This window comes from Ictalurus furcatus, chromosome 5, assembly GCF_023375685.1.
Source record: "Ictalurus furcatus strain D&B chromosome 5, Billie_1.0, whole genome shotgun sequence".
Lineage (NCBI taxonomy): Eukaryota > Metazoa > Chordata > Actinopteri > Siluriformes > Ictaluridae > Ictalurus > Ictalurus furcatus.
This window is the reverse complement of record NC_071259.1, coordinates 17,698,618-17,842,796: the sequence shown is the minus strand read 5'-3', so window position 1 is coordinate 17,842,796 and position 144,179 is coordinate 17,698,618. Positions and strand designations below refer to the sequence as shown.

The window sequence follows — 144,179 nt, the reverse complement described above, 5'->3', positions numbered from 1 at the left end:
CCTCCTCCTGCGCAAAAAATGTACACCTCTCCACAATAACAATGAGATAAAAACGGACATCACTAAAGATAGTAAATCACTGGATACAACTGCCACGATAAAATTATTATATTTAAACCTAGCAGGCTAGGTAAAAACAGAAAAACTGTAAATTCCTAAAGCCCCGAGTGTCTACGTTCATATGAGCCATTAACCACTACTGTGAAGTGTGACATCGCAAATAAATTCAATGCTGAAAATTGGCACCACTAAAATGGGTGTTAAGTAATTCTTGTGGCTGACAAGTTTCAAAATGTGGCATTAAATGCCATCTCCATAACGACACGCTGTCTGGAAACATTGTTAATACAATAACAGGATAATTTAGCATAGAACTGGTTGCCTTGGAAAGATAGTTAAGACATGGTCCTAAATGGATAATTCTACTAGGCAATAAGCCCAACCATGCAGATAACGCATCACAGAAACGGGTGCTGAAACTCAAAATATTTTGCATGGAAGGGCAGTCGAAGATCCCTCTACAAGTGTCTTTTTTTTTTTTTTTAGATTATATGTGTCATTTTAGACATTACAACATAAGCCTGAGTGCTATTATTTATTCCAGGGAAGACTTCAACGAATAATAAGTGTTGGGGTGCTGATCATTTTTTAAATGTGTTTTGCAGGATCGAATACACTTAAGAATGTTTGAGAGCAAAATATCAAGGATGGAATGTATTATTCATATTGTATGCACATATTTGCTCATTATTATACAGTGAATTATTTGAGAGTTTACTGTATATCCTAAATTAGGATAGCCTTTAACCAAAAAGCACATCTAATTGCTATATCCTAAGTTGAAGATTTTCATGGTTCTATGACAATATACTAAAATACATTATTTCACCATATCACCACAACCATTCCCACCCACATCCCCATAAAATATTGTTTATAGTCAATTTCTGCGCTATTAAACTAAACTTAGACTTGATGATGATGATTAGTAGTATGATTATGACTGTGAATATCATTGTGGCACGGTGGTGCAGTGGCTAGCATTGCTGCCACACAGCTTCAAACTGGTTCAATCCTCAGCTCGGTTATTGTTTATGCAGCATTTCTATGCATGTTCTCTGTGTGAGTTTCCTCTGGGCTCTCCAGTTTCCTCCCACAAACATGCCAAATAGTGAGTTGGCTAAGATAAATTGCAGCTAGGTATGAATGTGTGTGCATGGTGCCTTCAGATGGACTGGTGTCCCATTCAGTGTGCATTCCTGCCTCTTCTGGAGGTTTTTGCCAGTCACACCACAAGAAAATATCTATTATATATATATTTTTTTACCTAAAAGCTTTATCTAAAATTCTAACATGCTACTTTCTGTGAAGGCCTCCAAACATTTCTTTGTAAACAACTAGGACTTATGATAGTATTTTATGTACTGTATGTATGTATGTATGTATGTATGTATACACACACATACATGCAATTTACACAATATCCACATTCACCATCCTACTTTTATAGGAACACAAGTAACCATTACTCCTGCTTATTTATGCAGTTATCCACTCAGCCAATCATGTGGCAGCACCACAATGCATAAACACAGGTCAATAGCTTCAGTTATTGTTCACGTCAAATGTCAGAATGGGGAAAAATATGATCTCTGTGACATTAACCGTGGCATGGTTGTTGGTGTCAGATGGGCTGGTTTGAGTATTTCAGAAACTGCTGATCTCCTGGGATTTTCACACACAACTGTCTCTAGAGTTTACACAGAATGGTGTGAAAAACAACAGCAAAAAAAAAAAAAAAACATCCTGTGTGTGGAGGGTCTGCAGGCTGAAACACTTTGTTGATTAGAAAGATCAGCTGAGAATGACCAGATTGGTCTGAGCTGACAGGAAGTCTATAGTAACTCAAATAAACACTCTTTACAACCGTGGTGAGCAGAAAAGCATCTCAGAAAGCACAATACATCAAACCTTGAGGTGGATGGGCTACAATAGCAGAAGATCACATCAGGTATCACTCTTGTCAGCCAAGAACAAAAATCTGAGCACAGACTCAGTGATATGAATGAATGTAAGACATGACATTATTCAATTTGTAGTTGGTTGTGAAATACCATTACCATCTCCAATTTCTTCAAACAAGGCATAATCACGATCGATCTTTAAATGTTCTTTTTTAATATGATTTTACTTTACATTCCATCTGTGTCATCTGACTGCACCTTGTGAGCAGCAAAATCAGTAATTACTCTGTCAGTGATGCTGATATGACTGACAGTACATGATTTATATTCAGTTTACCTGCTATTACACTTTTCTACCACTAGGTAGATAGATTCTTGCATACGGTTGGTCAGAAGTGTGCCGAAATATACGCACATCCTCACGCATAAGCAAATCTTGATGAAGCCCATTCGGTGCATAGAAACATGCGTACGCACGGTTTATGAACAAAACTATGTGTACACACTGCTGAAAATGAGACTCCTGATCTTATTATAACTTTAGCATTGCAAAATAACTTCACTAAGCCTCTCAAAGATGTTTGCATGACCTTCCAGGTATATGCATAACTATAGTTTCGAACACAACCCCAAAAAGTTGGGACAGTATGGAAAATGCTAATAAAAACAAAGAGGAGTGATTTGTAAATGTACTTTGACTTATAAATATTTAAACAAAAACCTATAAAGACAAGGTATTTGGTGTTTTACCTTATCAACTGCATAGTTGTTTTTTTAAATTTTATTTAATTTTATTTTTTTTAAAAAGATAAACGTTTATTTTGAAATTGATGCATGCAACACGTTCCAAAAGTTGGGACAAGGGCAATTTAGGACTAATAGTGATAAATAGTGACAAGTTGAAATAAGGTGATGTGAAACAGGTGAGGCAATTGTCCAATCATAGTATATAAGGAGCCTCCAAAAAAGGCCTAGTCCTTCAAAAGCAAGGAAGGGTCAAGGCTCGCCAATCTGCCAACAGATGCGTCAGTGAATAATCCAACACTTTGAGAACAACATTCCAAAAAGACAAATCAGTAGGATTTTGGGCATTTCACATTATACAGTGCACAATATAATTAAAGGATTCAAGGAATAATGATAATGAGTCTTTATTGATCATATATACATATACACAGTGAAATTCTTTCCTCACATTCCCCAGTATGTCAGGAAGCTGGGGTCAGAGCGCATGGTCATCGCCCCTGGAGCAGAGAGGGTTAAGGGCCTTGCTCAAGGGCCCAAGAGTGGCAGCTTGCAGTGCTGGGGCTTGGACCCCCGACCTTCTGATCAGTAACCCAGAGCCTTAACCGTCAAGCCACCCCTGCCATCCGGTCAAATCTCCGTGCGTAAATTGAAAGGCTGAAAACCACTTCTGAATGCACGTGATCTCCGATCCCTCAGACATCACTGTCTTAAAAACTGTCATGAGACTGTAATGGATATCCTGACATGGGCTCAGGAATACTTTGGTAAACCTTTGTCAGTCAACACCATTCGCCGTTGCATCCACAGATGCAAGTTAAAGCTTTACTATGCAAAGCAGAAACCATAAATCAACACTGTCCAGAAGTGCCGCCCACTTCTCTGGTCTCGGTCTCATCTGAGATGGACAGTAGCACAGTGGAATCATATTTTGTGGTCCAACGAGTCAACATTTCAAATAGTTTTTGGACAAAACAGCCGTCATGTTCTCCAGGCCAAAGAGGAAAAGCATTGTTATTGGTGTGTGTGTAGTTTTTTTTTTTTCAATTTGTGTCAAATTACTGGGCAGAAGACTCAAGTAATGTTATTGCGATATGTTTTTATTCAATTTATGTAATTCAACATGCCATTTTGCCTTGAGGACATTTGGCACTATTATACTTCCATAGAAAAGGACCATCCAAGCTGTTATCAGCGTCAGGTCCAAAAGCCAGCATCTGTCATGGAATGTGGGTGTATCAGCGCCCATGACATGGTTAACTTGCACATCTATGAGGGCACCATTAATGAAAGAAAGATATGTACACATTTTGGACCTACTTATGCTGCCATCCAGAGCAGGACAACACCAAACCACATTCCGCCTGGATTACAAGCGCAGGGTTGCATAAGCAGAGAGTGCGGGTGCTAGAATGGCCTGCCTGCAGTCCTGACCTGTCTCCGATTGAGAACGTGTGGCACATTATGAAGCGCAAAATAAGGCAACTAAGTATGCGTAGCTGAGGAAATGCATAATGGATGAATAGGGAAAATTCCGCTTGCAAAATTTAACCAAGTGGTGGCTTCAGTGCCTAAACGCTTAATAAGTGTTATTAAAAGAAAATGATGTTATAGAGTGGTAAACAGTTGACTGTCCCAACTTTTTCATTATAGTACAGGTTGAATTGAATTTTCAATTAGTCATTTATTTATTTATTTATTTATTTATTTATTTATTTATTTATTTGCCATTTTCCATACTGTCCCAACTTTTTCGTTATTGGCATTGTAGATAGTCTTCCTCCCAGCAAGATTTTTTTCCCCCCTGGACACTCACACTACATGGCACAGCTGGAGTTCAAACCTTAATCTCTAAACGATTTTACCCTCTACATACACTGCACTGAAAATCTTTCATTGGGTACATTAAATTTTTAAATAATTTTATTTAATGGGTATTGTTAGCAAGCTTGTCAAATGTTTCTATTGATAAAATTTTCTTTCATTCCAAATATACTTTATGCTACAGAACTATCATGTGTCTGCATGCCTTTCATTGTTTGAAGCTTTTGTCTGCTTAGACACAGGCATTGCTTTTGGTGTCCTTCATCTGTAGGAATGGCTCCTTTAACTTATTCCATTGATCTCTGTATTTCCCATTAAGCCAGCCTGTTATGTTCAAGAGGAGGGAGGTAAAGAGTCTCAGGCTGCCAGAGGAGGCCTCCTGCCTTGGCCTCTGGAGGATGGTAAGAACTGAAGCACATCATTTAGGCCAGTGTTCTTCCATCCACATTATTTGCTGTAAACAGCAGTTCATTACAGCAAGCCAGACATGCAGTGTGTTGTCATGGCTCAATGCCACAGTTCAGCTTGTTTGCAACTGTCGCAGAACGGCAGTTGCATGAGAAAAAGCCATCCCTCAGGACATGCCCCTGAGGTCTCAAGTGGTTAGCGCTTCAGATTACATTGACGTGCAGGGATTACAAACATTCCTACCATTGTTTGTGTTTTATCATCTATAACTGTTTTTAATGTTTGTTAGAGTTTATTCAAGACAGCTATAACATATAGCTCATATAGCTGATTTTATCAAATAATATGGCTCAATTGTGTTCCAAAAGGAAATAAAACCGAGCTATATGCAGTATTCAGTTGGATGTCTTTAAACATTATTAACATTAACAGTCTTTAGTGGGTTTTCATGACGGAACTTGGTTTATAATGTTAGATTTTTTTTTTTTAAATGATTTGATTTGTACAAAATCACACTGCAACAGCAAAATCACGTTAGACAGTTGGATGGCATTCATTCATCTTTAGTAACTGCTTTACCCTGGTTAGAGTCATGGTGGCTCCAGAGCCAATCACTGGGCACAAGGGGAGAACACATTATGAATGGGACACCGGTCCATTGTGAGCCACCATGCACACACAGTTACACAATCATTCATGGTTAGGGGCACCTCCACAGAGACAGTAACCAGAGATCAGGATAGAAACAGGTTCAAGCTGTGAATTGGCAACACTACCCACTGCATCACTGTGCTGCTCATAATTACAAATATGATGTTCTCACAGATGAAGGTTGCATGTTCCCACAGCTGTTCCCATTTCCCCACTGATTAGTTTTTACACTTAAACCCCGGTGTCTCATTGTTAAAGTGCCAAGTATTGTTTCAGTGTTTTGCCACCTGAACGCTACCAAACCTTTGTTTTCTGTATTGGTTTTTAATCTTGTTCTCGTTTCTGGTTTGTGATTCTGGTTTTTGTCCTGTTTTGCCTGATCATCTGACTCTGTGCTTGTTTTTTCCACCACATTTTTGTTGCTCGTATTGGATTTCTCTGCCTGCCTTTAAAATAAAGCCTTTTACTGCACTTGCATCAACCTGCAGTCCCGTATCCTGACAATAATATGCAAACACCTACCTTTGCAAACTAATTCATAAATCTATTATGTTTTTTTTTACTTCACAAATTTGGTGTCAAACTACTCAGGAGAATGTGAATCTTAATACTTATTAAAGTCATCTTGACATTTATGAACAATATGGTTGCCGCATGTCAATCAATGAGGCAGAGCCTAATTTACTCAAATAGCTGTAACTCATGATTGCTTGCATGGATTCACACGAAACTTGAAATCCATATACAGGACATGATTCCGAGGTTGCCCATGCATAAGGGCAGAGCTAAAGTCAGATAACTGTTTCTCAGGAACCATAAGTCCGATGGAGCTGAAATTTGGTATACTGCAACTATGTGCTAATCTCTAAGTTGTTTTTTTTTGTGACGAACTACTTAAGAAACATGCCCATCATCAGCCAATCAGTTTTCAGGAGTCATTTGACATTTTGACAAATGTCAAAAACATATTGAGATTTGTATACAATAAGGTGATGCCATGTGTCAATCAATTCTATGGAGGTGGAGCTGATTTACTCAAACAGCTGTTATTCAGCTGTTATTTATCTTTGAACCAAACTCAAAAGGCATGTTCAGTACAAGGTTCTGAAGATGTCTGCAGAGGTTGGGGCATGGTCATTGAAAGATGGTGGAGTTGGGTCCAAATAAATGTGTCTCAGGAACCAAATGTCTGGTTGAGATGAAATTACTAGATTTTTATCAGTACTTAAAGGGGATCCCGACTTTGAAGACTTGTATGGCTTATTAGATTAACCCTGACATCCGCTATGTAAATCCGCTATACAAAAACACTCTAAATGTCAGTTTTTTTTTAAAAAATCCTTGCATTCGTAGGCTGCCATCGCTGTTTATGTCACAATGCATCCTGGGTAGTGACGTCAAATGGTTGCAACGGTCTTGATTCTCCTGCTACCCTACAGCGATATAAACATGTCTTCAGCCTTTTCAATTTGAACCTGAGTGTAACATAAGTGAGGAGGCTAATATAGAAGACATTACTCAAAGTGTACATCAAAATGAAGACGATCAGAGAGTTGAGGAGGCGAGAGTGGAGCAAAATCCATGGTGTCTGTGCAGCAACTGCACGTCTATGCCAACCGAGAGCGTTTGTTTTTCAACGTAAGCATATGGATTAAACTATCATTTTATGATGAAACGTATTCTAATATAAATAATTTTAGAGATTATCAGCCATCTCGCCATTGTACACATTATCCTATTAAAATTCCGATGGCCCGCCAGTGCACTTTTACTATGATATGAGCAAATCTATGCTATCCACACAACTTCTGTGTGTACAAAGGTACTCATATCTTTGGAAAGTTAAGATTCTTGTGATTTGATTGATATAAACTGTTTTGACCTACAATCACAACAGCAGCAACAATCAATGTCTCTGTCAGACCACCGACATACTAAAAAACACGAAACGGAGGGAACTCACCTCATATGAAGCCTCATAGTAATCCACTGATCCATAGCATCCTGATAAAAACAGTTTTGTTACACCAGCAAAGGTCAGAAGCATCAAATTATATAAAAATTTTTAGTCCACCTTTCAAAAGAAACCAAAACCATGCATGCACTCCAAATGATTCAAGAACAGCTTTAATTTTACAATAGGTATGCCTTGGTTAGGTGTTTTAGGCTAATTTTACTGGACATTTATGTTATGAGAATATACAGAATAAACACTCTAACAAGATGCTTACAGGTTTGATTATATTTATAGGTATCCCCTGAATCACAGAACACAAGAACTAGAAAATTACAGCCAAAAGCCAAATACCACAGTGTGGCATTCTTTTCCTGCTGCGGGGGCTAGTAGTTTATTCTTTTGAGTGCTATTAACGATTTTTAAAGTAATTAACATTTTCATGTGTTTCTAACAACATATTTTAGTAGGAGAGGGCAATTATTGCATGTTAAGGCCTACAGTACAAGTCTTCATAGTCCGGGTTCCTTTTAATTACTTCAAAAACATTCCTATCTTTAGCCAATCAGATTTAAGCAAGCACTGTACACAACTAGCATTAATCTATCATCACAAAACATGATAAGTATGTTCTCTATGTGAACTATGATCTCTTTATTGTTCTATGAATCTTGGAACTGGCCATTAAGGGCACTATATAAGAGGAGTGCTTGAACCCTGCAGATTGCTGCTTGTGGCTATAATTATTAGGGGGTGAGGCACCGAATGTGCATACACACCCTATTGTTCTTCTTTTTCTTATTCTTCACCTGGCTAGGCTATCTATGGCAGCCCATAGAACTGTCTGGTAAAAAGTTGTGAAATTTGGCACACTAATTGGGGAGGGACTAAGGAACATTTGGACTAAATTTGGGCCAAGTGCTGCCAATGGTCTAGTGCCACCATAGAGTCAAATTTGGGACTGATTTGGAAGTACTTTTATGGTCATAACTTTTGAACCGTGTGTCCAAAATTTAAAATCCAGGAAGTACAGGATTCCCTGGGTCAATTTCCTAATTAGATTTTCCACCATCTTGGATTTTGTTAAGACAGTTTTTTTGCTACTCCTTCTACAAATTGTTTCCAATCATCACCAAATTTGGCCTCAAATGTTATCAAAAGAATTTTGACCACTCCAATTGTGGCTTGCCCATAATGGTCCAACAAATCTGACAATGAAGCCACCAAACAGGAAGCGAGGCTGAATCACCATGACCTGAGGCTATGCAACAAATTTCGTGACAGCACCATTTACTGGTCAAAAGTTACAATAACATGCTAAAAAATATTACATCTTAGTGCCATTTTTGCTATTCCTCCAGATTTTGTCCAATCTTCACCTAATTTGGCTCACATCATCTTGAGACCTGTCTAAACAAATGTCTACTGCCATTCTAGCTGTTCAGTGTGCTATTATACAGACAACACATGACTCATAGGGTTTAATACCAAATAGAATTTTTACTGAGCAATTTTCACCAAACCAAACAAACACAATATAAGACAGATATAAGTTTGGTGCAGATACTTGCACAAAGTGGGCCCAGACTGATGAGAAAAAACACAAATACCTTAGATATTTTTAAACTGCAAGAAAAACAAAAATTCAGGTCAGAGCAGTAGCAATCACGACCACAGGTCAAAGTAGCAACAGACAACACCACAGATCACAGCAGCAGCGGCAGCTGCAGCAGCAATACCACCCTGTTGCCCATTTGTTCATCTAGACCTTTCTTCCCACAGTCAGAGAATTCCACCACTGTCTGTGGTCAAAACATACACATCATGAGTGAAACTACAAATCACTCTTGAATCCCTTTGCCTAAAGTTATGGCTCTGCTTTCCAGTGCTTGCTTAGGCAACAATCATGTCTGGAAATGTGCGGCTCACAGAGTCTGGGTGCTTGGCCCTCACTTTAGTAGAGATTAATCTTGGTTTCAGAACTTTTATGGTATCTCTGTATTTCTTTGCGAATTCCAATCTGGCTTTCTGATTCTTACTGCTGATGAATGGTTTGCATCTTGTCATATAGCCTCAATATTTCTTTCTTGTCTCATACCTTCACCCCTACCCTGTGGAGATTGTTGGTGATGTCACTGACTGTTGTTTTTTTGTTTTTTTCACAGCTCTAACAGTGTTTCTGTCATCAAGGCCCTGTAAGGCATTTACAAGGCATTTTCAAAGGAGCTAGCACTCTTTTAATAAAAATACTTAAGGTACTTAAGAAACTGTCCAGAGTGGAGTACTTCCCAATTTTTTTACACATTACATAAGTTTGGCAAAACAATTTAAAGAATTTATAAATGACAGTTTATGAACCACAGTGATTGGCAGACATATTGTAAATATGAGACTTGTTCAATATATTTTAGACTATTCAGAACTAGTGGATGAGGACAGCTTTATATCTTTCTTTGACTCTTATTTTTAACGAATTAGATGCATTTGGTTTTGGTGGGGAAAAAAAATCAGTCCAAAAATCTGAACAACAATGTGATGGACATTACTATATAGACTAACTAGTCACTTTATTGGGAACACCCACCCACATGCTCATTCATGCAATTATTCAATCTTCCAATCATCCAATCATGTGGCAGCAGCACAATATATGAAATCATGCAAGTACAGATCAAGAGCTTCAGTTAATGTTCATATCAAACATCAGAATGGGGAAAATGTGATCTCAGTGACTTTGACCATGCCAGAAAGGATAATTTGAGTATTTCAGAAACTGCTGCTCTCCTGGGATTTTCATGCACAACTGTCTCTAGGGATTACACAGAAAAGTGTGAAAAAAAATTGAGTGGCAGTTCTTAGGTGGAATCCAGATGAGAGGTCAGAGGACAATGGCCAGAATGGTTTGAGCTGACAGGAAGGCTACAGTAACTCAAATAACCACTCTTTCCAACCAAGGTGAGCAGAAAAATGTCCCAGAAGGCACAGCATGCTGAATTATGAGCCGAATAGGCTACAACAGAGGAAGACCACGTCGGGTTCCTCTGCTATCACCCAAGAACAGTAGTATGAGGCTAGAGTGGGAACAGGCTCGCTGAAAAAAAATTGTGGATATTTTTATCTGGATTTCAGGGATTTCTACTAAATATACCTATCAGGTGTAATACCTTGCAATAGTTGTAGAAAAAAGATCAAACTTCTAGAATCTGGGAAAACTTTATTCCACATGTTTCAAGAAAATATTTGCTCTGGGGCTTTAGTGTCTTTTAACATTCTTCATATATTAAAAATCCTAATTCTTGACATATAATTACAGATTTTCATAAAGATCTCTGGTTAAGGTGCCAACGATATACTTGCATAACTTAACTCCCTACAAGTACTAAATTTGAAATCTCTATAAGTAAATCATTTGAAAGATGATGCTTTGTGCAATGAATGCAGTATTTTTTCATTATTTTATAACCGCAATTATTGCCTTTATTCTGTATATTTATATATGTGCTTATCAGGTTTTTTGTATGTACATATTAATGTATTTTAATAAACAAGTTGTTCATATGTCATTGTAATGCAGTAGAACTCTGTGAGAATTATGACATAGTATGTTTTCTTTTAGGAATTCTGGTTTGATGTGGTTTTGCAGGATGGTGGCACCTAGTGTTTGATGTAAATACTGCATAGAAAAACAAAAACAAAACAACCCCCTCCAATATATTATTTTTAGAACTAACAAACTGTTTACTTAATACTAGAAAGTTGTTTGTTTAAACACTCCAGTCCATAATAAATAAATCTTGGTGGCAATACTGTGAATACTGTCTAATTTGCACAAGAAAAACGACTTTATCAGCACTCTATCAGCACCGCTGGTATTGTTTAACACTTGTAGTTTACAAAACTGTTTTTAAGCTGGAGGTGTCATTAGCTTCTCAGCTGCTAGTTACTTGTGTGCTCAGTGATTCCTAGCCAACACAATAAATGTTCACTGGGAGGGTAAAAGTGGAGCAGGACAAATGAAGTAAAGCTATAATATATGGCTTACCCTACCCCACTCCCAAATAATGTAAGATGTAGAGTGACTCCACCCTACTCACAAATAATTCAAAAATGAAGTTAAAGGGGAATTTCAACCATTTTCTGTGAAGTTTACTAATTCACTTTCTGATTATGACTAATGAAAAATATCCCATTGATATAATGCAAATAAGTTAGAATTATTCACCATGAATGACAAATTACATTGTACATTACAAATGAACCAGAAGTCCAAGGTGTTTAATGTCTCTAGAAATTATTACGTGTAGCAGTTACACACACGCACACACGCACGCACACACACACACACACACACACACACACAAACAAAACAAAGTGCTCAGGTGTGCATAACAAATTTTGAACCTGTTGTAGATTATGACAATAGATAAGCACAGATTTCCAGTGTAGTAAAGCTGTGGAACTGTCTCGTCTTTGCTTTCTGTCTACTGTTTGAATTTAAAAGAGCAGCAGTTGTTCCAAATAATTATTTGTTAATCCGTATGTTAATTATATTTTTTGAGGGCAAACCAATTTGTATATATGAGATATCTGCTGCTCAGCATTTCAGCAGTGTTGAAGATGTATGACAGTAATTCTGTCTAGTCTATTTTTGGCCTTTTGGCCTCAGCATGTTACTGAAGGTGCTGCAGTCATGTCAGAATAATATGAACACTCTACATAACACTTATGAAGAAAGGCATTTCAGTTCAAATATATCGGTATGTTTTAATTCATTATCTTGCATTTCATTTGCATGTATTTTCCCGTGTCATTTTTTGTTGCCTGCAGATGCCTGAAAGCGGCCGTCTCTCAGTCCATATTTTCTTGTATTTTCTTGGGAATGTTACAAATGCTAGAAATAACTAAACAGAGATCCAGTTTAGAACCAAAATCAACGGTTCCTACAAATATACTCTTTTCAGTTCCTTTAAAAATACTGTTCCTATCAACTGTATGCACTGCCTATGTATTGCCATAGCCCTGTTCAACCACACTTCAGTCAGCTACTTTGAGGGGTTAATTATTGTTCAAAATCAGGTGAGTCAATGCAGTATAACACTAAAATATCAGTGCATAATTTACCCAAGTCTGAGAAACAACTCCAATGACCTTGGAGAGGTTACCTATACTGGAAAGGGGGGAAAAAAAGAGAAAGTATTCTGAGCACTGTAATAATTTGTGATGCTGCAGGTGTACAGGTGATTTTGTGAGGAGATTTCATATTTTGACACAGCTTTATGAAATCTGGGTCCAAGTTATTCATGCACAGAAGACACTGCTCTGAAGTCTAATTGTACCTAATAAGGTACAATTTATTAATTGTTTGCTGGAGTAAACTCAGATATAAACCAAAAAGACACATTCCAATCACATGTACCCTTACCTTTCTCTTATGACATTTTTTTTTTTTAATTGACACATTTCTAGTTTGTCAACTGCACAAAATAAAACATATGACATGGGCAAACACTGGCGATTAGCACATTTGCCTCACACCTCCAGGGTTGGATGTTCGATTCCTGCCACAGCCCTGTGTGTGCAGAGTTTGCATGTTCTCCCCGTCCTTTGGGGGTTTCCTCCGGGTACTCCGGTTTCCTCCCCCAGTTCAAAGACATGCATTATAGGCTGATTGGCATGACCAAAGTGTCCGTAGTGTGTGATTGTGCCCTGCCATGGATTGGCACCCTGTCCAGAGTGTCCCCTGCCTTGTGCCCCAAGTCCCCTGGGATAGGATAAGCGGTACAGAAAATGGATGAATGGCTGACATGGGCAGAGGCAATGTTAGTGGAGGTGGGGGCATTCAAATATTCATTTCCTAACCCGCGTCATTATATTCTGCGTCCCCCCAACTGTTTAGTATTATACTACTGTTATACTGCTGTTAATATTTTTTCTTCTATCACTGAAGTGATTTAGAGTCGCCACATAATAATAAAGACTTATTCTGGCTGTCACTCTTATGCTGTTTAGGGCGGAGCGTGTTTTCAATGAAAGCGCCACAACTGTCATAAGACCGAATTGTTCCTGCGGATCACATGACAGCCTGGGAACCTCCTGTCTCTAATCACAGAGTTTGCTCTCACCGTTATTACTGTTAGGAGAAGATGGCGGAAGACAGGGTACCCCCACCGTTGGCAGATGCAGGACAGGCAGACTTTATAGAAGTGGAGGACGGAGAAGACCTTTTTGCAAGCGCCGTCAGTACAATAGAGCAGGTAGGAACATTTACCAGGTGGCTAGCTGCTCAAACCAATAGCTAGCATAGCAGCTGCTCTCAGAAAGTCAACGGACACAGCTTCAAACGTTGGGAAACTATACTTGCTGCCATGTATGGAAGTTTCACGTTTTATTGACTCGGTAACTTGTGTAGCAACCCACATTTTGTGTAATTACAATGTAGTCAACAACATTTCATTTAAATGCATTAGCCCACAAACATTGCTAATGCGCATGCGCGGGCGGCATAACTGTACATCAACTGTGCGTTCGATTAACGCAGGATTACTACAGTCGCAAATATTGTCACGTCGACTAATGCATTTGATGCGCGGTTGAAGATTTTCATTTAAAAAACAAAACAAAACATTAACTGCACATTAGTTTTCTTAAACATTAATAATACATCCGTTTAAACGAACCAAGCTTGAATTTTGTACGTTCAGAATAGAGCGGAAAAATGTTGCAAACATAATACGTCAAAGTAATACTAGTTAGTTTTGACCGTTAAATTGAACCCTTTATGGGTGAGTAATAGCTTTTAAGATGAATGAGTTGCTAAATGCCTTTCTTTTCTTCTTAGACAATTAATGCCTCGGTGCAATTCAAAGAAAACAATGGTCAGTTGGAGTGAGTGGCGAGAGTGTTTAGTGGTAACAAGATTACATAGCCCTCATACATTTAAGTAAATACTCTGCACAATTGAATGTATTTCCCCTGTAATTTGACCTTGTTAAATGGTAGGACTAGACAGGTGACAGCAGCAGCGAGCATGTGACAGTCTTCCAGTTTGGTTGGACAAGATATAATTTGGGTCGTTAGAATTCACCATCTCAGCAGTTTTGGAGCAGAGAGATGAGGAAGGAAGGAAAAGGAGGAGGGGGGAAGCTTAGAGGTGTAAAACGTGTCCTTCTGATTGAGCTTATTGTCAGTTATCCTGTGAAAAGTTTCACTTCTGGGCAATATGCCATAGGGACTGTTTACAGAAAAACAGTTTGGGTGTGAACATTAACTGTCCTCTCATGTTATGTTATGTAATGGACTACCAGAGACTTTGAGGCAAAGGGCAGAGAAGTCTGTAACTACATTCTATATGTACATGATGAATACCTTCATTTTTCCTGTCATGCATTTGTTCCAAATACTTTGTCAAAACCAGGATGGGGGGAAAAGGAGTAGGCGTACTTCTAAGAGGTACTTAGGTATCCTTCGAAAAGGATAATCGTGTCTTTTAAGAGAAAATGGTAGTCACTTAAAAAAAGAATGCATTCAATATGATTAGAACCACTACTATGATTAAAATTAATTTAATAAGTTAGAATTACTGAGCACCAAAACCTGTTTTGTAATTTCAATGCATTTTTCTTGCATTAGAGAACTTGTTAATCACAAAGTAGAAAATTAGATGTGGCTTATAAATAAATAAATAGATGGATGGATGGATGGATAGATATCCCACACCTTTTTACAAAAGAGAATATAGGACCAGTTTAAAGGAAAACTCCAAAATACAACCAGTTTCAAGTCAAATGTGTAAAAAAATTTTTAGCCCAAATGAATTCTCTCTTTATTACTAAATAATCTATTCATTTTCAAGCTGACATACAATATATATTGCATTCTTCAATATATAATTAATAATTAATCCTTATAAATACTAATTTTATAGTGTGGAAATCATTTGCCAAATTTTACTCAAAAAAAAAGTTTGAGTCCTGTAAAGGTACTTACATTTGAAGATAAGGTACTGTATGTAGAAATGAGATATTGTAGCTAAACAAGTTTGAGAACCACTGGTTTAGCCTTTGCATGGCTTAAATAAAACCTTACAGATCTCCCACAATACCACAGTTGTGACTTTCATACCAAAATCAAAGCAATTAAAAATAACAAAAACAAATTGACCTTAATTCATGTCAACTTATGTGGTAATTCTCTTTGTTTTGAGTAGCAAATGCATGTTGGAACATTAATGCTGCCAGGTTCTCTGTCTCTCTTTTGCTTAGTTGCAGTGGAAACCTTTTGGTATTCAAGCTTTACAAGGCTTTACAAGATGAATTCATAGCCTATCTGAGTCAAATTAGGACGTGCACGTTGATTAGTCTAGTCATAATACATCAGCATAATATTAACCTATTGAATTGTTTGCCACACTGAAACATCAAGAAAATATTGAACGTCCAATATATTGTGCAACATGGCTCAGCCATAATTGTAAAAAGAATATGAATATATATGTCTTATAGAGCAGGCTCAGTCAACGTGTAAAGTCTGGCATACTGTGTGCCAGGCAGCTCAATAAAACTACTTTAAAATCCATATCAGACACAACTGATATCTGAATGAAGTGTACTTTTGTAGGCTAACTTGAGTTTTGTTTCTCCTTGACTTAACCGACAGGACAAATTCAGATATACTCCTGAGATGTTGAAAGCTAGTGAGCAGTCACAACATTCTAATCCCCTTATGAAACGTACTTTCAGCTTTAAATTTGCCTTCATTAATAAAGAGATACTTTATTGTTTATAATGTCTAATGTTAATCCAGAGTAAGTTAACAGACATGTTAATAATACAGCTCTGTCCACTTATATTTTGTTTTCAGTTCAGTCCCACATCTCCGGAGCCAGCCAGCTTGCCTGCAGAAGACATCAGCACAAACACCAATGGACCTAAACAAGAAATATTATTAGATGATGACCAAGAGGACCTCTTTCCTGGTATGTAATTTGTGGTTGAATGATGGAGTGAAGTAGGTTCTGTATTTAGGACTTGAACAAACACAGAAGTTTAATGGATGTGTTAAGATAACAGTGCTGAGAAGGCATATTTACAGGGCCTTTATAACATGATATAATATTTCTGTTGACTTTATTTGCTCCTTAACTGTTTAGGCTGTAGCTGAATGATTTTATTTATTAGTTTGTTAAACAATATAGTTTGGAGTTGGTATATGATTTTCAGGGCAGAATGGGATGGAAAATTTATAATATGATGACCCAAGATAACGATATGGAAATGTACCTACTGATGTATGTAATTGTGGTCGCTCTGCCCTATATATAAAAAAGGGGTGTACAGCACTTCTGATCTGTGATTTATCATATAATTATTTATATTGATAAAGCATAAGGTTAATGATAGTTAGTTTTGTGTCATGGTATGTCTGTATTGTCACCTCTTATTTGGATTTGATTTATTTTATCCTCTTATCACTAAAGAAGCAACAGAGGAGGTGTCACTGGACAGTCCAGAGAGGGAGCCCATCTTGTCTGATGGCCCATCTCCTGCCATCACACCAGTCACTCCCACAGGCATCATCACTCCAACAGTCGAAGCCTTTGGATCTCTAGATGAGGTAAAGCATCTTGTGATATAATGTAATACGGAAGGTATAATAAATAAAATGGTCATATAAACGTAACTTCCGGTTGAAGAGTATGAAAATTGAGTAGTATAAATACCATTCCTACCTATATTATGTTTTTTTGTTATTCATACTTTCATGAAATTGGAAACATAAGGAATGATAAAAGAATGTAGTCAGAGTATAGCAAAATAGTAAATGTTTTGTTTTGAGCTTGAAGTGTGGCCTGTTTCACTGGCATTGTGAAGTTTCAGAAAACAAGACCTGGTCAGAATCAACAAGAATTACATTGTTGCTTCTTACATCTTTTTTCTGTCTTTAGTCTGGATAGAAAGTAAACCTCACAGTGTCTGTGTGAATGGGTTTAGGTTTTCAGACCTGCTCAGCACAATTGTTTGATGACCCTTTTCCTATTTGTAATTCCTATTAATCTGCAGACTCATTTCCTGTCCCTAGTTCCTGTTGAGGAGGAGGCTGATTTCCTAGTAACTTGCCTTTTATTCTACAGGATGAAGAAGCTGAAGAGAAAGGGGACACCTTTGATATGCAGATAACAGTATCTGATCCGGAGAAAGTGGGTAAGTTTTGTTGAGCTTCCGCTCTGTATACGGCTGTAGCATTCGTAAAGCAGCCTTTTGGCATCTGTAGCAGCTTTCATCTCCTGAGGCCATTCTGTATGGCTAGCTGGATTGTGGGTGGGGTGGTGATGGGGTGCTATACATTGGGAAATCAATAGACCTTTTCAAATGTTATCAGGTATAGGATTTGATCTCTGGCTCTCTCTAGAAATGCATCCGTTAGGGCAGTGGCCCCAGAATACTTCTACCTCCATATTTAGTTGTTTTCCCACAGTAATACACATTTGATTTTTACTAAACAGTTCATTAACAAGCCCCACCTGTGTCAATGTGGGTATGTTAGGGCAGGAATGTTTCGAAACATGGCTGGGAACTACTCATTTAGGGATTTGTACAATCACTAAATAGCCATGTTTCACCCCTTAACAAAGCCAGTCAGAAGCCGAAAAACATATTTTAATCATACATGCCCACAGTTAAGATGATGTATTAATATCAACAATGCATGATTGTATAGTAGCCCTGCTTAATATAACCCCAATAGAAATAATTGGTTTGACATCATTACCAGGTACCTACAGTACAGTATCTCTGCCCATCATTTCATAAAGTGAAAGAATACATTTTAATGAGCTTCATTCTCGACAGCCAGCTATTTTGTAAAAATAATGACTGTAAAATAATAATTTCCTGAGGATTTCAATTTGCATCTATTTTTCTCTTTAAGGTGATGGAATGAATGCTTATATGGCATATAAGGTGACAACCAAGGTGAGGATTTTCTGTTAAAAGTTTATAGTTGATTAGTGGTTCCCAGACTAGTGGTTGGTTGATTTTTGATTTGATCAAGGGCGCCGTATTATGGCTGAACCTGCGCTCTAACCCCAACTTCCTAACAAAAGAAAAGAATTTCACTGTGCTGTAATGTGTATATGTGACCGATAAAGGCGGCTTCTTCTTTTTCTTCTTCTTTCAGTCATGTGTACAATAGAAAGTACGCGCCATGGAAATAAATTGTAATTTTCTTTTAATTATTATTATTTTTTTAAATACATATTTGGACAAGTAAACATTGGATCCTCTTTGAAACGGTGTCTATTAATAAAATTGATACACTATTAAATGACACATAAAATTAACATTTTGTAGTAATTTTCACAATTTACATTAACAAAAATAAAACCAGATCAGTCACATGGAAAAAAGTAAGTACACCCCTACATTTATCATGCCTTCAAATCCATAAAATTATAATCAGGTGTTGAAGATTGGGTGCCAGTGATAAGAACCTGCTTATGGAGTGCGGGTGGAACCTGTCTTATTTATATCTCTCTTATATCTAGTGTCTGGTGTTCCCTTTGTTATTGAGGTGTGTGTCATCATGCCAAGATCTTAGAGTTCTATAAGGCCTTCAGAAAAAAAGGTTGTGGATGTCTATGAGTCTGGAAAGGGATTTAACCCTCTTACCCCGTATGGCCCGAAAAACCGGCTTGCCCGTCTTTGATCTATTCCCGTAAGGACGATATAGCGGATTTACAGTATAAACGTTATCCCCGTAAGGCCGGTGTACCGGCATTACTCTGCTATGATTCCTTACTTATTTAATTATTATTTTTTGACCCGGAAGGTTGATGACGTCACGTGATTACGTTATTACGCCGGCATTACGATGAAGATGATCCAAGCGTGAATATTGGTGTAATAGTTGAAGTGAACTAAAAATGCCAAAGCGAAAAGCTAATTGTGTTCCAGCTAAAGTTACACCTACAGTGACCACAGGTACATCTAAAACAGTGAAAAAAAAAAAGAAAACATACACAGTTACACAGGCGAGAGCGAGGATTCTAGATAGTGACAGCAGTGAAAGTTCAGGCGATGTTGAAACCAAAACTGATAGAGACGCAAACTCTCCTGATTCAGACCCTGATCTGTCTTTATTTTCAGCATCAACCAGTGCGACCTACACTGCAGGGGTCTGGAGTCATAACGGGACCATTTCTGTGCATTCATGAAAACACTACCTGCTGGTCTGATTATCACCAGAAACTTGACCTTTGGCGCTAAAATGCATTTATTTATTTATTATTTATAAAGGCATTGACCACGCTGATGCTCGTATGGTACTTCTAAATGAGTATAAGGATTTTAGCGAGCATTTTTTTCGTAATTTCTCTAGTTAAGAATTGTGCTCTAAGTTTAGTAAAAACACTGAACTGCTTCATTTTCAAAGTAATATTACACGAATACATTATTATAAGTTGTTTCAATGCCTAAAAATGTTAAAATTAAAATGTTGATTTTGGCCCAGGAACTCAGGGTTGGTGTGCTGTTTCTCTGGGGAATATAGGGTTATGGGACATAATACTGTGGGAACTTAGGGGTAAGAGAGTTAAAAAGATCTGTAAATTATTTGAAGAAAATCATGTATAAGTGACACAGATTTCGAACGACAATTTGAAATTTGTCCCAGCAAATTCAGCCTAAGAGCGGACTGTATGATGCAAAAAGAAGTCTTCAAGAACCCCAAAATTTTGTTACAGGATCTGCTATTAAGTCTTGCAACTGTTTGTGTCAAAGTGCATGCTTTCATATTGCATAGAAGAGTGGTCAAAAATTCCAGCAAACCAGGAGGAGAATTATGCAAACAGCTACAAGAAGTTATTTCTGCTAAAGGGGGCAATACTAGCTTCTGAGGCCAAGGGCGCACTTACTTTTTCAACAGAAGATTATCACATCTATTGATCTTTCTGTTGAATAAATGATTGAAAAAGATAATTTTCCTTGTAGCTTTGTTCAAGTATATCAACTTCAAAGAGGATCAAATGTTTGCTTGTCCAATTATGCCAAAAAGGCCAACAATTTCCATACTTATTTTTTCACATGACTAATGTACTAATGGAGTTGCAAGAGAAAGTCAGAATTTCCTCTTTAGTCTTATTCATTTCTTTCACAAATAATTTGAAAATTATTATTCGAAATATAGCTGTAACTATGAAAATAGATTTTGTATTTTGAAATTTTATTAGAAGTTGCGTTCAATCAAGCCACATTTAAATTAAGTGTGTACATGTTGTTTTAGCCTTTTTTTTATCCTGACATGCAGGTCTAGTGTAGGAATTCAGTGATTTTTAATATGAACAAATTTCCCTAACCAACTACCTCAGCTATATGAACTGGCCCTGTGTCTCAAATCCCATACTTGTGTACTGTTCTAGCTATTGAGTGTTAACTGTTTTAACTATTATGGTTAGTGTTTGACTTAAAAACTTCACATGTAGCCTTCGATCTTACTGATTTGTTTACCAGTTTTCTGGATCTTCTAGATTAGTAAATACTTTTGAATGCAAGGTCAGAGTTTTTGATTTTGAGATGCAGCTTATGACATGGCAAAACAGCACAATCAAGCCAACGGCAGAAAGTTTTAATGAGAAACAGAGCTCATCAGTGTGTTTAATGTTGCTGTGAATGAAATCACTAAACATTTTACAATTCTACTTGGAAACCTGACAGGGTAGTTTTGGCTCTGACGTTCCAGCTATAGTTCCAGAATATGGCTTTTTAATCCTCCAGATGTGCATAAGATATGCAGGCAAGTATGTGAACAATGTTGTTCACGTTCTGCTGCTTCTGCATGTGCACACAAAGTCCAACTTTGTTCAAGTATAAACCAGGCTCCTTTTCCTTAATGTACTGTTTGAATCTGGATGTGACAGCAGAAAGAGATGCACCCTTTCAAACACACTGCCTGACCTTTTGAAAAGCCGTGTCAAGACATGCAATTTGTTGCCCATATGTTACTGACATAATGAAATGTTCAAGTGTTACACTAGTGCTAAATTGAAAATCTGGAATTTTTTATTTAGGGCTAGAGGTTTGGGAACCCCTGTAGTGGAGCATTATTTTGAAAATGAGCCTGTACACTGAACCACTGTTTTCATTCTTTCAGACATCCCTGAACCTGTTCAGCAGAAATGAGTTTACTGTCAAAAGGAGATTCAGTGATTTCCTGGGTCTGCATAGCAAATTGGCTTCTAAGTACATGCACATTGGCTATATAGTTCCACCGGCACCAGAGAAAAGCATTGTGGGTATGTTTAAAAAGAAGTAGCGGTGGTTTGCCCTTAAATGTGTCACATGATCAGTTAAAGACGTTTTTTCAGAATTGTAATCCTTCATGTAACTTTGTGTTCAAACCTTTTTTCAGGAATGACAAAAGTCAAGGTTGGAAAAGAGGACTTGTCATCTGTGGAATTTGTAGAGAAAAGAAGAGCTGCTTTGGAAAGGTATTTAAAAAAAAAAAAAGACTCTTCTGCTTCTTCACACATCAAGCTTTGGCTGAACCTTTTTATTTTTGCAACATGAAAACAATTCAAATGGAAAGAGCACCCGTGTTCTGGTCTTTTGTGGACGAAAGGTTAAACAACAAGTATTAGATAAATAATTATCACCAAGCTCAGGAGGGTTCACGCTGTCAGTGTTCAATGCAGGCTCATGCTGGCAGTTTTCTCCTGAGTGCACACGTTCACCGCTTTGTACGCCTGTACGATTTCCACTGTACTGCTGGTTTTGCGCTGTCTGATGAATCGAATAAAACTTAAAGTTAAGTGAGGCGCTGACATTTCTCTGCCCTTTTTATCAGCCCATTGATTGATGTGAAGGTCAGTGACTTGGACAGGGCCCCTGGATGTCAGCTTATAGACTTCATTTGTTAAAGAACTGAATCTTGAATGCCAAGCCCCTTAAATTCTGAGCAGTGCACATAAGATTTTTCAAGGCTCAAGAAATAGTTTTATAATTTCATACTGTCTAAAATTTGAGAAAAATTAACTTGTTCTAGGTTTTACTCATTTTTTATACTTTTCACAGGAATCTGTGGTGAAAACATATTGGACTAATGTTTCTTTTAATATTGGCTTTGAAATAAGCATTTTAAATTAAACAATGTATATTTTTTTCACTCTTTTAATAGATATCTGATGAGAACAGTGAGTCATCCTGCTCTGCTAAAAGACCCTGATGTCATTCAATTCTTGGAAAACACAGAGGTATCATTCCTGATCATGTAAATGTTTCATAATGTGTTAATTTGAGTTCTTTCCATTTTTCCAGTGTTTTTCACATGTTGTAAACAAAATTCTTGCGTTTAACACTTTGCTTAGATCACTGAATGAGTCCTTTACACTATATATATAATAACCCCAAGGTCAACTCTTGGGGTTATTTCTAGAGGATAACCACATTCCTGAGGAAACTACATTAATGTAATTGTAAAAGAAAACCCCAGTGATTTTATGAGGCTAAATGGTCCGAGGGCAATTGAAAGCTATTTGTGCCTGTCGGCCCTCCTGAGAATTTTCTAGGGGCGAAATGCACTAAATTGAATCAAGCATTAAAATGTATGGGAGTAGAGAAAACCACAGGCTTTTCATGGTCCAGGCGTATGGTGTATGTGAGACAAGAGCGAGTGAAACTCCCTGCGGGATTGGGTCCAGGCCCCGGCCTGTTAACTGGTTTGTTTGCCCTTATTTGTCATTTTATCTTAGCTGCCGCGAGCAGTTAGCACCCAGGCACTGAGTGGGGCCGGAATATTGAGGATGGTAAACAAAGCGGCCGACGCTGTCAACAAAATGACAATCAAGATGAATGAATCGGATGCGGTAAGGGGCTGATTTTTGGACTTGAATAATGAGATGAATTAATGAGCTGCTCTCTGGCTTGAATTCTAAGATCCTTATGCTAGTGAGAGAGAGACAGAGCCATGACATGGAGGCAAGTGTCTCCTACCCTTTGTGCTTAGAGTCAACTGTAGACATGCACAATATTATACCTAGTACTTCTGAAAATTCTGGACAATTGTAACAATGGTAGCTTTTATAGTTTGACTTTGTCAAAAATTATTGTAAATGTCAATTTTTTTTAATGATAGTTCCTCATTGACATTTTTATATTTTGTTAATGCTTTCTGATGTTGACCATAATTTTTGTAGTTCCTTTTTCTGACACTTCTGTATATAAAGTGGTTCGAAGAGAAACAACAGCAGTTTGAGAACCTTGACATCCAGCTCAGAAAACTACATGCCAGTGTGGAATCACTGGTTTGTCACAGGAAAGGTAAAATTATGTTTTTTGTTTGTTTGTTTTTTTAATACGTTTTAAAGCAAAGCAACATACCTTGTGTTGTAAATTTGGTTTTTGGTAAGATTCCAGGGTTGCATAGACATTAATTCATACCTAATAAGTAGTGAATACACCAATTATTTGGCAAGATTATCAACTTATTAGTGTTTTAATTTAGTGTTGTTACATTCTCGTTTTATATTATAGGTGTTACCTTTGTACAGTTGCTTCTCTGCAGTAATTATTGATTCAGAACATGTGAAAGCTAATTAAATAAGGAATAATTGACTCTGGTCCGTTGAATTATTAGGAACCTCGGGTGTGCATTATTTTATATTAATTCACCAGACCGGAGTCAGTTATTCCGCTTATACCACATTGTTCAGATGTTTTATTTGAAGACATTTGTCAGGTTTTTGTCCTTAAAACGCCCTTGTGTGTGTGGAACTAATTTATTACGCATCCCATCTCAAGCCTCTTTTGCTAATTCCAAAACGTCATTTTAGAACTAGTAACGGAGGCTTGAGCCATTGATATGCAGTTATTGGAAAGAGTACAACGAATACAGTGAATAAATAAATAAATATTGATACTTGTTTGCCAGCTTTTCACACGTGCTCTCTCATGCTCTCTTTTTTTTCTTGCTCTCTCTCTCTCTCTCTCTCTCTCTCTCTCTCTCTCTCTCTCTCTCTCTCTCTCTCTCTCTCTCTCCAATAACTGCATCAATGGCTAAAGCCTACACTTCGCATCGTGGTCACATTACCACCTCAGGTGCGCGTTATTTTTCTAATAATTCAACGGCCCGTCGTCTCGTCAATTATTCCTTACATATTTCTAGAAAATCATAATTTTCTGTCATTTTGTTTGTTGTTAGATCTGTGTGCTGTGGTGGACAGTAGCCTAACTTTTCTGTTAGTTCAGTTAACTGTAATGCGGTCAAGACCTGAGTGGAACTACTTTTGGTGTGCATTTACTAAAAAATAATTGCGCACCTCAGAACGTCTGTCAGCCAATCAGAATTGAGAATTCAGCAGGTATAATGAGGTATAATGATTAATAAAATTGTTGTAACAACAGTTATGCTCGTAATCTACTGTTTAACACATGGTGTATAAAGAGAGATTGCCTCATAAATAACTGCTTTGTTATTATGTTTGGTATTCTGTGTAATTCATATAAGAATTACAGTGGGTGAAAGTTGTAGGTCTCAATAAACAGTCTGGAAGATTACAGAAATTGATGTAATGACTGTAGAAGCCTTTGATTGGTCACTTGTCATAATTGGGTGTTAATTGGGAGTGCACCTTTTGGCTGTGTTTAGAGCCAGTGGAAAAAGAGCCAAAAACTGTAGACCTCCAAAACTCCTTAAAAAAAGAAGCTGAAATAAATCTCATGGCTATTATTTTTTTAAATGACCTCTTTTGGAAATAACATAGATAGCCTAGTTGACTTAACACAGTAATTGTATGGTAAAATGAAATGTTTGAAGTCATGAAAAATTGTCTTTAGCCTAGGTGTATAGTAAACTTTTAGCCTCGACTGTATATGCACATTAACTGCTTAATTGATAACTATTCACTCACTCAGTATGAATTGTACTTTTAAAGCAATTACAGATTTGTATCTGACATAATCTGTAAAACCTTTATTTTACATTAAATACTAGTCCTAGTTTAGATTGCTAAAAGAAAGGAGGGTGAATACTCATCAGTTTTGCTGGGGTTTTTTTTTTTAGCCATTTTAAAACTAATTCTGAAGACATTTAAATACTTTTAATTTTATTTCTGTAGAGTCACTTCAAAATGAGCTGAATTATATATCATTCAAATGGACAACAAATGTGATGTTGCAGTACATCAAAAAGCGAAACATTCACTTGGGGGGATGAATACTTTCTGGGGGCACTGTATAAGCATATGTAAATTACTGTGGCCCATTCGAATGCTTGCATTATATGAGGCCTGTAATGTTTAAGTATAATAGCAGCACTTTACTGTCTCAAAGAATTTGTACACACAATTAAGTGTGTCCTCTCCAGAAAAGATTTGAATGTAGTAAAACTTCTGGGCCACAAGGGATCTTGTGTCAGCCATGACTTGCTGACCTGCTTTCTATTAGTGGTGAACACTTGTACTGTCAGGTTCCAACTGACAAATGAAATTTGTGATTGTTTCTCTTGGGCATGTTTAGTAATTGTAAGTCAAGGCCGTTTGCCCCTTTATCTGATTGACTTTATCGGTTCGGTAGCAGTACTAACCAATTTGTCTGTAAACCCAGTCAGAGTCACTTCATCTGTCCTTTCACCAGAGTTATCAGTTAACACTGCATCATTTGCGAAGAGTGCCGCCATGCTGGGAAATTCAGAGGACCACACGGCTTTGTCGCGGGCCCTCTCCCAGCTCGCCGAGGTGGAGGAGAAGATTGATCAGCTGCATCAAGAACAGGCCTATGCTGACTTCTATGTATTCTCTGAGCTACTTGGTGACTATGTACGACTGATCACTGCTGTTAAGGTGAGAAGAACTTACATTTCTGTTCCTTTGTGAATTGGGAGGAACTGAAGCATGCTGATAATTACGGTGATGTACTTCGCAGAACATGGCTGATTAATGGGTCATAAATGTATTAGCCAGTTTGATGGAAATGCACTGAACCATCACTAATAATAAACATATACCATATATAAGTGAAAATAGCCCATATCTCAGCAAGACACTAAGAAAACTCTAGGAAAAGGGACCTGTTTTGTATTTGCTCATGCTCAAAGACCACTCTGATCCAAATATCACAACTTCATGGCCCCATTTAAAGCTCACACTTACGGCTGATTATGCTCCTTAGGGTGTGTTTGACCAGCGCATGAAAACATGGTCCAAATGGCAGGACGCTCAGCTCATGCTCCAACGGAAGAGAGAAGCTGAAGCTAAGCTACAGTATGCCAACAAGCCTGACAAGCTCCAGCAGGCTAAGGATGAGATTCAGGAGGTAAAACATGAGCACTATTGGCATTTTTTGAACAGATTGACATTTTACATCACTTGCTCATGCACAGTTTTTCATTTTGAGATACATTATAATTTTTTTACTTTCATCGCAAACATGGCAAGAAGTGCATCAAAGCTTTGAAGTATAATGTAAAATTGAAGTTTCTATGTCAGAAAAGAAGCCCCAGCTCTGTTTTCAGCATCAACACTTGTTACTGAGAGCCCTGGTGTTGATTATGAAACCTGCTGCCTTTCTCTTGCTTTAGTCCATTCATAACGCCACTGAAAGCACTGTTCCACTTGATAAGAATTCATAAATTATTGATTACTTTGACCACAGAACATTATCAGGCACTTTTAATTTTTGCATTTTCCCCGTCATGCCCCACAAAGGAGATTGAGGAGGTAGGACCCATGGCTCTGAATTTTTTTTTTTTTTTTTTTTTTTTTAAATTTAATTTTTCTCCTTTCACCAGTAGATCTGGTCCTTTTTAAATGTGTGTTTCACTGGCATAATATATGTCTTTAAATATATGAGAAATAGTTCCATGCCGATTAATGACTTCTTCACCGTGTGCCATGCTTTAACATGAAAGTGAAGCTTGAGTGCTTTTATAATCAATATAATTGTGAACAGGTTATCAACTAACATCAACTGTGGGTTGATAATCTTTATTATTTGAGTTTGAACATGTCCTTTTTTTTATTGGAAGGTAATTAAATGGGGAAAATGTGATTCTTATCATTTCCATCCTGTCTTCCTGTTGTTTGTCACTAAAAATATATTCCACAGCTTTATTAATACCATCTGTATGTTAATTTTAGTGCTTTACAGCAAGTCATTTATAGCATCGCACATAAGACACAGTCTGGTATATCTGTCAGCATGGTGGTTTTCTTGTCTGTTTTGACTCGTTTTAGTGGGAAGCTAAAGTACAGCAGGGAGAGAGAGATTTCGAGCAGATATCAAAGAACATTCGCCGGGAAGTGGGGAGATTCGAGGTTAGTCGACATGTTGGGGATTTCTGCTTTGACAGAATGATGTTTCTACTATGCAGTGATTTCATCTCAAGCTCAGAAAATAAAAAAAAATGCTGTGTGAACAAGTTGACACTGTTGATAATTTAGAATCATTCATTTTCTTAATAATAACCCTGTGACTTACTTTTATGTTAGTTGAGCATTTTATATGTCATGACCATATTGACTTGCCTGCTCCTCTTGCCTGTTTCTACTAGAAACAAAGAGTGAAGGACTTCAAAGTTGTCATCATTAAATATCTAGAATCAATTGTACACACACAGCAGCAGGTAAGAATCATTTGTTTCGTTTGTAAATCATGGGTAATACAATCCATTCTGTACTAAAGTTGAGCATATTTTAAGATCTTTTTATATTTGATGGTTTTAATTCTTTTTTCCTTTCTTGTTGCTTTAGCTGATAAAGTATTGGGAAGCCTTCTTACCTGAAGCCAAAGCTATAGCATGAGCAGACAAACTCCTCTGTAAAAGCACTGGAGCCAATTGCTCTTCTTTTCTTAATTTTTATGTACAACATAATCACTCAAAAACGGATGCATGGACTTAATGACCACTTGAAAACCAGTATAATAAAACACTATAAATCTTTTAATGGCTAAGTCCGTACTTTTGCCTTTTTTGTGTTATGATCATTTGTCTTTCATTTGTTCTTAAGAAGGAAATATGGGCAGTGTTATTGCATTTACTGCTTATTGATACACTACTGCTCTGTCTTAAAATGTACAAGCAGCATCGCTGAAATCCATCATAATTCACTTTCGCCAAGGGACATGCCTTTTTTTTTTATTAAATTTTTTTATTGTTATTTTTTAAACTCTACATTCATATCCAGTAAATTCAGCACACATCATTTTATTAAGCTATTTCTTTTTTGATCCTGTACACAAAGAACAGCGCTATAGTACTTAGTACACATTGTGCTGCTTCCTGCTATATACACATATATATATTTTTTATTTGGCTTTTTAGCCTAAAATATTTAAAATAAAAATGACAAATATTAGTTGATTTCTTTTGTTCTAAAGCAGATTTTTTTCCCCTAATTTGTTTTTACTTTACATTCCTGTGAAACAATGCCGACATGCTAATAAAGGAATGTACTTCAGTATTAAACAGTTGTATCTTCTTTTATTTGTGTCTTTATTTTAAACTTACTTTAAAAAAAAAAAAAGCAAAATGTGGACCTCCAACTTTCAAAGGATGAAGCCTCACCATTAAGACACTGTTGGCAGCCTTGTTAACCCTATGAAAATTAACTTCTTTTCCATCTATTTATTTATCTTTTCAGGTATTATTATTCCTTTTCTGCTTTTCTTGCTTTAATTTGATCTGTAAAGTACTTTGTAAGCTTGTTTGAATAAAAATGTATTCTTAACACTGTGACAGTGTTGGATATTGTATTCGGCTAATACAGGTCTGGATCAGAACTGTATCCGAACAAGTGATGTAGCTGAGCAGTTGAGGGTTATTCTATGGCACAAATTTAAATATTGTTCGGCAAAAAAAAGTGTTTTGCTCTGTAATCAGCGTCTGTAAAATGTAAAAGCTTTGAGTCATGGAATAGCCTACTGATCACATAAATCTGTAATATGTGTCAGCATTTAAAAAAAAAAAAAATGCTTTCAACTAAATGTTCCATAAATACTTGGGGCTTTCTTCAGTTTATTTCAGACTCTGCTCAGAAGCAGTTCTAGCAAAACATTACCCAGGTTTAAGGGCCTTGGGGTTTGAATAATGTGTTTTAAAAATGCCTTTTTAGATTTCTCAAAGTATTTGATATTATCTAACAGATAGTTGATAAAAATACATAATTATACATATATTAGAATCTTTAGAAATCATTTTTCATCTTGATTCCTTTGGGGGAAATGAAGCACTTATGAATTTGAAATCTCACTGAATCCTGACACATCATGACTTAGCATTTTTAGGAACTGAGCAGTGAAACAAACTGTCAAATAAGTCCTTCATCACTTTGCATATACTGTACATCTCTAAAGCGCTGTCAAAAACTCTGATGCACGTTCCTTTTCATGGTCTCTGTCATATTGACAAGCTGTCAGAATTGCACACTGCATAAGAGAATCTCTGTGCAAGTGGCTCTGTGCAGTACATCGTTACGAGCTCTGTTTTTTTTCTTTTCTCCCCTATTGGCCTGCTATGGAAATGTCTCATGACATTTTTGAGAATATGCGATGACACGTGTCATTCTGTTTTTTAAACACAGGTGGCTTCAATAGACATGTTGTGTTTAATACAATACTTGCATGCAACTGTTGAATGCAGTTGTTCATGTTTGCCCACAAACAGGCAGCAGAACTTGTTTGCTTTGGTTGTGGAAATATTGCATGTACTTTGCAGCATAAGAGATTAAATAGTCATATAAATTAACAACCAAGGATAAAACTGTTTTAGGCTTCTTCTCCCATTCAATCCTGCTGTCCTATACTGTCTATGCACCACAGTCCTGGAGGCATGATATTTTTTTGTTCTATCTAGAGTGCATTCCAGTGTTCCCAAGGTAGGGTCTGGATCTGCTATAACTCTGACCAGGATATAGAGAATGACAAGAAGAATGAATGAACAAATGTTTACATACATGTTGATGGGATGACAAAAATGTACTTTTTTTGGACACTAACCCTTTAATAGTTAGAGGTAGGTGCTTTGGAAATCAGCCTGAGACTAATTACATAGAGCAGACCAATAAGTAGTTTATATTAGAACGGTCAAGTATTACCCAAATGTCTTAGTCCAAGTCCATGCTTGTTTTGAGAGTCTATGTTTTGGATTCTGTGGAATAGGCTGGAATAAAAACACCAACCCTGCTCTATAACCCTATACCAGCTTGTATCAAATCTCCAAATAGCAGTGTTATGTTATGGTCAAAATACTGTGACCTCACTTGATCAAGTGCAACTCAGGTCCAACTGATAAGAAGAGCAATATAATGGACTACAGCAAAGAGAGAGTGTGGTAATTATTTGTGCCCTGTCAAGAGAAGAGCCCCTGGACCTCTGGCGATTCAAATCTGGAAAGTTGTGTGCAACTTGAAAATAATGCACACCAGCAAGAGACAAATATCAGCCTGCTCTTGCGACATTGCTGAAATTGCATCAGTTTGTCATGTGCACAACTCCTGGTTCTCCTGGAAAAAAATATAATTTGCTTGTGGATGTTTCTAGCAGTGCTGTCTTCTAGGAGTTTGTAGAGGAATCTCTCTTTCCTCTGCCACTACAAACACTAAACAGTTACTCTACTTTTTGTAGCTGAATTTAAGGTGTAATAGAATAGACATGGTCACAAAGGAAAGTGATTTAATTTTATGGTTACTTTTTGATCAAAACAAGTACAATATTATATGTTGTGAAAATTCTTGTGCAATAACTGCATACCTTAATAATATTCCTAGGGCTAGGGGTCTTATAGGCTAAGCACTGTAAAAAGGTGTGTAATCTTAATTAGGAGTTAGTTTGTCTTGCATTAACTGACCCTGGAATTCTGATGTCTATGTTGATATGAGCAAGCTCTGTTATATAAATTCACACTTTCTCTTTGTCAAATAGTATTATTGGTTTTGTAAAAGTGCATGTCATGTTACAGCACTAGAGATAAGGAAGGAGCTCCAGAATGCTGTTAATTCATTTTCCTTATCTGTTCATGGCAGAGCTGCTAGGCTCCCAGATGATCCCATGATTGCTCATTTTGTGCTCTTTATGAGATCTTGCTTCGAGCTTTAATTTTGGTCTACTTGCACAGATCTTCTCATGGTTGCCCTTTGATGGCAGGGCCACTGTGGAGATAAGTACCACTGTGTGTTTAAGGCTAAAATGCCCTGCTTCTGGTTTACACTGTGGTATCATCCCTGTTAACAAGTGTTGGACCCTCTATTTAGGGTGAGTTAAAGAATTTAAATCTTCTACTACAGGTCTGCTTGTGTTTGCCCTTTTATTTTAGCAGTGTGGAGGTGTTGGGAACAGATGAGATAAGTGCCACTGTATTTATAAAGGGTAAAATACACAGTTTCTGGTTAAATGCAGACAGGTATCGGGATGACTACCAAAATCTATTCAGTGTGCTTTTGAAAATGAGGTCATGTGTTCTTTAATACCTTGCTAAAATTCAGCTACTGAAATGGCATGAATGTGAGGGGGGAAATATATGATGGGACTACATTCATCATTGTACAAAAAGATTATTTATTTTTTTTAAAGTTCAGTGAAACTAGGTGTACAGTAAACATTATACAGTATACATATACAGTTTTCAGCTGATGGAAGTTTTGCAAGAGAAAATAGGATGGCCAGATATTCACAGGCAGACTTCAAGAATACTTTTTATTTGAATTTTTTTAAAAAAAAATCGCTTATGGATGTGTAACTTGTATACTAATTTGTCAGTGTAGTACCTTAAAATGCAGTTTAACTACCATAGGGTCAAGCAAAATAAATGAATAAATAAATCTGCTTATCTCTGAAGAACGGAGCTCCGTACGTTTAAAATTCAGATTAAAATGTTTCTTGTCATGTACCACACATTTTTAAGGCAATTTCTGCTAAACTGAGAATTTGCCTCCAAACAGTCTATTTTATCATTATAGTATTATTTATTGTACACATAATTTTGAACATATTATTGCTTGAATATTGATATTCAATATATCTTACCTTTCTAAATCATCACATTACTAGTATTATTTCAAGCTGACTTCTTTGAAAGACCTATCATTTATACATTGACTGACTGCTTCCTAACTGGCGTTTTTAGCACTGGTAAACTTACTCCAGCATTCATGTTTAATTAGTTTAGTAGCTCTATCTGGTTTTTTTTTTTTTTTTTTTTTGAGAAATACCTTGCCCTTGTTTAAAGTTGATCGGGTATAGCGTTAACGGCCTTATATCATTTGTATCTCTGTCAGCTCACTTGACATCAAAATGAATAAACATGATGTCAAAATGTACATGATTACCAGCCAAACATGTCCTCTGTCCATTTATCTTTCCCTAAAAATCTGGTCTTTCCCTAAAATCTTGACCTTGTTTGACAGGACAGGTTCCTGTGCACAACAAATGCCACAGTAAATTAAAATGGCGGCAGAGGGATTGAGTTGAGGCATTTGCATACATAAATCTATCAGCTTTGTGACATTAATCAATGATTGCCCATCCTGAGAGCCAGGCTACTGACTCGTGACTGGTGCATTATTGGTTCTGATAGGCCTTTTATGAACTCTGACAGGCCTCTGCCACCTGTTTATTGCACTAAACAACAGATAATCATTCAGTTTACTTTCGCAAGTTCAGGTCAGAAACATAGTGTTCTGAAAAGTTAAGAGCACAGTATCTGAATAAAACAATGTACAATGTGGCACATTAATATAATTTTTTGCATTGTTAATATTATCAGGTTTGAATAGAAATTCTACAGAAATCTCATCGATGATTAGGCTTTTTTGTGTGTGCTTAAGCCAGAATCAAACATTTATTCCTCAGTCACTATGGTACCTTCCACTATGGAAATACAGTTGAGATCCTAATCTAAGTGCTTCTTGTATATTTCCTTTGTTCTCTGAAGGAAAAGGTCAGAATTGCAATGGGAATTGATGTAATTGTGAGAAGGGGGCAGCTGACAGTGTCAAACAGCTTTGGCTGCAAGTTCCTCCCATTTCATTAGCTGGCCATTTTCCAGCTCCTCACCCTGTAAATGCGCTGTGACATCCCCAGCATTTAGTATGCAATAGATTATGAATGGCCACACTGAACACTTAATAGGCCTGATGAACACTAGGCCTGTTCCCATCACAATCTATACACACCAATCTGGGAGATCTTTACAGCGATATAAATACAAGTGGCATGATTTAATGAAGTTGTGTTCTTTAAGCCCACCGCTGCACACAGACCTGTAATGTGTTTCATGAATGCAAGCTCCTTTAGATATAGCCTTATCTGCTCCTTTGAATAGTTTTACAGTGATCAATAAACAGTTTTCTGTGGCCTTTCAGTGGTGTCACTTGTCATTGAAGAATGCAAATGTGTGTCAGAAACTAGCTTGACAGTTTTCCCTTTGCAGCATTAGAATAGGGAAAAAAGCCCATCAGCAATAAAGCAAATGATGACCCCAAGCACATTTCCTGAATAATATTAAATATAGGTTGGTAGTAAGAGTTGCAAATATATAATTAGGGCTCATGATTTATTAGTTGGTATATAACAGCTTAAGTATTATAAAATAATGCAAGCTATCTGGCTATGTTAATGACTTATAGACATCCTGATGTATGAAATCAAAATCCAAACACATATAAGCATCATATAAGCAGGGCCTGAGGTTTTAAGTCTCCATTTAGCTAATTTTCATTTTACGGCAGCTTTGTTATACATTAATGTTTTATGAGTTTATTAAAATGTTTTTTAAGCATAGGAACTGTGACTTCTGCTACAATGGATGGGGAAAACCCTCCAGACTCTCCTGCTGAGCAACTACGAAGACCTTTTGAATTATTTTGTGCTCTCCCAGGACAAGAGCTTGCTGCTTATTAAGATTTAAAGATACAAACCGTAAGTTCAGTAATTGCTTTCTTGAATCTGCCTTTAATAATTACACATGGCAAGAAGGTGGCAAAAATTAGAAAGGCAGAGACTAATGGAAAACTAGATTTTTCACTGAATTAGAGAGCACAACAATCTATATATTGACAATACATCAAGATGAAACAGATCAGGAAAAGTGTTTCAGACTGTCTGGGAAAAGGAGGCAAACTGGGTGTGATGCAGTGTGGCATGCACCGCCGAGTCTGCTAGGTAGGATCAGACAGCCTGGATGTCTCTCTTCTATTTTACCTTCTCTCTCTATCTCTCTCTCTTTTTCTCTCTTGCACTCTCTAAGTATGCTGGCAGAGATACATAATCAGCAACTGGCAGAAATTTCATAAAAATGTTATAGAAAACTTTGGAAAGTGTTGACCAATTTTTGTTTGATAGTTACATGACAGAAATTGCTTTGTTTTGGGCAGATGTAGAACGGGAATTGTATTTTCCTAGAAGTAAACATGCCAAGTGCATAAAAAAATGGAATGAAAAACAAGTTTTCTAGTTCTGTTTTGTTATTCTTCTCACTTCATAGCATTTATGTTCATAGCATTTGTTCAGTTGGCAATTGAGGCAGAATATGATCCAAGAACATAGTGCTTTAAGGAACTGTCAAGGATACAACTGCTGACAGAATCAACTGCAAGATTTTGTAGAAAGAGCAGAGAACTACAAATAAATATGAGCTAGAGCTGAGAAGCACTACAGACACAAAATAATAACAAAACAAACATCAAATTCAAAGAAGGCTAACTTGCACAAATAATTGTAATCAAAGTACAGTAGCAACAACAATAATATTGGCAGCTACATACTGTATAGCTCCAAAAAAAACAAGTATTTGGATGTCTCAAAAGGTAAAAGCATGCCAAAAAAAGCAGCACACAAACATTGCATATAGCCTACAATAACAGTCAGAGGAATCAGATCTGTTCTTAATTTACTGTACTGTATTTTTTTAAGCTTATTTATTTATTTATTTATTTATTTGTTTGTTTATTAGTAGAAGCAGTAAATACTTTTACAGGTCAACTTCTTTGTGGATTTTTTTGTTGACTCGAAGGTACAAATTACATGATTATGATGTATCATGTATTTGAGAAAGTCTCTTTGTTCAGAGAAAAAAATCAATAGCAAAGCTCCTGGAGCAGCTCTTACTCCTTTCTACATTTCCAGATAGGAAGGCTCTGGAATTGCTGATTCTACATTTAGAATGACAGTGATTCATACCATGGCGCTGTCCAGTTAGGCCGCTAACTTATACCTGAGGGTCCAGTGCTGACATTTCATCTACAACTTTGGGAGAGGTTAAGGGCCGGGAGGCTACAAGCTGCAAGAAACCTTTACTATCAGCTTATTTTTAGATGTAGTGCAGGAGTGCACAGGCAAAAAAAAAAAAACCCCAACCCTTTTTTCTTCTTCTGTTTTCTTTTCTTGCTCTGTAATGGAAAGGAAGACAAGTTGAATATCCAGAGCCTACTATATAAGTTCTTGAGGAGAATCAGTACAGTGGATAACAGTAAAGAGGTCTAGTAAAGTTGATAACTAATGTGCCATATAACTATATACACTATATATACAGTGCTGTGAAAAAGTATTGATTTCTTCTGTTTTTGTGTATATCTCATATTAAATAGTTTCAGAAATGAAAACAAAATCTAAGATAAAATAAAGGCAACCTGAGTAAACACACAATACAGTTTTTAAATGATAATGTTATTTACTGAAGCAAAAAATGTTATCGAATACCAACTGAGCCTGTGTGAAAATGTATTTGCCCCCATAGTTACTAATTCCTCAAATCTATGAAACTGCATTCATAATGTGGTTCAGCTGGACTAGACACAACCAGGCCTGATTAATGCAAACCCTGTTCAATCAAATCATCACTTAAATAGAACTTTTTCAACAGCATGAAGTTGGTTAAAGGGTCTTAACCAGTAACATACTATGCCAAAGTTGAAATTCCAGAAATGATGAGGAAGAATACATGAAATACATCAGTCTGGGAAGGGTTACAAAGCTATTTCAAAGGCTCTGGGGGTCCGAAGCATCACAGTGAGAGCCATTATCTCCAAATGAAGAAGTGGCCAACCTTCCAAAATTCCTCCAAGAGCACAGCAACAGCAACATCCAGGAAGTCACGAAAGAGCCAAGGACAACATCAAAGGAACTACAGGCCTCTCTTACATCAATAAAGGTCACTGTTCATGACTCCACTAAGAGAAAGACACTGGGCAAAAATGGCATCCATGGAAGAGTGGCGAGGCAAAAACCATTGCTAACCCAGAAGAATATTAAGGCTCATTTGACAATACACCTTGATGATCCTCAAACCTTTTGGGAGAATGCTCTGTGGATTGAGTCGAAATTGGAACTGCTTGGAAGACAGGGGTTCCTTTACATCTGGCATAAACCAAACACAGAATTCCACAAAAAAGAACATCATAGCTATGGTCAAGCATGATGCTTTGCTGCTTCAGGGTCTGGGCAATTAGCAATAATTGAGGGAAACATGCATTTTGCGCTCTACCAGAAAATCCTAAAGGAGAATATCCGGTCTTCAGTTCGTAAATTGAAACTCAAGTGCAACTGGATTATGCAGCAAGACAATAATCCAAAGCCGAAAGAAGTCCACCTATGAATGGCTCAGAAAAAAGCTAAATTAAAGTTTTGGAGTGGCCTAGTCAAAGTCCTGACCTGAGTCAATGGAAATGCTGTGGCAGGACCCTAAACGGGCAGTTCACGCTCGAAAACTCTACAATGTGGCTGAACTAAAGCACTTCTGCAAAGAAGAACACCACAGTGCTGTGAAAGACTGATCTCCAGTTATCGGAAGCGTTTGGTTGCAGTTATTGATGCTAAAGGTGGCACAAACTAATTTTATGTTTAAGGGGGCAAATAGTTTTTCACATGGGTAATGGGTGTTGGCTAACTTTTTTGCTTCAGTAAAAAAAAAATTAAAATTAAAAATAATAATAATAATAAAAACAGTATAGTGTGTTTACTCAGGTTGCCTTTATTTTTGTTGTATTTTGTTTGAAGATCTTTAGTATGAGATATAGACAAAAACAGAAGAAATCAGGCAAATAATTATATATATATATATATATATATATATATATATATATATATATATATATATATATATATATATATTTTTAGAGCATATATTCATTAACTATATTGTGGCTCACCCTAATCCAATCTCAGAAAGCCTGCATGGATATGTGGCTCTATTCCACTTAATTTCCTCCTCCACACCTTTTCTGTACTTGACCCCAGGGCACTTGAACTGCCTGTGTTTTGGTTGTAATTAGGATGGGCAATAGACCTTATACTGACCTTGGTTCCACTATTGGGACAGCCTAGATACAGTGTCATGGATCTTTGTTTGGAAAGCAATACAAAAACATTGTCTACATGCTATTGGTCATTAGTTGCTGTCTGCATTCTCCAATTGGTCTTACTTCATTTCACAGGCTGCTTGAGGGCCTGTTTGTTATGAATCATTTTGTAAGTGAATTTTGTAAGTTTACACTCTTTTTTAACCCTGATTTCTGAATATAACTGTTACATGAAGAACATAAAAAAGATGCTTCAGTAAATAAACAATGAATAAAAGGCTCTATTAAACAAATAAATGCAAATTTTTCACATTACATAATCATGTAATGTGATTATGTAATGTGTATTTATAGTTTCTCATCCATATCTTCAACTTGAAACCCTATAGCTTTCTGCATTATGACCAGTGGTTTGGTCCATACTCTTCCCCACCCCACCCCAACCTGAGCTGTAGCTAGAGGCTGCTTGGAACATGAGAGGTTGTTCATCATGGGCCGAAGGGTCAGCCTCTGAGTATTTATCTTGTAAGCAGCTTAGCTCTACTGGAAACTAGACTTGTCTCCAGTTTGTCTTCATTCAGGCCCAGCCGTTGTTAATGACTGTCACTGGATCTGGCTACCTGTCCAAATACCTCGGTCCTCAGGATGGGCCTGAGGTGAAAAAAGGAGGAGTAAAAAAAAAGTACCACTTTTGTGGTTTTAAAGGGATCATTGAGAATATTTAATTTATGGCCTCCTGGACCCATTGTCTTCAGATAACTGGCTGCTGTTATCTGAAGGCATGTACTGTATATACTGTTAAAAAGAACAGTGAAAAATAAACTATTATTTTTATAAGTCATGAAGCCCACATCTGAAGCTGAAGAAGTTTCCATATCCAGCCCCAGTTCCAGTTCCAATACATTCCTTAAAACCCAAACGTCATTTCATTGAAGGCATGGTCTGCACTCACAAATCTTGAATTATTCAACTTTTTATGTGTACCAGTATTATTAATGTAACTATGATAAATGCAACAATAACAAAACAAGGTATTATTAATATTTAAATTGTATAAATTGTACAGTGTAATAGTAATTAACAGGTTAAGTATAGAATAGAGTATTATCATGCACCTTACTATATATTTAATATTTTTGGAACAGGCTCCTCTCATTAATAACTCTTAATTTTTTGTATTGTATGTTTGAGCATGAGTCTTATGGTAGGGCAACAGGTATCATTGGTGTCTCATATGTCCAGGGTCCCCATTTGATCCTGAGCCCAGGTAACTTTCACATGTTCTCCCTGTGTCTCTGTGGGTTTCCTCCAGGTTTCTTCCTCAAAACAGCAAACTTTGTAGTCAATGTTTTAGATTGAACAAGTGAATATGTCTGTATGTTGATTGAGCTAAAGCAAATAATTGTATATACTGTACAGTATAACTCATTTAAAGCTAAGAAGTGCTACTTTTTTTTTTCTTTTTTTTTTTTTTACTGCTGATGCTGTGAGCAGTCATGTTGATTTGATGTCACTTGCTTTGATATGAGTTTAAAGGGAATTACTTTGCTTTTTTTCTGGTCAGAGGTAGGGAATAATGAGTTATGACTTCCAGTCAAATGCAGCATGATTTGCCCCTAGGTGTGAATGAATATGTGAAAGTGTGTGTACATGGTGCCATGTGATGGCTATGTAATCAGAGACTATTCATGCTATATATAACTTACAATTAAATGTCTGCAATACAAACCCTCTGATTTTGAGCTGCGTTAGTCTTCATAATGGCCCAATGCAGGTTTGGGGTAGTTTTTCTTCTTCATTAACTCTGACGAGGACTGTTAAATAATATTAATGACCAGGATAGTCATTACTTACCTCTGTTTGCGCTGGCTCAAGTGATTTTATCGATCGAGGGGATGAGGCCCGGTACAGCAGATTATTCTGGCCTCTGATATTATCAACAGCTTAAATAAGTTGATTAGCACAAGGACTATCTTTAAATAGATCTAGATGATGATGTTGATTGGGTGGAGCAGAGAGCCATCCATCTTTTTGATCTGCTAATAACTGGAATCCATCACTGTTTCTATCAGGCCCCGCTTAGCTCCCCCCCCCCCCCACTCTCTCCCTCATGAGTCCACAGGTTTTTAGGAAAGCTGGTGCAGGAATGTAGGACAACATAGTCTGTGCTGTTTTTTGTCAGTGGACTGTGAAACTAGTTGCTATGGCCCTCTGTTAATGCTTCCTCAAATTGAGTTGTGGGCACTATTTTTTGTGTACCATGAAAACCATGCCATTTTGATTTGGAGAAGGTCAAAATGGAGAAATTAAATAAAAGTGTTACAAATGACTGATCTTTTTATTTGGACACACACCTGCCAGTATCCTTAAGCATGTGATTTTTCCACTACAAAGCTTATAACCTAAATAAAATGGATATTGGTTCTGCTTCTTCTTCTTCTTCTTCTTCTTCTTCTTCTTCTTCTTCTTCTACTACCTCTTCTTCTTCTTCTATTTCTTTTTATTATTATTATTATTATTATTATTATTATTGTTGTTGTTGTTGTTGTATGTTTATTTGTTTGTTTATTTGTTTATCTTTCAATTTTAAAATTGTATTTTTATCCAATTAAAATACATTACCTGGGTTCATTAGACATTCTATACTAAATTGCAAAATAAACAGCAGATTATAATCCGTTGTGACTCTCTGAGGTCATACAAAAAAAAGGCATTTTTATCAATAAGTTTCCAAAATGGTCAGAGTGTACTAATTCCTTTTAGCAAAAACCTATGCCAACAGATATACTGCAGAGCTTCAGCGTCCTGTAATGCACTGTTAAACTGCTTAAAAAGTATACAAAAGAAACTCTAATGTAACAATTTGTCCAAAGACAAGCCCCCAGCACCTATTGATAAAGGGAATGCTGGGATAGGCTTTTCTTGCTTATCCAACTGTGAACAGTGAAGTCTGACTTAATTTGATTAAACACTTTGTTAGAAATAGCAATTAATGTACTTTCTCTGGTTGCTTTTTAATGGCTCCCTACAATTAGTTCACTGAATCTAGTTAATTATACTCTGGTGTTTTTTTTTTTGTTGTTTTTTTTTGTTATAGGCGATGGCTGCATAGGCCATATTATTAGGAGGAGGGGGTAGCAGGACTGTCAGCTGGGTTCTCACAGGAGTCCATTTATTCCCCAGCACAGGCCTCATTATTCCAGTCTAGCCTGCTACAGGTAGAGACCACCTTCATTCCAGTCAGGGCCCCTTCCTCTACACAAACAGAACGAAAAGATTAATTGTTTGCTTTGTTTTGTTTCCCCAAGGACACTGGTCACTTAATAAAGAAAAATAATCCTATCTTGGTCTTGATTCAGATTATTGTCCCAAAATATGTGTGGATAAGCATGGGACAAGGCTTAGTTCTTGTTAGCAGATTTGCCCATTAGCTCTGAAATGGCCAAAGGACGTGAGAAAACAAATGCAGTAAATAAAACAGAATTGATGAGGGTGCAGGCCTTTGTTGGTCACAAGTTGTATCATGATTTGTGGCTCCATTTGTCACCAGGTCCTCATTAAAAGGCAAAAATAAACAGCCTGGCCAATGTTCTTAATTGTAAAGCAAGCATATTAGATGGGGCTCGTTGAATAGAGGCACAATTAGAGAGCCTTTAATTGACAATTGCTGCATGTGCTGAGTGAACACATCACATCGCGTAGTGCATTAATGGCAGGCAGTCAGGATCTTGAAAGTAAAGGTCAATAAAATGCACACTTAAATGCAAATGACATGGTAACATGTCAGATAAGTGACCTTTTGTGGACAAGGGACAGCCTTGGGACAGGTCAGTATTACTAGTGTCTAAATCCAAATAAGTGCCGTGTGGGATCTCTTGAAATTTAATAATGGAATAATGAAATTTAAGTAAATGAATGCAGTGTGAAGCATGGTTTGTCTTGAAATTTAATAATGGAGAAATTAACGGAAATTAATTGTATGAGTGCACTAACTGCACTTCCATGCAATTGTTCTATCTTGGTAAACATTGCTATTTTACATACATCATTAAATGCATTCATTAATTTTCTATTAGTTTTAGTAGCAAAAGCACAATTTCACACAACATATTACTTGTTTCTGAATACATCCCACGTGTTGTACAAACAGAGTAGATCAAATCTGCAAGACCAACTATGTTAGTATGATAGTAATACTTTTTAAAAAGTATTAAATAATGCTATATTTATATATAAATTTTTTATTTCAACAAGAAGGGATTCAAACAAGATTGATATCAGATTACAAAGTGTGTGACAACATAATGTACTGTGGCATGCAGCTTTGCTCTATTAGCAGAAACTTGTTATTTTTCTTTAGCTGAAGCAGGTCTCTAAGTGTGGACAGGCGTTGATAAATGCTGCCGTGTCCTGTTGATGCAATTCATTTGTCAACTGTGTGAAAAAAGGTTAATCGGTATTCTCCAGCCAGGTTACAGTGTTTTTCTCTTGCTCTTTGCCAGTAATTGTGCCTCTGTGCGTCCTCATCAACTAGCCCCTCACTGACTTGGGCAGAGTACATGGAGCCTTTGCTGCCACGGAGCCACGATTAATTATCAGCGATTGTGTGGAGAACATTACGTCCTGGTAAAAAAAAAAAAAATGTTAAGACAAAAATAATGTCAATGCAAACAGTAACAAATGAACAAGAAAAAAGAAATAATAATAAATGTCAGCAGGGTTTCATAATTTATGTCCAAGTATTACATACATGCAGTTGAATGATCATGGGTAAGAGGGGAAAAGAAATCAATGAAAATTCATATTTCATAAGCCTATAATTGTGTTTAAAAGTGTACAGTAGTCATTTGTTTTAGCAGACTCCACAGTGGTTGCTTGATGACAGTGCCATACATTTGAGAGTTAGGTCTTATTTCTTTTCCCCTGCCTCATTACTCCTCCTATCTTTTGATCCCACTCCTTTCAACTTTTTACAGCTACACTATACAGCTGTTGAAAATAAGGGTTTTGTTGTCAACAAGACTGCACTTAAAAAAACTTGACAACTTGACAACTTGACAACGTTCTATCATCTGTGAAGTTATCGATTTGCCAGTGTTTTAACCATCAAACTGGATCTATTTGAGTGACTCTGGTTTTTAAACAATTTCTTTGACAGGCCAGGCATCACAGCAATTGCCCTGCTTTTGAAGACAGTATTTCAAATTGTGGATTTTGATCAAGCACGTGCTTGTCCCAGCACACGCTGCTTAAAGCAGAACCAGACTTCCGAAAGGGCCCCAATGGTGGACAGAGTTGTCATGAAAGAGAGTGGGGGATGAAGGGGGAAGACAGAATGAAACGGTCTTGCTTTATAGATTGCTGTTAGGGCAACAAAACTTTGGCAGCATTGATTAACTTGACAGTGAATGCAGCAGTACATTTATCACTAATAGCTGTGCTGTAGAAAATCTAATAAGAGTCAAACAATCCCCCTGGAGCTGTAACAGGTTCTCTGTGGCCAGCAGAGCGTGCCGTGAAAATATCCGTCTCCCAGGACGCCACTGCTGAGAGGTCAGGCAAGCGATGATGCTCCGAAACACACACGCATCATCTCATCAGAACGTCCTATTCCCCTCTTTATTCATGCTCTGATGCAATCTGGGCAGGCACACTCCATGGTCAGCAAGTCATAAATATGCATAATTGGTAGCCAACATAGTGAAGATGTTCAAGTGCATGTAAGGGAAGGAAATGGGGTGTCAGTAATTGGGCCTATTTCAAAAACACGTCCAGCACTTGAGCGTCCCACCTTCTTATCAGGGTGCTTAAAAAATTTCAGGCTGGTGTTAAGAGAGTGTAAGGATTTGAATTTCTCTGGAAGGGCTGAGAGAAGATTTGCATGTGTGGCTATGAAACACTTTGGCCGCACGTCAGAGTTTAACAGGGAGGCTAATTGATTTGCTGTCACCTGGGCATCAGGTTCACTCTTAGGATTCAATTTTTTTTTCAGCCCATTTTGCATATTGCATCGATCAGTCAAGGAGGGGATGAGGAGGGGTGTTGGGTAAATGAGCAAAAAGCGCAGAGGCTAGAGGATGAATTGTTTACTCGCATAAAAATAACCTTTCAATAGGAGAAGATGCATGGTGTAGACTTCTGGTGGTGTTCTGCTGCCCCAAGCAGATGGCATTCAGCTGCTATTGATCCAGGCCCTGCAGGCGAGCGGGGGGCAGTTCTGGTCAGGGCACAGAGAGCAAGTCTGTCCATCCTAACTGCCTCCCGAACCATCCCTCAAAACAAAGGAAGACACAATGTGAGAGTGCAACCAATAGCATTTGTATGTCGAGTGAATAGGTGTCAACTGCAAAATACTCCATTATCTGTTGACAAGCAATTTATGTCTCTGTGAACTTTGAAGTTTTACCTTGGTGTGGGACTACAAAGCCGCACTGATGTTTAAGAGCTTCATAGCCTGTATTTCGGAAGCACAAATGCTATACAGAGAAGAACATGAACAGTGACCTCTTCTGACAGGCATATAGACAGAGGTAAAAGTAACTGAATGGAAATCATCATACAGTTATACACCAATAACGAGGCCTTGATGCCAGGATCAAGTAAGCAGCTGCCCAGGATTCATTATTTCAAGGATGAGTGCTCTTTGCAGCAGTAAGAGAAAGATACCCCCCCCCACACACACACACCACACACACACAACTCTTCTATGTCTCACCCCAGCTCCAGCCTTCAGCACTAATTAGTTTCAGAGGGAATGGAAAAGGGGGCTGCATCCAAGCTCTTCCCGCATAGCACCGGAGTGTGGAGGAGATGCATTAGTGAGACAAAAAACAGGGAAAGGCTTTAACCTCACTGTAAAACTATTGGCGCTGCAGTTGTGGAGATTTTGAGGGTACCTGCAACTTCAAGTAAAATTTGATGTTGTGGAAAATATGTTTAAACAATCCATTTTAATTTGCACCAGGTGAAACATTTCCAGAGACCATTTCTTGTCTGAGTTGGAACTAGACTCTTTTGGACTAGACCTGTGTGCTTGTTTTTTCACCATTTACACCATTTACATAAGCCAGTTTTAAACGTGATAGTGGCCTATGATGTGGACATTTTATTTATAGAGGATGTGAATCATAGTGCCAGACACAAGAGAACAGGTGCTGGTGATTGTTCTTTGCCCTCAACCTTCTTCTATGTTAAAAAAATAATAATTTATTCCTGCATGGTGCCACCTGATTTATTAAGCAACACATTATTTTCTGGCTTCTGAGACTGTACATCCTACTCATGATAAATGTAGTGCAATGCATAAATTTAACACAATGGCTCTTGTGTAAATGCAACATCTTAATGATTAAATGTTAAAAACTTAACTGCTTTCATCCATCCTCTCTGACCTGTCTTGCTATTTTAAGATTTTATGTAAGATTTTATTAAGTGGAGGCATTTTTCAAGTGGGGCTTTTCTTGTTTGTGTTTTCCTTCATACCAAAAAGAAGAGGCTGGGGTATAATCTTAGAAAGTAGTCTGCAGAAAAAGCACTATTACAACTAAGTGTGTTTTAGAGTTTGGTGAAGAGAAGCTTCAGTTCATTCATAAAAATGACCTTTTGGTATGAAAACCCCAAGGTCTGTCCACTTCAGGTTGTTCTGGCAATGTAAACAGTCCCAATTTCAGAAGGTCTGTGGTATTCTAGCCCTAGCTAGGAGAAGTGTGCTCTCCAGTTTCCACAGTAATTGGCTGATGAGGAGGCTCAGGCCCTAAAAGAATGTCAGTGTTCGATTTCCCTGCGATCCTAAGTGAGGATATGTCACCATTTATGCCGCTTTCGGGTGACACTGGCTCTTCGCAGAAACTCTGGGGAAATCATTACACTGTTTATACCTCTCCCCTGTCAGGCACCACTTCCCTTTGATATTTTCACAATGTTTTCCGCTGAGTGATGGTACCTTGCGGGGGTCAGGGGAGAACAAGTACCTTTTGTAAATTCGTGACCATATTTTAATAGCCGAAAGAGAAAAAGCCAGACAATTGGTGACGTGTAGCACAGAGCCAGTAAGAGAGCTTGAAGGAAAGATCAATGCTGTCCACCTGGTGTCTTCTTCTGAGTGTAAAGAGATAGAGCTTTAACGATTTCTGGAGCCGCTCAGCCACATTTTGAAAGAGAGTGGAAATGTTTCAGCCTTGGTCCTGTGAATTTCAGAATTCCAGTTCAGTTCAGTTAAAAGGAAAAATGCTTACAACATTACTTTAACAACAAACAAACAACAACTCATAAATCTAATAGTTAAAGTAATTAAACTATGTTTCCCTAATGTTACCCATGACTTTTAATTTTGTTTTAGGCAACACAATCAGTGCTAAATTAATTAATTCAGTGATAATTGTTAGAATATAATATAACAAGGTTAGTCATTGTTATTACAGCAGAGTCAATATAGCAGAAACTGAACAGACGGCTGTAAATTATTCCTGTTGTGAGCAGGAATATGCTGAAGATCTTACTGTTCCATCAACAATAATTTATATAAAACTAAAGACATTGCTGGAAATGACACTCTTTCATGAACTCAGTAGTCAAACTGAAAAATATTTGCAAGCTTTGGGGTAGTGTCATGTGAGCAGGGATTGGAGACGGATGCAAGCGTAGCATTTAATGATGAGAGGCAGGCAGACAAATCCAAATTATAGGGCAAAATCATGGTCAAAAACAGGCAAAAGGTCAGGCAATCGGCAAACAGTGTAGACAGGGCAAAGGCAGAATACGAAACCCAAGAAACTGGGAACAAGGTCAAAGGACTGGAAAGAGAACACAGAACAAAGGTTTGGTAACGCACTGGCGGCAAAACACAGAAACAATACTTCGCCCAGAACAAAGACACACAAGGGGTTTAAATATACAACGTAATCTTATGGGATAACACAAAATAGCTGAGACATTAGGAAAGAACCAATAACATAACAGGAGCAGAGACAGTCCAGAAACCAAAACAAAACACATGCATAACAGTAAACACAGTCAATGAAAACCCAGAAGCGCACACTGTTGCGCTTCGAGCAGTTCATGCGCACTGAATGCTCTGGCACTCAGCTCGAGGGGAAATCCATGACAGGTAGCAATGGAAAGATGGTTATAATCCGTTTAAACTGGGAGTATACATTCTATGCTCAGCCTAAACAAACCAAATAAAATAAAATAAAATTAAAATAACATAATGTTGCCCTGCAATGAACTGGCATCCCATTCAGAATTCCTGCCTTGCACCTAGTGTTCATAGGGATAGTCTCTAGATCCACTGCATTCCTAACCAGGATGAAAAATGAAGATGCATGGATAAATGAATTAATTATTGGTGCTCACAAGGGAACCCTAACACAAAGAGGGTTTAAAAGTGATTGTAGTTTAATTTGTTCTGACTTGGAACCATTTGATACTCACAGTCCACCCATCCACCACCTATCAAACTAGCTATTCATTTTTGGCAGAGCAAAAGGCTCCAGGCCTGGCTCTATCACCAGCAGTTTAACATGTTTTGTGTGGGGCTGATTTGTCTGATTTTGACCTTTCCAGCAAACTGTCCCATCATGCAGCAGCAGGGCTCCTGAGGGACTCCAACTGCAATGCTGAGCCGAGCTGGTAATGAAGCCTGTCATCCAGCTCGCATCCTTTTGCAAGTCCACACCAGACACAACTCCAGCTTGGAACATGTTCTTTGTTGATTTGGTGATATATTTCAAAACAACTCTATATTTCTGTGAGAACTTATGTTATACCATGTGCCCTAAAAAAGTTCACAGCAAAGTGAGTGCTATTTGATCGGATTTATCTCTAAAATGCCAATTTGTTGTTTTTAACCTTGGTTTTAAAAAACTGATATGAGGTCTCATTACCACTGAACATGAATTAAATTTGATTAAAGTTCTAAACAATTTCATGAATAATGACGTGTTTATTTTAATCAGTGCATAAATACAGCTGTAGTTGTCACCCATAAAATAATAAAGGAGCTCCACACACACACACACACACACACACACACACACACAAACTCATACAATGGGCATGTGAGCAGCAGAACTAGAACATGGAGCAATTGAAGAAGGTGACCTGGTCTGATGAATCGTTTTTTCTTTTACATCATGTGGAGGTGCGTGTGCATCACTTACCTGGGGAAGAAATGGTACCAGGATGCACTATGGGAAGAAGGAAAGCTGGCAAAGGCAGTGTGATGCTCTGGGCAATGTTCTGCTGGGAAAGCTTGGGTCTTGGCATTCACGTGGATTTTACTTTGACACGTACCACCTACCTACACATTGTTGCAGACCAAGTACACCCCTTTATGGCAACGTTCGTGGCTTCTTTCAGTAGGATAATGCACCCTGCCACACTGCAAAAATGACAGAGTTCAAGGTATTGACTTGGCCTCCAAATTCCCTAGATCTCAATCCAATTGAGCAACTGTGGGATGTGCTGGACAATCAAGTCCGATCTATGGAAGCCCCACCTTGCAACTTACAGGACCTAAGTGATCTGCTGCTAATGTCTTGGCGCCAGATTCCACAGCACACCTTCAGAGGTCTTGTAGAGTCCATGCCTTGACCAGTCAGAGCTGTTTTGGCAGTACAAGGAGGACCTACACAATAATTAGTCAGTTGGTTTTAATGTTATGGCTGATCGATGTGTGTGTGTCTCTGTGTGTATACACAGTTAGGTGAAAAAATAAGTACACCCCATGGCAACTGTTGCCTTTTTTGACATATTTGACAAGCAAACATTTCTGTTAAAGGGGGCAATACTAGCTTCTGAGGCCAAGGGTGTACTTACTTTTCCACAGAAGAATATCACAGCTATTGCTATTTCTGTTTAATAAATGATTGAAAAAGCTCATTTTCCTTGTGATTTTGTTCAAGTATATCAACTTCATTAATAAGCACTGTTTCAAAGATGATCAAATGTTTGCTTGTCAAATATGTGAAAAAAGGCAACAGTTTCCATGGGGTATCTCACAAGTGTATCTTATATCTCACAAGTGTATAGTATCTCACAAAAGTGAGTACACCCCTCACATTTTTGTAAATATTTGATTATATCTTTTCATGTGACAACACTGAAGAAATGACACTTTGCTCCAATGTAAAGTAGTGAGTGTACAGCTTGTATAACAGTGTAAATTTGCTGTCCCCTCAAAATAACTCAACACACAGCCATTAATGTCTAAACCGCTGGCAACAAATGTGAGTACACCCCTAAGTGAAAATGTCCAAATTGAGCCCATGTCGCTTGACTAAAGACATGGATTACTGCAACCATGTCCTGTGGTCTGACGAGACCAAGGTAAACTTATTTGGTTCAGATGGTGTCAAGCGTGTGTGGCGGCATCCAGGCGAGGAGTACAAAGCCAAGTGTGTCTCGCCTACAGTCAAGCATGGTGGTGGGAGTGTCATGGTCTGGGGCTGCATGAGTGCTGCCGGTAATGGGGAGCTACAGTTCATTGAGGGAACCATGAATGCCAACATGTACTGTGACATACTGAAACAGAGCATGAACCCGCATGCATGATGCCGCAGGGCAGTATTCCAGCATGATAACGACCCCAAACACACTAAAGAAGCTGAGGGTGAAGGTGATGGACTGGCCAAGCATGTCTCCAGATCTAAACCCTATTGAGCATCTGTGGGGCATCCTCAAACAGAAGGTGGAGGAGCGCAAGGTCTCTAATGTCGAACAGGTTCGTGATGTCGTCATGGAGGAGTGGAAGAGGACTCCAGTGGCAACCTGTGAAGCTCTGATGAACTCCATGCCCAAGAGAGTTAAGGCAGTGCTGGAAAATAATGATGGCCACACAAAATATTGTCACTTTGGGCTCAATTTGGACATTTTCACTTAGGGGTGTACTCACTTTTGTTGCCAGTGGTTTAGACATTAATGGCTGTGTGTTGAGTGATTTTGAGGGGACAGCAAATTTACACTGTTACACAAGCTGTACACTCACTACGTTACATTGTAGCAAAGTGTCATTTCTTCAGTGTTGTCACATGAAAAGATATAATCAAATATTTACAAAAATGTGAGGGGTGTACTCACTTTTGTGAGATACTGTGTGTATATATATATATATATATATATATATATATATATATATATATATATATATATATATATATATATTAATATATATATATATAAGAAATGAAAGAAGTCATGTTTAGGGTAGAAGAGTTTATTCCAGGTCTTTACATAAATCATTTAATGGAAAGTGAAATAGTTACTAATAGTTTATGATTTAATTTGTATAATGTACAAGATAGAAAATATACTTCAGCTGATATTCAAATAAAAGATTTAAAATACAAACCAAAAGTGTTGATTTTAAGAATCTGTAAATTAAAGGGGCATGAACACAGATTTTGTACAAGAATCAACAATCATTCAATACTGGACCAACAACACAGGCTGTTTTTGATATACAAAGACTGTATTCTTTAAAATACTCTATAGAAATAGGACTAGCCAACTTCTTAAAATTTCATCTAAAACATGTAATTAAATTAATTGACACAATACGTTCAAGTATATTTGTTTTTGGCACCAGGACTCCTAAATTAATTAATCCCATTAGATAAGAGAATTAGTTTCCTATATTACACAAATATGCTCTACTTTTGAACCCTTAATACTGTAAATGTGTTTTGGGAGTACACAAATTTGGCATCCAAGTACATACATATTTGGCACATGAGTGATTGCATCCTTGAATAATTATGATTATATAATCAAATGATATGTTTTAGCCATTTAAATGTGTCATAGAAAGAACATGTATGTATACATGAATATGGTTACTACATATTACATGAGAACCTTAGCTTATCCTTGCCCTGTACCTTTATTACTATGGGTTGTTTGTATCATTTTGAATTATAGAATTATCAAATTTAATTTCATCCAAAATAGCAATACAGAGTACTACACAGTACGTTTAGACAAACCTACCCATTTCTATTTTCAATAGTGAATGCATCAGAACTATAAAGTAAGTGGGAAAAAAAGTTTTATATTTTATTATTATTATTATATTTTAGATACTTCAAAGTACACTGATGGTTGCTTTGCGCATGCTTGGAAACCAGATTCATAAGCCACTTGGGATGTTTAACAGTCGTGAAGAATTTCCCAAAAGTGCTGATGATTTATTGGCTGCTTTTCCTCATTTCAAAATGCAAACTATTTGTTAAACATAGATTCACTCTCCACTGTAATACTGTTCAGGATGGAGGAGTACAGCAAGCCCCAGAAGTGGCCATGCATTATTATTTTTTTCTTTATTTATTGTTTTCTAGTGATCACAACTTAATTTTCTCATGATATCCACATAATAAAAAGTTGTTTTCTTGTGATCTCAACATAACAAAAGCTGCTTTCTCACAATATAATTTTATCACAAGAAAATCTTGAGAAAATGGGACTGGTTTTGCATGCACATTGGCGTCTCCAACATCGCCATCATAAATTTAATTAAATGCCCGCTGTAGAAATGGACTTTATCTCCACATTAAGAGAGAGGGGTGTCCCCTCGTCTTGTCAAGTGTCGGACACTAATGTGAAACTTGTCAATCACTGTCAGACATGTAGCTGTTTCAGCTTGAGTCCGTGATCAAAGTAAAAACTAATTTGTTCATCCATGATGCTGCGGGATTACGCTAAGCTTTTGCTGCACCCAGAAAAATAAAAACATGTAATGTCAAGTACACAGAAAAATTAAGCCGTGATCATGAGAAAATATCACGAGAAAACAACAATTTTGTTATGTTAAGATCAGGAGAAAATGAAGTTGTGATCACGAGAAAGATAATAATACAAAACATAATAATAAAACATAATAATACATGACTGCTTAGGGCTTCCGTAGAGCGGGGAATAGAGAAGGGAGAACTTTACAGGATGAAGGAAGGAAAATTAAGTCCAGAGCTGTGCTGTGTGCGATACTACCAACCCTCCACTTCTACAACAAATGGTGCTTTGACCTCGATCTTCCCACTGTTCACTATAACACACTCCGTGTAGGGCATATTTCTGTCGTTTGTGTCCTGGAGCTCAATGGTGTGAACAACAGTCTAAAGAGTGGGAAAAGAGAATACATATTTGCGAACATAATTTCTATCATTATTATTCAATCAGCAATGATTGTTAATAGTTAATTTTATTTTCCTCATACTAACAAACAATTAGTGGGTCAAGAACTGTACAGTTAATCATCTTTGGAGTCTAAAAACAACACACAGACATACCATGCCTTCCAAGACCTTGCCAAAGACAACATGCTTGCCATCCAGCCAGGGAGCCCGTGCTAACGTGATGAAGAACTGTGAGCCATTGGTGTCTGGGCCTGCGTTAGCCATGCTGACCCAGCCTGTGCCCTGGTGCTTTAGCTTAAAGTTCTCATCTGCAAAAGTCTTTCCATAGATGCTTTTACCTGAAATGCAGACAACACTTATAAAAGATTTAAAGTACAGTGTACAAAAACATTAATAATTCATTTGGGGCTGTGACCTTAACTACCTCGGAATTGTGCTTGAATTAGAGTAAAACTTCACCTCCTGTTCCATCTCCAGATGTGAAGTCCCCTCCTTGAATCATAAAGTCCTTGATGACACGATGGAACTTGCTTCCTTTGTAACCATATCCTTTCTATAAAGAGAACGTGAACAATGGGCACGTTAACGAAAGCTTGCATACTGCAAACTACTGTCATTCAGACACAATTTCTTTTCTAAAGTAATACAATGATATAGTAGTTCCAAGAATTTCACCGCAAATATTAAAGACTGACACTTAATGGCATTATAACGAAGATTTCATGAATGAAAGTTCTCAGATATTTTGACAGTCTTTTAAATAAATAAATAAATAAATAAATAAATAAATAAATAAATAAATAAAATACCTCTCCAGAAGCGAGAGTAACAAAGTTCTTCACAGTCAGAGGCACAACCTCTCCGAAAAGCCCGATCACAATCCTGCCAACCTCATGTCCTCCTACAGTGATGTCAAAAAATACCTGCAACGGGAAACACAGCAGAAGAAGGGAAACTTTGATCAAAAAAATCAAGCTGTTCTCCCCCCACCCGTCACAAAGATATGAAGGATTTATGAAGATTTATGAAGCATTATCTTAACTAGCTCTTGTCTATTTAGGTTATGAAAGCCTTGTCATTCATAAGGCTGACTAGAACGATTTCTTTCAGACGTATAAGAAAAAGCGCCTGTGCATATTTCCCTATTAAATATGAGAAGTATTGCGCCACCTTAGACCACGTACTGTGCTTTGACGTGTAGGACGTGATTTTAGCTGTGGACGTGTCACCGCTACCTTCCGCTGAAACAAATAGAGCAACCAGAGTCTCCACACGTTCAGGCTCGAGTAACGAGTCAAGCTGGATCGTTTCCATCTGCTATTATAATGTGTTCCTCGTCGATTTTAGCTGCTAAAGTACACGCCATCCCTTAGTTGTGCATTTCAAAGCAGTCCAAGCTAAAATGCGGTCCAGCACAGTGTTTTCTATCTACACCGCTTTTTTTTTTTTTTTTTTTTTTTTTTAAAGATGCACAACACCTTAAGCCAGAAACACATTAACAAAATACGCTAATGTTACGTTAATATTTCACCAACACACTTTCGGGTGTTTTTTTTTTTTTCAATATTATTTTATTCTTGACTAGAATGTAGTAACACTGGCATTTCGGAAAATGTCAAGCAGAGGACGCCACTCACCTTATCCGTTACTTTCGGACCCACTTTGGAATAAACCACAGTTCCTAAAAATGACAAATAAAAAAATAATTTCAGGCACATATTTCCCCATTGCATGACTGAATATTGATTCAGATAAGAGCGACGTCCTCTTGCAGAGGTAATCTGGGATTTAACATTTACTTCCGGTATCGATACCCCTCCTCCTGGAGGATGGCGTCATATCTGGAGTACTGAAATTAAGGTTGTATTTATATATATAAAAAAAGAAATAAAAATAAAAGGAAGGTTGCCAAGGAAGGTAGGCCACGTCCTCACAGGCAGTTCCATTGTGAAGTATTGTGGAACTAAACTGTTAGAGTGTAAATTCAGATACACTATGACCAAAGGTTTGTGAACACCTGACCATCACATCCATATGTGCTTTCTGAACATCCCATACAAGATTTAGTTCCCTGTTGCTGTTTTAATGGCCGCCACTCTTCTGGGAAGGCTTTCCGCTAGATTTTGGAGCGTGCCTGACATTTGCCCATTCAGCCACAAGTGTAGTTAGTAAAGTATAGCCACATTAGTGTAGTCAGACATTGATGTTGGGTGAGGAGGCCTGGCATGCAGTCTGTGTTCCAGTTAATCCCAAAGGTGTTCTGTGGGGTTGAGGTTATGGCTCTGTGCAGACCACTCAAGTTCTTCCACACCAACTTCAGTAAACCATGACTTTATGGATTTCGTTTTGTGGACAGGGGTGTTGTCACGCTAGAACACGTTTGGGCCCTTTAGTTCCAGTGACAGGAAACTGTAATGCTACAGAATATAAGGACATCTTACACAATTATGTGCTCGCAACTTTGTGGCAAATGTTTGTGGTAAAGTTCACATATGAACACATATGTCCTCAAACATATGTCCATATCTCAGGTGTCCTCAAACCTTTAGCCATATAGTGTATATTGGAATACCATTTGAATTTCCACCTTGTCTAAACTTTCATGCCATTACTAAAACAAATACCCCAACACAGTCCTCAGTATTTACTAAGTGACAGAAAAAATGTTTTTATTCATATTATAAAGAGGCAAAGCCGGAAAACCATTTTAATGACATGCTTAGCATTTTGGGACAGCTGGTTTCATAACATGAACCACATTTTCACTGGTTTAGGCTTTTACTTTCATCCTCAATAACACATTAACAGTAAACCAAATTTCAATAAGAAGACTTGAAAAAATCTCCAAAGTCACCACTGCCATATTGGTATATTGTATGAACCCAGTTGTCTAAGTAAAAAGTGCTACATATTAAGATGTTGACATTATAATTGACATTATATAATTAATTTCTAAATAAAAGAATTCTCTCTAAAAACACATGATACGGGGACTTTATGACGATGTTCTATTTGCACAAACATTACGCCTTATATTTATCGTTGTGTGCCCGGTTCATTCACTACACTCATAATTGTGGTATTTTTCTGTTAGGTTCTGCACGACTCCTGAAGATGAATGCCACTTCATTGGATATGTAAGAGCACTTGCAAAGCCTCTTCTAGCAAGCTGGAGAAAGGCTTCAAACTGTGTGCTACATCATAAATACACTACTATGAAGGTAAGAAGATACCTATTAATAGAAGCGAACAGCTAAGCTAAGGTTAGCCACCTCAGTTCACTGCAAAGTAGCCTTTGCTGTTGTTAACAGGGTCTTTTCAGTTGAAAATGCATACCAACCATGATATTAGTTTCTAGACACATACATTAAATTATTACATGTGATTTTCTTTTACAATTTATCATGTGTTTTGTTTTTTACTACACGATAGGTAATATTGCTAATGCATGTCTGCTAATGCATGTCTGCTTGCTAATGCATGTCTGCTATGTAAATAAGTATGTTTAGTAATTACATTTTTGTAATAATAATAATAATAATAATTGGATTTGAAGTCGACAATAACAACATAGTCAGCCACTTGTTTTACATGGACAATCTTAAACTGTTCACCAGGGATGAGACCCAACTAAAACAAGGTCTTACTATTGTCAAGGCATTCAGTGACGACATCAGAATGGAGTTTGGCCTAGACAAATGGACCACTTGTAGCATGGTAAGCTAGTCAAAAGTCAAAATATCCAACTGAATGACCAGACAGTTATAAGAAATATGGAAATTAATGAAACTTATAAGTACTTAGGTGTAGAGGAAAGTGATGGTCATGACAACACCCTTATTAAAAATAAGATTGTGAAAGAGTACTATAGTTTAATCTGTCAGACCCTCAAGACTGATTTAAGTGCTAAAAACAAAGTCACAGCTATCAACATTCTAGCTGTTCCAGTAGTCACATATAGTTTTGGAAATGTGGACTGGTTGAGAACTGATATCGAGTGGATGGATAGGAAAACCAGAAAGCTCCTGACCATTGGAGACATCCATCATCCAAAAGCTGACACCAAAAGACTTTAAATCAAGAGACGAAATGGTGGACATGAACTAATTGAACTTGAGTCTGCCTTTGATTCATCCATTGTTGACCTAAGTAACTACATCGAGTTAGGCAAGGATAAATTCACGAGACTAGTCAGAGATCATAATGCCGGAGAAGCAAAATACTCTCTCCAGAAGGAAGCTAAGAAGATAATAGAAAAATATCTAAATCAAAAGACCAAAGCTCAGAAGAACATCAAGATACAATTAAAGAACAGCATTGAAAAGCACAAAATAGAACTTCTGAGAAGTAAACCATTGCATAGAGTTCTTTTGAGACTTGGAAAGACCATTTGTCAACAAGAATGTATCAATACAGTGGACCACAGTAACAGTCTTACAGGAGAGACAGAAAGCGTAATCACGGCAGCACAGGACCAAGCACTGAACACCAGATATCACCAAAAGAACATCTTAAAACAGCCAGGCCAGTAGATGGTAAATGTAGACTACGCAACAAAGCAGAAGAACACATAAGTCATATTGTACTGAATACACCCACAGACACAATAAGGTAGCTAGCTATGTTCACTGGACCATGTTCAAGCATGTAGGTGTACAAGTGCCAGATAAGTATTATGAACATCAACCAGAAAAGGTTGTGAACATCAAAGACATAACCATCATGTGGGATGTTCCAATAGTTATGGATAGGACTATCTTCCTGCAATAAAGAGAAAACCTGCCTACTGATCGATATAGCCATCCCAGATGATTTGAACATCATGCTTAAAGATACTGAAAAGATCAGTAAATACAAGGACCCGGAAATTGAGATCAGTAGGATGTGGAATTGTAAAGCTAGAACAGTGCCAGGTATTGTAGGAGCATTTGGTACAATAAAGAAAGGACTTGATCAAAACCTCAAGATGTTCCCAGGTCACCCATCAGCTAATGAAGTGCAGAAGACTGCACTTATATGCACTGCATGCATCCTTCGAAACGTGCTAGGGTAAATCACTTTGATCTTTTGTTGAGATCTGGGTTTACCAGAATCCTGCCAGTAAATGGCAAGAAGAAGACAGTCTTGAATAATAACAATATTAACAATAATAAATGGATACAATGTTTCTTCTTAGATGTTTTTTTTTATTATCCAGCCTTTCTCTCCTACACACTGGGCCATGGTATTTGAATATTCTTGCCATTTCATTGAAAGAGCAATGGCAATGTGCTTTTTGCCAATCTTCTCTGACCCTCATTTGGTTTTGGTTCAAGTAGTGGTGTGAAATGTCTACTACAGACATGTTGAACTGGTGAACTGGTGAAATAGTCATAATGTAGCCAGCATGGTGGCTTAGTGGTTAGCACAGTTCCCTTGCACTTCCGGGGTTGGGGGTCTGTATTGTGTGTGTGTGTGATTGTGCCCTGTGATGGGTTGGCACCCCATCCAGGGTGTCCCCTGCCTTGTGCCCCAAGTCCCCTGGGATAGGCTCCAGACTCCCCTTGACCCTGTGTAGGATAAGTGGTATGGAAGATGGATGGATGGGTCACGATGTCTGTTTGCTAACCATTGTCTCCTGAGATCACTCTGAGCTGGAAACATGTAGATGCTTAAAGCTGTTAAATTTTGAAGATGTTGTGCAGAAAGGGCAATGCTCATGATTTGAGAAACATTTGTCTCTGAAAATATTATTTCCTAAATTCCTTATGGCAGACATTCATTTTGCTTTGAAAGACAAACAGTACTGACAAATGTAAACAGTGCTAACGGAACCTAACAAATTTCTAAATGAGAATGCGTCATAACCCTGAGTGCAAGTAGCTTATAGGCCTTTACTTCCATGTCTCGTTATCCTCTGCCCCTAGTTCCAGTGGCGCCATAGTAGCTTAGGGAGGCAGGAATTTTCACAAAACTCGATATGTGAAGTGCCTATAATCTGGGGAGGGAGATGAGTGGATGACAGTGTTTAGCACCACCTCTGGTCACTTTGAGTACTGCGTAATGCTATATGGGTTATCTTTGGCACTGCAGTGTTTCAGTGTCTCATTAACAATATGCTGCAGCAAATGTTGGGGAAATATGTTAATGCATACATTAGCTCGTGCATGGGGGGGGGGGGGGGTATGGGGTTGTGTGGAAAGGTTCCATGTGAAGGTGGCCATCCTGGGCTATATCATACTATCAGAGGGGGTGCTTATGGACCAGGACAAAGTCTCAGCAGTAAGCAACTGGCCTGTACCTGCTGCAGTCAAGGAACTACAACGGTTCTTATAATTCTTCAACTTCTACTGGCGTTTCATAAGGGGCTTCAGCAACATTGTGGCTCCCTTGACTGCCCTGTCAAAGAAGTGGACCAAGAGGCTGCAATGGGACATCTCAGCAGGCCAAGCTTTTGAACAACTTAAGAAAGCTTTTACTATCACGCCCATCCTAAGTCATCCTGACCCCACCAAGCCCTTTGTAGTAGAAGTTGATGCCTCAGAGACTGGGGTAGGGGCCATTATCTCCCAATGGTCAGGAGAAAAGCCCAAACTCCATCGGTGGCATTCTTTTCCAGGAAGTTATCCCCTGCCTAGAGGAACTACAACACTGGCAACAAGAAGCTCCTTGCAGTGAAACCCGCCTTGGAGAAATGGTGTCACTGGAGGGAGGTCTCCACCCATTCACAATTTACACGGACCACAAAAACCTGGAGTATATCAAGTCTGCCAATTTTGCAAGCAATGCTAACCCTATTACTGAATAACCAATTTTTAAAAAACTGACTAAAGGTTATTGCCAGCACTTACTGTACAGCAGCTATAGCCCACTTGTAAACAGCTTCCAGTTTTTTCACTGGATTAATGTAACATATACACGACATGTCTTATGTACTATGTCTGTTCATGGCCCCCTCCGTTCCTCCTTCAGCAGCCTACCCCCTCCAAAGCCACAGGCGATACTAGTGTCAATCTGCGATAGGGGACATGATAGGATGTGACATATTGCACACAATCTCACAAGCCTAGTTCAGAGTTTTGTTGTAACAGTTGTGTGTGGATTCAAAGCTTGGTGCTGGTGTTGGTGTCTGTTTTAAATACAATGATAGAATAGAAAGTTTCACCAATGCTGCACACAATATTTTACAATAAACTTACTTGGTACTCTTTCCCAAAATATAAGAAAGTAATTTAACCAGTGCAACCCTGAGCAGAATGAAGCATTTACTAAAGAAGTATGAATGCAGTAAATGCTTTGTGCATTGTTGCATGATCAACCCATGGGGTCCAATGTGATTCTATTTTAATTAACCTGTCTTTCTTTTTCCCATGAGCTTCATATCTGATTATACACTCTTGCATGCATGAAAGTAAAACTACCCAGTCCTGACGTATGCCTCTACAATCCATTACAATTCTTTCATGGCTTTCCTGCATTACAGATGAGCAGTTGGTCTGAGAAACAAATGACCATTGCCTGGTGTAAATAGTACTATAGGTCATATACTGGACACATTGTGCATTTTTACCTTGGGTGATATGACTTTGGGCAGAAACCATGGGTACACCCACATATCCACCCCAGAGTCATCTGGCCGTTAGTGTTTGAGGACAAGCTTATAGACCATATTGTTCTCCCACTTTTTTTCAGAGACACCCATTTCAGTTTTCAGTTTACATGAGCTTGGAAAGAAGGGTCTTAAAGGACTTCAACACAAGAGGGAGGTCCTACACCAGGATCTTGGGGAATCACGGTAGGAGGGGGCACCTCTCCCTGAAGAGATATAATACTTTTATGAACTCACAGAGAGATGCCATCTATAGTGCTGTGATGTGCTGCAGTGGCCACCACATACACATTTATTGTAGAAAGGGGCTTTCCAATGATGATAAGTTAGTACTTTGGGAAATTGGGTAATGTACCAGGGCAAGTCAGTGATGTGCACATCATTAGAACAAATTCCACTTAAGGACATACAAGAACTGTGTAATCAGGTTTCTTTCATTCAGGTGTGTTTTTTGGACTGCTAAGTCACAGTCCTCAGTTGGCAGTTCATACAGAGAAAAATATGGCTGGGGTGCCAAATCCATTTGGGACAGCAGGCCTGATTGGGGAGGAAGATACCAGGATGTTCCAACCACTAGCAAAAACATTAGTGGAATACCAAAGTCTTGCCAGCCATATCGAAGCAATGAGGAGGACTCTGTGTGGCATAGTTGCTGAATTTTGTGCAACATGGTAAGAATCAGTGGTTTCTTCCTTGCAATGAGCGAGAACCCCAACTGACAGTGTGTTCACTTGGCATCAGCAAAGAAGTCCATCTGTGCTTTGCCAAATGTTTCCTAGATCTGGGACACTACTTCTGGGTGGAGATGCTGCTCTCTTGGTACAGCATGCTTCAGGAGCACAATGGACAGTGTAGTTGCTGCACTATTGTACAGACCCAGTAAATAAATTTCTTTTAGTGAGGCTAACCAAGGATGGGCCCACAAGTGCAATGTAGAGAGAGCAATCTGACCTAATGCCACCCTAGTGATTGATATATCTGGGCAGACCAACACGTGGAAACATCTCAGAACCAAGGGCCAAATACAGTGCCTAAATTCCAGCTGGTTAATGTTTCTGATCACACACCAGGAGTCACATGTGGGCTTCCCAGTCAATAAAGGAAACATCTGTGCCCCCCTTCTCCCTCCAATGGGACACCACTCCCAAGCAAACCTTTTTCATTAGAAAAAATTTGCCCCGTCAAGAAAATGTCTCTCTGTTTGTGGTGATCTCTGTTAAGTGCAAACTATGATTTTAAGGAGCTCTTTTCAGAGTTTGCCATGAGAAATGGCCTCCTTCTTGGTAGGGGTGCATAGGATCTAGTTGTCCAGGTTTTTCAGAACCAGTTCAGCCCTGTTTGATTTTATCACATCTTCTGAGGCTCATATTCAAACAAGATGGATCCAGATTAATCAAGTGTAACAGCCCTCTCAAATGTTAAATTAGACAAAGTCACCATTCTTCTTCTGAATGAGAAGAGCCCATTTATTTTACATAGTATGGGTCCCATGTTATGTTAACTGCCATGTTTTGATTATGTGTCCACAAAAGCTAAGCATGGGATAAGGTGCTGTTGTAGATAATTGTGTATTATTAAAAGATAATTTGCTTTCTTTTATCTATCATGGAAGATCATTGAAACATTATAGGCACACATAACATGAGATCCAGAAACAATTTCTTAGGTCATGTAAAAATAATTAAAAAAAAAAAAAAACCCCAGCTACGAGCATCATTCCCTCAACTATCCCAATCCCTGTTGATGAAAAACATCCCTGCAACATGATACTTCCACCACCATGCTTCAATTTGGGGATGGTGTTGAGCAGTGTTAAGTTTCCCCCTAAGGTAGCATGTTTTGCCAAGGACAAATGGTCCATTGTCGGCTCTTCAGACAAAATAGCCTTTTTCCACAATGGAACTCCAACTGGGATTTCATATGGCTATTTTTTCCAATAATGGCTTTTTGCCACACTTCCATACAGCCTAGCTTTTAGGAGTGTCTGGGCTAGAGGTGTCTTATGAACAGTGGCTCAGTGGTTAAAGGCTCTGGGTTACTGATCAGAAGGGTGGTGGTTCAAGCCCTAGCACAGCCAAGCTCTGACCCCAGTTTCCTAATAAGCTGGGATATGCTAATAAAGAATTTCACTGTATATGTAACAAATGAAGTCTTCTTCTTTTTCAAACAGCTTCTCTCATTGGGCTGTGGATCTCGACAGCTTGTACAGAGTTTTAGTGGATGGCCTGCTCTAGGCAGAGCCACAGTAGTGTCACATTCTTTAAATTTTTTTACTTAATACATGGGATGTTCAAAGTTTGGATTATTTTCTTATAACCAAGCCCTGGTTTTGATAGCTTTGATGCTATTATAAAGCTTCGATAGCTTTTTAGTAGCTTCATGATGCTATTATAAGAGAGTGACTGAATGAATGGGATTCTCACCAGTGTGTGGACAACAGATTTGTGTCCACATATATGCAAACATGTTTAGCATTTTACACATTATACACAGCTCTGGAACCATTTTTTTTTTTGCTCCATAGTAAGTAGTTTTATATGGTGTAGGAACTATTACAGAGGCTGTACTAAACATCATTGACTGGTCAAACTCAAGGTTCAACTGATCCACAACCCTTTTATGGTCTTCTTAAAATCCTGTTGTTTAGTTAACAAGTGCAGCCGGTTTAAAACTCTACATTCATGCTACCAAAGTGAATATCTTTAACAGTGCAACTTCAATTTCAACCGCTTTTATGTTTGCTCTCTGTTTGCTGCATGCTGAATTTATGCATCTGTCACACAATTTGCATCAGTCCCTTTATTTTATGTAATTGTCATGTTTCCTGCAGTGTGGTAAAAATGCAGAACAAGGAGCAGAAAGACTTATGCAGGAACTGTGCACTACTTGTTCAGGTAAGTTCTGAACAATTAATTACTCGAAAGGTTCCAGAACCTGGCTGGCCTGGATATGACTTTTGTCCTGTAGTGCTAATTAGCAGCCCCTTGTGGAGAACTTTCAGCTTACTAAACATGAGTGAGGTAGAGTGAGTTACAAGTGTGGCAACTTTCCTTGTGTGGTTAGTCTTACCATACTAAAAAAAACAAATAAACAAAAAGAGAGAGCTGCAAAGAGAGCACAGTGATTTTGGGATTAGCATAAATGCTATTTCATGAATCTCAAACTTCCTGAAAGGAGACTCACAATATCACGCATACACACAAAATCCTCTATTGAGGTGAAATAGGCAAAGTACAGGTAGGGAATTACATTTTCAGACAATGTTAGGAGTGAAATGTTTCGATACATATATGGAAAAAGAAATTGAGAAACAGGTTTTAGCTTAAAATGCTGTTCTTACTTTAGTATGTAGTTGATATAAATAGTGTTTACTTGAGAGGGTTGTTCAAAATTAATAAATCTTTCACAAATTGCCCATTGCCTTTCCTTTTAACAGATTGTTGGGCTATAATGCAGCTCCTAATTTACACTACCTGCCTGTAGAATGTAACATGTAAAATGTTTGCCCTAACCAAGTCTCACCATCACACTGTTCCCTTTAACACCTATTGATTTTTCAATCCGATCTCAGGCAAATGTAGGCTACAAGCTTCATTAAGCTCTCATTTCAGGTACAACCTAAGACAAACAGTTCTCAAAAAGTATTGTCATCTTAAATTAAAATCAAAGTGACTGCTCTGCTGCCTGGTTTTTCAGTATTCACTTATAAGCACCTCCCACCCTTCTGCCCAGGTAAATCTCTTGGCTTTGCTCACTGTTCCACCTACTGACATTTATGTTGTTCATTTAAGGACCTTTTGTAGGATGTACAATTCTCACCAGTGAGGTCTGTTCTGTACAGTGCTTTCAATAATTACAATCAGTTACACACTCAGTAACCAGGTCTGTCAGAGAGTGACCCACTATGCTTGAATTGTATTCTACTTTGTTTTGGATAAAAGCATCTATTAAATGTGTTCTGTCGAAGGACTCTTTTGTTTGCATTGTGTAAAATTAGGAATAAAACTACAGATTTGTAAGGTCTTCTGTTTATTATATTAAATTGTCACCAAGTTAAACACTGCTTTAGAATCTTTGTGGTGATTGGCTACAGACGTGCAACATGTTCTGTGGCCTATTCTGGATTCCTGTTTTGGTATATTGTACTTCATATTGTTCTGTTACAAAACATACAAGAACTCCACAAACCTTTCAGTAGAAACAATTTCCTAATGTCAAATCAACATCTATTGTGTATATTGGAGGCTGGTGTAACTGTGGACCATTTCAACACTCTAGAGTTTATTTATTGCTGATGATTTTGCTGCACTGAATCATTGCACACCTGAAATTAAACTTCCTAAAATAAAGGCACTACTATAGCCATGTGCTCTTGAAAAATTGCACAAAAAAGGTTACTTTATTTAAAGGTTCAGTTCAAATGCTCCATATAAATGTTAATTTTCTCGTTTTTTTTATTTTTATTTTTTTATTTAACAGCAAATTAATTGTTGTAGTAATCATTAATAGGGAGATAAAGTGTTTTATCTGCTTCTATTAAATTACAAAAGGCTAACAAAGTAATGGATTTCTATTATCTCAGGTTAACTTTTTATACCAAGGTGATTTTGTTTCCTCTGGTAGCACTACTGCAAACTCACTGAAGTGTTTGAAGAGGCATAGAGAGTATTCCAAAACTCCCTCAGTAATTCATTCATTCATTATTTTTATTAATTATTCATTCATTATTTTTAAAATTCATTCTTCAGTCATTGTCATTTATTCATTTTTCCTTTTTCTATCTATCTATCTATCTATCTATCTATCTATCTATCCATCTATCTATCTTGATATCTTGATATCTTGATATTTTTTATATTTAAGCATTTCACCCATTCCATTTCTAAGCAATTAAATTGCTCCTGATTTACTTTACATTTAACTTTTCTAAACCTATTACATTTCTAAATAATTAAAATTCAAAACAAAACGAGTAATGCAAGAATTATGCAAGAACTTATGTTGCTCAAGACAATAGCCACTATGTGCATTTTTCCCCTTGGTTAAAAACTAATCTCTAAGCATTGGTGAACACTCACGTATTTCAATGGTCACCTACAAAGCCAGTGAGGAATAAACTCTAATGAATACTATATTATCCGATATTACACACGTGTTGAAAACCTATAAAATGATGTCCAGCAGCTCCTATCTAAATATACATCTATATTAATGAATTACATATTATAATATGGCGTGACCTTAAAAACCATAAGATGAGATGAGGAGCACAGGGAGAGGTGGCTGAATTCTTTATCGGCCTCCTGTCAGAGAGGGCCGTTCATTTGTCTTTCAGGCATCAGGCGAATTAATTAACAAGAAATGCACACGTCCTAATTGAATGCCAAGTAGAGGTGGCCGCTTTAGAAATGAACGCAGTGCTTGTTTAGGCGCGCTCCCGTCAAAGCTTATAATAATATACAAATTAACCAGTTCATATGCTCCATGTAGCCTTACTAATTCGTTATTCGGCCAGGAAAATGACACATTTAAGCAGTTAATGCATCGATCCCCTGTCCCCTCTCGAGTGCACTTTATTTCACCAGTCATTTATCAACAACACCCTGAAAAATGCACAACAATACGCAGGAACCAATGCGCTGTCATGTGCAGTGTAAAGCAAGATTACTGTAAAATGATCTAAGACGCGAAAGCTGTGTCGTAGCAGGTGTAGAGGCCATGCCCTTATCATGTGAGCATAAACAAAAAGCAATGATAATAGGTATAATAATAATAATAATAATAATAATAATAATAATAATACATGAATGTATTTTTTTACATGTAATTTTTAACGATTGTTTATGACAGGAGTGACATCAAAAGTTGTTATTAACGAAGGTTCTAGGTTATTAGTCTCGGGGGTGTGGAGATTGAAAATAGGCCTACATTTAAAATTTCTGTGCTTTATTATTATTCGCATTCTTTTGCGGAGAACTGCACTTGTAGACATGAATTCATTTTCAGACGATTATGTTTTTGTTTGGGTTTCGTTATCAATCTACAGAGACCTCAGCATGATGAACGACCCTGTCAAAATGAAGCCAGTCCAAACATTTTACCACCCCTCTGGAGTGAAATGGTGTAAAATGCCCTGTGTGTAGACATGTAGAGCCTATCCAAACAGCTAGAACTTTCTCAAGCGTCTCGTCGAGTCTGGGGAAACGAATCGGCCGGACAATAAGGCGCAGGAACAACACGGTGTGCTTCGTTATCTTAAGGCACTCTAATCGGATCGAGCCCGGACAAGAGGAAATTGTGGGCTTTGCCTTGCGTATTAATGAACATAACAAAGTGAGTCCTCTTCATCAGCCAACCCAACTTCTCCGAATAACTTTGCTGAGAAACTATCTCTCTCTATTCATTCAAGCCCCCCGTGATAGAAAACCTAAATCCCAAACTGAAAACCTATTAGGATTAATTTACTGATCGTAGCTGCTCCTTGAACAATAAACTACACCAGTCCGGTTGCGCGTGTATAGGGCCTAAAGAAGCGAATACTTTTACTAAGACGTGTTGCGTTTTTATTTCGTACCAGCTCGACCCCCCTTCTGTCCCTCTGCCCCGCTCTCAGGTCCAACCCACGTGCTCCGCCAAGCAGAAGGAGGGCAGAGGGAGAGAGAGAGAGGGGAAGAGATGACGGCTTCTCTTTTCTCCATCCACAGACTTCACGAAGTGTCTCGGCGGTCAGGACCGTTATGGTGTAAACGTCCGGGAATCGCAGTTGACAGTGGTCGGCTCTGACAAACTCGCTTGGACTAATAAGGTAAGTGTTGTGTTATTCCATCTCTGCGTGGTTTCGTGGGAACACTGCGATTTGATTTCTGACCCAGGACATGCGTACAGTGCGGAAGCACCCTAGAAAGTCTGTAAAAGCATAGCATCATCAAACCCACTTCGGATAGCTCTAAATAAGTTGTGTGTGGGGTTTTTTTTCTGTAAAAATCATTGTGAACTAACATAGATTTTACATCTACGGTAGTGTTTATGTTAGCAGATTTTATTCAAGTGGAAAGTTAGGAGATTTTGCTAACTAACCTATAGCATGTAGGTAAATATAGTCTATGGAAGTCATTAAACAAGCATACACAATCTCATGAGCGCTCGTATTTGTTTTTTTTCTCTAGTTGCAGTTGGAAATGCTGAAGCCGGGGGATCAGAGCGGTTCTGCTTTCCTCAAAGTGGATCCGACTTACCTTCAGCACTGGCAGCAGCTTTTCCCGCAGAGTCAGCTGAAGAACTGCGCGATTCCACAAATCCCGGCGCCCGATCGAGCGCCTGTAGCTGTGGAAAACCTCCGCCAGAGACCCGGCTTAATTTCCTCCACCACCACCGCCGCCTCGGCCGCTTTAACGCCGTCCTCGAACTCGTCGTGCGCTCCTGCCGTGTCCGCGCTCGCGGGGTTAACGCAGCTCTCCGCGCCGCAGCTCGCGCTATTCGGACACACTCTCTGTACCGAGGTTGCACCGGCCGAAAACAGCGGCGCGTCTCAGTCCAAGGAACTTTGCCTGCCGTCCAACTTTAACGACAAAGCGTCCCGGTTGAAGCTGACCTCAGAGGAACTGGACTACTATCTGTACGGACAGCAGAGGATGGAGATTATCCCATTGAACAATCACACCAGTGATCTCAATAACCGTACGTACATTTTTAAGTATACCCAGATTAAAGTAGGGGCCAGCTTTATCCTGTCCCTACACTGCACACACAAACACTTACACGCGCCTGATATTTACCCATAGATCAATGACATTTTAAGGGCTAACAAACAGCAATATTATATTCAAAAAAATACACAGCAAGCTCTCCAGTGCTGTAATCTCCAGATCAACTGGATACAAGTAGCCTAAACACTGTAAAAGTTATTTAAAATAGTGAAATTCAGCACGGTAACAGTTATGTAAACACTGTAATAATTAATTCAACAATGTAGTTTCATCACTTGTAGGTTGGGGTCAACTGTAACGTCTTATGTGTATTAGTAAAACTGTAAAATTAATAAAAAATAATAATAATAAAAAAACGCATAAAGCGTTACAAAAAGTAGCAAATAATTTCCTGGCAAATATCACAACACGAAGAAATTTTAGAAGCCAAATTACGTGCGAAATATGTTTGAAGATTTCGAAGATTCTTGTATTAAGATTCTTCTTGACTGAATTAAATAATGGACAGTTGTGTACGCATCTTCAACGCCTGCAGGCCACGTCAGAGGATTTATTGATTATTTTTATTTTGCAGGTCATCAAACAAACAAACAAAAAAAAGTTGTCAAAAGGGGTTATTGAGAACATGCACACCAAAATCATCAGTGCTGAAATACCATCTGCAGTAGACACACGAAGCCTGTGTTAATTCAACACTCTGTATTTCAGTACGGTTATTAAGCTTTAATCATGAATAATAGGCTACTTTTATAAAATTCACAATATGCAACTGTCTTCACATTCGTTTAAGACATAATAAATAGAATAAAATTAAATTCATCTGACAAATAACTTTTAAATGATGAACTGATTAGACACACCAGTCCTTGATAATTAAAGCACTTTAATTTTCCGTCCATTAACGAATCATTCCAAATGTGTATCGTATTTATCATGTAGCAGTCCGTTCATTCCTGTAGGTTGATTATAATTGTCTAATAGTATGCAATCAGGAAAACAGGCTTAATAACTTAACATTCACTGAGGGGAAATAACCATATTAAAGCCTAGTTTGAAAAGGTGGTGACTGTTTATTTAAGGTGATAAAACAGCCCATCAGCAGTAATCTCCATCGATACGTGCCACGAGGAGATGAGGCATGGAGGAGGGGGGGACAAGCCACAATTAATTGCTGTATAGTTTTGTAGAAGAGAGTGGAGTGAGTGTGGATCAGAGATCGATCTGTCCCATCGGCCGCTATTCATCATCCCACCGCGCTATATGGGAGTCTCCCGGGGCCAGCAGGACTGCTTTATCTACATTTGCTATTCTCTCGCCCATATTTCACATCGCATGGGCTCATTTATAAAGAGCGCAGATTGCCGAAGGAACATGCATTTTAAAACCCGTGGCTTAATTTGTGTAATATGCGTGTTCAGAGCGGTTAATGTCGATCAAATTCTGACATGGAAAAGGATAAGAGCATTACTATCCTAGAGGTTGGTCTAATTGCAATTATTGCCATTATTCATGTCAATAGTTGGTAATTAGTAAATATCGAACAAAACGTTCGTTTCGCCTTGGTCTGAACATGACATGAATTTTGTTTGGATTTGGGAATTTCCTTAATTCAGATGCATAGACATGAAATATAATAAGTAAATAGTGAAACAGTGCGATATTGCCAGGGGGGTTAAACTTGAACTTGAACAAGAATAATAATTTAGATTGGATTTCATAAAAAAAATATATATATATAACGGCTCTAATAATAACAGCAAAGGCAATAACATCTGTCAACTGAGCACAAAATGTATTTTATTTCAAACCTGAGCTGTTAATTCTCACTAATGCTTCTTTCTGTCATTGACCACCCGAAAACAAATGTTTTCATGAACTGTAAAAACGTTGCCAGGAGTAGTAGTGGGAGTAGTAAATTAGGAGTAGTAGTCAGTACTTTTATAGAGTTCCCATCTGGGTACTGGGATAAATAACAGTCTCTCACACTGCACTGTCCTGCAGGCTGTGACATGTGTGCAGATAACCGGAACGGCGAGTGCCCCATGCACGGGCCCCTGCACTCGCTGCGGCGCCTGGTAGGGACAAGTAGTGCATCCACTGCTGTGGCCCCTCCCGAGGTTCCCGAGTGGCTGCGTGATCTACCCCGCGAAGTCTGCCTATGCACCAGCACAGTGCCTGGCCTGGGCTATGGTATCTGTGCTGCCCAGCGCATACCACAGGGTACTTGGATTGGGCCTTTTCAGGGTATTCCTCTGCTGCTGGATAAAGTACAGTCCGGAGTGGTGCGCAACACAAGACACTTATGGGAGGTTAGTATTTTCTTTTTTCAGCTTTCCCAAACTGCTGGGAAATTTTGCAGACTTTAAACTGGTGAGAGGCTAAACCTTCTCAAGATTATACAAATTCAGTCACCTTGACTTAAAATTACTAGACATGATTTATATGGCTTAAAAGCTTTATGGATAAGATGGAACGGTATGAAGAATAAATAATGAATAAAATTAATTTGCAGGAACCTTAAAATGCATCCATACTTTACAGGTTTTAATAAAATACTTTAAATCTTGGGACTCAAACACCTCAGTGTAAAGAGAGAAAATGAAGGATAAAAAACCCCATGCACACACACACTGAAATAAAGGTCACAGCTCTTAAAGATGACCAACCGACCAGAGAGATGAGGCAGAGAAGGAGAGAGAAAAAGAGAGAGAGGTACTGAGAGTGGATTGCCATTCAGCTGAGAATCCAGAACTGTGGTTTAGCTGAGACATAAACTATCATCACTCAGACACGTTTACAAGCTATCCTTTCCTAGATTCTCTAATTATAGACATGGACAAATACAATTTATCTTCTTGTATGGCAAGTAGTTGCAACATGAGAACCGAGCTCTAATATAGATCAACACAAACTGATAACTGCCTCAAGGAGGCTGCTTTTGAGATATTGGTGCAAAGTTTGTTATTGGTGTGCTATGACTCTCTCCATCCATATACAGGCCTGCTGTTGTTGAGGCCCACACAGACAGAATGGAACACTATTACTTGTTATATATGTTCTGTGTGACGCCATTTTAAACACTTGCTTGGCCAGGGAGGGCTGTAAAAATTCCAGCAGCTTAAACAGAATTGAGGTGGGTGAGGGAAAGAAACTAACCCAGTATTCCATGCTATACCAGTGGAGGAGATGTCTCTCATTTAGGGGCATGTAAAATGTTGAACTATTTAATCAGTGTTGATAAAGTGTAAACTACAGAATCACTCTTTGTTGTGACTACAGATCACTTGAATCTCACGATTGTGTTTTTGATGTCAAGCTAAGAAGTGACAGGGACAGTGCGTAACTTTAAAATGTCCTGGTTGTGTGGAAAATTAATAATGAGTTAACCTTTGGAAATGGTGCTGGAGAATGTGGAATATAGTGCAATATTGCTGGAAGGTTATGCTAGTAGTTCACTTAAATACTTGAATTGATATCTCTGTTATTTACAGTATGATCATGTAGTGATTATATGCACTGCAGAAATTCAAATGTTAATAAAAAACATACATAATAGGTGATTTCAGGTATTATGGGACTTCTGTTTTTACCTTGGTGACTCCTGGTATCTCATGAGAAATACTGTTCAGTATTCTATCACATTTTTCATATATTTCTAAAATGCTATGAAGTATTCTATCAAATACACTAATGTGTGTGTCTCGCATTACTTTCACCACATCAGAAATGCTTGCTGCACGATATAAGACACTATCATGACACTACTGTGCCAAAAATATAATTAATTCAATATATTGAACATAACCTTGTAGGCTAGTACTTTTTATAGAAATGTTTTTTTCTCCAGCTTTTTCATAGTTTATCCGCTTAATAATGAATTAAGTAACTTTAGCATGACACCAACCCATGTGAGCATATATTGTATTTTCTTGTGTAGTCTCTTAATGAATTGAATGTGTATTTATTCATTTTCTTAAAGGGGCTTAAGAAACATTTAAACTAGCTTTATGTGCCAGCATAACTATGCACTAACTATTCTAATTTGTTTTTAGAATTTGTTCATGTTGCTTTTGATGAGCAGAACCTTAATATATCTCTTTAGATTAAAAACATCGGGTTCTTGTCCATTTTCATTTTGTTCATACTGGGGGCATTTATATGTTTGTACTATCTGTGGTCTATAAGCCTATAATTTTTCCCAGCAGATTTTGCTTCACCCAGGGTTTTTCATGAACTTGTCTGTGGAATGTCCATGCCAAGGCAAAAATATTTTTGATCAAATAATATTACACACACTGCTTTCAGGAATCCCATACGACCTCAATTTTGAACAATAGTGAATACAGTCAGTAACGCTTATCATCTATAAATCCCATTACTACTGCCTTGTTACATTCACTAAATACTGGGTAATGTTGTCTACTATACAGAATGTGCAATGGGGTGTGATGCTTTGGATAAATCATTTGACAATTCATTCTCAATTAAAAGTTAATTATGACATCTGCGTTATTATTACCTATTAAAAATAGTGCTACATCTCGTAGAGTGTTTGAACATTGAAGCTTTTAATTTTATTTCAAATTTAGCTTTCAATTAAGTAAACTATTTCAGAATGTGAGGAAACGCTCAAACTCATATTTTCATTTTTACAAACGTTTATACTTTAGAGTCACAGAGCAGTAATTGCATATGATAAGAAAAATGTTAAATACAAAATAGATTTAGTTACTAAACCTAAATTAAGTAATGCACTACCTAAACTGAATGACTTTTTTAAACTGTGAGACCTGTATACTGTTAATCAGTATAAAATACACAATGCTCTATTATCTCAAAATGTAGAAATACTTAGAGCATGTTACTGGAAATATTTATGTAAGACCATTGAAATGATAAGAGGTCAGATTAATGTATGAAAATAGTAAATTGACATAGACACAAATATTGGAGATTAGGACTTGTTTAGATTGATCAGACCAGGTGCTGAGGGATTAACTGATAGGAATAATATTTTGCACTAGTGGTCACGGGGTCACTGGCAATACTCCTGTATGAACTATCACTGTGTGAACATGACGGTCCACAATGATATCATCATTGGCAGGCACCAGTGGGTGTTCTAGAGTAATAATAAAGTGCGTAGGCCACAGGCCAGGATAATTATTTTTATTTTCTGTGTGCCAGAATGAGGAGTGACATGTTTAACGTCGGTTCACTGACATAGAAAGCTCCATAATTTGTCATTTAAGTTATTTTATGCTCCATTTCCCCCTTGATCCAGGGCTCTGTTGTGTGAGAAAGCACACTGATGGTGGAACAATTTTATTTGAAATGTATCCGGATCTAAAAGGTAAACACGTTTAGAGCCATGTTTTTTTTAAATGTATTTTTATACTTTTTTTCTGTTAGATTCAATAGCAATAAATTAGTGCCAAAAAACAGTTTCATTTGGAATAAAACATGTACACTTACAGTGTATATAAAAAATCTTCACACCCCTGTTAAAATGGCAAGTTTTTGTGACGAAAAAAAAAAGAAACCAAGATAAATTACATCATTTAAAAATAAGTGAAAAACAATTTCACAATTTCAATTTAGTGAGAACTAGGAAAAATAAAAAGGTTACAATAAACTGGTTACATAAGTGTGCACACCCTTTTATTATTGGGGTTATGGCTGTGTTCAGAATGAACCAATAACATATAAGCACATGTTCAGAAGTAATTATCATACAGTGGTCATCAATGAAATTATTCCAATAAACCCCAAATAAAGACCAGCTGTTTCAGTAGGATTTTCTTCACATCTTCTTGGTTTCATACGACTGCTGAAGCCATGGTCCACAAAGAGCTTACAAAGCATGCATGGTATCGCACTTGTTGAAAGGTAACTATCAGGAGGGAGGTATAAAAGAATTTTGAAAACATTATATGTATCATGGATCACTGTGAAGGCCATCATCAACATGTTGATAAAATGAAGATAAAGTGACATCATCAAGAACAGGACGTCCCTCCAAAATTTACTAAAGAACAAGAAAAAAACTTACCAGGGAGGCTGCCAAGAGACCTACGGCAACATTAAAGGAGCTGCAGGAATATCTGACAAGTATTGATTACTCTCTGCATGTGACAACAGTCTCTCGTATTCTTCACATTTATGGTGTAGGGTGGCTAGACAGAAGCCCTTTCTCACAAAAACAAAAAACACATCCAAGCTCAACTAAATCACCCTAAACCTTTTGCCAAAATGTGTTATGGTCTGATGAGACCAATTCCAAAAGATATCATAATTTAATAATTCCTAAAGGTATGCTTGGTGCAAAAGCACATCACAAAAAGAAGACCAGACCCATGGTGAAGCATGCTTGTGGCAGCATCATGCTTTATGACTGCTTTTTTTTCAGCCAGAACTGGGGCTTTAATCAAGGTAGATGGACTCAGGAATAGCTACAAATACCAGTTGATTTTAGTACAAAACATTCAGGTGTCTTCTAGTAAATTGAAGATGAAAAGGAATTTCATCTTTCAGCACAACAATGACCCAAAGCATACATCCAAATCAACAAATGAATGGCTTAACCAAAAGAAGATAAATGTTTTTGAATAGTCTAGGCAGAGCCCAGACCTGAATCCACTTAAAATCTGTGTGGTGACCTGAAGTGGGCTGTGTACAAGAAATGCCCTCACAATATGACAGATGTAGAATGTTTTTCTAAGGAAGAGTAGAAAATATTCGTAATACAAGATGTGCCATGCAAAACCAATTATTAGTTTATGGGTGTACACACTTATGCAACTAGGTAAGTTTTTTTCCTAAAAAGTTTCTGATTGTTTTTCACTTTATTTGTATACTTTTCACACTTGTTTTTTTTTTTTAAATAAATAAATTTGAAGATCACATCTCTCCCAATTTTACTTTTTTGTTCAGTTAATGGAGTTTAAATAGTTTTTATATGGTGTTTTCCTTTTTTTTTTCTTTTTTTAACTATAAAAACTCCATCAGCTGAACAAAAGAGTACAAATAGGGAGACCTGACTGAATGTGACCTGACTCAGTAAATTGAGTTAAGTGAACTACTTTGGTTAATAGTTGAGTAAACTTGAAATTTTGAAATTGAAATTGAGTGCCTTGAAATTTTAAGTTAAGTCAACTTTTCTTCTTTTGCAGTGCAATTTCACATTAAAGGTGGAAAAATATATGATTTATCGTGGTTTCATTATTTTACGTCACAAAACCTGCCATTTTCACAGATATGTGTAGACTTCTTATATCCATTGTAACAATGTATTCCTGCACCCATTCAGTTTCCCTTACATGCTTACATTTTTTTTAAACCCCCATATCTAGGAATAGGATTACGTATTACCACCACTTGTTACAGTGTTTACTTTAGAATGTTATGTTTGTGTTTTTTTCTTCTTCTATTTTTAGGTTTGTGTAGTCTGTTCTTTTACTAGCTTCATTTACAGTATAAAGCAAAAATTACAATTATAGGTTGAAACACTGCCAACTAAAATGTTTAACTCATTGTCTGTTGTAGATCTAATGTAAGAAATGTCAGGTGATCATTTTCTGGAATATGAACCTACAGTTATATTATTCATACTCTGTGCAGTCATTCAGACACAAAATATGCTGAGTTTAATGTGGACAAAAAAAAAACAACAATCCCCTTTAATGCATAAATTGACACTATAAAAAGCTGGCCCCCCCCCCATTTATCTAATAGCATAATTGCATAGTGCAGTTTAACTACAACTTGATATTCTTTTTTTAGTTCTGCAATTAATTTTACAAAGTTTTCTGAATCATAAAAATACATCCTTACTATATTACATGGCACTTATTGAGAAAAAATGAGAACACTTGAGCTAATAGGACAAACTGAAAAGGTCAACATCTACCAGAAGGTGTTTTTGTGAACAGATACCAGAGCCACAGTATCGCAGGCACACTGCATCCCCTCTCAGCTGAACCACTTACATGCCCCCATCCCGTTCAGCCGATGGCTGCTAAGTGTTTCCTCAGATAAGGCATGCCAGTTCCATTACACAAAGTGTTCCATGCTCCAGACTCACACAGACTTTTTCAGTGTTCCCTGTGCCACTGGGACCAAGGTTCTCTCAACTCAGAGCTTAATGGCTCGAGGGCCCTGATTTACTCACCATAATAAGGGCATGAGGTCAAGCGACTCTCAGCTAGGATTAGTTCGGCCTCAATGTCTCTCTACCTCTCTCGCTATCTTTCTCCATGGCTCAGCTATCGATGAGCAGCTGTTCAAGGATGATTTACAGCATTTGGTCAGTGACAGAGTCCAATCAGTGTGCTGTAAATGTCGGTCCGAAAGACACTGAACAGTAAGTAAGGCAGTGACAGAACACCACCAGCCCAAATCAATGGCTAGATGAGCTACACACAGAGACCAGTAGTAATACTATGAGGAGTAAAAGTAACCCAGAGAGCCTTTCAGATTTGGTGGTCATTTGGAGTTTTTACTTTTTTATCATTCTTTTTCTTTGTATTGTCTTTTTTCTGGCCAGTTTTTGTCTGGAAGCAATATGCCATTTTGTCTTACTTATTACCTACCTATAGCATTCCCTATATGAGATTTTGATTTAAATCCTCTATAGCATATTTGTGTCTGTCAGTTAAAATGGTTAGGATTAACACATACTTTTACATTCAAGACTGATTTTTTCTTACCCTTCTTAGACAGCTTATCAGCATTAACTTTTCAGCCCCATTAAAATCCCATATGAGGATATTTATAAACCATGCAATTTCGCTGATTATTGCAATCATTTACAAAATTGATTTCACCCCGAGTTATAGACAATTGCAGCAAAGCTATTGACACAGATCGCTTCTGCAATGAACTGACCCTCCTCAATAATGTCTTTACACCAGAGGCTATTTAGCATGCAGAGACATTCAGAGATCAGATATGGACAGAAATGAATACATTCCTTCATGGGGATCATTTAGTGAAGATTAAATGTAAATAAATAAATAAATAAAATAATAATAATAAAAAAAACTCATATCAGTCTATTTCCCCCCTTTATTTTAGCTTTTGATATGTGCTTATCTGTTACATTTATCTAGGTATCACTGATTTGTGATCTTTAATTTGTGTTAGTTAGTAGCTTTTCTGATGTGTAATTAGAGTATGGCTCAGCTGGAGCAAAGTCAGATGCAGAGGCAAGACTAAAGATGACATAAATTGCTTTTATTCTTTTAATTCTTACTTAGAGCTGTAACAAGCCTACTTCACTCAATGCATTAGGGCACAATGACGTCTATCAATCAAAGTGTGTTTTCCACCCAGGTTTGCCATATATTACACATTCTTTGGGTCAACTAGTGAAATGCAATCAATTTGATTACAATTTCGAATGCAATCCAAGTAGTAGAACTATGCAGTAGGCTTACATAAAACCTTAGCTACCTCTACCTTCTATTTATAACATCAAGAGCTTATAAGCAGTTTATATATATATATATATATATATATATATATATATATATATATATATATATATATATATAAACGATATGCAGCATGTACAATTATATATTCATAATGAAACAGTGCACTAAAAAAACAGGCACTGTGTTCACATTCTGATGAAACCCAGATGAACATATTACATTGAACTGTGAAATACAATGCCGCACACAAATAATCTTTTAATGCTATGAAGTAAGAGCACAACATAAACAATCCACTCCACAAACATTTTTTGTGAGTGAAACAATGCATCTGGTCGAGTTATACTGCCCAACTGAAAGCTGAGCAAAAAGAAATGGGTCCAAGAAAATTCAAGAGTACTTTCTATGTGTAGACAGAATGAATACAGAGGATATAAACTAAATAATAAACACTGAATCTTGCTTAAGAGCAATATCTATGTTCTTCTTTTGTTTCTATATTTTATTGCCTTTGCTACTATTTTCCTGTTATTATTATTTTTTTTTAAATAACAGCTTGCAAATGAATGAGCTAGTTGTTTAGTGGCCAAACAGCAGTTCACAGAAATAACCAAAAAGTGAAATCAAACAAAATTCACTCAAATCTCATCCAAGTTTGACCTAGTCTAAATCATGAATCTCCTGTGGTGTCAGAAGGAAGTCCAGCTCCATATTGCTGATATAGGCTACAGGGGGTGACAAATTAAAGGAAAACTCGGCATAAGGTCATGTTCAGTAAAACTGCGGTTTAAAAGCCTCGGTGTGAAAATGTTAAACACAGAGCCTTAAACACGATCGGGACAAAATGGAAATACTTTTGCAACCACCAAGACAATGTGTTAATAGATGAAGTTCCTATTATGTAATAGCTTTTGTGCCAGAACAAGTAAACAATGGTATGGCGCATTAATACGGCTAATATTCCATTTGGTTTGTAATTGGTTTTCATGAAAATGCTGCTTCAAAGTGTTTGAAGCAATCAACACTTTTCATCAAAACGGTATTCCATTTTTCTTTCACGAGTTGGATAAAAAAAAAAACCGTCGCAGAAAAGTCCTATTCAATTGAATTTGAGGTTAATTGATGAACGTGTTCCAGAAGTTTGTTATATGACCAGGGTTGCCAGATCCGGGTAACAAAAGAACCCATTCGACAAGCATTTTTTAAATGACTTAGTTTTCCTAAATCGTTCTTTCGACAAGGTACTAAAATTGTCTGGTATTATTGATCTATGGACACGAATTAAAAAGCACACAGGAACTTCAAAAGTAGATTAGGTTGCGGGGAACACACGCACCTGGCAACACTGTCTATAATGTTCCGAGCGCCACTCATGCATGCCGGTAAATGACATCTGGGTTTGGGAGGCGGACACGCGCAAAACCATCAGCTGCATGTCCCTTTTCTTCATGGTTTTTTGCGCCGACTTATTTTTATGCCTTTTTTTGCGCGGTTCTTCCTCAGAGAAATATACTTGAGTGAGAGAAGCCCGTTTTGTGTGTTTATGTAGGCTACTTTTATTTACTGTGAAGCCCGTAACATGTGATTTACATACAGTAGTTTGCATACTCATCAAGTATAAAGGTGATCAGTCACATCAACTATATTTTGACTTGCAGTGACCCTTCCCTCTGACTGGGAAAGAGGATGCCAATGCATGCCAGCAAAATTCCTCCTACACCAGAGTCAAATTTTCCCTCGCTTGTATGTGGTCTGTAGATTGCATGATTTTGTCTCAATCCTATTTCTCTTTCTGCTCTGGGGAAAGGTGCTGCTCCCAGTAAAGTCGCCACACGCCAGAGAAATGACTGGACTCTTTGCATTCTGTTTTTCACACTGATTCATTGTATGTACTGTGTGTGTAGGCTACTGTATATGTGTGAAGGGTAGGATTTAGAATGACGTCATCTGATCATAGTAATGACATCTTCTTTCACACTGTGTGGTGTGACTGCTGAACTTTTTTGTTCTGGCCAGCATTGATTTTATAATGCATTTGTATTGTTTAACCAATATGACCACATGTACCTAAACATGCTGCAGAGAGCTACCAAATGTAACACAATGACAAATGTTTTAGATACATCATACATCTGGGCTAAAAATGGCTTTTTGTCACAGAACCCCTTTTCTTTCTCTTTTCATTTCTTCAGTTTAACATGGGGATTTACAGAAATGTGATTAAAATAATCAAAATTTTACAATGCCTTGTTTGACACAGAGGTTGCATTAATACTGGGTATGCAATCTAGAAACAAATCCTCTCAAAATTAACAAGCTGCCATGTTAATAGCACATTTGCATTATATAAGCTTGCTCTTTTGCATTATACGTACTTGATATTTTCTATTGGTTGTGATATTTATCTAGTCAAAGCTAAACAATCCATAAATAAAATGTCTCTTTTTCGATAAAGCAGCTGGAAGGTTAGGCTCAGGGCTTGTGTAACAAACTGCTTTGCTGTAAGCAGTGTCCAAGCATTCTATCATACTGTCAGAGGCGGTGGAGGTTCACTAAAAAGCCATGAGGATAAGAAAGGGGAATGAGTGCAGACAAACTGGATGTCAGGGGCTCAGTGGGGTCAGAGGGGTCTCTAAATCCCATTCATTCAGGCCTGCTCCAGTGACAAGGCAGAAGGTCTCTGATTTCTGTACTGGGAGATGGATTGATTGTGGTTTAGATAGAGATGCTGAGATATGGCTGAAAACATGTATACAGATGTTGTGACTTTCTATTTATGTTTGGCCGTTATATTAGAAATAGGCTTTCTTTGATTGAAAGAAATGTTCTAACCGTGTACACTTCCTCTGATGTACCATGATTTGAAGATTGAACATTTTTAATTCTATGTTGAACACTTAACAGTGTTGAGCACTTCAGTGAAGTGGAAGGAAACAATCCAGAGACTCCATTTGGTAACGTAACATAGAGCACAATTTGAGACCCTGTCTTCTTTATAATGTGAAACCATATATATTCTTCTACTGAGGCTAACTGTGTTTTAAAAAGAACATTAACCATTCAAAAAATGTATCTTTGAATTGTTTTTGTCACGTGACATTATTATGTTCATCGGTGAGTGTCTGTGAAATGTTCTGTTGCAGATTTAAAAGGGTATTTGAGCATACAACTAGTGTTTAATGTGTTATTTGTTATGTGCTTGTAGCTCTGAACTGCATCTCTCAGAATATAATACTGTCATCACCACTATACATTGTTTTCCTTATCAAAGGCTGAAATTTAGTTGAATGAAACCAGTTCAGTTGTATCTGGTGTGGTACATCAAAAAGTGAAAGCTAAAGATGTTGTTTTATACTGTTCCCAGAAAAAGACATTACTAGCTAAATACCTTACTCACTATCTTTGTAGCTAAATATTAAACTTATATTAAAGGAGAAATTGTATACAGCTGTGCAGCTAGCACTTTAGAATGGAGAAAAATCTTCAAGACCTAAAACCAAAATAATTTTCAGACATGCAATACAAAATATTCTAAAGACAAATGCAAATGGACTAAACTAATAAAAAAGTCTTCTTGCTGGAGTAATTCATGCTCTTAATAGTAACACACTCATTAATTTCAGTCAGATATCCAGCCACTTAGCCATATCTTTCTGTACCATTTATATGTGGTTTCCTGCATTAGTTAGCAATAGCTAGTGAAAGAAATGCTACTTGTGAAAGAAAATCAAACAGCCCACCCACAAAACACTTCCCAGTATTAAAACCAGGAATTTTACATGTTGTAAATAATGTAAAAGATAAATAGCTCTGTTTACAATCGATGTATAGATGGTTACATTTTTATTAGGCCCTTTAAAAATATTCTATGCTATAGAAGTACATTGCTAGTATATTTTACAAATAGTCACAAATTAGAGATATGTATTGCTAAAATCTAGCACAATAATATCTGGCATACAGAGATTAAATTTGAACTGTACTATAGAAGTTTATGCAGGTGCATCTGTGATCTGTAAATTTTATTTATTTGTTTATTATCCATCTGTGTACATATTCATATTTTTTGATCAGCTTGTGAACAACACACCTGGTGCATAATTGCATGTAAAGTGTTTTTGGTTTTGCCTACATTGGTTATGTGTTTTGAATTCTTCATTTGTCTTTTAGATCTATGACCAGGAGGGCACATTACAGCACTTTATTGATGGCAATGATCCAAGCAAGTCAAGCTGGATGAGGTACATCCGCTGTGCCAGACACTGTGGGGAACAGAACATGACAGTGGTTCAGTACAGGTAATGTACAGACTTTTGTACAGAATTTAGAAATAAACTATATGATGTCTTTTTGCTAAGTTATTTGCATTTATTAATTTGGTAGATGCTTTTATCTAAAGTGACTTGCAATAAGTCTAAATAAGGTCCAATCAGTGGCTGTCTGGCAACCATGGAATTTGAACTTGGAGGTCATTAGCACAGAACCTTAACCACTGAGCTACAAGTCTCCCATACTGATATTTCCCATGGCATAGGAGATCTCATGCTGAACAAGATTAAGAATCTGTGTATTACTTTCAGGTTGATATTGGATAGCCTAGTGTCTGTCTAGACTGTAAGCAGTGAGAGCTGGGTATAATTTTGCTTTGATAACCATAAGCAGGCACTGTGTTATTGCTCTACTCTTAGTGCCTCTATTATTATGGCTTGCGGTTTTGGTAACTGTGTAGTGTCAGTAGGAAATATGGGGCCATGATGTGGAATTAGTCCTCTGAGCTACAAACATCAGTGGGATTTAACTTTACACAGTGTCACTTTGTGTCTTCAAGTGGTTCAAGTGTGTACTTCAACAGTACTTTGCCTAGTGTTGTTTCACTGTTAAGACCTAGTGACCCTTGAGTGCTCTAAATAGGTGTATACTCAAGAGGACTGCTTTAGGGAACTTCAGAGGTGAGACTCCCCTCTTGCATACACTATTGTGTATACAAGTTCTAGCTGTTAGGAGTTTTTCAAACCATGTGCATGCTGCACATTGGAATGTCCTCTCCGTCAGCTGGATTGAGTTCCAGTGTTATGATTTGCAATATCTAGATGGAATTCTCTTCAAAGCAACTTGTGATTGATCAACCCTGAGCTGGCTGTTTTGTTTTGCCTTGACAATAATGTCCATTGGCATGTGCTTTACTTCACTTGCACTGGGGACACCCCACCGTTGTCTTTATGACTCATCCAACCACAATACTAAATACATGTCAGCGCTGGAAATGTTATCCAAGACGAAGGGGAAAAAATGGCCTTTGATGTGCTTGGCCGGTGTGGAGTTCTGTGCACGTTTTGGAAGTGACGGCAGCGTTGTAAGAGATGGTGTTCGTTTACACTTGTTCAGCCTCCTCTGAAAACGCGCAAGACCACCCATTGCTCCAAAAACAGCCCTCTTTCAGCAGCCAGCTGAGTCATTTAGTGTGAGTACATTTATTTGTGTGCTCCAGTGTTTATGTTAAGTGAAGCCAAACTGAGAGATGAACTGTTACAAGGGTATAAAGTACATGGTATAGTGTATTTTTTTTTCTCTCATGGGTTGCAAGATGTTTTTGATTTATGGGCTCACCCCTTGTTTTATTTTGGTGTCTCGGTGAAATGAATTAATAAAATTCACAGGCCTCTGCAACTCTACAGAGACCAAAGGAGCTTATTATCAAATATTTGTAGTGCACTCCAATTCCCAGTCCAGAGCTCCTCTGAACATGTGAGAACAAATTCTCCGAGTATTACAAATGTTTATATATTGAAGTATGTGAAAACCAAAGAGTAATTAAATATTATTCTTTGCACTATTAACATACAAATTAAGCATTATAATGTGAGTGAAGTTATTGACATGTAGGCTCATTGAATGCTGGAAAATTATGACGTGTAATATTTCCCATAGGTTTAACCTAGATGAACCTAGATGAACGTAGAGAGTCATTAACAAGCCAAGAAAGGAAATGTGAATTCTAACACAAATACTATGGTCACTGGGCTAATGACCAAATCATTGTGAATTCAAATCTCGTGACTCCCAAAGAACCACTGATGGCCTTTATTTTCAACTATTCAGCGATATGCTTGGACTGTATTGTGTTCATTTGTATCCTGTCAGATAAAAAAACCTAAATCGTATTTTCAGATCGTGTATTTTCTACCGGGCTTGTATGGATATTCCAAGAGGAACAGAGCTTCTGGTATGGTACAATGACAGTTACACCTCCTTCTTTGGCATCCCCCTGCAGTGCATCGCACAGGATGAAAACTGTAAGTCTTACCACTTATAAGCACACTCATTTAGTAAAACAGCAGTGCTATAACACTATATGCCTACATTTAGTGATGAGGGCACATTAATTTACATAATTTTTGTTCAAGACACCATCCAAACAAATGTTGGCTTCTACCAAGTATTTTAAAGAACTACAAACAAATTTTAAGCAAAAGAAACATGAAATAATTTGAAAAATATTAATATAAAAAAATATGAAACATAAATTAAATATATATTTTTTAAATAACCAAATTCTTAGTATTTTACTATAGTCATAGTTCACCGACACAATTTGTTTTCTTTCATGGACTTCATGGTAGATCAGTTAGTTTTGGAGGAGTGGAACCCAGTTCCATGTCTTCATTTTTGGACTCGCCATCTAAAGCCTACTTTGTATTTCATGTGTGGATGTTAGAGATGAGCAGAGTTAGTGCATATGAGATCAAATGTATTTTAGTCCCCCCAAAGTTCATGGTACATTCCATCATTTATTTGAAAGTACTTTTGATTTAAAATATTATTTTCTCAGCATAAATGAACGTTTACCCCATACAGTTAGGTCTTGTATTTGTTTAGCCCATTGGCGAGTGGAACGCCTGGATATCTGACAAAGTCTGACAGTTTCGTGTTTACATGAGAGACATTTTATGGCTTTAGTCTGGTTGCTGTTCTGTTTAAACAACTCTCTTTCCCTCCAAACTGTTCTCCAAAGCGTGCAGTATGATTTGATCAATGCAATACTATAACAAAAAGAAAAAATACCATAAAGCCAAATCCTCTTGCATCTGGTGAACAATGGTAATAGTAATTTAGTACAGATGGATAAAATTGTGTATTTGAACATACCTGGTACAAGAATCAATAAAATTGAGAACTTTATTAAGTGTTTTTTTAGAACTAAACATCTAAATTACATTATATATATATATTCTTTATATATATATATATATATATATATATATATATATATATATATATATATATATAAAACTTCTGAAAGCTCATATGATGGATTTTGTTTTGTTGTATGTAATTGTATTTGTACTCTTGAGTGCATTTTCATTGTGAATGCATGATTATCGTGAAAACAACCTGATCTCATGCAAAATTCGGTACTATAAGGAGTGAGAGAGTAATTTGGCTTGATTTAATTTGATGAAGTTATAATAAAAGCTATGCCCAGGAACCCTTGTCTTCACTATAACCTTTCACATGTAATTTTTCATCAATTTGGCTTGTGTCAATTCTGATTGCATTGGTGAGGAACAAAACAAACAAAGGAACAAATGTCCTGTAAAAGAATAGAAATGTTTAGCTTATAGAATAGCTTGAAACATGGTTAAGTTTGACTTCTGCATCTTAAATTAACCCCTGCGATACACTACTCCAGATGTCTTGTAGAAGAAATGTAACTTTAACACTAACTCTAATCACGTTTCTTTATTTTGATCATCATCCAACATTACATTTTGACTGGATACATTAGCTTTATTAAATAAAAGAAAGCCCAAGCTCTTCTCATCTTACAGTTTGGTAATGTTATTTTTGTGTGTACAGCATGTTGCACTACAAAAGAATGTGGAAAATGGTAATGTCTGAGCATGAGATAACTAGATCTGCCCTCTTTAATATAAAGTTTAATATGAAACTACTGTTTGTTCTGTTCAATGTCATGTTTGTCATGTTGGATCTGATGTTGGCAATTGATGCAGTAAGAACTCAGTAACAAACAATAGTTAGTACAGAAAACTGACTGATCAACTCTGCAATTATTTGTGTTTCTTTGAACAGTGAATGTGCCATCTACTGTAATCGAGGCCATGTCCCGACAGGAAAGCCTGCAGCCTTTCAGCAAAACATCCAAATCCTCTTCACCCGCCATGCTGCAGCGCTCCATGGTTTTCCCTCACTCACCCTGCCCACGGAGCTTCTCTCTCCTGGACAAGGTGGGCAACATGGAGTCTGGCTTTAACCAGCTGAACACCAAGAACCAGCGGGTCCTAGCCAGTCCCACATCCACCAGCCAGCTTAACAGTGAATTCAGCGACTGGCACCTCTGGAAGTGTGGCCAGTGCTTCAAGACCTTCACACAGCGCATTCTCCTGCAAATGCATGTGTGCACACAGAACCCGGACAGGTAACTCACACTCTAACAGCCTCTACAGGGCAGTGGTAGCTCAGTAAAAGCAATCTAATGGGATATTACGGAGTACATAAATCAACACATTCAGCTAAAGAGGGACAGAGAACACAAGGATGCTAAACAGACACAACATCGGGCTATATGGTGCAGATACAGTGCCCTCCACTAATGTTGGCAGCCTTGGTAAATATGAGCAAAGAAGGCTGTGAAAAATTGTCTTCATTGTTTAACCTCGTGATCTGTATATTGAAAATATAAAATATAATAAAATATTAGAAAAAATCACAAAAATACTCTGCTTTCATGGACATCAAACAGTTGCAAACAAAACACAGGTTTATCAAAAAAATATCTTTGTTAAATTTAGGTGTGCAACAATTATTGGCATCCCTATGAATTCATATGAGAAAAATATATTTGAAGTATATTCCCATTGCTATTTTAAATGTTTTGTAGTACACCTGGTGACTAGGAACAGGAAATTGTTCAACCATGACTTCCTGTTTCACAGGGGTATAAATATAACACATAGGCCAAATTCTCTTAGTCATTCATAACAGTGGGTAAGACAAGGAATATAGCTGTGATGTGCAGCAAAAGGTTGTTGAGCTTCACAAAATGGGAAGTGGCTATAAGCAAATAGCACAAGCCTTGAAAATGCCCATCAGGCAATAATTAAGAAGTTCCAGTCAACTGGAAATGTTATGAATCAACCTGGAAGAGGACGTGCGTCTATACTGTCTGAACGCACTGTGAAGAGGATGGTTCGAGTGGCTAAAAAAATCTTCAAGGATCACAGCTGGAGAATTGCAGAAGTTTTGAATCTTTGAGTCAGAAAGTCTCCAAAACTACAATCCGAAGATCACCTACATCACCACAACCATGCGTCTACTTTCATCCAAAAACAAAATCAAGTGTCTTCAGTTTGCCAGACACTACTGGAACATCAAATGGAATCGGGTTCTATGGTCAGATGAAAGTAAATAGATCTTTTTGGTAGTAAACACCAGACGTGGGTTTGGCGCACACAGAGAGGTAGCCATATGGAAAAGTTCCTCCTGCCCACAGTTCAATATGGTGGTGGCTCTTTAATTTTTAGTTTGTTTTTGTGCCAGAGGACCTGGACATTTTGTTAGGAAACATGGCATCATGGACTCTATTAAATATCAAGAGATATTAAATGAAAACCTGACTCCCTCTGCCAGAAAGTTTAAAATGGGCCGTGATTGGATCTTCCAGCAGGACAATGATCCAAAACATACATCAAAATCAACACAAAAATGGTTTACTGACCACAAAATCAAGGTCCTGTCATGGCCATTCCAGTCCCCTGACTTCAAACCCATAGAAAACCTGTGGGGTGAACTGAAGAGGAGAGTCCACCAGCGTGGACCATAACATTTGAAGGATCTGGAGAGATTCTGTATGGAGGAATGGTCTCAGATCCCTTGCCATGTATTCTCCAACCTCATCAGGCATTATAGGAGAATACTCAGAGCTGTTATCTTGGCAAAGGGAAGTAGCACAAAGTATTGACTAAAAGGGTGCCAATAATTGTTGCACACCTATATTTAACAAAGATATATTTTTTTGATAAACCTGTGTTGTGTTTGCAATTCTTTAATATTCATGAGAGCAGAGTATTTTTGTGATTTTTTTTAACAAAAGATCAAAAGGTTCCACATTAAAGACAATTTTTCACAGCCTTATATGCTCATATTTACCGAGGGCACTGCACGTAGCTAAGTCATTTGATCTGAATGTTAGATTTTTGGGCCAACATGCACCACATATCCTTTTCATGGTGTTTAAACTGATGTGTGCTTTTTTAAATTTATTTTAGCACGTATTACAATGAATGATATGTAGTAAGAACACTAACTAGACATGGATTATAGCATGTGGGATACAGTATACTATATGTTCTTCATATTATTATTCCCCAAACAAACTATCAGTTACACAATGAAGAATCTACCTGATACAGTTAGGTACATATGTATTTGGACAGTGACACAATTTTTGTAATTTTGCCTCTGTACACCACCACAGTGGATTTAAAATTAAGCAAACAAGATGTGACTGAAGTGTAGACTTTCAGCTTTAAATTGGTTTGACAATAATATTGTATTAACCGCTTAGAAATTATACCATTTTATACAGAGTCCCTCCATTTTCACAGGCTCAAAAATAATCGGACAGTTGACTGATAAGAAGTTTCTTGGCATGTGTGGCCTGTTTCCTTGTGATTTCATGACAAATTTAGGAGATAAAAGGTCTGGAGTTGATTCCAAGTGTTGAATTTGCATTTGGTAGCTGCTTATGGGAACTTTTATTATGTGGTCCAAAGAGTTGTTGATGCAAGTGAAGGAGGCCATCATTAGGCTGAAAAACAAAACAGATCTATCAGAGAGGTAGTAGAAACTTTAGGAGTGGCCAAATCTACAATTAGGTACATTCTTAAAAAGAAATAATGCACTGGAGAGCTCAGAAACACCAAAAGCCCTGGAAGACCATGGAAGACAACGTAAGTGGATGAATGCAGAATTCTTACCTTGTTGAAGAAAAACCCCTTCACAACATCCAGAAAATTCAAGAACACTGTAGATATGCATATCTTTGTGAGTCTGCTATTAAATGTTCTTAAAAGTCTGATGACCTAAACCCAATTCAGCATGCTTTTCACATACTGACAACACAACTGGTGGCAGAAAGAATCACAAACAAGAGGCAACTGAAGGAAGCTGCAGTAAAGGCCTGGCAAAGCATCTCAAGGGAAGAAACTCAGCATTTGATGGGTTCCAGATTTCATGCAGTCACTGACGGCAAATGATTTGCATTCAAGTATTAAAAAAAAATCCTATTTATGATTGTTAGTTTGTCCAATTACCTTTGAGCCTGTGAAAATGGAGGGATCCTGCAAAAAAGGCTGTAATTCCTAAACGGTTAATACAATATTTTTGCTAAACCCCTTGAATTAAATCTGAAAGCCTACACTTCAATCACATCTTTACTGCTTCATTTCAAATCCATTGTTTCGGGGTACAGAGACAAAATTACAAAAATTGTGTCACTGTCCAAATATTTATGGACCTGACTGTACATTTTGTACCAATAACATTCTTGCTTAGTTTAATGGTTTATGAGAGTATATGTTTTGCTATGGTTCCTCCTGGGGGTTATACTGTAAGCCAAATAGTCTTGGCAACATGACCATAACCATTAACATGATTATTTCTAAAATACTGAATTTTCAGGAATTACATCAGTTCCTAGTAAATTTTGCCCAGAAGATTTGATTTGACTGAAGAAAGTAATCACCTTCTTTGACTTGTAATATAAGATATATAATGGAGATTTCTATTAAAATATCAAGACCCTGACATCGAAAGTTCTATCTGTTTTTTTCCCTCCAAAAAATAAAATGCTATAAAAATGTTATATACAGTATCTCACAAAAGTGAGTACAGCCCTCACCTTTTTGTAAATATTTGATTATATCTTTTAATGTGACAACACTAAAGAAATGACACTTTGCTACAATGCAAAGTAGTGAGTGTACAGCTTGTGTAACAGTGTAAATTTGCTGTCCCCTCAAAATAACTCAACACACAGCCATTAATGTCAAAACTGCTGGCAACAAAAGTGAGTACACCCCTAAGTGAAAATGTCCAAATTGGGCCCAAAGTGTCAATATTTTGTGTGGCCACCATTATTTTCCAGCATTGCCTTAACCCTCTTGGGCATGGAGTTCACCAGAGCTTCACAGGTTGCCACTGGAGTCCTCTTCCACTCCTCCATGATGACATCACAGAGCTGGTGGATGTTAGAGACCTTGTGCTCCTCCACCTTCCGTTTGAGGATGCTCCACAGATGCCCAATAGGGTTTAGGTCTGGAGACATGCTTGGCCAGTCCATCACCTTCACCCTCAGCTTCTTTAGCAAGGCAAAAGTCGTTATCATACTGGAATACTGCCCTGCGGCCCAGTCTCCGAAGGGTGAGGATCATGCTCTGCTTCAGTATGTCACAGTACATGTTGACATTCATGGTTCCCTCAATGAACTGTAGCTCCCCAGTGCCTGCAGCACTCATGCAGCCCCAGACCATGACACTCCCAACACCATGCTTGACTGTAGGCAAGACACACTTGTCTTTGTACTCCTCACCTGGTTGCCACCACACACGCTTGACATCAGACCACAGGACATGGTTCCAGTAATCCATGTCCTTAGTCTGCTTGTCTTCAGCAAACTGTTTGCGGGCTTTCTTGTACATCATCTTTACAAGAGGCTTCCTTCTGGGACGACAGCCATGCAGACCAATTTGATGCAGTGTGCGGCGTATGGTCTGAGCACTGACAGGCTGACCCCCCACCCCTTCAACCTCTGCAGCAATGCTGGCAGTACTCATACGTCTATTTCCCAAAGACAACCTCTGGATATGATGCTGAGCACGTGAACTCAACTTCTTTAGTCGACCATGGCGAGGCCTGTTCTGAGTGGAACCTGTCCTGTTAAACCGCTGTATGGTCTTGGCCACTGTGCTGCAGCTCAGTGTCAGGGTCTTGGCAGTCTTCTTATAGCCTAGGCCATCTTTATGTAGAGCAACAATTCTTTTTTCAGATCCTCAGAGAGTTCTTTGCCATGAGGTGCCATGTTGAACTTCCAGTGACCCGTATGAGGGAGTGTGAGAGCAATGACACCAAATTTAACACATCTGCTCCCCATTCACACCTGAGACCTTGTAATACTAACAAGTCACATGACACTGGGGAGGGAAAATGGCTAATTGGGCCCAATTTAGACTTTTTCACTTAGGGGTGTACTTACTTTTGTTGCCAGCGGTTTAGACATTAATGGCTGTGTGTTGAGTTATTTTGAGGGGACAGCAAATTTACACTGTTATACAAGCTGTACACTCCCTACTTTACATTGTAGCAAAGTGTCATTTCTTCAGTGTTGTCACATTAAAAGATATAATCAAATATTTACAAAAATGTGAGGGGTGTACTCACTTTTGTGAGATACTGTACATGCCACTGAATATATCTGAGTAGTTTTATCTCAAACTATTGCTTAGAAGTTTAAAACAATATACAGTCGAAAGGTTTTATCTGCAAAAAGCATATTGAGGGTAAAAACCTAATGGCTCAATATGTTACAATCACAACATGCTTTTTACTTGTAGTTGAAAATGGGCAGGATTTGGATAAAAGACATTTGACAAATGGTTATTTCTTACCATTTTTAGTTAGAATAGATGTGATCAAGGTGTGTAAGTGTATGAAAATGAACACTAATCTAAAACATATGTTTCTCTTTGAATTTCGTGTTCACTTATATTGTGCAGAGGAATTTTTCTACTATTCTTGACCGTGTATTTAAGCAATGAAAGACATTAGGAAGATTTTATAAGGCTACGTAAGCATATTCATGTACCATAATTATGGGCATTTATTAGAGGGTTCCTGACTAGCGCAATATTTGAGAGGATGGTAAGAAATAGAATAAATGTAACTTCTCTGCATCACTGTACAAGGGGTATAGAATCGACAATTTACACACAGTTTTGCATCGCTGACCACTGTGGAATTTACTGTGTGTAACATCTCTAAACCTAATTAAATATGGCCCAGGACGTATTGGAAATTTTTTGCTTAGCACAATATTTCTTGGGTGCATACAAACCTATAAATCAGTTGCTGCTGTCACAAAGAAATACCCACTCTAACGGTGATGCAGAGGAAAACAGATGCCACTTATTCAATAAACTAATATTCATAGACAAGAAAAATGTTGCTGGGATACCCTAGGAGTTGAAGTCGATGTGAAGGGTTGTCAATATGAAACTTTATGACCCTGGGGTGCAGATAAAATTTAGCTGAACAAGGGAATCTGGATCTGTTGGTATTTGGAGTTGAAGCAAGTGCCATAAATGACCCTGGGAATCTTTTTTAAATGCTCTCAGTTATGCTTTATGGGATTTGGCCTATACATATTTATTGATCTTTGTTCTATATGAACATTTCAGGGTGGATAAATTATTCGGGTATATTATCATGAAAGATGGAGCTTTGCTTATATGTTGCTGACTAAACCACAGAAAAGGGGTTTTCTTGTTTTTTGTTTGACTACACCAGTCATCACTGTGTCCTAATTTTGTTGCATTCCTTGAATACGCAAAGCCTTCCATAGAGCCATTAATTACAAAATTGATCTGCACCATAAACACCCAAACACCAATTCTAACAAACTCCAAACAAATCCAAAGTCAAATTCTCTGCCGCACTAGCAAAGACACACCAATCCTTGTACACATACAGGTAGACTACAGTCTTTGTTTTATTATCTATGCAATATAATATAAGTTTATATAAGGCTTGTGTATGTTTTCGGTACAAACTCATTTCAGTGGGCCATTTATGTCTAATATTCTGCTGCGCCAGGGCCCAGTGCAGCAATAAACAATATGTTGACATTAATCACAAGTGCCGCTGTAGTAAATACTCGCCAAACATTTATCATGTTAAAATATTCACAATCAATGCATCTCCCAACAGAAAAACTTCAGTCACAAATTTCAGTAAAACTGTATGAAATGCAAGATGCTTGAGCCAATGTCTCTCGTTCTCTATCTCTCTTCCTCGAAATACATAATGTAATTGATGGCACAGTTGAATTGTCAATTCATCTAATTACGCCTGCAAGTGCTTTCCTTTGTTGTCCCTAATTGTCAATAAATTCGTGATTTGTTATCAGCTCTCCACGATTAACTGAAAATGGGCTAATAATTAACAGAGGTCATTACGGCTGCAGCTATGCACTTGTGAACCGAAAAGCAGAGGAAACCCTAACCATCAGAGCAAGTGAAAATATTGATAGATGGCCTAAACTGTGTACCTTGCCCTGTTGTTGATGAGAGGTCATGCTGCCATGGTAACAGCAGTGGGCTGTCACTGATGTGCTCATGTGTGTGTATGTGTTTCCAGACCCTATCAGTGTGGACACTGTTCACAGTCCTTTGCCCAGCCTTCAGAGCTACGCAACCATGTGGTAACACATTCCAGTGACCGGCCCTTCAAGTGTGGCTATTGCGGCCGAGCTTTTGCCGGAGCAACGACGCTCAACAACCACATCCGCACCCACACCGGGGAGAAGCCATTCAAGTAAGTAACAGTGAGTACCACTGCTTACTAGCCATGCATTCATTTGGAATTAAATAGCCAAGCAATAGTATATAGGAAATGTAGTAGAATATTATAATAATATAGAATATTATAAAATCTCTGTGATATCTAAACAATATCACAATGGCTTAGTGGTTAGCACATTTTCCTCACACCTCCGGAGTTGGGAGTTCAAATCCTGCCTCTGCCTTATGTGTGTGGAGTTTCGGGGGTTTCCTGGAGGTACTCCAGTTTCCTCCCCCAATCCAAAGACATGTGCTGTAGACTGATTGGCATTTCCAAATTGTCCGTAGTGTGTGAACATGTGTATGATTGTGCCCTGCGATGGGTTGGCATCCCATCCAGAGTGTTCCCCGCCTTGTGCCCCAAGTTCCTGGGATAGGCTCCAGGCTCCCCATGACCCTATGTAGGATTAGCGGATTGGAAAATGGATGGATGGATTATAAAATCTATCATAATAAGATCATAGATTTTCTTTTGTTCATTTGACATGCTTTTATTGACTTGTAAATAAGGTAAAGTTAAGCATGTCGCTTTAAATGGAGTTGACATACAAAAAATATGTGTGCACACACATACACACACGTGCGCACACACACACACACACACATGCACACGCACACACACACACACACACACAGACACACACACACACACACACACTTTTCATTTTTACTGTAACTAAATATTGCTGTAATTCTAATCCTAACCCTTTTTGTTAAAAAAAAATAAATTCTGTATTTTTTTTTACAGAAAAAAATGGTGAGTACCAGCCAAGCATGCATGTACACACACACACACACACACACACACACACACACTTCTTGAAGGTTTAGCGTTATATTTACACAGAGGCAAAGAGAACCACAAATAGCCACAAGGGTTGGAAAGAGTGCTGGTGCTCAGGAGTGTTAAAGCCCAAACTTTGTCATTAAGCAGTGAGTCAGTCTGCAAAATATACTATGAATGATCTTTTGAACTACAGCTATTGAAATAGTGTGAATATATCACTAACCGTGCATTGCCAGTTCCCCCACTACAGGAACCACTATAATTTTTATATAACAGTTGGGTTGAATTTGGCCCATATTGGTATTTCCAACACTGACATTCCTTCAGCCATGGCTTATGGGAGCAAAATATTATTGTCTAGGTCTGGAATTCCCATTTTGTCTGAAGTGCCCAGATTTGTGGGAGGCAAGATGCAAGCTACACAGATTTCCTAAAAAAAGACTGAACAAGTTGAGCATGAACAGCAGTCAGTGGAGTTCTATATATATATAAGTCATTAGAATGTTAGTTACATGTGACCTTTTGACGCTAGCTCTTTTCCTCCCTCTACACCAAATACACCACTCTACACCAAATGTTTTTAACTAATCAGCTAATTAGTATTATTTAATACCACTGCAATAAAAGTTTTAATTGAAAACATTATTACTTAAAATGTTTGAATGTAAATTTCGTAGCTGCCTGATTAGATATCATTACATGCACAGTTAGATTTAATTTATTCCACAGAAATCTGAGCTGAAGGCAGAATTTAACAACAAATTAGCTTAACGGGATAGTTCACCCAAAAATGAAAATTCTGTCATCAATTACTCACCCTCATGTCATTCCAAACCCATAAAACTTTCGTTCATCTTCGGAACACAAATGAAGACATTTTAATGAAAACTGGGAGATTTTTGTCCCTCCATTTACAGTCCAAGTAACCAAAACTTTTAAAAAGCTCCAAAAAGTTTATAAAGGCATCTTAAAAGTAATCCATGTGACTCCAGTGGTTTAATCCCAATTTTATGAAGCAATACAAATACTTTGTGCGTGCAAAAAAACTAAAAATAAATCTTTATTCACAAAATACCTTCACTCCTGCATAGATCTCTGACACACATTCATGAGCGAACCACGATGCATGTGTGTCGTGTTGACACGAGAGAAGACACAAAAATGTCTGCGGGTGTGGAAAAAAAATACAAGTCCTCCTCTATGTCGAAATCTGCAGATATCTCACAAAGATTGTTTGTGAGAGTCTACGTGAGAGTGTTACAATGGGACATGGAAGTGCTACACTGTTTACAGCAGAGGAAGATGGATGCTGTACACAAAATGAGTCACATACAATAATCTTTGTAACAAAGACGTTTGCAGATTTCGACATTCAGGAAGACTTGCTCCCGAGTCAACACAACACACATGCGTCGTGGTTCTCTTGTGAACATGCATTGGAGATCTATGCGGGAGTGAAGATGTTTTGTGAATAAAGATTAAACCACTGGAATCACATGGATTATGTTTACGATGCCTTTATGAACTTTTAGAGCTTGAAAGTTTTGGTTACTTGGACTGTAAATGGAGGGACAGAAATCTCCCAGGTTTCATTAAAATGTCTTCATTTGTGTTCCAAACATGAACAAAAGTCTTGTGGGTTTGGAACAACCTGAGGGTGAGTAATTGATGTCAGAATTTTAATGTTTGAGTGAACTATCCCTTTAAATATGAAAATGCCGTTCCAATATTAGATCTGGCATTTCATTGATGAAAAAAAGAACCCCATACATTTCATACATACAATCCTTCATACAATTGCTATACATTAATCATTTACAAATGACCCTAAATATTCTTTTCTACATTCTCCTAATGTTCTTTGTTTGGCAAGCCCCAAGCCTTATAAAAGAACACACTTCTATAAATATAATATGTTGCTTTAGATATTTTACTGGTCTGTATATTTATCTGTTGCAGGTCACTTGACAAATCTGACATAGACCAGTAACTGCAATCTAATTCTAAAAACATCATGAGCAATAGTGATTAGGCTGTATTTCATATAAATTAAGTCATATGAAAAGTTTTGATCACTACCCACTCCCCCCCTTTGTCACTTTTATCTCAATAATGACTTTCCCCCCCCAACTTTTCATTTATTTCAAATTTGCAATTGTAAAGTTTAACTGACTCTCAGGCTCATAAAGGACCTTGTCTTATCATCTCACACAGTGATTTTAATGTGAGCAGATGGGCTGTTGGGAGCAGAACAATCTAGTAACAAGTCAACTATCTAATAAGCAATCAGTGATACACAAATGTGTCATCAGCACTTCAGGAGCTTTAGAGAGAAAGAAGCACACAAAGACATTAATGAAACTCACCAGAAATCTTTAGTCAATCAATATGCCTGAGTTATTCTCATTGAGCTGATGTGCTTGATAGGATAAGGCTGGCATTTTTCCTTTGTTTGTGGAGAATGCTGAAGTGTTTTACATAAACCTCATCTGAAATTTTGTGTTTCAGCGGAACAGTTCTTAATCTACAGTTTGGAATGTCAAGTGTGTAAAAGCCTTTTATGGTAATTATTCTTAGATGAAGTCAGTAATTGCTGGCTGTACATAGTAATATGTTGGGCAGAACTGTCCAATGTGATGTGTGTACTAAATATACAATGAAGTCCAAGGCATTTATTTGGAATGTTTCTCTCTATTGACATCTAAACAAAAAATCATAAAATTTTCTGGTAAAACCAAGGTTCCAGGCTAATTTCTAACAGGTTCCTCACATTCTGTGAAATGTTTCTGAGACATTTTCTAATCCAGAGATCTGTATGTGCTAGACAGAATCCAACTGATATAGTGCCCAATATCTTGTGTCTGCGTTAACTGCTTTCAGCTCAGTTAAAACCAAGCCATCAGGAGATGCTCTCCTTTGATATCCAACCTCCCAAAACTCTCTTTTTGTTCTTTATCTATTGTAAGTGACAATGATTCGGGCCCTTATCTAGACAGGCCTCTCTAGGGGCACTCCTTCCTCTCAGATTATTGACAGGCCCCCATGTTGAGAGGCGTCTGAGCCTTCGTTCATCATCGGCATCAAGGCCCCTAGGTGTGGGCAGCAATTACACCTTTCTGGCCCAGTAAGCTTCCCAGGCACTTTCAAGTGTCACTTGTCATTAAGGCAACAACAGTTGATTCACAACGTGTGATAGCCCTCGCTAAGTATGCTGTCTGTGTTTCGTGTTTGTCCAGGTGTGAGCGGTGCGAGAGGAGCTTCACGCAGGCAACACAGCTTAGCAGACACCAGCGGATGCCCAACGAGTGCAAACCCATCAGCGAGAGCAGCGAATCAATTGAGGTGGATTAGTTGATTGACCATGCCGGAATTAAACGGCGAGGGAAAGTCATGATTAAATGTCACGGACACTTAAGCAAAACCAAAGATTTCCTCTGAGAAACTCTCAATCAGCCCCAGAAAACCAAAAGCAGTAATAAAATAAGTAAGATGTTAAGAGATATTGATCCCGACACAGATATGGGACTGGTTGTGGCTGGGGTGGGGGGTTGGTGGGGAATAGGACAAGATTATTTATTCATGACTGGGAAAGTCACAGTTCTGTTAAAAACCTGGAACATAAGTGTGAAATGCCAAAAACATGGCATATCACTTTATTTCTTAGTCATGTACATTGTACAATAAAGCCAAAGGGAGAAGACTAAAAGGGGACATTCCCCTCAGACAGACAATGCACAGTATCTGTATAATTGCACCATTTAATAAGCAGGATTTTTTGAGAGAAACATTTGTATTCACAAAAAAAAGCCTCTGTATAAAATGTACATTTTGAATTATATTTCTCTCATATCATGCTTTTTGGCACTTTTGACTGGTATTATTTAATATTTCGTTTGAATAATGATTCTAAATGTAATGATGAATATTTAAATATGAGTGGGATGGAAGGAAAAAGGTCATTGTGAAAAAAATAAATAAAAAAACCTTGTTACCAAATATGGAATGAAGAAGAAAGGGTTTAAAGCAATATATAGAATTGTATCTGTCATGTCATTGAATGCTTTTATGGCCCTATTCATCTATATGGTGAATGGGGCTATTGAATGTTGCATTTTGTTACAAAAGGAATATTTAACATCATTGCACCATTACTAAAAACAAAAATTACACTTCTGTTTCTGACTTTATGGAGGAAAACAAACAAACAAACAAACACACAAACAAACAAACACACAAACAAGCCATAACATTAAAACCACTGACTGATTTTATTGTTACAGTGGTACCTGTCAAAGGGTGGGATATATTAGGCAGCAAGTGAACAATCATCTCTCAAAGTTGATGTGTAAGGATCTGAGCTACTTTGACAAGGCCAAATTGTGATGGCTTGGCAACTGGGTCAGAGCATCTTCAAAACGGCAGGTCTTGTCGAGTGTTCCCAGTATGCAGTGGATCGTACCTACCAAAAGTGGTCCAATGAAGGATAACTGGTGAACTGGTGAAAAGGTCATGGCCGCCCAAGGTTCACTCGTGTGCACGGGGAATGAAGGCTAACCCATCTGGTCCAATCCCACAGAAGATCAACTGTAGCACAAACTGCTGAAAAAGTTAACACTGGCTATGAGAGAAAGGTGTCAGAACACCAAGCATTGTAGCTTGCTGTGTATGGGGCTGGGTAGCTGCAGACCAGTCAGAGTGCCCATGCTGATCCCTGGCCACTGCCAAAAGCTCCTAGAATCTGCACGTGAGCATCAGAATGGAACTATGGAGCAATGGAAGAAGGTGGCCTGGTCTGATGGATCACATTTTCTTTTACATTATGTGGATAGCCAGGAGTATGTGCGACTGGTTAAAAGATGGCACTAGGATGCACTATGAGAAGCTGGAGGAGGAAGTGTGATGCTCTGGGCAATGTTCTGCTGGGAAACCTTGTGTCCTGGCATTCATGTGGATGTTATTTTGACACATATCACCTACCTAAACATTGTTGCAGACCAAATACACTCCTTCATGGCAGTGTTATTCGCTAATGGCCTCTTTCAGCAGGATTCATGCAAAAACTTTTCAAGAATGGTTTGAGGAACATGACAAAGAGTTCAAGACTTGGCCTCCATAATTTCCCAGCTCTCAATCCAATCGAGCATCTGTGGGATGTCCTGGACAAACAAGTCCAATCCATGGAGGCCGCACCTCACAACTTACAGGATTTAAAGGATCTGCTGCTAATGTCTTGGTGCCAGATACCACAGCACACCTTCAGAGGTTTTGTGGAGTCCATGCCTTGACGGGTCAGAGGTATTTTGGCGGCACACGAGGATACAATATTAGGCAGGTGGATTTAATGTTATGGCTGATATATATATATATATATATATATATATATATATATATATATATATATATATATATATATATATATATATACATACATATATATATATATATATACATACATATATATATATGTATATCCTTATTTTGATGCTTTTTCAATTAAAAAATACAACAGACTGATCAAATTGGTCTCAGAATATTTAACAAGGTTTAAAATATTTGAAAAGAATCACAGTGATTTACCTCAAGATAGGTTCAGATTTTTGTTTAATGGACTCAGCTTTTAGGTTGACTGAACAGAGTCGATCGTGTATGATAATCATTAAAGTGTCTCAAATACGTTGATACGTTAAGATGAGCTCAGTCTTGTTCACATTTGATTCTTGTTTGCATGATTTTGCCTTTTTAAATAAACAATATGAAACAACTAATACAGATTGTCTTGTGAATAAAGTGACAAAGTCGATAAAATCAGAAGCCAGTTTTTTAAAGGAATGTAATTTCATATTTAATTGTTTATTTGAATTGCGTTCCCCCCGACCCCTTTGTGAATATGAGAGCATTTTATACAATTTATCTACATTACATTAGGTGATATTGGGTGATACACAAAGACTGTATGACAGTATTACAATAAGGAAATCTGAAATAATTATACTGGTAAAGCTAAAGGTAAATCTAAATCATTTATTTAAACTTTTATGAGTAAATACATATAGAGTGTTACTCACCTGGAGTATACTGTAGATTCCTTCTCTATTGTTTACTATTGTTTTCCTGTTAATTACATTGAGAAACAATACACATTCAGGCTTGTGCACATTTTTTTCTTATACAAAGCATAAAATCCATCTTTGGTTGTTGGTGATGTATCAGTGTGGCGTCAGAGGTTAGCGCTCTGGCTCTGGCCCCTGTGGTGCCTGTGTGAAAGGTCATGTCCCTGTGCGCCTCTGTTTCTGCGGTTCAGGCAACTGTCATGGGGTTATGGATCTGGCCATCCGAACATGAACTCAGCGCTGCTCACTCGCTCTGGCTCTGATTTATTATGTCTTGCCATGCACACCTTTCAAGTGATGTTCTCCAAACCCCTCTCCAAAAACACAATACCCAGTTTGTATTAAAGAAATAAAAACAGCACCCTTTTTGCAGGGAAGGTTGTACATTTTTACTTCTCACCACAGTAAGGATTTCAAACCATTTTAATTTGTTAGGCTACATCAGTACTTGAAATACAGGAAAATGTAAAACAATTGCTTGTCAAGCAGCTAAAACATGAAAATGACTGGAGACTGTTGTATAAACATTATTTCTTAGTTTCTGGGGCACAGTCTTGTTTAGTTTGGCTTGCATGAAATTAATCACTTAAAAGTGAGATGGCTATGCATCTTAATATGCTATTCCACTGTTTATTTCAATGTAGCCTTCGGACAGCTTAGATTAAAATTTTATACACACACACACACACACACACACACACACACACACACACACACACATATATATATATATATATATATATATATATATATATATATATATATATATGGTATTTTCACACCACTTATAAACAAGGCTCTTGCTGTGGAGCAAGACGATAATAGTTTGTTTTTAAAAACTGAGAATGACATTTTGCATAGTTGACATATATAATATTCAAAGTTATGTTCATGGGAACATTCCATTACACTGTAACATGCATAATGCTGTATATTTATCTTTAGCTGGACAAACCAGATGTGAACACAGTGCACAGGAGCCCTTGAGAGCCTGATTTACTAATTCTTATTTTTTATTCAGCTGATTCTCTTGCCTAGTAATCACTACAGTTTTGAAACCCAAGGAAATAGCCCCAAAGGAGTATTAGCCATTTATAAAACAAATAGTTAAAATTTCAACCATCAATCATAGAACTTTGCTGTGGGAATTCAGACCTGTGAAAAGCAGTACCGCCCAAAGGCACCACAAAAAAAATCAGATGAAAATTATTATTTTGAAAACATACGTGAAGCATTGGGCTTTCGACTCGAGTGGTCCACTTTCTGTGGAATTTCCTGCTGTTGAAAACACTAAACAGACAAAGGTCACATTTTCAGAAGCAATTACTGATCAAACTTACTGTAATTTTTTCATTAAAAAAAAAAAAAAATCATTGGAACCATGCACAGCTTTGTAAAAGTTTGAAGAATGCTTGTTCTCATTGGCCTGTATTTGATCAGGTTGTACTGTACATTTCTTATTTATCACTTCAGTGCGCCAGTGAGGACCAACTTATCTTCTGAAACTCACTCAGATTCTAAATATTCTGGAACCAATTGCACAAGTGTTCAGTAGACCATGTACAGTAGTGTGTTTGAAGAGTGAAACCAATGATTCATAATCACCTTCAAATTTTCAATGTCATATGCTTTCGATCATTTGTTGATGTGCCCCAAAAACATCATTTGAGGCCACAAGTTCATAAACCTCTGCATGAAAGCTATTAAATCAATCCATGTCAACAATCTGACCACATAGCAGGGTTATAATGCTGAAAATATGTGCAAATGCATTTTTGTGTCTAGATAAAGCAGCTGATTGCACTTTCACTGTCAGCATTCATATTTCATTTGCTATTAGCCAGTAAAAAAAAAAAAAAAGAACCCTGAGAAAAAACTCTGAATGTTGACAATAGTTTATACAAATGACAAACGTCAATCATAGGCAATGTTTGTACTAATTTGATGAGAAATAGATGCTAAGAATTATGTGGAAGATAGATAATGAACATCAAAATAAAGTTGACCGTTTTAGTTTTAGGCTTCCATGAAACACATATTTGCGTTTGTCTGAACCATTAATTTATAACCTGCTTTGCAGAGCCAGAGTAGCTAGGCCTACAGGACGCAAGCAGGAGCTCGGGCAAGGAATGCGTGCAAGCTGAAGAACTGAGATCAAAGCTCAGCCCTATGGCTTTCTAAGAGGTATAAAGCTGGTCACTGTGTCAGACAGGCATTAATCCTACAGTTAAGGTTCTCTACATGTGTAGATAGGGCTGTCTCTCTATCAGCTGTGTAAGCTGTTGCTGACGGACTGTCCTCGTAAGTGCCCAAAAGAAGCTATACGACACTATCTGCTCAAACAGCAGCACTGCCCTCAAGTGATGCTCTTCACAGCCAGATAGTGTACAACGAATTCCACTACTTCTCACAGCTGGAAATGGACAAGTCTGCGTGTACATGTTTATGTGCATGTTAGAACCCTAATTAAACACCAAGAAATGCAATTTATTCTCCAGTTATCTTGCAACTGCATGCTGCTTGAGAATGAGAGTATCAAAGCACATCTGATATGAGATTCCGTTTGTATTTCGTTACCTGCCATTTTTTTAGTAGATTTTGCGCTGCTATTTTGCTGTCTTAATCTAAAAGCTGGAAGTTAAAATTCGTCCTCAACTCGTCCACAGGATCAGTCTTGAAAGAATGAGGTAGCTTTGAAAGAATGCATCTAGTATAATATATAGTATAATATCATTTGCTATCTGGTCAAGGGCTAAAAACGAATGGCAAACACATCACCATATTCAGATTGAAACACACACTGGCCTTAATTTACATTATATGGCCAAAAGATTGTGGACACCTGACTATCACACCCATATGTGCTTTTTGAAGATCCCACTGCAGATTTACTCCCCACATTTCTGTTATAATAATCTCCACTCTTCTAGGAAGGTTTTCACTTGATTCTGGGATAAGGCTGTGGGGACTTGTCCATTCAGCCACAAGAACATTAGTGAGGTCAGTCATTGAAGTTGGTGGTCAGTGGGACTGAGGTCAGGGCTCTGTGCAGGCCACTCAAGTTCATCCATACCAACCTTGGCAAACCAGGTCTTCGTGGACCACGCTTTGTGCACAGGGACATTGCCATGCTGGAAAATGTTTGGGCTCCTTAGTTCCAGAGAAGGGAAACTAGTGCTACAGCATACAAAAAAATTCTAAACATTCTAGACAATTGTGTGCTTCCAACTTTGTGGCAACAGTTTGAGGTAGGCCTGAATATGGTTGTGATGGGCAGGTGTCCACAAACATTTGGCCATATAGTGTTTGTATAAACAGCAACAACTTAAGCAAGTAGAAACGTGCATAGACAAGTGTGCAGGCACATAATTGAAAGTTATTCTAATCATTTTACATATGACCTGACGTTTCATTTGTTTGTGTTTATAAATGTATATACAATTTATTTCTGCAAACTATTATGACTTCAAAGGATAATGTTCATGTTATTATTCAGCTTAAAAGTATTTACTACAACTACTATATAGGAAAATATCCCAAATAATCAAAGATGTGGATGGAGTCCAGTGTGAAGCAGAGCTACTGTTGCCACCCCAAAGTTTATTTTCTACCTATAACCACACATTCAGAACTATTTTATTAATCTTTTACCAGAGCAAGAATATATGATAATAAAAACCTGTGATTTGAATTACAGCCTGTATATTCAAGGATAATTTAATCTAAAAGACCATATTAATACATTTATCTCTAGGCAAAATTACATCATTAGCACATTAGAAATAATTTATTACACAAAGACAGATGTAAATATAAAAGCAAAAGTTACAGCACACACACCACTTTGAGTCAAATCACACATTAAATAGACACATGCACAACCTCAAAGAAATTCAGAAATATTTAAAGAACATGTATAAAAATTCTGCAACCATTTCTTGAGAGATAGTGCCACCTGGTGAAATCCCTCATTCACCAAAACACAGGAATCATCAATTAAAAACCCCCCATAGCCAGAATCACTGTTTGGCACATGTTTAGGTTACTCTCACACACTCACTCTTCTCACACACTTCACACACACACACACACACACACACACACACACACTCAGAAATGTTGTGGATGGTGAGCCATTAGTAGTTTCAAATAAACTACAATGACATTTAAAAAAATATATATATATATATATATGGACACATTATCATTTGGAATGTGGGATTTTTTTCTCTACACTCAGCAGTTCCATAATTAAATATTAATATTTAGCTTTATTGGGAGACAATTCCAAATGGTAATTCAGTTTGGAACTCTGTCCACCATGGCCTCTTGAATCTGTCTATTGAGTTCAGCGATGATACGGTCCTCGTGTGTGTACACACCCGTACGAAGCAGTGTGTCTCGCTCCTCCAACAGGCGACTCAGGTGCTCATCAGCGCTCTCATTCAGAGACATGCTTGTTGGCTCCTTCCATGTTCTCTTCTCATCCTGTTGTTTTAGCCTGGACATGATTGACAAGAAATTAATTTATAAAATAAAAACGTTTATTAAAAAAAAAAACGGTTTGGTCAGCCCAATTCCAGTGTCTGAATTTCACAATGCTATTTTGTTATTGTTGTTTTGGCCTGGGGTTTTTTTTTTTTTTTACCTGTTCAGCTCGTTTCGGATGTCCTGGAGCTCATGTTTCTCATTCTTGACAGCTTCCTTCTCCTCGGCTGCCAGGTACCGTAGCCTCATGTGCTCCAGTTCTTGCTGCTGCTTCTTCAGCCGTGTCATGGCATTCTCTTGTTCTCTCTGGAAAGAAAAAAAAAAACAGGAAAAGAGAAAGAGAGATTCAACACATCCAACATCCATCCATATAGAGGAAAATAAATGTAAAAATAGGAATGAATCTATTGCCAAATACCCCTTGAGGACTCAAAGTTCATACAGCCATCTGAATCTACATCTACCATCACTTTATAAACAACATCACAACACTTTCCAGTATCCTAAGAATTGATAAAGTTTTAAATTAGATGTCAGCTAATTACCTTGCAGAAATACAGCACACTATGAAAAATTTAAATTGTCATTTAATTGAATATGACCTTCAGAACTGGCATGTTAAGAAGAAACTGCTGAAATCTGAGGTTAAAAGTGATCCTACATTACTATTAAGAAACCACACATCAATATTCTGGACCATTTGTTGATAGAAGAAAGCCTGTGTGAAAATTTAACGAGCTATTCCATAAAAGTTGGCTTAATGACTTGGTTTAATTTTTATCACTGAACGCATATGTTTATGTATAATCTAATTTAATTTTGCCTTTTCATGGAGCATTAGAGGCCAGTAATACATTTGCAAGAACCTAAATTGCAAGAAAAACAAACTCACCAAGACATGGCCATAGCATTTAAAGCCAAGAAAATGGTCAAGAAAAACACTGAAACAATTATCCTGCAGATTTTCTTAAGGTCCCTAGGGCTGAAGTGTTTCCTTCGCTACCTGTGGATGATGACTAAACTAAATATTTCCAGAGGCCTAAACTGACAGTAAAAAGGTGTGTGGCGGCAGGATGGCCTAACTAACCATTATAGGACCTTGACAAATTGTGTACACAAACATATTTTGGGTTGCCTTGACCTGGGGATGGTGGAGGAGTAAAAAAAGCAACTGAGTGACCAATGAATGACCTGTGGCTTTCCTCCAGAGGGGGTCAGACAGAGGGCTCGTTTGAGTGGAGAAGGCTTCCAGACTACAGCTCAATTGCAGTTTTTTGCTGAAGACTGAGCTGACAAGAAAAGGACAAGCACCTGGGGGATTTCATTGCTTAAGTTTTCCCAGCTCTTCAAATTGAAAAAAATAAATGCAAAAGTAATTTTTAAAAAGGCAGCGCCTGTCATGAGAGCAGCTAAAGACAGAAGATATTCCCTGAGCGGGTGAGAAATATGCATTTTGGCTAACAATGATAGGCATATTATTTTTAATAGGTATTAAGTATCTTTAATGAAATCTGTTGTGTTCACTATTACCTACATATAGTACTATATTTACAATATTTATCTAAGTCAATGAGTTTCTAGACATGGGCTAACCTGCTTGTCATAAATTGTATGTGAATACTGAGATTAATTTAACACAGGTGTAAATATAAGCATCACATCTTCATATATTGATCTTTCAACAAGTGGTTACTTTGCAGGCTAATGTTTAGCACAATACAAATCTGATTTATAGCTCTCTTTCATATTAAGTTATAGACCCCTTTGTGCATCATAAATCAACCAATGTTTTCTTAACATATATCTGGCACTTAAAGAGAAGAAAGAAAAGAGGCAGGGGGGAAAAGACAACTCAGACTTTCCAGCTGGACTCTGTCTTTAACAGTTATTAGTAAGGCCTGATAAGCTCTTTGCATCTGCTCTGTTTACATTGGTATTAGTCTTTACAGGGTTCATTTGAGAAGGAGTTCAATGTTTCAAAGCAAACACCACAAGCTAGAGGCAGCCTTACTGTTTCTCAGTGCACTATGCAGAAGTTTTCTTCAACCCTGGAAAATTATAATTTACTTCTGGCAGGAAATTCCCTCAGAAAAAGCACATTTGTCTTGAGCTGGCTTTGCCTACCATGCACAGCGACTCACGTGAGATACAACATACCTTACTTTCCTTTGATTTTGATATATTGTTATGATGAAGGACACACAGTATATACAATACAGTGTTTCCAAATTAAGTGTGTGCTACAAAAAGGGGACATTTTACATACAAGGTGGAAAATATGTGCGTACAAGACTATATTCAACTATACAACCTTTTTCCTTACCATAAACGTTGGTCAAAAAAACAATTTGCAGCATACAACATATGCTGTTTTTATATTCTGGTAAATTCAGACCTGATTGTCTTGTTGCATGTTCAATGCTAACAGCAACATAATGACCAGTTTTTTTTTATTTAGTTTTCATTGAATGACCAGAAACAAGAACAAGAAATAGGGTTTAGAGAATTTAAAATGGCTTACCTGTTTAAATCTCGCCAGTTCTTTTAAAGCACGCCCCCATTGCTGCTTGTAATGCAGTTTTGATTTTGTTGTTGATTCAAATTTCCGCTCCAATTCAGCCTTTGGATTGACAAAACCACCAACAAATTTAGAAAGTTGCTCCCAGTAATTTAAAAATGTTATTTTAACAACAATTTTTAAAAACATACTTTATATCTCTAATGCAACTAGATAATCATAATATAAAATAACAAACTAAGAAATCCTTGCCTACAGAAATCTCTATACACAAGTTATGAATGCATATAAAATATTTTGTGTTCCCTAAAATACATTCCCAAGCCAAAGTGCTTTCTGATTAAGACATATCATTATTTTGTACATTCATACTAAAGAAAACGTCATTATCTAATGGTTTAAAAGCAAATGCAACTAAGTACTTCTGTTTTCATAATTTACTAACCTTCTCTAATCGGAGTAAATTAATCTCAGACTGTAAATGGATTTCAGGCCGAGTGTTTTGCTGGTCACGATAATGTTGAAATTCTTTTTCCAGGAGTTTGTACTTCTTTTCAGCATCTATTACCTTTTGATGGAAACAAACACAAACTGATCGTGAACAAAATCAAAATAAAAGAGGAATTAGTTGTTTTTAAGGTCCGTTTTAAGGAAGCCATATATTATATTTGCATTCCAGATATGGCATTGACTATATTTGAGTGTAAATATTTGTGATAAGTTAAATTAACACATTCAAAATGTTGACTTTGTTTTTTCTGGAAGCTGGCATCAATTTGACTAATGTAAAAGAAAGCTGAAAATACAGAGCCTAAAGCATGTCCACTCGGGTGGAAAATGAGCTAATCAATGGATCGTCACACTGGGACTAAATATTGCTCAGCTATTGAACATTACTGTAACTACTGACAATAAAACCAGTAGTGAGAATTTTGTGCATGTGTAATTTAAAGGCAAGAATTGTCAAGATGCTATCTAAAAAGAATTACCCCATTTTCACGTGCATAACGGATTCACTATATTTACTTACAGTTTAACACTTCTCATTGCAAACAAAAGCCTTCCACGCAGTTAATGAGGTACTGCTCCAAAACACATGCAAGAGGTGCAAGACTTCAATGGTGTTAGGCAGCATCCACTGTAACTAAATCCCAATGAGCTTCCCCATTGCAGTCTTCCCTTTTTGATATAAACCAGACACCAAAAAATCCAACACACACGCACACGCACACACACACACACACACACACACTCTGAGACAAGGCGAGGAGTGTCCAGCAGAAAAGGCAGGGGAGAATTCTGACCTGATAAACTGGTTAGTGTGTGCTGACACTGGACAAATGTATGTTTACACGTTCCTGACACGGGAGGGAAGACAAGATATAGAGTCATGTGGCAGCCTCAACCGAGGATCTCTCATCACAAAGGGCCTTCTCCTTTTCGCATGTCAGAAACCTACTTTGGTTGATTTGTTAGATCCAGGGCCAGTCCAGATGTTTTGGGGGAAAGAAATGAGACGGCAGACTGAACTATTTCAGTAGGTGGGCTGTCTGTGCAAAGCATGATGCGAGTCTGGTTAAGACATGAAGCGTTTGTCTGTTAAGAAAAGCCCTGAGAAATACGGTCATAAGAGGAAAATGAAACAAAACAGAAACACTGTCTGGCACAAGTCAAGTTTGGAGGTTTTAAAAAGTACTTTGCAGTTGGCCAGATGATTAATTAGATCAATGATAAAATGTGCTCAAGTAAATACTGCATGTTACATTCAAGATTATTAAAATAGAAAGCCAAAGTTTGCCTAATGTTTCCAGCAGTCTGTTTGCCAGTAATGCAATTTCTTCACTAGTTCTCGCTGAAAAACGGTTCCTAAATTTCCCATTTTAAAACAGCAGTACATAACTTCTGAAGATCTCTGATGAAAACATGTTATTTAAAGTATGTGGCTGGTAAAAGCTGAGAATGTAATTCATACCATATTATTGGCATGGAACACTTTTACATGAGAAAACAATGTATTCAAGATGCAGGTATTGCCAAGTTAAATGTAATGCTTTTAAAAACACTTCAATGCCATTTCAAATGTAATTTAAGACCAAATTTGCAGTGATCTTGTGGTACAGATATTAAAATATAACAAATATTAAAAACTTATATTTACAGGTACTTAGAAAAGAACAAATAAAATGGTTGAATCAAAACACTTCTATAATATATTGGCAGCTACTGGCCATTGTCGCAACAGCTACACTACAGCAAGTCCTAACAGCAAGTGCAGTGAGCAAGCCACAACCGCAACAACAACAGCAGCAGCAGCAGCAATCAGGGGGTGGACTTTTTTAATAGATGCCCTGTTTCTATTTTGCCCTGTATTGTTGCACCTCAAAAATTGAAGAAAAGAAAATCCTCCATGAAGGGGAGAATGAAGGGAGTTGCATGACCCTTATTAACAGAATAGAGGAAAGTGCTCTCATATCGTAAATCTTGGTAAAAATCCTATAAGAATCATGCTGCCTGTCAGAGTATTTTACATTTACGTTTGCACTGAAGTCAGATGCTTTTATCCAAAGCAACTTACAACAGAATAGATGAGAGCTGAGAGTCTTGCTCAAGGACCCAACAACAGCAGTTTAGTAGTAACAGGCTTCAAACTCAACCATCTGATAAGAAGCCCAGAGCTCTAACCACTAGGCAACCACAGCAAGTCATTATTTGATTCTTCTACTGACACGATAATGCTACAAAACAAACAAAATCCCTACTGGAACTTTACGATTATAAATGCATGACGGCACTTTCCCATACAAATAATCTTTAAATAGGCTTGTAGAGAATCTATGGATGTAAGCTGGACTTACCAAAGAAAGGTATTTACATGCTTTCAAGTGCAAATTAAACTGGGATGATGAGTTAGTAAAACTGGGAACATGCGCTAGTTCATTTTGTTCTTTACTTAAGCTATGATGTGAAAGACAATACACAGTAGTCACTGCAGCCGTATCATGCAGCCTTCTTGCGGTCAAACCAGGCCTCAGTAGTACTTTTTTTTTAATCTGCCTGCAGGGGAAGGGGGAGGAGTGATCTTACACCCCACTGACCTTGAGGTCAGCACTTTCTCCTGTGCTACTCCCTCTATTAAAGCAGAAATGGAACTTGCTGCACAAAGTCTGTCACGCCTACCTGCTGTTGATGTTTTACAAGGTCCTCCTCAAGCTGCCTGACCTTTGATCTCTCCAGCTCCACCTGGTGAGCACAGTCTTCACGTAAACGTCTGGTGCTGTCCTGCAGCTCCCGCATGCTGAACTCATGTTCCACATGCATTTCCCGCTGCAGCCTCTGTGTCTAATAACACACATTGAAATCTATTTAAATCTCCATATATCTCTGCAAATAAATCAAAACAAAGCTTGGCAACAAACAATCAATAGTCTAAACCAATCGTAAGAATATTGTTCATTGTTTGCCTCAATTATACCCTACCCTAGTAATAATTTGCACAAATCAAAATACACTAACCTCCATCTCTGCATGAGCAAGAGTCTTTTCTCTTTTTTCTAGATCGGCTAGAGTCTTCTGGAGCTGTTCTTCCAACAGATTATACTCCATCTCCTTTAAAAAAATAAATAAATAAAAAATCCAGGAATAAGCATAATTTTGCCAACTCCCATCAAACTGCTGTTATAAAACTGGCAATGTCATTTAAAAAAAAAAAAAAAAAGTCAAATGCAGTCATGTCAGAGTACCTTCTTTTTAACGAGTGCCTCTCTTTCCCGATCTCTTTTCCTCCACTCCTCTGCCAGGGCTTGCATATGGCTCAGTTCTTTCTGCTTTAGCTACAGATACCAAAACCACAGTACTCTTCAACTTAATTAAAAATGCTACATTTACTCCACAAAATAAGCAAAGATTGTGGTAATTGAATTAGTACACCAAATATTTTTAATTAAAAAAATAATATTGTTTAAAATGCAGCAGTCTTGAAATGGATTCTTTAAAAAAAAAAAAAAAAAAACAACTACAACAACAAAAAAGTAACCTGGTTTTCAAATAGATCTTCTTGCATTTCCTTCCACATCTCAAGCTCCAGTGCTGTCCTGTACTCCAGAGTCTCACGTGGCTTAGTCCCTACCTCACCCCCACTGTAAGGCCTAGCAGGAGGAGCTGCTGGCTTATGGTACGCCTGATTAGCACCCTGTCATATGAAAACACGGTCAGTATTTACTGCAAACCACTATTGCCTGGAAAACAAGATTAAGTCACAAATTTCAGTCATAAATATTAACCAAGTTTTACCTGGGAAGATTCAGATAAGAGGACGTCCTGGGCTTTCACTAAACCCATATCCTCCAGAACAGTGACATAGCTAAGTTCAGCCACCTTCTCATTTGATCTATATAAAATAAAATAAAGAATCAGATATCAGGTCTGTGGGAAATATTGTGAAATGTGGATGTCTTACATGAAGAAACAATTATTCCTGATTATTAAAGAGGAGTACCATATCCAATAAATAGTGCCTGTACGATTTTGTGTCCACCAATATCTCATTTCCATTGATGTTGTGCCAGTGCTAGTTCAGTAAACCTTTTTATCAACTTGTTTTACAGCCAGTCAAATGCAGGATTTTCATAATTGTCGGCAGAGAAATCAGTAAAGTCCTCAACAATTGTTAGAAATTTCTGAATTTTAGAAGAAATTTTACCATCCAAGGCCAAATCCTTGGATATTCTCTTGACTAGAAACATACTGGTGCGAGAAGCAAATCAGATTGGATTGCCAAGAACTGCCTCTTTTCTTGTGAAAAGACATGGAACAATTCAAAATGGTTTCAAATGTATGCAACTCTTTTTTTTTTCTTCCATTATAGCATGAAAGGTCAAAATTAAGTAAGATATTTTCAACTCCAATTTGAACCACTATCATATGTAGCATCTAAGTCTAATACATGACATCTACCAATGTAAGCCAAATCTGAACATTCAAAGTTCATAATCTTCATCAGCATTCATGAGTGTCATCAATCCAATTCAACAACTGTCATTATTTTTCATGACTTACTGGTGGTATGTCACTCTTACGTGTTAAAGCTGAACAGAAATCTTATTTGCTAAAAATCTTGACATCACAGGACTGTCAAATTCTTGACTCAGGTGTGAATTAACTTTCTAACAGCACAGCTCTGACAGCAGTTCTGGCTGTAACATAAATGACAGATTAAATGTTCTTGTTCTAATACATTTGTGCTGTCTGGTTTCTCAGTAATAGGACAAAATGCATTTTTTTAAATTTTTTTTTAAATCTTATTAACCTGAAGAGAGAGACTGAAAAGAGAGGCGGGTAAGGGAAGGACTCTAGCAGGAACTAACTTATCTTGTGGAGATTACATAATGTTAAATGTAACTTTAAAAAGCTAAGAGTGTCATTTATTAATAAATTAATAGCATAAGTGGACAAAAAATACGAACCGTGCTGTTCTAGGAAAACGTGCCAAGCCAATGTGAGACTCATAATGTGAAATTAGCACCGATTAGTGTCAATTTGTTTCCTTTGGTTATAATTCTTGCAATTTTGGTTAACATTGCTGATCCACAAAATAGCATTACATTTAATATAAATGTTAAATGAAATAGGATATTCGCCTTTTTCCCCCAAAATGTGCGATAGTTTTTGAGAATGATGGATTTATTTACACCCCCAATTCCACAAAAGGTGGGACGCTGTGTAAGAAAAGGCTGGAAAAGTAAGTGCTACTAAAAAGAAACAGCTGGAGGAACATTTTTCAACTTAAGGTTGAAATGGCAACAGGTCAGTAACATGATTGGGTATAAAAAGAGTATCTTAGAGAGGCAGAGTCTCTCAGAACTAAAGATGTGATGAAATCTGGATGGAAGCATATGCTGCTGTAAAACCTGTATATAGCTTTCAGCATTGATGGTGCCTTTCCAGATGTGCAAGCTGCCCATTCCATAGGCACTAATGCACCCCCATACTATCAGAGATGCAGGCTTTTGAACTGAGCGCTGATAAAAAGCCGGATGGTCCCTCTCCTCTTTAGAGGACATAGCGTCGATAGTTTCCAAAAAGTATTTCACATTTTGGTTCGTCTGAACACAGAACAGTTTTCCACCTTGCCTCAGTCCATTTTAAATGAGCTTTGGCCCAGAGAAGATGGTGGTGTTTCTGGATTATCTTCACATATGGCTTCTTCTTGACATGAAAGAGCATTTGTGGATGGCACGGTGAACTGTGTTCACAGACAGTGAGGTCTGGAGGTGTTTCTGAGCCCATGCAGTGATTTCTGTTACAGAATCATGCCTGTTTTTAATGCAGTACCGCCTGAGGGCCCAAAGATCACAGGCATGCAATATTGATTTTCACCCTTGTCCCTTGCACACAGAGATTTCTCCAGATTCTCAGAATCTTTTGATGACATTATGTACTGTATATGATGAGATATTCATAGTCTTCGCAATTTTATGTTGAGAAACATTATTCCGAAATTGTTGCACAAATTGTAGCCGTAGTTTTTCAAAGGTGTACCTCTGGCCAGCTTTACTTCTGAAAGACTCTGCCTCTCTAAGGGCCTGTTCACACTGGGATGTTGTTCGCAGCGCGTTAAACAGTCAGTTTTTTGGCATGTTTTTTCTTAAAATGGTACATTTAGTCAGTTTAAACATTTGATGTTTTCTACGTTCTATTGTGAATAACATATGGGTTTATGAGATTTGCAAATCATTGAATTCTGTTTTTATTTACATTTTACACAGCATCCCACTTTTTTGGAATTGAGGTTGTATTTGTAGTCACACACATGGAATCTTTTCCATGCCTGTTGAGCAGCTGTTTATGTGCTGCTGTCAACTTATATGTGGATAGATACCCTGTCACATTTAAAATAGCTATTTAACAAACATGTATTTTATGGCTCAGCAATGCTAACAAAAAGCATGTCAGTTCCAAACAACAAACCTAACACTAATCACTTTTCATAATCACATAATTGTGATTATTTTCACCCCTTTTAAATTCCTGTTACATGTCTTTCTTTTCAAGCAGGGCGCACCTCTGGACTTTACAAGCATCTTGTTGAGAGTGAAAGTGCTTTAAGGATTACAGAAGTGCTGCATGTCTGCCATCTAGAGGTATATTTATGGTAATGCAAATAAAATGCCCCATTAAATAAAAAAAGCATTCATTTTACACTGATGAAAGCCAATTATATCAGAAGCCCAAGTACTATACAAACCCTGTTGTTTTGATAACAGCTAGCCTCTCAGAATAAGTCTGTCTCCAGTGATGCTGGCCAGACTGGCCAAGGAAGCGGGTCTTCTCAGAAGTGAGGAGGTGGGAAAGCTGAATGCTGGCCATGCCAAGTAGGACATCTCTGGCAGTAGGGTCTCGATGCCACATTTCTACCACCAGGGGAATGCTGGAAAAAACAGTGCTATAAGGTCACTATTCATGGTGTCAGTGCAAAGCATTATATTTGGCATGGAGTGGAGAAATGACTTTCATGTAAACCATTTGTTTCCTTCATATTCAGAATTAAATGTGTAATAAAATATGTGATGTGATTTTAAAAACACATGCAGATGTGAAGTCACCTCAAGAATGTATCCTGTAGTTGACTGGGCAGTGCAGCAAAATCAAATGCACAGTAAGACTGAGGCAGGAATACCTCTGTGTTCTTCTTAATCTCCACTGCAGGATTTGTCATTATCGGGGCCGCACTCCCAAAAAACTGGTAGGCATACCTAGGTTCGAATGTGACAAATTTTACTATCAATTTCTACCCATGAATGAAAACGCTAACACTTAACTGGATGTGTCAATCAAGAAACACAGTACCTCAGTGTGCAGTTCACAGGGAAGCTCACGTTAAGCTCTCTGATGCTGCGCAGATCTATGGAGAAGCAGTAATGATGTGCCGAAGCTGGAATGGCAATCTTTGGAGCAGACACAGTAATGGAAGATCCTGGAATTTCCGGTTCACTCTCTGGTCGCACATTTTCAGATGCAGCCAGTGGAGGCACAGGTAAATCTGAAACAGCAAAAACATCAAGCATTGATATTAAATTCTATTAGTATTGTAAAATGCTCTAAGCTCTCCGAGTGTACACACTATTTAACTACATTGTCAGGTCTGCCCACAGTCTCACCTGATTGTTTTGGCTGAGGTTCTCTTGCATCATCAGGCAGGCTCTCAGCCTCACTCTCTGAATGCTGACGTTCAGGGGTGGGTGATGGGGACTTCTGGGACAGAACAGGAGATTGGCTACATGGTCTTGGCTCAGACGGGGTTGGCTCCGGAAAGAAATGCACAGCTGGGCTTTTTTTCACTGGTGTCTTAAGCACATCTCCACCCTTAACAGGCAGCTCTAACAGCTTATCACAAACAGATCATAATAAATTAACAGATGGTGTACAGTGTAAATAAAATGTCTACACTCCCCTGTTAAAACTGCATGCTTTTTGATGGGAAAAAAAAAAATTAAAGAAAAATCATGTCAGATCTTTTTCCACCTTTAATGTGTTATACTGTAGCAACCAACAAAATTCAAGTGAAAGAAAAAAAAAATATATATTTTAGGGAAAAAAAGAAAAACATACAATAACCCAGCTGCAGAAGTGTGTACATCCTTTAATAATGGGTCCTATGACTGTGCTCAGAATTAACCAATCACATTCAAGCTCATGTCCAAAAGTAATTATCCTACATCTGTAATCAATGAAGACATTCTGATTGGCTGCGTACGAAATCACGTATTGTTGCAGTACCTACTGCATAGCTGTTGATACATTACAAACTAATCAGTATGTGTGTGTAGTATGAATACAATCCTGGACATACCACATCCGCCATGATGGCATGGTCATGTGTCCTTCGACATCACCATAAAACACAAAAATTTTAAAGGGACCACCAGATAAAAGCAACCGCACTAATGGCAAAATGTACATCATGAAAGTTAACTGAATTAGCACTTTAAAGTAGGCAGTGTTAACAGAGTGAGGTAATTCGTTGCTGTTAGCTTGGCTGGCTAAGGCTAGATGGAGATCACAAAAAAGGTTTTAAACACTGTGACAAGTGCTTTCTTGTTTAAACCTTCAACCAGTTAACAATTTATTCAGGTACTGTTAAACAAGTCCTGTTTAACAAACGGTTTAATTCTTAAAAAGAGGCTTCTGCGTTTTTTTTTTTCTGAGCTTGTCCGCACCAGTCTCATTGCATTATGGGATTTTTGACTCGCAGAGTGTTCATCGGTTGCATACTGTAAAATCTCACCAGAAACAGTACGCCATACGGGTATTTCTTGCCTCCTGAGAATTCGGACATACTACCACTCTGACTTACCGCGTCAAGGCTCGATATTGCAACCATTTTGGTCACATATGCTCCTGAAATTTAATGTGTGACCGTAAATTGTAGCTGTGGTGCTCAGAAATTTTTGCTGGTGCTCCTAATTTTTAAAGTTAAAAATTTCATTTCTAGCCCTGTGTGTAGTAGGGTAGTACGTGATTTTGGATGCTGCCATTAAGAATCCAATCCAAATAAAGATCAGCTGTTTCTGTAGGATTTTCTTGACATCATCTTGATTCCATCGGACTGCTGAAGCAATGATCCTCAAAGAGCTTACAAATCAGGTATTGATCTCATCGTTGAAAGGTATCGATCATAAAAGGGGCATAAAAGAATTAGAACATTAGATGTACCATGACAAACCATCATCAACTAGTGGAGAAAATGGCACACCACAGTAAAATTACCAAAACAGGACGTCCCTCCAAAAACTGATGAAAGGACAAGAAGAAGACTTATCAGAGAAGCTGCCAAAGGACCTAAAGTAACATTCAAAGAGCTGCAGAATTATCTAGCCAGTACTGGTCACTATCTGCAAGTGACAACAACCTCTTCTTCACATGAAAGAAAAAAACAAACATCAAAGCTCACCCCAAAACCACGTCATTATTGTTTGTCTCATTAAAATAGGTCTCATTTATTTTTGCACCAAACCTGCAGATAGCTGAATGTGAAGAAAAATGTCACCGTCCAGCATGATAACGACCCAAAACACAAAATCTAAAATCTATGGAATGACTTGAAGAGGGCTGTGTACAGGAGATCCCTTCACAATTTGATAGATCTGCAGCATTTTTGCAAGGAAGACTGGAATAAAATTGTGGCAAGTAAGTAGAATCTTACACAAAAAGACTGATTGCTGTATTACAAACAAAATGATTAAGTATTAGTTAAGGAGTGAACACAATTTCCCCCTAAAACATTTCTATTTGTTTTTCACTTCTGTTTTGTTCGTTGCTATATCGTATTAAAGGTGGAAAAAGATCATTAATGATGATTAATCTCGGTTTCAGTTTTTTACATTACACAGGGACACATCATCATCATAAAACTGTCAAGTAAATATTTCAGTTGATTAAATCACAACTGTGATTGCAATATAGCTTTTATACAACAGTTCTATAAACAAGAGCTTAATATTTATTAAGTGGCATTCCAGACACAGTATGGCCAAATGTTCTGTGTATTTTTGCTCCCCAAGCAGAAATAGATCCCGAAGAAGCCACAGTCCCTTTAAAGCAGGCTATAGACTCATAGCTAGCTCACGTTGATTAGTACATTCCAGTTAAAGGTGATTCTGGTAAAGTTAGCACCTTCTTCCTTTTCATGTTCATCTAATGAGGTTTCATATTTTAAATTAAAAGTTATATTCTTGGAAAATATAATTTACCATGTCAACTAATGTTGCTGCTAACACTACTGTACAAACGGTTTTGAACTAGGAAGTGGAATTTTACATGGTGAACACAGACAAGTGGAGTGATGCGCACTGTGAAAAGTCCTAATGTTGTAGACTGGCCGCACGGCCAGTCAAATTAGTGGACCTGAACTAACTGTTGTATAAGCTGCAATATATAAAGTATACACACCCCATTAGAATTGCAGGTTTTTTGTGATGTTAGGAAACTTTGTTTAATAAACTCTTTCCAATCAAATATTATTAGTGGAAATGTATTTAAGACGACTCATCTGTAGAGAGTAGGTCTCGGAAAACTCTCCTTAAAAAAAAACAGTAAAAAAAAAAAAAAAAATCTGAACAAGGATCGTTGTCTCATTCTAGCATGAGACACTTTTACAGATAAACTCTGCTTCTCCAGGGCTAATAAATTAAATCTGATCCTAACCTAAACAATCAACTTCCAATTCCCACTGAAACACTGACTTAGGCCCTTTATAATAATGATAATGAGTATTTGTTGATCACGTATACATTACAGCACAGTGACTAGCACATGCAAGTCTTTTCTTTGCATACCCAAGCATGTTAGGAAGTTGGGGTCAGAGCGCAGGGTCAGGTTTAAGGGCCTTGCTCAAGGGCCCAACAGTGGCAGAACCACTGACCTTCTGATCAATAACCCAGAGCCTTAACCGCCAAGCCCTCACTGCCACCCTCAGCATACCTCATCATCTTATATACCTCAGCATCGGCTTCCTCTCTTCTCAAGGATACTGCCACCCCAACTGTTGGCTGTAAATCCACGGGGACAGATTGACGGTTCAGCTGGATGCGATTTGGTGGTTTCAAGACAAAGGCACCCTCTACAGTGGCCACCTGCTTGATCAGATCCACGCTATTCTTCATGAGTGCAGCAAGAGAGACCTCCGTGCTGCCTAAAGACTGGTTTCCGCAGCAAAGATGGATCTAAATATACAGATCAGCGATTATACGCAAAAGTAAAACTGACATAAATTACTTGTGTAGAAATTCATAACACCTCTACATATGTAAATACAGAAAACATTCCAAATAATACTTCAGGTGTATTACCTGAAGGTTTTGCTGGCTGAAAAAAACTCGTAAGACTTTATCATTACTGCGAATACGAACTGAGGCTCGTTCTGGCTCAAAGTTTGGACTGATGAGGTTTTGGAAGGGTTCACTGGTGACATCATTGCCCAGGAGAGTGTAGAAGAAGAAAAACTCTGAGCCTTCATTGGCCAGCTTTGTTGAACTGGAGATTAGCTAAAGCATAAAAACAGGTTTAATTTTTATCTTTTTGCCCTTGTCCATAAACAGAAAAAGATAAAGAAACAACATGAGAGCAAAAACACATGCACAGCCCCACATACACACACACCTTAACAAACTATTCATGACACTGTAGTAAAGAGGAGTCATACAACAGTATTGTAGAAGCACATCACTGCAGAGTTTAGCATTCTACGTTTTCTAATTACCAAGGCCTTTGCAGGCTGAATTTGGATTGATAAGCACTATGTAGCTTTATTACGTTCACTAGAGGAAGTCATTTATATGGTCCAACATGAGAATGCATCACTGTAATCTGCCACAATACCCGTTTCATACAGAACTCACATCAGTGCCTATTTCCAGGTTTAGTTATTACATTGCTGTTGGTTGATTTAAACTATTTCACTGTGATAGACCAAATACAAAACACCCTTTATGCCATAATTATTAATTTACTCATTTGTTGAAACTACAAACATAGTTGATTTGTACTGGATTAAAATCACACACATGATCAGTAATCACTTAAGGCACACAGTAGTATCGCAATACAAAAGCTTCCAAAACCATTGTATTATTTAAACTGTAGAATCGTCAATATGGTAGTACCGACAGTAATGTTGTATGTGCAGCAGTTAATACTATTTTTGCTAAAAAGTTTAGTGACACTTCATTTAACCTAAATTCTTTGCCTTGATTTTTAAAGATTTCCTGTTTGCTACCCAGTGAGCTAACGTTACGCTAAACGCTGTGTGTAAATACTAAAATCAGGGTTCGTACAAGGTGCATGAGTTTGGCTTTTTGAAATTTAAGTACTGGAAAACCTTAAAAAAAAAGGCAACAAATACGAAATCGCTAAATAACATTAAAGTGTTTTTTTTTCGATAGAACACAAATGTAATGCTTCATTTAAAATGCAATTCCCCACTGCAGTCCCTCCCACTATTCAGTCAATCATTTAACAGACAGCTCCGGTCCACTTCTCAGACTCATTGAGTGACTTTTTTTCCCCTCAAAAAAGCACCTAGTGACAAATTTAGTGACTTTTTGGGCAAACCTTAGCTACTGTCCATAAAAGAAATATCGCCCCACGAGCACGAGGTCTTGCTTTCCCACTGCAGACACACCTCTCTCTGTGGCTACTCTGTTCAGCGAGTGGCAGAGAGGAGCAGCACATTCATCCGCTTCTAACTTTCTCTCGGAGCGAACATTTTACATATTGCCGAAATCACCACACAACCATTGTCTTTAACTTATATGTATGGTGGTTTTGTCAGAGCACGTCACGGTCATAAATCAGGATTTTAACAGTGCAGAGCAGCAGCTTGATAATGGCTTGGCAGTGACTGCTGGTTAACATGTAGTCTTAATGGGCTGCATTTCAGACGCTGTTACAAATATGTAACAAATATGCGGCACACTGAATTAGCTTCTTGCCAATTGTATGGTTGTTCTTGAGTTTTTCTAATAGCCAGTCATTCATTCTCATTAATAACGTATTTTGAGATGAAAATTCGGTTTGTCTGCTTTCATTTATATCTATGTATTGCTGTAAATTCGGTTCATTTTGTAGATTTTAACTATGAGTTAACAAAATATTGTATGGTATCGTGATACTTCAGCTGGTATAGTATCGTAAGATATGTTTATGGCATGGTGAAAACCCTACTCCCTGTAAAATTAATCTAGTTCAATTAAGGCTTCAAAAGAAATCTCTACAGGAAGAAAGCTCTACAGGGTTGGAGATGGCACCCCAGTCTTGCACATTTAGTTTTACCTGTTCCAGTCTGGTTGCAAAGGCTACAGTTACAGACAGAACAAACAGGTCTTTGCAAAGATCTGCTGGTCCAATTTGATGATATCCTTCATCTTCATTTAGAATCACCTCTAGTTTCATTGACTCAAGCTTTGTCATTACTGGGGACCCTGCAGAACATTAATGGTAAATTACTGTAAATAAAGTTAAATAAAGTACATTAATGGTTACACAAACAGCATTTGCAAAACAATGCACACAAAGGTAAATGTTATAATAACTAAAGGATCGTTACTAGCATTTTTTCACCACTTGAAACATTTTGGAAAAAAGGAACAGGCATATAGAATAAGATGGATAGAACCAAATTCAACCATCAATATAAAAGAGGAAATGTATGCTGCATTCATGGTGCCTTGTAAGTAGTAATTTGCAAGTTGTAATAATGTAATTTTCCCACCTTGGTGTGTCTTTTGTTTGCTCCATCAGAGCACATAAAGATCATAGAAGGCTACTTTAACGGCACTTTTATAGTTACAGATCTGAGTGGCTATTATGACTGTTCAACTGTAGCAGAGCCTCAAACATTCATGCAACATTTTGGACTGAAATTGCAGTACAGCAACAACAGCAGGTAGTGTTAGCAACAAGCTAGTTAGTGATAACTCTAATGTTGATGATTACCTTTTCAAAACAGTGATTAGTGTGTTCAGTGTTACAGATTTATCCAAGTACTGTGTGTATATTAATTGATTTAAAGCCTATACTGCTATAAACAAATTCACTACTAAAAGGGGTGAATTGATCATTTGCAGTGTTCACAGTGTGCACAGCCATGTTGATTTAACGCCATTCCATAAACAGGGAAGGAACTGGTAGTTGAGAAGACTACCCCAAGTTGACAAGTTGAAATCGCAAGTGGAGGGAGCAATTTGTGTGGCTTGTGGTTGTAGGCGGGAAAATACAAGTTGCAACTTCACCTTGAATGCGGCATAATAAGGTCAGCAAGAGGGAAAAACAAGAATACATGTAGACACTGTGTATTTGAATACACACACAAAAAAAGACTGGTTGGCCCACACTACAAGATTGATTAAATCCTAATTGTTGTTGAAAATCTGACAGACCGCAGGGACATCTGGAAGCCAGGTATAGGCCAGATTTACGCATGCTTTTAACGACATGTATGCAAGGCAGCTGCCATGTGTTTCCTCCAATTATTCAGACAGTTGCTTGTGCACATCCAAAATACTAATGTGGCACATGCATGTATTGCAGTTCCACTGTAAACAGAGGGCAGCATATTGTGATGTGCCGCAATGTCTGGAACAGACTGGGTCTCACATAGAGCTGTGTCTCAATCACATAGTTATGCACTATACTAGACCATTTTGGTCTTCTGGGAAAACAGGGGAAAGTTCTTAAAATTTTACCTGGTCTAGGTGGAGCTTTCTTTGCCTTAAATTGATCAGGTGCCTGTTTGGTGTCATTCTCCAGTACCAGGCTCAACAACAGTGATGGCTTCAGTTTAGTGTACTTACTACTTAGCAAAGAATACCACTTAGGAGGCTGCAAAAAAAAAAAAAAAAAAAATGAAAAAAAATCTCAGCAAGAATCAAAAGCTATTTGTGTTTCTCATTTCCATATAAAAGCACTGAAAGCTACATTATGTTATGAACAAATATGCGCAAATTATGATCAGACTTACTTGCTTAACTTCCTGGACCGATCTGAGATCCAAGACGATATATCCAACACATTCTCTTGCAGAGTTTTTTGAATCAATTGCATAACACTGTAACTTGATGGGTGTCCGCTGGAGTCTGTAAAGCATGAAATCAAGCAATACACCAAACATGTAACATAAGCAAATGAGAAATATATCTAGACAATCTTAAAACGTAAACAGAGAACCAACCTATGCTGGTGAAGCGTTCTGCGATCCAGCTCCCATGCCAGCTCTGTACAAAACTGCGGCTGTTCCTTATGCTCCACAGGGTCTGTCTCTAACTGTTCCCCATCAAACTTTGCTTGTACAACTAAAGTTTGTTGCTGTCTTTTGGGAAACTGACGACCTGTTTCAGTAAAAGGGGTGTATAATGCTTCATCATTACGTCACGTAATCATCATTACAACGTCTACTACTATGTGCAGATCATAGCAACACTAAACCCTACAGCAGTGGTTCTCAACATGGGGGTAGAGATCGGAAGGAGGGCGCAAATTGCTTTCAAGAAAAAGAAAGAAGAAAAAAAAACACAGGCAGAGCATCATTTGGGTACTCTATGTATTTTATTGTTTTTCAAATAGAATATGCATGAATGAAAAACCCCACGTTCCCTCTCCCTCTGTATTTTCTTGTTGCTGGGGAGAGGCAGAGCTTAGCCTGCCTTTTACCTAGCTGTCAGTGCAGACCAGAGTTGCCAACTTAGCCACTTTTCAGACCCCTTTAGCGCCTAACAACAAAGCTAGCGACTTTCTTTTGGATAAACCTTAGCAACTATCCAAATGTCCCCAGTCCTGTCCTGCAAGCGCGAGCAAGGTCTTGCTTTCCCGCTGCACTCACACCTCTGCATCTACTCTGTTCAGTAAGGGGCTGAGAGCCGGAGCAAAACATCCCGGTGATTGCAAGGCAGCTGACATAGATGTAAATGTAAAAAGAATCAAGTGCAGTTGTCCCACTGATTGATTTAACAATATCATGGCTAACGTGACGCAGCCTTCATCTCAATTTACATCATTCATATGTGAATGTTTTTAGAACGCAAGACGAATGTAATGCAACAGTAAAATAGTACACGTTATTACAGCCTAGTTCTCTTGTTCAAAGTAGTTATAGTTTTCAGAAACATTTTTGATCATTCATGTTCCATACGGGTCCGTTATTTAGTTTTATAAAAGTCATAAATGTTATCTAAAAAAATAATAAAAGTTATTAAAAGCAATTAAAAAAGTACAAAAACACAAAAAAATATCTATCTATATATCTATCTAAACCGTTTACAGATTAAGTTATAAATAGATAGATTTTATATAGAATAGATAATCATTATACCTGGTCTACTCCAATATAGTCTGCTCTACTGTATGCAAATATATTTACCAAGAAACTGTTCATGCTAGGGATGCTTATTCAGTCTTTATTTCCTTATGATAACTGTTGATTAAAACTAAAGTAGACTAACTAGCTTAGTCAGCTTATTTTTATTTTATATTGGATGTGATTTATTACATTGATTTCTAAATGCTATTATTTTACATGCCCCAAAAGCATATCAGTTAGGTAGTGTTTGTAACTTGTGAACATCATTAACACCATAACAATAGAAAGCAACTTTACACTGGAATAAAGTTGGTTTTCACGTTTGATATTCGCGGATATGCGGAAATTAAGGGACCATCTTTAAAGTTATATACGACATTGTTAAACACGTTTCTAACTTCAATAGCATTTGAAGCATTTACGGTCACAAAACCAACTGAAAAGTGTTCATCTAGGTTTCAGGTATGATGCACACCTTTTAGATTTTTGATATTTATTAAAATAAGCTACTAAATCACATTTAAATTAGACATGAATTTCACTGCAGAATGGGCCCATACACAAAATATGCTATATATTTTGTGTATGGGCCCATTCTGCAGTGAAATACATGGCAAAATTTATATATAATTTAATAGCTTATTTTGATAAGTATCAAAAATCGAAGAGGTGTGCATTATAGCTGACACCTACATGAACACTTTACAGTTGGTTATATGACTGTAAGTCATTCCCTTCAAATGCTATCGAAGTTATAGACGTGTTTAACAATGTCGTATGTAACTTTAAAGACCGTCCCTTAATTTCCGCACATCTGCGAATATCGAACGTCCAACGTCAAACCAACTTTATTCCAGTCAGAGTTACGCCTGGTTACGATATATTTGTTATTTAAATTGCAACAGCTGTTCAAACAGAACTAAGAACTCTGGTGTTAGTTGTATTTCACCGGACGTTAACGTGCGCAAACAACGGAGTTTACGGCGCAGTCGGTTTGTTAACAGATCCGTTTGCTTGGATACAACAGCCGTTTAAACTGTCACTATAGTAGATAGTAAATAAAATAACTTAACTGGATAAACATAACAAGCCCTAGTATGTCCTGTTTTAAACATACTCGGTAACTAAATATATTATCCTCGTGAAACGGACTGCATTTACAGAGCGCCTACTTTCAATACTTTTAAATGATTTTGTTTTGTTTTTGTCATTTGAAACTCCTTGCTAGTTCTCAAGCTAAGCTTCAGACGTACACAAAAAAAAATGGATGCAAGTTAAACAAACCTTCAAGAATGGAAACAACAATGAGAAGCTGGTCTGATTTCGAGGCCATGACATATCTTCTAGGTTCGTTAACAACTTTACTTCGTGTGAATTGGTAATTTCTTAAGGATGCTCATATTGTCCGTTGAGCAGTAATGTTTATCCCCCGCTACATGTTCAAAACTGAACGTCAGTGGAATCTGTGGCTCTGGGTAAGAAGGTCGTGGTTGGGGTTACAGCGCCCCCTGCAGTACAGGATGTTACAGTACTACACAAGCACTGTTGAGAGAAAGAATATGATTAGCTAGTGCCTTGTTTATGATGGAGGACCAAACCTGTAGAAATTAAAAATAAATATATAAATAGATAGATAAATAAATAAATAAATGTAATAGGAAAATAAATAAAGGAATGAATGACTTGATAAAACAAATGTAATACATTTTAATTAAATTTAATCCTAAATTTATTTTTGTATTACTTTTTCCTTCATTTATTATTTTCTGTATTTATTATTACATTTTTTTATTATTCTTTTTAGGTTTATTTATTCTTTTATTAAATTTTTCCATTTTTTTTTATATTTACTTATTTTATATGTTCATTAATTTTTATTTATTCACGCAGTATTTATTTCCACATTTATTTATTTATTTATACATTTATTTATTTTTACTTTTTGGTGTGCAACATGCATATGAGGAGGTGGTCCTTGTGTAGCTCTATTGCATCATTGGTTGAGAGCTCACGTATAAGCATCAGGTCTAACTAAGCAATAGAGATCAGAGTTTTCAAAGAAAATTATTTAGGAGTGATGGAAAAAGAAAGAGCAAGACAAATGGATTGGGTCAGCAGCAGCAATGTTACAGTCACTGTACGGGTCTGTGATGGTGAAACATGAACTTGCTTTACAGCCGAATTTGTTTACCAGTATATCTACATCCCTATTCTCACCTATGGTCATGAGCTGTGGGTGATCAAAAGAACGAAGTTCTGAGCACAAACAGTGGAATTAAGTTCCTGGGTTTACTGTCTGTGATAGGATGAGGAGCTCCAATCTGCTTGACCCATCTGTAAGGGAGGTGACATACAAATTACTTTTGGTGCTTGGGCTTCAGTGGCAGGATATAGGGGTTCCCTGCCAACTTGGTGACTACATCAGTTCAGTGGGTCCTGATGACAATGTCACAAGCATACAAACTACAGTTCTTCCATGAACCTCTAGCTTTGTCAGTGCTCAAGGCCCTATCAACCTCAGACCTGAACAAAATTCAGGAAGTTTATTTTTTGAACATACTGTTGGTGCTATAGAAAAGGTAGACTTTAAAAGGGTTTTTATTCAACTTATTTTTTTTTCTAAACAAGGCAGTTTCAGTCCAAGATCTAGATCTAAGAAAGGGGGGTGCAGTTTCTCAACACTGTCCCTTTTTACATGCTATGGGCGTCAGATATTGTTCAAGCCACATGACTGGTTTGTGGACCTGCAAATGTCTTATTTTCATGTTTATATGCCACTGAGCACAAATGCCTCTTAAAGTTTGCCTTCCAAGTGGTACACTTCACTAGGACCATTTGTGTTTTTCATGGTGCATACAGGTTGCTTTGTCTCCTCTGAAGGCTACTGGCATCAGAATATTGCTGTATTTGTATAACTCAGAGAAGAGCTCCTTATAACCAAAGCAGGTCACAGTTCATCTGCATGAAGGTAGATTCACTGACAATGCTAGCTACTTACTGAGACAAGGTATTTGTGGTCCAATTACTGCTAGGGTCATCTTGTCTCAGTAAAAACCTTATCTCTGTAAAAGGAGCCTGAGCATTAGCTCGCTGGTGGTGCAGGGCATTCCTAATAAAATAATTCCAGCTGTCCCTTGTCCCCTGTTCAATCCAGGCATAAACCACACCAATAAAGCTGGACATAGGGCTAAAAGGACTAAAATATACATCTTTTTAGATAAACTCCATTTTCTACCTGCCAAATAACTGTAATGGTCAAAACTGCCCATAAAATAAATCCCTGAGATTGAAAGTTATCTGCCAGATACCCAACAACCAGCCATCTAAAACACAAGATTCCAGGCCACATTGCCTGTAAAGAGGGGCCAGAGTCATAAAGATGAAGCTGACTCCCAAGAAACATTGGACAATCGTATAGAACATCTACCCATACATCTGGCATTATATGACAAAAGACACTTTCCTTTCAAGCATATGAAACTCTTTAGGACAGTCATAATGCCCTTTTCAATGTAGTCTGTTGTATGATAATTGTATGCTTAATGAATATGTAATCCTTCCATTTTCCTATGTTATGTTTGGTCTTAAATGTATTATGCAATCATACTTGAAACTTTGGAGTAAGTTCCGTTAATGCACAACACTTCAGTTTCATAATTTAGATATCCTATGAACATACTACATCCAAAAGTATGTGGACACCTGACCATCACACCAATGTATATGTGTTTGTGGAAAATCCCACCCCCACCCCCCTTTTCTGGTATAACAGCCTCCATTCTTCTGGGAAGGCTTTCTGCTTGATTTTGAAACATGGTTGTGGGGATTTGAGCTCATTCAGCTACAAGTGCATTAGTGAGGTTGGGCACTGATGTCCTGTGAGAAGTCCTGGTGGGCAGTCATCTCATTCATCCCAGAGGTGTTCAGTGGGTTTGATCTCAGGGTTCTCAAGTTCTTCCACACCAATCTTGGTAAACTTTGTCTTTATGCACCTCACTTGGAGCACAGGGGCATTGTCAAGTTGTAACAGGTTTGGGACCCTTTAGTTTCAGTAAAGCGAAACGTTACTGCTACAGCTAGACTGTCTAGACAATTGTGTACTACCAACTTTGTGGCGACAGATTGGTAAAGGCTGATGTATTGGTGTAATGGACAGGTGTCCCCAGGAACTGCCAGAGGACAATTGTCAAATCAAAAGCACCAAATGAAAAGAGGCAGGAAAACTGGCACTCCTGACACTGACACTCCTCATAAATACATTCATCTGTGAGTTGGGCATTGGATTTCTATCCATTTGGATCATCAACTTCAGAGTTGTCTTTTGACTCTGGCTGATCTTGTATCTTGCTGATCTTCAGCATCAAGCATAGTCAGTGTCTACCAGTCTCTACCAAAGCCTTACAATCATAAGGCTTTCTCCATGATCTCTGGACAAACTACTCCAATTGTATGGCTGTACTTTTGGTGTGATTACTGCTAAAAAATTTTCACAGAGTCAAAAGATTCCTGGACAAGCTGGCTTGACTAGATGTTCAGCACTATCCCTGTCAAACTGCACTTACTGAGTCATAGCCTAGCCAACTCAAATGAAGCCACTTCACTGATCAGGACCACAGGACATGACTATCAAGCATCTCTACGTATCTCCTTCAGTGCTGGCACGGTAGGTTTAATTTGCTTGTTATGTAGATCAACTCTTGATTAAAAGTATATTCAGTGTCAGAATAACCACTGCTATTTGCCCACTTTACAGAATATTATCAAGTCAAGTCAAGTAGATATTTATTGTCAGTGCAGTCATATACAGTGTACAGTACACAGTAAGATGAAATAACGTTTCTCCTGGACCCAAGGTGCAAGATACATGTATGACATACACAGTGCTGATAGGACATAAATAAAGTACCACAGGCGTAGGAAGGATGGAGGGAGGTGGTAAGGGAAACAGTTGGGGTATGTACACAGATGGGTAGCAGAGCAAATACTCCAATTACAAAAAGAACATTTAACACGATAATAAGACATTACAGTTAACACAGGGTCCAAAGCTGCAACTAAAATCAATTTAGTAAAAAGTGTCAGCGCAGTAATGCTTGTAAAACAAACATGAGATGAATGATGTTTAAAGTGACAATGCAATACTGTAATGAATCTGTACAAGTGTTGGTGAACTGTAAACAGTATGTCAGGGCATTAATGAACAAAGTGACATGTGCATTATTATTTATTTAAAGTGTCTGTTCACTAGCATGGAGGGAGTTACTTGGATCCCAAAGTGATATGTGTAGGGAGGAGCAGTGTTCAGGAGTCTGACAGCCAGGGGGTAGAAGGGGGTTTCCCAGTCTGGCAGTGCTTGAGCGGATGCTGCCGAGCCTTCTGCCAGATGGCAGATTGGTAAATGGATTGTGGGAGGGAGGGGGGGGGGGGGTTGGGGGGGGGGGGTTCGGAGGGACACGTCCATAATGCTGGAGGGCTTGTGGATGCTGTGTGAGTGGAAAATGTCCTGAACAGGGGATAGAGGCACACTGATCCTGGGGGTTACACTATCCACTGTCCACACTGCACAACAAAATCAAGAAAACAGCATTAACTTATTATTAACTTATTATTATTAGTAGTAAGCGTCTTACCTAACACAAAATATTCCATAAAACTGTCATGTCAGTGTCCTCCTCTTCCCTGTGTCCCTTATTATGTATCCATGCACACAGATGGCTTGGGATTGAACTTTGTAAGTGGTGGATCCACAATGTTCAAAAACATCAGAGACAAGATGGTGTGGATGAGAAGGGATGCACGCTGTGAGCTACAAATGAGATTCATTCTCTGCTCTCAAGCCTTCTTTCAGAAAGCCTTCTTTTTTCAGAAATATTGTTAGGATAAGAAATATAATGTCACTACATGGTGCAGAAAAATTAGTTCATGCCTTCGTCACCTCTAGGCTGGATTACTGTAATGCCTTACTGTCTGGTTGTTCTAGTAGATTCATAAACAAACTCCATTTAGTCCAGAATGCAGCTGCAAGAGTCCTTACTAGAACCAGAAAATATGACCACATAACCCCGATCTTATCCACACTGCACTGGCTCCCAGTAAAATTTTGCATTCCTTATAAAATACTACTATTGACCTATAAAGCACTGAATGGTCTCACGCCACAGTAACTGAGCAAACTTTTGGTCTTTTATGATCCGCCACGCTTACTGCGATCAAAAGGTGCAGGCCATTTGTTGGTACCTCAAATAGTGATGGCTACAGAAGGGGGAAGAGCTTTCTCTTACAAAGTCCCACAGTTATGGTATAGCCTTCCAATTATTCTAATTATTGTTCGGGACTCAGACGCAGTCTCATTGTTTAATTCCAGGCTGAAAACACATTTGTTTACTCAAGCTTACCATGAATAGATTTTTTTCTTTATGCAAAGTACACAGTCTTATCCATTACGGGATAGTAAGCATACATAACCATCTCTCCCTCTCTTTACCTCCCTTGTTCTGTCAGGCCACACATGATATTATGGAGATGCCAGTGATCCTGACCCTTTCTGCTCTCCAGACCTGCCTGATCCATCCTGATGCATTACCTCTGGATGGAGATCTCATTAACTGGAGGCTACAGCCTGCCACTGAGGACGACCCCAAGCAGTGCAACCTAGAGATTGCTAAAATCTGTATCCTGTGTTTATATGTTTCTGTAAAGCTGCTTTGAGACAATGTCCATTGTTAAAAGTGCTATACAAATAAAACTGAATTGAATTGAATTGAATTGAAAGGTCCTTCATGTTTATGGCCCTCCTCTGAGCCGCTAACCGTGCCTTCAAACGTCCAAATGCGCACTCGATCACCATACGTGCTTTGGAAAGCGATAGTCCATAGTACTGCTCCGTTGGGGTAACTCCGCCATTGGGATATTCTTTCATGAGATATGGATAAGCTGAATCACCTAGAATAAACAAGAGTTTATGGCAAGAGGGAACTGTCCCATATTTTAGGTTGCCTCTCAGTTGTGAATTAGCAAATATGCGCGTGTCACGTACACTGCCCGGCCATTTAACAACAGTGTCCGTGAAACAGTACTTGTGGTCACACAACGCTTGTACCTTCAAAGACTATTTACCCTCCCTCTTAATAAAGTCTGTGGAATTAGACAAAGGATTTTTGACCTCGACGTGTGTACAGTCAATTGCACTGTGGCATACATGTGTCTGATAGAAGTTGGTGACAAGTCCATTAACTTCGGGCTCTGTTTTCAGTGTCTTGATTTAGTCTGGACTCAGAACGATAGTGGTGGCCTTATACATGATGAAACTAGATTTGTTGCCGATTGCTCTAAACATAGCTTGCCTCTTGCGCATGTAGGCAGCTGCAGTATTATAAAATACAGAATTTAACTGCACAATGGCTGCAAAAAATGACAACAAAGCCAGCAAAGCTTGCACTTCAGTCTCCATGTTATTGTTTATACGGTTGTCAAGGTAGCGTAATGGTCATATGATAGGGGCTTGACGAATCAGGGAAGGATATGCAATGATCCAGAGAACCCAATCAGGGAACAAATGTGGGCAGCCACGCCTGCATTTTCAAATTGGCCGTTTTGGTCAGTTTACACTAAAATGCAACCCGGGAGTTTTCAAACTAAAACGGGGTCTTCAGTGTTTCCAAAAGTCTTCATTTTCGAGGGTCGAAAAAGCCGGAGTAGTGTAGAGGACAGGTGTAACCATAGCAAAAGTTATGTGTTTTAAATTGAAAATGCACAAGTGTGAACAGGGCCTTACAGAACAACCTGGCAGCCTCCTTGTTTCTGTCCCAAATGTAAAACAAGATTTGGCACCCTCAGCTAGGTTGCCACTCTGGCCTATTGGACTAAATTGCCAGCTGAGATCTGTGATCTGTGTATCCAGAACACATTTCTGAACAGTGGAGCCCCTAGCACATAGGCCATGTATGCCCTTAAGTGGAAATTCTGCAAATGAGGTAATGATGCAAATTGACCTTTTGGACCTCTGCTGTTGCTACATGGGCATCACCATGCACTTTCTATAAAAATTTTTACATTTGTCAATGTCAATTTTAATGTAATTTTAATATCACTTGTCCCAGTGGTGTTAGAGTGGGGGTTATATCCGAGCACCATTCAGGCAGGCATAGTTGGCTAATGTTATCCAATTGTCACACAACAGCCCTGGTGGTTATCATGGGTAAAATAGAATGATAGTTACACACAGATGGGTGTCAAAATACACTATGTTCTTACTCTTGTTACAAATTTCAATGGCAGAGGACCAATGGAGAGATTAGGCTAATTTAATAATACTCAGGTGCCACAAAGATTTTGTTTTATAGCTAATTGGAAGTAAATCTAATACATTAGTGCAAACAAAATCAATGTGTAAGTGTAGACAGTGTGTCTTTGACGTAGAGAACCAATTCTAAGATATACTGCAAGATTGGGAGATGGAAAGGGGGATTATGGATGTAGCTCTTAATGTAGACCTTGTTAGCTACACAAATCCTGAGAAAAATAAGAAAAATGTGCCTCCCTTTTTCATTACCTGATTTTCTGTGTAGTTTTTGACATGGATCATTTTGGAAAAGTTTTACCTGGAAACCCGGAAACCATATTTAATGATATTAGCTATTCAGGGACACACATGCTATTTTGGACAAGACTGAACAAAGTTATGTCTAAAAGTGCTCAAGACAATCTGCTAGACTGTCTGCTGGATAACTTGATGAATTATATAGCTCACAGTCTAAAGTGAGAGTGTGATTTCAGTTGAACTATATTGTTTAACCTTCACTCCAGATGGATATACTGTAGCTAGGAATCCAGGACTACCTGACAGTATATGGTTTTGGGCCCCTGGAAATGTCACCACTTTTCACCTTAATAGTGATGACCCGGTGCTGCATACATTTACAGGGTAGTATATAATTGTACAACCAAAGCTAATAAGTATTTTAACTATTCTTATGTCATGGAATGTAGCTACAGTTACAGGTTGGTGAAATATACTGCTGAACACTTCATTCACTACAGATCAGTCCATCAGGAAATGAGAAATGAAAGGGGGGGACCCTTAAAACTTAAAAAAACTTAATATTTTGCTTGCAGATCATTTGTTTAATTATTTTGGCACCACTTGTTCTGAAACAACAGTAAAGCATATTTTAAAACAAAAGGGATATCAGAACATTCCCATGTACTCTATCCATAAAAATCCTAACAGCTGCATTTATCCTACACATTATATCATTCTTTTACAACATATTTGTAGACTTCACAGCCTATGCCTTCTAGTATGGGTCCTATTTTATTGCCATATAGCATTATATAGAGCATTATTATATAGAATATGTGATATGAACAAGCTTTAATGTACATGCAGATGAATCATGTACAAAATATGTGCTATGTGTAACTATCTGTGGTCAGTGTAAATGCAGCATAAATAATGAAGACATCTATAAACAATGTTTACCTTTATTTGGGTTGACAAACGATTTAAGGCAAGAACAGTATAAAAAAGCAACATAATTTCGTGGTACAGTATAGTTGACATTTAGTAAAACCTCATGACTGAAAGGATGAACCAAACTACAACACTGACATATATTTCCAAAGATGTGCTTGTAAACATATTTAGGTAATGCAGCACGATTCAAGTAATAAAGGGTACTACTTTATCCATGTAAGTGAGGTTGGATAGACAACCATACATTGCACTGAAAACAACTGTACATAAGTTAGTATTGATTGCTTGTTAAACTATGTACAAAATGTACATCACAATAGTACTATATGGCACTGAGACATGTTGAGTAACTCTTTTCACTGAACACAATACAGTCGATTAATGGCTATGGCCAGAGCAATTTCATGTTAATAGGTTAATGCGGACATATCCACTGTACAGTCACTTGTAATCTACTGCAAATCATCCTTTAGCACATAGAGGTTATAAAATATCAAATACATTCAATATCATAGTACACAACAATACATGTGCATTCTACCAGCTAGATGTAGTCATTTACAGGCAGAGTAATTACAGAAAGGTTTACATGTTTGTCGTTTATGACAGGCACCCAAAAAGCAAATAGCATATATTACAAAAACTTATCTCACCAGGGTAATGCCATTACATACCTATACAGTATTTCATAACATTATTAACACTGCATTGTACCTCTAATGTTACATTCATTCATTAAAAAAATGAAAGTAGCCTCACATGGAGGCAATGAATAACACCATGGAATTGATGTTTATGAGTCCTTGTGTGAGCCAGGAACATGTAGTTTGAACTCACATCTTCCCATCATTCTTTGCAATTGTAAAATGAATAATCAGTATTCACAAAACACCTACTAAACAGACAGCAGCTTTTTCCAGTCAAGCAATAAGGCCATACATACCACAGGAAGTGGTCTGTGTGGTTGCCACTTGCTGACTGGCACACATGGCTACTGTACTCAGACCTTCAAAGATGTTTAAACCAAATATTAGAGCGAAGATCCTCTTTTGCTCACCTGGCAACCACCTTTTATGCCTTTTGTGAATATTAACCGGTACTGAGATTTGTTTAGCTTTTCTTTTCACCTTGAAATTGGTCATACTGCCCCGACACAAGAGAGTAGCTCATGCCCAGATGAGTGTGATGATGTGTATGAAGGTGGTGAGCAAATGGAAGAGTTTCTCTCTCGCGCTCTGGGTCCCTGTCCTCCTGTTCAGGACCTCCTGGCTCCCCAGGCTGAAGAAGGTGAAAAAAAAAACTCTGAATGAAATCACAATTCAATCAACATGAAAACATAGGTTGTGTGATTAGGAACTTTCTGAACAAACCCACCACAGGACATTTTCCATGGTATGGATGGTTGTGATGTGGCAGCAGCTCAAGGTCTGTAGGGTCAGAAACTGTCTTGCTATGCTGCATCCCACTTGAATCCTCCCTCTCAGATGTCTTCCCATACATAGGGTAATGGAAACCTAGCAGGCGTAAAATTTACTGAATGATTATTGTTAAGAGTAAAAGAACCTCATGTAAAGAGAAATTTTTGAGAAATCCATCCAACATTACCTGGGTAGTTGTGCACCAGTGCTGGTGACATCACACTAAATGATGTGTTATTTGTCTCACAAAGATGTAGGTATGGGTAAGAGTGCTGGTACTGGATGTAAGATTGTTGAGAAGATGACACAGCCACTCTTGTATTCTGTGGGTTTTCAGAGGTTTCACTAGGTGCCTTTTCCACCTCTGCTCTGGTACTCTCCTCGATGTCTTCAGAAGGTGTCTCACAATGTACATTTTGAAGCTCAGCTTCCAGTCTGGGCTGTGGCTCAGGAGGCACATGCCAATCTTTCCCCTTGTCTGGGCCTATTTCCTGAGAGACCTTGTTAACCTCTTGATTTTGCTGCTTCACATATTTGGACTGAAATGAGTGGCTCCAGGACTGTGATTCTGAAGCCTAAACCCAGAGGAACATCTACCGTCAAACAGTTTAGGGTTTTACAACCAACGCAATCAGACATCTACAATGGGACGTCCATTGTCATACAACAGAAGCGATTGTTAGTTTTAAAGGATAAAGGGGCAAATCTGAGAATTTGAATTCAATATTAGTTACATCAACATCAATTAGGATCCTCAGGGCACAATATTATACTTATTACATGATACACAAATTTTAAAGACTATGAAATGTTACACTTAAATCAAAGACATTTCTAAAAATGTTTAGACATTTTCAGAAAATTTCAGAAAATGTGTAGTAATGTCAGAGACTTACATTTAGATATGTTATATTTGTATCCACATTTGTTTTTGCATTTTGACATTCTGAGTTGAAGTCTTCAGACTCCATGTTAAGCCCCTGGTCTTTTGTTATTGACATAACAGAAGACTTCACCTGGGGCTGCTGAAGAGATAACTGTTTGTCCAACTCTACATAGATGAAACCAGGTTTTGCACAGCTGATTTTAGCAGAGTTTGTTCCCTTATGAATGGCCACAGATGATGATATTATCTGTTTTGTATCCTCTTTTGTTCGTTCTTTCTGCTCAGGTCCACGTCTAGCTTGGGCTCTGCTATGTTTGCTGCATTGCACATCATCACAGCATGTCTCATTCTGTTGCCTGTGATTGTTTGGAACTATCATAACCTTCTGGTCTATAGGAGCATTACGAGCATACTGTCCATAGTACAAGGACTGAGCTAAAGCAGTCTGCGTTTGTGTGATAGCTAATTGAAGCTGTGACTGAGAGCTGGTATCAGCAGTTGATTCTGAGGTTTTCAGATCCTCACTCAACTCTCGAACATCCTCCTTAGTTCTAGCATAAGGTGTTGAAACCTTTAGGAAAGCAGCAGAGTTTCCTTGTCCAGAGTGCATGTAGCCTGGAAGACCATAAGATTCATATCCATGACTGTGAGTTGATGCCTGAATTTCTTTTCCCAGGGCTGTAGTGACAGAAGTAATTGGAATCTTGGGATTGATATTTCCATTCAGATTGGAATCAGGAGCTGAGTTTCTCCTTGATCTAGAATTTAATCCTCCATCCTCTGCCACATCTGATATGTCTGAGTATGCCGGACTGTTGGTCTTGGTAGTACTACTGTCACAGTTTGAAAGTGTGCCTGAGTCCATTCTTGCAGAGCTCCCAATAGAGGGACTGGGTGCATTGTCAGTGAAAGTGTACACTTTGTCAGCTTCGGCTCTGATACTTGCCATTCGACTTTCTTGAGTTTCACTAAAACCGTTAACAACATCCTGCTTGCTCAGATGCTCTTTTAACAAGCTAACCGGTAAATCCTTTGCTATACTTTTTATATCATCTGCTTTTATGAAAGCAGGATCAGCTTTCGGACTTCTTGAATCTTTATAATTTCTATCCTTTAGCCTGTGCTTCTCCTTTCTCCTATTTTCCTTGCTTACCACTATGGCTGCATTTGCCATATTAACTTGTGCAACAATATCCAATTTTGGCTTGATGGGTTTCAATGAAAGATTCTTAGTCTTTGTAAGAGCAACAGATGGTGAAGGTTGATGAGAGGAGCCATCTGTGACTTTACTAGGAAATGTAGGAATAGCAATAAGCTTTGGAGGTGCAGGAGTAGTAACAATAAACCTGTTGGTCCTAGTTTTGGCTGAGCACCTTTCAGCAACACCATTTTCCTTTTTAACTTCTCTCTTATCAATGACACCCTCAGCTTCAAGTTTGGGCATCTCTATAGATGAGTTACGATCTGTAATAAGGCAGTTCTCAAGGACTACAGACATGTTCGAAATAAGTGGCAGGTTGTTTAAGTCATCGGTGGGTCCCTCTTTTCCAATCACATTCCTTCGTTGCTTAGAGTTTGTGGTGGGACTGTGATCACTGGTGAGTAGTAACTTTCTGTTCTTTAAAGATCCACCAGAATTAAGCTTATACATGGTTCGTGGCTTCTTGGAAATAATATCGACATTCTCACTGGAGTCAAGGGGCATGTTGCTGAGCGATTCATCATAATCAGAGAGCCGGTCCTCACTCTCTGCCTCAAACTCTTGCTTGCTGGTGCTGTCCAAGTGTGCATGCGATTGGTGATAGCGAAGCCCATTAATATGTTTGTATTTCTTGTTGCAGTTAGGGTGTGGACAGTCAATTAGCATTGGTGAGGCACAAACTTGGTCCAAAAACATTGGATCAGATTTCCCCTGTGGAGTGGATGGAGCACTCCTAGATTTGGTGCGGATTCTTTTCCCATTTCCATTCCTAATGTCCTCAGAAACTAAGGTCAAATCTAGATCTGGTGGAGCTTTGCTTATCCTTTTGCCGCACATAAGTGAACTTGACTTAATGTCCTCTACTGAAAAGTATGTAGGGTTCCTACAGGTACTAAAGTTTAGACTTCCTCGTCTCCCTTTGTTGCCTATGCCCACGCCACGTCTCTTATGAGTCAGTCCTCTTATCTTGGAGAGACCAGGTTCTGTCACAGGCTGATCAGGCACTGCCAATCTCATCCGTTTACCCCGTCCACGCCCACATGTCATTTCAGAATCACTCATTGGAGACTCACAAAACCTATTGAATAAAAATGGGACATGAAAATAATTGCATTAATGATTAAAACCATATAAAACATATTTGTTTAATTGTAATCTAGGAAGAAAGAGTATTACATCAGAGATTTCATCTATTTGTATACATGAAAATATTGAACTGTTACCGAGGGGGAGCCCAGTCATGTTTGGTACAATCTAAGAGCGTTCCCACATAGGTCCTTTTTCTCCATGTCACATTCACAACAAGCACCCCTGAAGTCAAGCAATCAGACAGAAATAATAACCGGCTATGAGTCATAAATGGCTTACATAAATGTCCAAAAATATTTAAACAGTTCTGCATAATAATGCATAATTCTGCTATGCCTTAAGTGCCCTTTCTCCATCAAATTGATCACATTTTTATAACTTGTACATAACATGTATATAACCTGGACAAAACTCCCACAGAAAATACTGTTAATACACAACATATTTATTTAACCCTGTTTTACTATATTTTTGCATATATTATCTCTATAACCTGACTTATTTTCTTCATATTTTGAGACATAGCCTACAATATAAGCAATTTCTTGTATAGTATTTTGTCTGGATTCACTATGTGATTGATCTCAGTCAGAGTTGTTAGGACGGTGTTCTAAAATTTTAATTTGCTTAATCAATATGCACCCAGTGTCTCCACTGCCCTGAAATGCTTAAACGCTTTAGTAGGTGATTCAGTCTCCCAGCTGCTTTGTAAATGTAGCCCAGTGGTGCTCATGGCTCATGGCAAGACTTGTCTTGTGGCCTTTTACATGTATTTGTCACACATGCACAGTATAAATTAATGAATCACATTGTTCCATCTAATTTTATTTACACCTAGCTTATGAAATATATTTTATTGACTCTTAAGGGGTATAAAATTAGGGCAAGAAAATCAAATTATGTGGTATCTTAAAAGTAATGCATCATTGTATGTAATCCAGTAGCTCAATTACACGTCCTTACCCTCCTCTGTTTCATGCCAAACAATCCCTTCCAGATTTACACTTGTTCCTGGTTGACATGGCTCCATGTAGTTTGACTCAATAGCTCTTTCAGCCTCTTGTGTATTGGTCCCCACTGATCTGGTTTTTATACTTAACTGATAAAAGAGAAAAGAGCAGGTACACAGTGGATATTTCAGTATGCATAACTGAAATCCTTCCTTATACTATGTATGTAAATATATATGACTGTAAATATATTTAACTGGATAAAGGACATAAGATAAATATCAGAACAATGTAGACATATAGGGACAATAGAAAGCAAGGGGTTGGGGGGGGGGGGGTGGAGACTCTTACTCCTCTCTAAATTAAAACAGTAAATACCACATGAAATCACATCAAACACACACACACACACACACACACACACACACACAAACACACAGTGCTTTTGTCCCAATTGGAAGGAGTGATTCTGCTCAGGTCTCCAATAGCAACAGCCATCAAAAAATCAAAAGGGGTGTCTAACAAAATACAGAGGAAATGGCTGACAACAACTGAATACCTAGAAGTGATGTATTTATAACCAATAATCCCTTGTTCCATTTTTTTTTTTTAAATAATGCGATACGGAGGATTTGTGTTTTACTTCCAATATCTATCTCTTTACAGAAGATGTAACCAAACATGACTAATAAAGGACCACATCACTGCTCGTTTGGCATATAGCATTTTTTGTTTGCATATGAGAGCTCCTTTATCGCAGTTCACACGCGCGCGCGCGCACACACACACCTTTACATTCATTTAAAACCTTCAGCGTATTTCACATTGAAATTGCTCATGACACATTTTATTATGATGTCCCTCACCAGTAATGCTCACATATTTGGCCGTATATCAGCCTGTAGGATTGAATTATCGATTGCACTCATCGTCAGCCTGTGATGAGATGTGACACACGGCACAAATTTAAACCCCTAACGTTTGTCTATGATTATCAACAAACGGACGCCATTCATGTTGAACGAGCGGAGACTGGCGCAAAGAAAGCATCCTAACAAGGATCGCTGGCTGTCTTACCGTTTTGTGGTTGAACTCTCTCTCGCAGCTCCGTCCATCCTCCTCCACAACAAAAGCACTAGCCCGTATCCCCTTTGCGTCCATTTCGTCCCTGTCCATGACCGCCGTTCCTCCGTTTGCACAATAGCACGCGCTCTCTTCGTTCCTCCCGAAAGCACGGCCATTCTCGAATTCAAAGGCTTCGCCGTGCTTCTCTTTACGCGTCCGCACACAGTCCTTATCTTTTTTAAGTCCTTTGCCTTGATGTTTTCCCCTCTTGCCCTCTTTGCCTTTGGCGCACGGAGCGCTTGCATCATTCGTATTCATTTCGAATGCCTCTCCAGGGCGTCCTTGAGCTTCACGCCGCTTGGCGATGCACACTTTGGGAAGCGCGCGCAGCGGCGGCGGGTCGAGCGACCGCAATTTGTCGCCGCCGTCGCTCGCGCAGGAATTGCGCCGCTTCTCTTTGAATCTCCTCACCTCAGTGCAGAAACTGGCGGCGGGACTCGCGAGGCCATCGAACCCGGCGCTGGCGCTTTCCGCGGCAACACTGAACGGCAGCTCGTCCGCGGTGCTTTTTACGGTCAGAATGCGATTCATCTCCGATTTCCGGCGGTCCTTTTCCAAATCGGCTTCCAGGTCGATGATCAGATCGCCGAGTCCGATCTCCCAATCATCGCCGCTGTCGTACGCATCAACTCCGTTTGCCTTACTACTCTGCCCAGTGGAGGATGTGACTGACATTCTCCACATTGAATATCTGACAGATAGGGTGATGAGTCCTAAATCAACAGGATGGGAGGGTATTAGGTATTAATGACTTATTATTATTTCATGGTAAACAGCATATGCCAAATTTCTTGGCACACCTGACCCAGTGATTACCTGGCATTAGTAGTCTTCTATACATGAATCTGATTAAGGGTCATTCCACGCTTGTTTAACACTGGTGAGTATGTATATTTAGTTACTTTATTAGGAGCACCAAGGGGTGGCATTGCCCCCCCTAAAAATCTGGTGGGCCACCCCAGGTGCCCCCTGCCCAAAGATTTTTTTATTTTTTTTTCCAATTGTTAATCACAACCCGTGTACTCCGGTACACTAGGTGGCGGTAAGTTGGTATAGCAAGCCATTAAAAAAATTGCAAAGAAGAACAATAAAACTCACACTATATATACTCAAAAAAAACAAAAAAAACAAAAAACAAAAACAAAAGAAACGTCCTCTCACATTCAACAATTTTTATTTCCAGCAAATTTCTTAACATGCACAAATATTTGTATTAACATGAAAAGATTAAACAACTGAGACATAAACTGAACAAGTTTCACAGACATTTGATGGACAGAAATGGAATAATGAGTCACTAAACAAAGAGGGGGTCAATATCAAAAGTAACAGTCAGTATCTGGTGGCCACCAGCTGCTTTAAGTACTACAGTGCACCTCATCCTCATGGACTGCTCCAGATTTGTCAGTTCTTGTGAGATGTTACCCCACTCTTACACCAAGGCATTTGCAAGTTCTCGATCACATCTGGGGGGGACACATGGTTACACGTGGTTTGTCACTGCAAGGCATATCAGATGTCCTTCCTGTCTCCCTGTAGCACTGTGTTCGGTGTCTTACATTACAGACATTGCAGTTTATTGCTCTGAACACATCTGCAGTCCTCATGCCTCCCTGCAGCAGGCCTATGGCATGTTCACGGAGGTGAGCAGGAACCTTAGGCATCTTTCTTTTCTCCTGGTGTTTTTCAGAGTCAGTAGAAAGGTCTCTTTGGTGTCCTAAGTTATTGTAACCGTGACCTTAATTGCCTACCGCCTGTAAACTGTTTGTGTCTTAAGGACTGTTTCATAGGTGCATGTGCAATAATTGTTTATATACATGTGTGTGTGTGTGTGTGTATATATATATATATATATATATATATATATATATATATATATATACACACACACATATATATATATACACACACACACACACGTATATAAACAATTATTGCACATGCACCTATGAAACAGTACTATACAGTACTATATATATATATATATATATATAGTACTGTGAAAAAGTTGTAGGCACATGCACAGAAATGCTCTAGAGCAAAGATGCATCAAATTAAATGTTTCAACATAAAAAAAAATACAGTGAAGTGCAGTAAACAGTAGTAATTGAAACAAAGTCGATATTTGGTGCGACAAAAAATATAAAAATAAAAATAGTAGTTTCCGGTACAATTTGTGCAGTTTTATAAGGAAATTCTCTGTAAGTTTTACTGAGCATCTTGCAGAACCAGTCACAGTTCTTCTGGAGACTTTGACGGTCACATTTCCTTCTTATTTTTGCAGCAAAACCCAGCATTCATTGTTTTTTGTCTGAAAAGTGGTCTCTTATGTAATATGCTGCTTTCTTTAATGACATACAAAAAATTTTCTGTAACATTTCATTTTGTAATAGGAAACTAATGTTCAGGATTTTAAAATGTTTTTTGTACTGTCTTGATAATGTAAAATCTATAACAAAGTTTGTACTAAAAAAATTGGGTGCCTAAAACTTTTGCATGGTACTGTGTGTGTGTGTATATTATCAGTGAGTCTTATTGTTCTTTGGTGGATTGCTATACCAACTTCTGTTCTTTCGTGCGAGACTCAACCATTAGTTACCAATGGCCCGATAGGTCAGGATCACAGTGACAAAAAGACAAAAAGAAAAATATGACAAAAAAGAGCTCAGTAGCTTTCCCAGGACACCAGCCTTGTGGCTTTGCTATGGTATGGAAGAGGCCACAGAATTCAGGAATTTTAGCTGACCTTGGAGCTCCATTTACAGATACACAAACTTTCCATGGCTGACCTTGGTGTGCTCTCCTGGGCTTGCTCTCTAACCTCACACTCATTGTAAACAAATGCTCGTAGACCAGTACAGTAGCTCAGCAGCTCACCACTTTTAGTGCTGTTTTCAAGCTGTTATAATTTGCATAGTAACATAGAATAAAAAAATGCACATATAATTTTTCCATAGTGTGTGTACACTGCCTAAGCATACTGGCATAGGTTACTGTTTCTTGTTTTGGGTACCATATTGGTAATACCATTACAGCACAGACTGTATAATAGACAACTGCAAAAGTGTGCTCTCTCTGGATTTTAAATCGATGATCACAACCCACAACAGTCTGACTAAAACATGGTTTCTCTGAATTCCTGAAAAGAAAACCTGCCCTGCTGATGGTGACTCTGCAAAGCTAGGACAGAGCTTTCACTGAAGAAAAGAAGGTATAATGTATATCCATCCAGTTTTTATGATATTATTAAGGAAAATGATTAGGCATTAAGATAAGTCAACACATTTTGGCTCATATTTGACACATACCTAGTCCTAGACTAATCATGCTGCCAGCTATGTACTGTAGTTAAAACTACTGAGTGCAGTTGTAAGTTAGTTAGCTAGTAAACGTAACCTCCTAGGCCACCGCACCAGATTTCATTTCACTGTTTATTGTTCAGCATCCATGCTATGGTCAAAGTCACTGAGATCACATTTTCCCCCATTCTCATGTTTGATGTGAACATTAATTGAAGCTTTCACATTTTTTTTTAGCTTTCACAGGCACAAAATTGAGTGCTGTATCTGTTAAGGCATGATTATTTCTAGATATTTCTTTGGTCTGTCAGACTGTAATACTAACTGCAGATTAAATTCTTTACACTGTCACAAGTAAAATATCACATTCAAATTCTACAGTAAAATCACAAATGAAACATCACACAAAGGCATTAATGTTGTTAAAATAAACACAATTATTTAATCAGTTCAGTGTTGCAAATACAAAACAATATCCATTCAGCAGTGCTCTTTCTTGGAAAGCCACCATTTACATATTTGTTATGCCTAGGCAGGACAAAATCGGTAAATCTGTTATAACTGACAGCTTAATGTCAGATGACATTGTAGGTATCAGGAATTGTGTGAAAACCATTAATGTAGCAATAGAATATAATGAGTTATTACATGAATGCAGGCTATATTCTACTTACCATCCTGGAGAGAGTATAAAGACTCATGATTTTCTATATTCTATGTTTGAAACTGAATCTGTGTCATAACATTGGCAATGTTGCACAACATTTCTGTTGTAGTTTACTAATGCCAGTCTAGGTCCTACAATTGCTTCAAAACAGGCTACTGATCAGCTCTTACCAAAAATCTCTTCATATGCCACCAAACAAAAAATAAGAAAAACACTTCATATGGCGTATAGGTTTGTTAAACTGGCTTCTCATTTTCTGTGTAAAAATGAATAAAGATTTTGCAACACTGGACCTAGTGAGCATGCATCATACTACATTGCTGTACTGATTGTAATGTGTCCTCTCTTTGTACTAGTAAAATGGCATGCATTTTATGAGTAGAAAGTAAGGACACTCTGATGGTTTCCTCTTACAAGCAGAATTGGTGGAAGACCATTAGACAGTGTTTCCAGCCAGCACATGTAGAGGGCACTAGACACTGTTCCTTTCCTGGCAAGTGGCATGCTCCTGTGAAAAAAATAGAAGGGTACACATGAATAAACCATCCATCCATTTTCCATATTGCTTGTCCTACAGAGGGTCACAGGGGAGCCTGGAGTCTATCCCAAGCTGCTTGGGGCGCAAGGTGGGGGACATCCTGGATGGGGTGCCAACCCATCACAGGGCACGACTGAACACATATTCACACACTACGTACAATTTGGAAATGCCAATCAGCCTACAACATATGTCTTTGGGCTGGAAGGTGGAGGTCGGGGTGGCCAGTGAAGGCCCCCATAGCATGGGGAGAACATGCAAATAATTAGAATTAAATCAACTCAATTTCTATAAACATATGCTATGTCAAAACGGAAAATTAAATGCAGACAGTGCAGACCTATCTGCAATGTATATAACCATTTGTTTTCTATGGAAGTCCAGAAAGGCCATGTTTTTTTTTATTTCAATATAACAAGTAGTTTTCTCTAGAGCACAACTTATTTTTCTCATGATTTCAAA

The 144,179-nt window shown here is 37.9% G+C and overlaps 6 protein-coding genes across 10 annotated transcripts in view; 2 read left to right on the top strand and 4 right to left on the bottom strand.

Annotated features, from left to right (window-relative positions):
• The first annotated feature begins 13,608 nt into the window (after nucleotides 1-13,608).
• snx2 (sorting nexin 2) lies at nucleotides 13,609-29,233 on the top strand. The gene is made up of 15 exons (XM_053624992.1): nucleotides 13,609-13,799; nucleotides 16,405-16,519; nucleotides 17,021-17,157; nucleotides 17,675-17,744; nucleotides 18,472-18,515; nucleotides 21,691-21,832; nucleotides 21,949-22,027; nucleotides 22,714-22,789; nucleotides 23,288-23,401; nucleotides 23,762-23,855; nucleotides 26,169-26,374; nucleotides 26,703-26,846; nucleotides 27,767-27,847; nucleotides 28,084-28,155; nucleotides 28,283-29,233. Exons 1-15 carry the CDS (start codon nucleotides 13,689-13,691, stop codon nucleotides 28,331-28,333), a joined length of 1,536 nt encoding a protein of 511 aa, XP_053480967.1. The 5' UTR covers nucleotides 13,609-13,688; the 3' UTR covers nucleotides 28,334-29,233.
• A 21,617-nt stretch (nucleotides 29,234-50,850) lies between these two features.
• On the bottom strand, nucleotides 50,851-53,766 carry ppic (peptidylprolyl isomerase C). The gene is made up of 5 exons (XM_053624995.1): nucleotides 53,589-53,766; nucleotides 52,761-52,874; nucleotides 52,411-52,504; nucleotides 52,105-52,289; nucleotides 50,851-51,930 (listed from the first exon to the last, which is right to left on the bottom strand). Exons 1-5 carry the CDS (start codon nucleotides 53,682-53,684, stop codon nucleotides 51,802-51,804), a joined length of 618 nt encoding a protein of 205 aa, XP_053480970.1. The 5' UTR covers nucleotides 53,685-53,766; the 3' UTR covers nucleotides 50,851-51,801.
• An 11,655-nt stretch (nucleotides 53,767-65,421) lies between these two features.
• prdm6 (PR domain containing 6) lies at nucleotides 65,422-96,455 on the top strand. Its single transcript, XM_053624993.1, has 7 exons — nucleotides 65,422-67,216; nucleotides 69,247-69,554; nucleotides 80,853-80,980; nucleotides 82,851-82,975; nucleotides 84,774-85,119; nucleotides 92,115-92,291; nucleotides 96,341-96,455. Exons 1-7 carry the CDS (start codon nucleotides 66,718-66,720, stop codon nucleotides 96,453-96,455), a joined length of 1,698 nt encoding a protein of 565 aa, XP_053480968.1. The 5' UTR covers nucleotides 65,422-66,717.
• Nucleotides 96,456-102,986: 6,531 nt separating this feature from the next.
• Nucleotides 102,987-124,564, bottom strand: LOC128607802 (centrosomal protein of 120 kDa). 5 transcript variants are annotated; one of them, XM_053624984.1, is made up of 20 exons: nucleotides 124,354-124,557; nucleotides 121,945-122,101; nucleotides 121,735-121,849; nucleotides 121,460-121,595; nucleotides 120,048-120,196; nucleotides 118,067-118,261; nucleotides 117,716-117,940; nucleotides 114,377-114,602; nucleotides 114,066-114,258; nucleotides 113,822-113,971; nucleotides 113,464-113,646; nucleotides 110,511-110,607; nucleotides 110,254-110,409; nucleotides 109,961-110,050; nucleotides 109,734-109,826; nucleotides 109,398-109,559; nucleotides 106,666-106,788; nucleotides 106,224-106,322; nucleotides 103,863-104,008; nucleotides 102,987-103,715 (listed from the first exon to the last, which is right to left on the bottom strand). In XM_053624984.1, the coding sequence occupies exons 1-20, from the start codon at nucleotides 124,400-124,402 to the stop codon at nucleotides 103,514-103,516; spliced, it is 2,946 nt and encodes a 981-aa protein (XP_053480959.1). In that variant the 5' UTR covers nucleotides 124,403-124,557; the 3' UTR covers nucleotides 102,987-103,513. The 5 variants fall into 5 exon arrangements, 4 of the variants coding, with proteins under 4 accessions (XP_053480959.1, XP_053480963.1, XP_053480962.1 ...); XR_008385967.1 differs by lacking the exons at nucleotides 102,987-103,715; nucleotides 103,863-104,008; nucleotides 106,224-106,322 and adding exons at nucleotides 107,251-107,399; nucleotides 107,680-107,792 and having other exon boundaries at nucleotides 124,354-124,564; XM_053624987.1 differs by lacking the exons at nucleotides 102,987-103,715; nucleotides 103,863-104,008; nucleotides 106,224-106,322 and adding an exon at nucleotides 107,251-107,399 and having other exon boundaries at nucleotides 124,354-124,563.
• A 7,839-nt stretch (nucleotides 124,565-132,403) lies between these two features.
• znf608 (zinc finger protein 608) lies at nucleotides 132,404-140,887 on the bottom strand. Its single transcript, XM_053624997.1, has 8 exons — nucleotides 139,166-140,887; nucleotides 138,102-138,237; nucleotides 137,273-137,360; nucleotides 134,859-137,127; nucleotides 134,150-134,537; nucleotides 133,919-134,058; nucleotides 133,672-133,822; nucleotides 132,404-133,550 (listed from the first exon to the last, which is right to left on the bottom strand). The coding sequence occupies exons 1-8, from the start codon at nucleotides 139,895-139,897 to the stop codon at nucleotides 133,465-133,467; spliced, it is 3,990 nt and encodes a 1,329-aa protein (XP_053480972.1). The 5' UTR covers nucleotides 139,898-140,887; the 3' UTR covers nucleotides 132,404-133,464.
• A 1,922-nt stretch (nucleotides 140,888-142,809) lies between these two features.
• LOC128607800 (solute carrier family 12 member 2-like) overlaps nucleotides 142,810-144,179 on the bottom strand; it is a 17,465-nt gene continuing 16,095 nt past the window's right edge. Inside the window, exon 26 of the mRNA XM_053624979.1 lies at nucleotides 142,810-143,687. Coding sequence (XP_053480954.1) covers nucleotides 143,552-143,687 — 136 coding nt within the window. The 3' untranslated portion in view covers nucleotides 142,810-143,551. The remainder of the gene's footprint in view (nucleotides 143,688-144,179) is intronic.

What these genes read in the sequence shown, in the direction of transcription:
- znf608 (XM_053624997.1), bottom strand. Translation starts at nt 139,897, where the DNA reads ATGTGGAGAATGTCAGTCACATCCTCCACTGGGCAGAGTAGTAAGGCA. An exon ending in TTGGCATGAAACAGAGGAGG is followed by an intron (nt 137,361 to 138,101) that starts GTAAGGACGTGT and finishes GCTTGACTTCAG; the next exon opens with GGGTGCTTGTTGTGAATGTG. An exon ending in ACCATGGAAAATGTCCTGTG is followed by an intron (nt 133,823 to 133,918) that starts GTGGGTTTGTTC and finishes CACCTTCTTCAG; the next exon opens with CCTGGGGAGCCAGGAGGTCC.
- snx2 (XM_053624992.1), top strand. Translation starts at nt 13,689, where the DNA reads ATGGCGGAAGACAGGGTACCCCCACCGTTGGCAGATGCAGGACAGGCA. An exon ending in ATCTGATCCGGAGAAAGTGG is followed by an intron (nt 17,745 to 18,471) that starts GTAAGTTTTGTT and finishes TTTCTCTTTAAG; the next exon opens with GTGATGGAATGAATGCTTAT. An exon ending in CTAAGGATGAGATTCAGGAG is followed by an intron (nt 26,847 to 27,766) that starts GTAAAACATGAG and finishes GACTCGTTTTAG; the next exon opens with TGGGAAGCTAAAGTACAGCA.
- prdm6 (XM_053624993.1), top strand. Translation starts at nt 66,718, where the DNA reads ATGCTGAAGCCGGGGGATCAGAGCGGTTCTGCTTTCCTCAAAGTGGAT. An exon ending in ACACAAGACACTTATGGGAG is followed by an intron (nt 69,555 to 80,852) that starts GTTAGTATTTTC and finishes TTTGTCTTTTAG; the next exon opens with ATCTATGACCAGGAGGGCAC. An exon ending in ACCGGGGAGAAGCCATTCAA is followed by an intron (nt 92,292 to 96,340) that starts GTAAGTAACAGT and finishes GTGTTTGTCCAG; the next exon opens with GTGTGAGCGGTGCGAGAGGA.
- LOC128607802 (XM_053624984.1), bottom strand. Translation starts at nt 124,402, where the DNA reads ATGGCCTCGAAATCAGACCAGCTTCTCATTGTTGTTTCCATTCTTGAA. An exon ending in TTGCTCATGCAGAGATGGAG is followed by an intron (nt 109,560 to 109,733) that starts GTTAGTGTATTT and finishes GTGTGTTATTAG; the next exon opens with ACACAGAGGCTGCAGCGGGA. An exon ending in AACTGGCGAGATTTAAACAG is followed by an intron (nt 104,009 to 106,223) that starts GTAAGCCATTTT and finishes TTTTCTTTCCAG; the next exon opens with AGAGAACAAGAGAATGCCAT.
- ppic (XM_053624995.1), bottom strand. Translation starts at nt 53,684, where the DNA reads ATGCAATGGGGAAATATGTGCCTGAAATTATTTTTTTATTTGTCATTT. An exon ending in TTACTCTCGCTTCTGGAGAG is followed by an intron (nt 52,505 to 52,760) that starts GTATTTTATTTA and finishes TTCTCTTTATAG; the next exon opens with AAAGGATATGGTTACAAAGG. An exon ending in ATCTGGAGATGGAACAGGAG is followed by an intron (nt 52,290 to 52,410) that starts GTGAAGTTTTAC and finishes TCTGCATTTCAG; the next exon opens with GTAAAAGCATCTATGGAAAG.